The sequence below is a fragment of the Salarias fasciatus genome, chromosome 6 (assembly GCF_902148845.1).
Source record: "Salarias fasciatus chromosome 6, fSalaFa1.1, whole genome shotgun sequence".
NCBI lineage: Eukaryota > Metazoa > Chordata > Actinopteri > Blenniiformes > Blenniidae > Salarias > Salarias fasciatus.
Window position 1 is genome coordinate 19,122,710 of NC_043750.1, and position 121,359 is coordinate 19,244,068.

The following is a 121,359-nucleotide window of genomic DNA, read 5'->3' on the forward strand; positions in this document are numbered from 1 at the left end:
TTATACGAACAGATGCCGTCACTTTTTGAACTAGAAAGTCGGTTTTTAAAGATTAAACTATCTTCTTTCGTTGTACAAGTACGCCCTCTTGTGGCATATTTTGAAAGAGAGACGTCTACACTTGTTTGTTCACCATTGAGATTTGTTCTGAATACCTTTACGCATTTTATTTTTTAATCCCCTACAGTGTTTTCATGACACATACATTTTTGTCATTTGTTACAGTTTAAGTATTGGTGTATTTGTTGTCTTGTCAGCGTGGATGAACCTTTAGATGTACAATCAGTTTTAGTGTATTGGTGTTTGTACAACAATTACTGTAAGTTATTTTAACAAGTGATATCTTTAACCAGCTGCCCCAGAGTTGTTTTACATGAATAAAAATCCATTTCATCATAACTTTGATATGAAAAAAAAAATCTGTGTCAACTCTGATGAAAATGTTGTTTCTACATTTTTTTTTTTTTTTAACAGTTTTTAGCTTTGGTAAATATAGCGTGAAAACAAAGAAGAATTTTGATTTCCAGGACTTCACCTTAATGCACAGACTTTTTCCCCTTCAAGTTATACGTGAACCTGTCCAGGGTGTACCCTGCCTTCACCCTAGCTGGGATTGACTCAGGCACCCCACAACACTGAACATGTTGAGATAGAAACGAATAGAATAGATGGATGGGTGGATGGATGGATGGATGGATGCAGGCAGTTATCTATAAACTCAACAAATCACAGTGCCTCGCTCTGAGGAATGACTTTCTGTTTTGTTGGAGAACTATGATTACATTTTACCATTTTTAAAATGCATCATCTTGATGCATGCCATTTAGTACCTGAACCAGCAATGCAGCATAACAGCACGACAGTGCCTCCAACATGTTTGATAATCTGAATTTTTGTCTTTTTGATGCTATGAGATTTTTCATGAATTGATTTAATCTCATCCCCAGATATGCAAATATATACCTTATTTTGAACTTGTCATCTTTCAGACATTTTAACATCATTTAGATATAAATATACTGCTGTTGCATCAGTAAACTTATCCCATACTGAAGACACCTGATACACACATGTTGATTTGCCAAACTTAATTTTGAGACATGTAGCTTGGTCTTTTAATTCATCTGGTAGCCATACTCATCCATGCTGTAGACTAGGTTAGTGGAGAGAAAGGACGAGATAATAAACACAAGCTATATCTATACACCTGTACAGATGATATATTAGCTGTTGTCTAAAACCCAGTAACATCTCTACCATGCCTGATAGACACAATACAATCATTCTCAAAATTGTACATTATTCTATTTACTATGATTATTCAAAGGAAATGCTCCTCTCCAAAACGCACTTTTCATTCATGACTGAAAAATGTAATGCAGAAGAAATGATCACTCAGTTATGTGACAATGATGCTCCCACTCCATTTCAATATGATGATAGTTAGATTTTCTGTGGTGAGATGACAACAACAACAGAATTAAACTGAGTATGTGGTGCTCTCACAGGGAGAGTGGGCCTCCCAGATTTAAAATTATAATACTTTGCATCTGAAGCAGCTAAAATAGCAAAATATTGAAAAGCCACAGAGGTTCCAGCAGCTTTGATTGAAAATAAATCTGTCTGGTAATTTTATAAAACAATCAAAGACTCACGGAAAAATATTGATCACAAAAAAAAAAAAAAATCAGTTGGTGACTTTTTGAGGATGGTTTGTTCCTTTCATATGATAAACTTCTGGAGTGATTTGACCAAGTTTGTAAAAGTAATTTAGGAAACATTTGCAGATGAGAATCTGCACCTTGTAAAAGCCATAAAATGTTTTTGATCATAATATTACAAATTAACTGAAGCTCCAACCTGAAAAATGTTGAACTTTTAACATGAGTAAAGATTCTGGACACTTCCAAACAATCTGGCCAAAGGACCTGAATGTTCAGATTGAACATGATAAATAAGTAAAAACTGTGGCTGGTTCTAGTAAGAAACATCAGGAATAAAAGCGTAACATATTATCATTACACATCACCTAGATTGTATAGAATTAAGCTGTTGAACACACTACATGTAGAGAGCATGTAGTGAGAAAAATGACTTCCTGCTGGTTCTGGAATCAAGTAGATGATTTATTGTGATCAATACGTTGCTCTTCTATTGATGTTCCTCTTTCCACTGGGTTGCATTACACCAACACTCATTATTCGTTTTTTCTTTCAAATGTTTTTTTTTTTTTTTTTAATTTTACAAAAAGTCCTTCTTTTGTGTGGTACATCATAAACAGGAATTTCAACTCAAGCTATTGAAGACATGATAGACAGCGGTAAAAAAACACTCCTAATACTGAAGAATGCTGAAACCCAAACAGCACAGGCAGAGCTGTGAATGACAATGTTAAAAAAGATCAATAAAGAAAAGAAAAGAATGAGGGTGGAGTAGGGTGGCGTGAGGTATTTAAACTCTCATTAGTCCCAGTAGTTCCAGGAAGACTATTTTAGTAATCAAGAAAGGGTTGCCACACCTTAATGTAGTATTTTGCTTTGCAGCCCTGACTATGATATCTTGGCTCGTCTGGATATGGTGTTACGTCTCTGATCAGCAGCTGAAGTTAAGCTGAGCTGACAGTTTTATTGTCATTATGAAAATATAACAACATTTTGCACACCCCCAGTTTAAAGGCACACTCACACATGTCAATATCAAAAACACTTTAAAAGAATACTTATCAATAAATAATAATGAAACACTTGTGGACCATGGATGAAAGTATCACTGCAGGGGGGTGATGGCTCACACAGCACTGGAAAAAAGCTGTTTCTGAGTCTGTTGGTTCTGGTCTGAATGTTTCCGTACTGTTCTCCTGATGTAAGCAGTGCAAACCGTGTGTTTCCAGGATGTGTGACGTCCCACAATCCCCTGTGCTATATCCTTGTGTTCTTTCTGTCCCACAATGTCATGCTGAGACACGGGTTGCCCTCTCAACGGTCGCTCTGTAAACGTTTGTGAGCAGCTGGGAAGAGAGTCCAGCCTGCTTCAGCTTCCTGAGAAAGAAGAGCCGTTGTTGGGCATTCTTCACCAGGTGTGAAGTGTTCACAGTCCAGGATCCAGGAGAGGTCAGAGGAGATGTGGATGCCTGGGAACTTTATACCATCCACACGCTCCACCTCCTCCCCATGTACACTGAGAGGAGCGTGTTCAGTCTTTGGACCTCCTGTAGTTCACTGTGACCTCCTCTGATTTTCCAGTGTTCAGCGTCAGGTTGTTCCTGGAGCTCCACTGTGTGAGGTGCTGGACTTCTCCTCTGCAGCAGGTCTCATCATTGTTGGAAATGAAACCAACTATGGTGGTGCATGTTGAATAATCTAAACATGGAGGCATACTGAGAAAGATATGACTCCCTACTGGTTCTAGAACCAAGTAGCTAATTCGTTGTGATCAATACACTGTCCTTCTAGTAATGTTCCTCTTTCCACTTGTTTCAATTGTATCACACCAACAATCATTATTATAGCAGACATTACACATCATTATATTTTCATATTTTTACATGTTTACCTTGATTATGTTCCACGTTATTTGCATCCATGTTAAAGTATGTTTTAACTCTATAGTGAAGCTTGTATTGTTAGCACCATGTATACGTGATTAATAATTAGAATAATACATTTTTAATCCACAGAGGCCACATTTGGCCCTTGAGACTGATGATTAAATGAGGTATTCAGTGGTGATATCTGCTTGGCCTTTGCCCGCTGAGCCCTCATCAGTTCAGTGTATACAGAGATACAGAGTGTACGCTCTAGTCTTCAGCAGCTTTCCAGACTGTTGTGTGTCTCAGCAGTTTTATTTCGACCATGCTCATTTTGTTGACATGAGAAATAGACTGGAATTTCCAGATCTCTGGTGAAAACTGAAAGAGTACTTTTCTTTTCTCTACTTTGCATGATTTTTTTTTAATTTATGTTTTCCTAAAGAGACAAAAATAGATGTCTTAATTACAGTAAATGATGCAGTAGATTACTGTAAAACAAATAGATTTTTTTCCATTCTTTTGGCTTGTATTTCTTGTTCCTTGTCACTTTTAACATTTTACAGTTTAGAAAATGTTTCTCTTGGTCTTAGAAATCAGGCATAGAAAAAATGCATTTTCATGGGCCTTTTTTCATGCTATCATTTCACTTGAGAAGACTATGCTTTTTTGCCTTTTCTTATCCTCAGGCAAGTTGGATTTTTTCAACATACCTATGTGATATATTTCAATTGGATTCTCCAGGAAAAGGAGTGAAGAAGAAATAATTGTGAACAAATCTAAAGGCATGTATGGCATATTTCTGTTGCATTAGTGCAACTACAGCAACTGTAACTTTAAATTTACTCTAAGTTCCATCAGGACAAAACCCTCTTGCCACAGGCACAGTTTTATTTCCGTCCTGAACAGACCTCATCAATGAATTCCAATCACACCTCAAAGTTCTACCTCCCTCTCTCCACCCTCAAACCCATCACCACAAGGCTCAGACACACTACATATATCTATATTAAATTATGTAAATATGTAACTTGCAAATATGCAGTTAGTTATGTGTCTGATATTGATATTTCTTTTTAATTTTGACTTATTTGTGTAAATATTATATGTAAGTGTCTTTGTCTTTGTCTTGTCTATTCTTTTGTAATTAATGCTGCCCTCCCCCCCCAAAAAAAAAAAAAAAACATGTTGGTATGCTGAACATACATAGTAATTAAAGTCTAAAATGTAAAGTAAATACAAGCAGTACAAATAGGTAGAACAGTTGCTGTCCGGTTACACCTCTGCACTTCAAGATGAACCTGATTTTGTGCACATAGGAAGTATGTTGTCACGACACGTCGACCAATCACTGAGCACCTCTCAAACTTTGTCTGGAAACAACATGTGAGGCGCGCTCTGATTGGCTGAGCGCCGCGGCAGCTAAATAACATGTAGTCCATCGCCGCCACTGCTGCTCCTCTGTTGCTTCAAGAATCAGGTTAAAGTCTGCTGCTGCAAACAGGTCAGTGGCAACATTTACCGCCCTTAAATTCGCATGTGTGAGCGTAGCTTGGCATAGACAGAGACACGGCGTTATTTTTGCAGAAGTTGAAGCAGGATGTGAGCCACTGAAATGCTGTTTTTATCGTTTCCTTAAATGGAGCAGAACCGAGCCACGTTTTGTTTCTCCTCACCTCAAAACAACTTCATTAATGTTTATGTCGTGATGTTCACAGCAGCATTAGAGACCGTGTGAAATCTGTGTACTACATGAAGGTAGGGTTATCTTTGAATTTTTTTAATGGCTGGTAATGTGACGGAGGAAGTGGTGCATCTGTGGAGCTCTCTCCTTAATAAAAATAGATATGGACACGTAGCTTGATAATGATGAGGTCAAATTTCTTTGTTTCCAAACTTTTTTTCTTTAATCTCTCTCCTTCTCGCTCTCTCCACTTTTCGTCGAGCTGTTTTCCACACAGACGCCTTTGTTAGTTAATGAATTAAAATTGTAAGGAGTGTAAAAGAGGAACAATGTAGCCATTATCTACTAGTGCAAGTCGTGGCATCCCGCCACATCATTTATAAGTGTGTGTATGTGTGCGCGCGCGTGCGTCTGTGTGTGTCTGACCTGGTAACCCCAAATCATAACTCCTCCCTTTTTTTCCATGTCTAAACTCGTTCATCACTACATAGAATGCATTTCTTGTTCCCTTACTCATCCAGTATATCATCACGCGCCGTCTTTCTTATCTTCATGCAGAGTGACGTCACCACGATTCTACCTGACCCTGAACCTTTTTGAGATTCTGATGCTGACGTCACAGAACTTTGAAACTTGTTTTTGTTTATAAAAATGTTTTGATAACATTATCTATATAATTAAAGAAAAAGAAAACAACTGCAACTTGCTGTGTTATGACGTTGTGCTATGTCTTCTCTGTTGCCAAGCAACCAGAAGTGATATTGGGACATTGTCGATCTCAACCAAGAAATTAATCCATCGTGCAGTGTCCTTTGAAAACACAGCGTTTCATACACTGATATAACATAACGTTGAGAAAATGCATTCACAGTGTTCACTCTGATGATTTTCAGATCATAAAATGTTAGGATTTGAAGGTCCAGTTGTTAGGATTTTATATTCCAATCAGTTAATTCATGTTTTCTTCTGATTAAATGGTGATAGCTATACTGGTTGTATACTGGAAGTGCATGTGATTGGGATAAACTTGAGCTGAGATATTGCCATTAAGCTGCAACAGGCAGCCTACATGTTGTACTTAAATAAATAATAGATAGAGGCAAGGTTTCGAAATTGTCAGGAGATTTGTCCACATATGCTATGATTGCAGTGAAACCTTTTTTTTTTTAATGTGTGTAGTCTTGGTAGGGCAATATAAAAAGCTGGTTGTCTGTGTTTGCCCTATGATCGACAATCAGCTTGTCCTGTAGGGCTGCACAATGTACAGCAAATTTACTGTTACTGTGATATCAACATATTTGACCAATCAGATGGAGCCAAAATGCTCACTCACAAAACAGATGTGGATGTTGACCACAAAATGTGCTTCTCTTGAGCTATTTCATGCAGGTGGCAACTGAAGCAGTATTCAGTCAGTCTCAATTTGTCATCTTGTCACTAGAACTCTTACTCATTGTTTCTTTTCTGAATGAACATGAAAGCTGAGTTGACCATGTTTATGTTAAACTGGTAGACAAACTGGTCTGTAAGTCTTCATGCAAATGTCAGAGAGACAGCAGTTACTCACATCCAATGCATCTATTTACTTACTAACAAAACAGACAAGAAAGCAAAGCAAATAGGAAAAGTACTGACAGTGTTTTGGTGGTTGGAACCTGAAAGTAAAAAAACATGTGCTTGAGTGTCATGATTGAACATTTCTGTTGCTCCCACTTAGATTCCCTGACTTTTCCAGTTGACTTGATGTTTTTAGCACTGTAGTTCATGAATGACATTTTGCTGGTCATTGGCATACAGTACAGGAGTTGGTGCAGATCAGCAGTGTACTTGGTGGTACTGAAGGCGTTTTATTGCAAACTTCCTCTCACAGGAATCTGTGGAATGTGACCGGAGACAGCGTCTGTCGTTTTCCTCCTTTTCAGACCACATTTTCAAAACACTAGGTAATACTGTTTTGACCACACACTGCAATCACATGAGCCGTTGCAGTAGGGACATTTAACTTACCATGCTGATAGAATCAAGTGTTTTTGCCCTGGGGAGTATAGGAGCAGCTTTCATTGGGGCAAACAGAGAGAGTTTGTGGATCTGTGATTCTGGAGCAGATCGCTGCCCCTTCATCTCTGTACTCTCGCTTTGAGAAAACCAGCATCAGCTTTTCTGCCTGTTATGGGCGCCTGCAGGCAGGGCGGATTGAGCTAACTTCCGTTGACACAACAGTCAGACGGTATGTATGACATTCTGAAACAGGACTGTCAGCTTGGGGCATGTGATTTTAGATTTCAGAAGAAATTTTCCCGATCAGCTGATGTGAAATGATGGAAGTGTTTTTAAAAGATTGATGTGAGTGCAACCAATTAAGGAAATGTGTTTAACAAGCATGAAATGATTGCACTTCTGTGGGGGTATACAAGAGAGATGAATTATTAAGAATACTGTTAAGGGAAAATATTGGGGAAAAATTTCTCAGTCTTGGAAAAAAAAAAGAGTTTAAAAAGACGCCATCCAAAGCTGCCATCATGACTCAGTCTGTCTCTCATATCACCAAATACACAGGCCTGTACCTTTTCATTTAATATCCTGCCCCACTGGTCTAACACTGAAACTACTCCTCAGACTCATCCTGCTCCTGAAAATCAATGCTGCACTGCCAAATGTGTGACGGGTGCATTCTGGTGGAACTGCAAGGATTACTCTATAAACCAAAGTTGAATCACAGCATTGTGTTTAGCAAGTTTTTTTTTTGACGACAGCCTAATTTAGAAGTAGCGGTCTGATTGAAGCTGTGTTTAGCCAAGAATCTGGCATTTATGTATCACAGTATATTATATTTGATCAGATTTTTGAAAATATATTGTGATAAAGTTATTTTGAACAATATTTATAGTAAATATCAAAATATTTCTCTATATAATCACGTTATGGATTTAGACATTCACTATGCCTATTTCTCTTACATCTATTGACAATGGCAAGCGTTTTTCTTAAATGGGGCCGAGGACAGGGAATATGTGTTCGCTCTGCTGACTGTACCATCATGTTCACATTCAGTGGCTCCTATTCTCTTTGTCACAGACATCACAGTCAGTAGTGGTTTCTCTCTTTATTTTTGTTTAGGAATCCAGGCAGTGCCTTATTTGTCTCAAAGACAAAGCCAAGGAAATCTAAGTGCAGCAGGGAATGGTCTTGTCCATACATTGCTGATCCATTTATTCAGATTGAAATCAATCATGATTTGAAAACACTGGGTCAGTTGGCAAGAGTGGATTGGGTTTTTTTTCAACAGTTTTTTTAATTGAATTTTACAAGAAGTCCATAATTCTGTCATGTGGTACATTAGTATAAAGAAACAGGAATTATATCCCAAGTCATTAAAGAACTGATAGACGGCAACAATCCAAATGCTCATGAACACCCAAACCAAAACAACACCAGCAGAGCCATGAATAACATTAAAAAAGATTAATAAAGAAAAGAAAGAGGGGTGGAGTATTGTCGGGTGGGGTGTTTAAACTCTAATCAGTCACGCTAGTACCAGGAAAGCTATTTAAGTAATCAAAGAAAGTTTGCCACACCTTGTAGTATTTTACTATGGAGCCCTGACTACAATGTCTTAGCTCCTCTAAATGTGATGTTACGTCGCTGATCCCCCGGCCATGTGAAAGGTGGCTTCCTGTCCTTTCGCTTAAAAAGAATAAGTCAGTGGGCAAGGAGAGAAGCAGATACCACCAGGGAGTTAGACTGGTTGCTTGTAAGCGATACCCGAGCTGAAGCTATCACAAGTGTAGCAGCAAACAGGTGCTATCTTTCTGTGACACATCTGTGAAAAAGTTTAAATAATTAATCACTAATTTCCGACAGTATATGTAAACCTAATATAACTCAATGAAATCTTGTAGGTGTTATATTAAACAGTTCCTTGCACTTGATGTAGTAACAGTCCCATTTTCAAATTGCTAATTAGGCTGGATTTTAAAACGTGCTCCTTGAAAGTGTGCCCACTTGGCTGTTAACCAGCTTACCCGCTAAATGCATCTACTTCATGTAGCCTTGATATTGTTTCTTGTGACAAAGTTTTTGGCCTCTTGTGGGTCTGAAAAACTGTCGCCTCCCATCCGTGGTTGTGATATGTAGGACTGCAGGGCACCACAGGCCTCATTTGATTGTTTTCTAGTCCTGAAGGCTGCTCTCCAGTGAACTACAGCTTGAGTGTCATCAGCGAAGATCCAGATCTCGCCCTCTTCTGGTGTCACTCTCTCGTTAACCGCAGCTGCCTTTCGAAAGATCTCGCCCCCCTCTCAAAAACAGTGACACGTCATCACGAAGGCGCGGGGCGGCTGGTCATCCTGGGGCCGTTCACGTAAAGTCTGATGGCATCGGTTGAGTAACGCTTCTTTCTCCAGTCCCAATGTCTTCTGGAGTAGCTCAGCCATAGTGTGTTGGGTTGGCCTCCGACTCGCTCAGCTTTAGCCTTTGGGCCTGGTGCAGTTGCACTCTTTCTTCGCTGGCTGATCGCCACATCTTGAGCAGAGAACAAGCAAAGGATCTGGTTTCGGCAAAATGTGATATAGTGTAGCTCAGAAGGTAGAGGATGTATAAAAATAAACTGTTCTGGGGAGTAGCTCAGAGGCGTGCGTCCACGCATGGCACTACTCAACCCGGAAGCACATCAAGAGTGGATTGTTTTTTAATCGCAAGGTTGCAGGTTTTTATCCCACATCTCCCCTTGTCAGTGTAAAGCTGGGTAAAGGAACTGTCTAATCACTGGAAAAGCACCAAGAGAAATCCCTGTTCCATTTTTAATTAAACTAGCAAACTAACTCTTAAAATACTACATTTCACATGGAAGATGACCTTGTGCAATAACTTCTTGTTCATTGTCTGTTTTTCACTTATTTAATTTCATTCACTCCTCCACTGATATTCATGACCTTGTCATTCAACTTGTTTTATATAATCTGAAGCGTTATTTTTAAGTTGTGTGTTTTTTCTAATAGCTTTATCCTTGAAAAAGTTATGACGTACTTGTATTTTGCTGTCATCTCACACTGAGCACACAGATGTGCATTTTAGCCAAATTGTTAATTTATGACATACCAAAGACACAAGTTTTTCCTGTTACTTGCTTTGTTAAAAAAATCTAATGTGGAAAAAAAATCAGACACTATTCCGTTATACAACACTGAAATACTGACCCTGAGTCTTGTGCGATTCATTCACCGCTGAGGAAGGACACAATCTGCTGTCCACACAGAAGCATTGGAGTGCCCTTTGGCCTGCATTGTTAAGGTTCCATACCCTGATGTGTTATGTTGGTTGTTGGTATAGGAGTGTGCGGCCTTTGTTCCACTTCATAAATTCACCTCCCCCATTTTCGCCCTGCAGAGTGCTCCACTGCATGCCCATGTGACCGGCAGTGTGAGTTTTCAGTTGGTGGGTCAGGACCTGCAGTCTTGAGCGTGCCTGTCTTGTGCAAGGTCAGCTCGTGTGTCCTAAAACCAGGAGCTGAATGTGACTGGAGGAGGATGGACATGAGTCATTCGGGGGGTTGAAACCCACTGAAGCCAAACGGCCTCAGCAATCATCCAGCAGTTGCGTAATGACAAAACAGCCTTCACCTTGTTTCTCGCCGACTTGTTGCTGAGCGTTAGCCTGTCAGACGTCTTCAGCACATATCCTCTGAGCAGGCTCAGCTTTACACAACTTAACATTATAGTGGCCTTTACCGATCCAGTCAAGAAGAACTGGTTAGTCAGTCGCCTCAGCTCTCCTGTTATATGATACATCCCTTTGTTCAAAAGCTTTTATGCACGGATATATTGACGGATCTGCCTGTTGAACTCATTCCCTCGAGACAGTCTTTACTATTTGTGAAGCTTCTGAGTTGGGAGTTTTGGGAGCAGATCCAACAACACGCATCAACAAGTCAATAACACATGATTCTCACATGTCAATATTTTGCTTCTCACAGTTTGTGGTAAACTGCTGTGCAGTGATTCCTATAGCTGACTGTGGGCTAGTTTGAACTAGTTTCTGTCTGTTATGGTATGTCTCAATACGTCAGAGTGACAGAGAAGTCAGACACCAAGCGTGTGAGAGCAGATTTTGTTTCAGGCTGTTAAAGCTTTCATCTTGAGTGAGCTAAAAAGATGGAGGAGAAATGGTAGGTGTAACATCAAGTGTCAAAAAGTTCCTTGTCAAAATGACGTGGTTTTATTTTTATATGGAGTCATCCATTGCAGTGTCGTACGTTTGTTTAAAAGCAAAATGTGCTTCTCTTTTTTAAGTCTTCCACTATTTTTCTTAAGACGCTAACAGAGATACGATGGTTTGCTGATGTAATTATTAAGCCTGCAGCTTTCTTCACAATCGCACTGACCTGATGTAATCGCTCTATTCTGTCTCTTATCTTTTTGTTCTTTGACCAGTTTAGTGATGCTTTCATGAAAATGAAACGGTTGTACAATAATCCACCATTTGTCCTAAAATCTTACAACATTCCAAATTAAGATTAAAATGGTCCATTTCCAGTCACATTTCCTTATTGTCCATTTTATTTACTTCTGAAAACAGCGGAAAAGTTACATTTATGTTAATACATGTACACTATTAACAAATAAATTGTCTCGTGACATAAGTTGATAATCCTGTTTAAAACTTATCTCTTGTCATGACAAATATGTGGTTTACCATAATAAGTTTAGACAAATGTACTTTTACAAGCTTGTGTCCATTAGTGAAACAGTGGCCTATTGATTTTATTCAACGGGAGACAAAAGGACTTTATTTACATTAACGGCCGAAACTGCTGACGAAACACAGTGACACAGTGTTCCTCCTGCTCGGCTCTGTCTGCTCGAAAGTGAGGAAATGTGTGAGATATCTGGGCATCTCATGAATTCATCATGAGACCTGCTCTTTTATGAATGTGAGAAGGAACAATATTTATTTCATCCGATATAAAGTTGCTGATACATCTGAAGTAAAGAGTGTCACGCTGTGAGAGGATGAGTCCCTTCAGAGCGTGAAGCGTCTTTTAATGGTAGCGTTTTATCTATTTGTCTCCAGTGCATTTCAGTAAATTCAGACACACATCTGTATTTTTTATTGAAAGTTTTTTTTTTAACAAGTTGATTCCTCCTCAAAATTAAAAGATAAAAAAGTAAAACTGGGAAAAGCTGTCACCTTCCCTCCCAAAGATTTCCTGAGTCAGTAGTTTCCATGATAACTTTTGGCTGACTCATCACATTTATCAGATGTGTCTTTTTCTTCTTCCCAGAAACATGTTCATCCATAACGCTATACTACCCTGTGTCCTTTTCCTCATTTTCACCAAAATTACTATCCAGAGCTCGGCCCACCGTAAGTGTAATTTATCCAGACTGCAAACTGGAGATGTGCACCCAACAAGTCACCAGCATTTCACTGCATTGACTTCACATATCTGGACATGGCAGTATTTTTTTTCGTTTTTGAGCAAGGAAAACTAGGCAACATGAGAATAACTTAAATCTCACATGGGTTGGATAGGAGCTGGTTTCTGTGTTGGCTGACAGTGCACTCATGATTTCAGTTTTTGTTATAATTGTTACTTTATAATCTTATTTTCTAACCGGATCAACAGTGACCCTAACAAGACAAGGGACATAATTTCAAATTATATTAAGATTTTTATAGTAGCTTCCTGTGTGTAAAAGTAAAATTGAATTAGACTTTGTGTATTTAAATGCATCACATATTAATGCATCATTCATAAGATTGAAATAGTGATCTTAAATAGTCTAGACTTTTGACGGCTGTGCAGACCGGCAGCTTGGTGTCTCTTCACTGTAAATGCACCACTGCACCAGGAGGAACTACAGTGTTTGAGAAGAAACCAAGTGCGTTTTTATTTGTAACTTCCTGAGTGTGTGCTGCGCGACTCTTGTACTGTAACGCTGCATTTGTAGTCTGCTGTGGAGCTGCCACCAGCTGCGAGCTCATCTTCGTGATCTGCTATGTGTCAAACGAACCTGCTGCCCTCTCCACCTCTTTTTCCAGTGTCTTGTGTTTGTGTGTCGGGGTGTGGGGTGACTGGCGAGCTGGCTCTGCCATTGGCTCGTCATCCTCGCAGGCCAAGTATGGAGAGTGGAGGTGGGTGAGGGAGGGGGTAGAGTGGGGTACCTTTTGCCTCAAACAACTCTTAGCCAAGCATGACACCAATGGCATGTGCCTGCTACTGACTGTCTGACAGAAAATTCTTATTCTTACAAATAAGAATTCACGCTATTCAAAAACTCTTTTTGATTTTTTTTTGTCAAAGTTATCCAACAAAATCGAGGTCTGCAGAAATGTTTAATGAACTATTTAGGCAGTTGACAACAAATTTTATATGAAATGTTCATCAGAAATCAATTCAGACAGAATGAGCTGCTGTGTCATGGAACAACTGATTCAAGACCCCTTCATACGTGCGCTGTTTGGTCTGCTTCAAGCACACCAGATTTCACTTTCTTGCATACTTTGTTTCATTTTTTGAAATGACAAGCAAAAATGTGATGCAAAGTTCTCGGTTCTCTCGCAAGTGAACCCTGGTGCAGTTCATTTCCAGAAGGAAATGCTGGGGTAGCAAATACAGGAGGTGGACCAAAGAGAGTGCTCAAGAGCCTGAGGAAGCCGAGGAAATCCCATGGAAAGGAGAGGGAAATGTCTCATGAGCAGATGTGGAGTAATAAAGAGATGATGTGGAGGTGAAGTGTGCCGATCCGAATGGGTTTCCTTTTTTCGGTCCTGGCCAATCACTGAGCCTGACTGTCTTCCACCTTGAGCTTTTTTTTTTTAATTCCTGTTCACTGTTTGTATGGGTGAGTGACCCAAACGAGCAGCTGATCCAAGTACTCTACATGACCTTGTCGTAACTGTTTGGCCCTTTTTCAAAAGTGCAATGAGAAAGTGAACCGAGCCGAAGGTGTGACAGTTTTTGTCTTTCCCAGCTCAATCCAACCAAGTCCAGGAACTATTCTGCTGTGACAACAACCTGTTGAGTGGAAAGGTTGGTTTCTAAATCAGTGTGATATAATAGTGTTTCTGTAGCCTTGAAATGTCATCGTTCTGTACCTGGCTGGACCTGGGCTGCCAGATTCCCTTCGGGGTATGCCAGAGGTCATAGAGGGTGACAGGAGGTTGCCTGCTGAGATTTTGTCAAGTTGAGGGTTGCACATTGGACATTTTGACTCCAGAGGTGGGAACCCGAGGATTGCTTTTATGTTGAAGGCTTGAGAGTTTGTAAATTGAAGTCTGTGACTATTTCCAGCTCTGTTCGGCTTCACTGTAATGTTTTATTAAGTCAAGAAAGAGGGAGGGTCCACTGCCTTGCTTAGAGGCCATTTCCAGGAAAAGAAAGTTGAGAACCAAGAACCAAGACTTAGAAATATGGCCATGTGGCATTAGCTATGAAACCAAAATTAAATATCATCCCATTTCTCCCTCGGCACCAGTGTCCCTGATGATCCACAAAGATCTGTTTGTTGTCAACAGTCACAGCTGATGACACGTTGTTCACTTGAGGAACTGCAAATAATAATTTATTCAGCTTAGATTGGAAGGAATCTGCACACATGCATGACTGTTTGTCAAGTGAGTCCGTGTTTGTGCTCACATATTCTCTTTCATGTTAGTTCAAATAACAAGGTTCTGGTGTAATGTCAATAAAACTGTTACGTAAGAAACAACAGGCTTTGTTGTAATTGTTGGTTGATCCTTTGTTTTGCCCTTCTGTATGCTCGGCAACACAAAAACGACACATCAGGTCCAGATAAGAGCTTGATAAGCATTGATTGTTCCCTCCTGAGTAAACATGACTTGAAATGTTTGAATCACTTCGATCAGTGATCTCTAACCTTGGGCCTGGGACCAGCCGCTGCAGCGTCAGAAATGTCTCCGCTGTGGGACTAACAGAACAATAACTAATCGAATCTGATCTGTGAAACTTTTAAGTTCATTTTGAAAATCTATAGTGTCTGTAAAAACCACCGATTGTTTATGTCGTGAAGGCTCCTTTTTTATGCTGCTATTGGTCAGCGTGATTGTCTACTGTTTGACTTCACTGTGTTAAGGTTATCTAAGGTCTGCTGCCTCTGTTTGTTGTAAACGTGGGGGAAGGGGCCACCGCCACATTTGAAGTACAATGTTTTTCACACTGTAAAACTATTTTGTATTTATTTATTAGGGTTTTTTTTTTTTTTTTTGCGTTTTTGGCTGTTAATCCTACTTACTTCAAGAAGTGACTAATGCATGAACTGGGCACTGAGACAATATGTTGTTGTGCCCCTTGACAGAAAGTTGTGGCATGAACTGATGGAAACTGTCCTGTTAGAGCTCAGAAAGCTCAAACAGGTTGAAACTAGCCTATGATGAGTCTGATAACAGCCGAGCAGAAGAAAATGTGGTGACTCAGAAGGTGGTGGAATTGTTTAAAAGTGGCACAGAGATTGAGGAGATCAATGATGTGGAATGAAGTCGGGCACTTTTGAAACAGGCAGTTTTGCAGAAAAATAAATAAGATCCCCAACTTTTGAAATGTGCTGTGTTATGCAAAGAGTGTAACCTATGCTCTTAGAGTAATGTGTAACAGAAAAGTGTTGAGAATTGTATTTTACAGATCAAAAGGTCTGTCTTGTGAGTTTGACAACCTGTTGCTTGAACTGTGCTCCAGTGAGTGGCCGGTCATGTCTCATGCGTCTGTGTTTCTGTTTGAACGGGGCGTGTTTCTGCTATTCATAGTTGTGAGAACCTCAGAGGTCTATTAGAGGTCAGTGTGAGTCCTTCTAATAGCAACTGCGGCTGCAGCAGGCCTTTCAGATAACCACACTGCTGCAGATCGGACATAGCCTCGACCTTTCTTTGTGAACGCACGCTGTGAGTATTGAGAATGGTTTAGTTCCATTCTGATTGTAGTTGTTGCTGAACTTCCAGAACTGTTTTTTAGCTGCATTTAGGACTGTCATGTAGCCGAGGTTTCGCTGGAGAGATCACTGCTCTGCTCTGCTCTATTTGTGTTTGTAGTGATTCCTAGTAGACTCAGAGGGGCTCTGTGAGATTCGGTGTCAAATTGATGGGTAACGTGCTTGGGGGTTTTTCTCGGGTGCTTTTTTTTTCTTTCTCTCTCTCTGTCTCTTTTTCTTACTGGAGGTTACGCCTAGCTGAATGGCTTTATTGAATTCTGCCTGTGATGAATTGCCTTGATGGTATAGTTTGGCGTGCAACATCCCCGAAGCACAGGTTACTGTCTGTAGGTCGTAAGTCAGTGACATGTAAGTAGCTTGTGTGTCAGATTTTCTTGGGATCTTTGCCCCACTTGGCCTGAGTCCCATTCGTCATGAGCCCCGGGGTAATAATAGAAGTAGGTGAGAAGTCAATTGTTACCCCTGTTTTGCTTCCCACTTGTCCATTTACCTGCAGAGCTGTTACCTTCTAGCTTAGAGGTCAAATGATTTGACCTGAATGTCCAGTCTGATAAGTAACATGAGTCAAATGGATTGAAGCACATTAGATGTTGCAGGACAAACCTATTAATAAAAGTACTCCACTACTGAGATGAAGTCATTAGAAATAATTGCCAGAAGACGACGTTCTTCAGTGAGTTTAAATCAGTCTCTTCTGGCTGCAGGCTCATCTAATTTGCATCTAACATGTAATTAAGAGTCTGTGGCGCTTGCTCTAATTCTGCTGTATTAAAATTTCAGCAGAACAGAGTCACCATATGTTCAGACACTGTGAAAAGTGAGGCTTCAGCCCAGTGAGCTCATTTCTAAAACATCCAGAAGAGAGAGCGGGCGCGCCGTTTTGCACACAAGCGGCTCCCTGTTCAGCGCTCTGCGGCTGCGCTCGTGTCCTCATATCTCCACGGAGGCTCGCCACCAGAAAATGTGTGCGGAGTCATATTTCCTTCCTGAATCGTTGTTTCAGGCGAACAGCTGTTGAATGGGGCCGCACATCTTCCGTTTGTACACAGCACATGGAGTGCAGCGCAGAACAGACATGAAGACAGACAAAGGCATAAATTCTGTCCCAGTGAACTTCTTAGGAAAATGTTTTGGGACTTGTTTGTATGCAACATGAAGATGGTTCATTGAAATCTCTGTAATTTAGGAGTCTGTCAGACTAAATTGTCTTGAAATCAGTGAGGATTTTGTTGAAGAGAGAATACCTGCCTGAGATGCATAATTATTTATATCCTCTAATATGTTTTTAAGCATAAGGTGATCATGATCGGAATGGTTAAGGACAAAGGATAAAGCGGCGCAGGCTGTATGAGCAATATCGAACTAGACTTGAGAAACACAACACAGTGCTGTCAGTGCTTAGGTCCTCAAAGCTTTGTTTCAGTTTCATATTTACTGCATCTGTCTCAGTATAACGTCAGTTTTCCAGAAATCACAGATCAAGATGAACTATCCATCAGGTCTGTAAAATAAACCAAACTATAACATTTAATCAAATGAAAAAGAAAGTAAAATAGATGTTAAATGAGCACATCTCATAGAGCAGAAGGTTTGCTGAAGTAGTAAAGCATGAACACATATTGTTCACATTCATGTTGTTTCAGTGTGTGTCCCTCAAGTTGCAATGCAAGTGTCAGTTTAAAGAGGGAAGCTGAAAACATCAGTTTCACATGACCTAATTATAAATGTGAGCGTTGCTGAACTCAGCTATAGAGGCTGTCTGTTTTTCACAAATAAATCTATAACCTTTCCTGGAACTGAAACTCGCATGCAGAAGTAAAGAAATGAGACCAAAAAAACTGTTTCCTCATCATACGTTTCCGTCGCTGTGTTCTTGACAGGGTGACTGCAGAACAGCCATGCAGGCTCAGGAAGTCCTGAGACAGCTGCGGATGCCCGAGCTGGATGATGTTCGGCAGTACGTGCGAGGCTTCCCCACCAACGCACTCATGGGAATGGGGGCCTTCGCTGCCATCACCACCTACTGGTTTGCCACAAGGCCAAAAGCGCTCAAACCACCCTGTGATCTCACACAGCAGTCAATCGAAATGCCGGTAAGTAAAGTCTCTTTTTCATTTCCAATCAAATTTGATTGGAATGATTTTTTTTTTAGAAGTACAGGAGATTCACTGTTGCCTCCAATTGTATTTGTCTCTAAATAAATGTGTGAATTGCATTTATTTATTTTTTATTTTTTATTTTTTTTTCTTTGCAGGGTGGCGAACGTGCACGAAGGTCGGTACTGAATGACAGCAGCGAACTCATGACGCATTACTACAGCGATGCGCTCACGATGTATGAGGTGTTCCAGCGAGGGCTCAGAGTATCGAGTGAGTTCATGTCTGGTACCAGTCGAAGACAAAGCTCAGTAGCCGTGTCTCAACCCAGACGCTTCCTCTTCTGGGTTGCATTTTGACAAGGATGCCTTCGCTCGCTGCGCAACAGTGCCGTTTCAAATTGACAGCTCTTTCATGTGCAGCCCACAAACCTGTCCTCCGTTTCCAAGACAACGAAGGATTAAACGCGTGCATCTTTTGCGACCATAACATTCACACTGTTGTAAATGTCTGAAGATTTTTCAGGTTTATATCTTAAGCTTCTTAAGCTAAAATGCTCTTGCCTTGGCACCATTTTCATCCCCAAAACTGAGAAGACCAGGTCCTTTGGGTGAAGGAGTCCCACACAGCTGCTGCAGACACTGAAGGTTGCAAAAAAAATGACACTCGTTTCCTTTTGCAGATAATGGACCCTGCCTCGGATCAAGAAAACCCAACCAGCCCTACGAGTGGGAGACGTATGGAGAGGTGATACATGGACTGCAGCCATTAAAATGAATTCACTTAAGCCTGACTTCATTTTACATTCTTTAAAACCGTGTTCTGTGCAGGTGGCGAGCCGAGCGGAGAACATCGGCTCCGCCCTCCTTCACAGAGGTCACTCTCACACAGGAGACAAATACATCGGGATCTTTTCCCAGAACAGACCAGAGGTAAAACAAACATTACACTCCAGCTGTTTTATCAGTAACAGATGTAATTTTTATCAGGTGCCATCACCATCAAATTTATTGCGCTGTGTTGTGACTACACAGTACAAGAGTAGCCTGAGTAATTCTTAATTAATCTGTGGAAAGCAGGAATTAATGTGACTTGTAACTTATCAATCGTTTTGTAGATTTGCAAATTGCAAATTGAAAATCTACTCTTTAAACTAGGATTCTGAACTGAAACAAATTGCATTTCAGTAGATAAGGTCAGTTTATTATGATAGAGGTGTTAAGTGGCACTTTTTAATCAGATTAGTAACAGTTCATGAAAACGTTGCCACTGGCTTCATTCAGACAGCTGGAACATGAGCTTCAAGTCTAAACTCCAAACGGAAAGTAAACATGCAGCTTCCTAAATGTCAGGAAATACCAGCCGACTGTGACTCAGAAAACCAAGTTAGCTATAATACTCTTAATCTGTGCAGACACCACATCTTACAGTCTGATGAAGATGATGCCAGAAGTTGCTACTTTTGCAGATCTTCAGTCTAGTCTCATCCATGATTTCCCGTCTTCTGTGGTTAAAATTAGTAACACTGTCCAGTGAAAAGTAAACATGCAGGTGGAGCTGCGAGTCATTCGCTCTTCATGTCTGTGGCTCTGCGCCGCGTCGTTCCAGTTATTGAAAGAACATTTAGTTAACGTCACCATATGGCAGCTCGGGGCTCGTCCCCGTGGCCGTTATAACCTCTTTGCCGGGTGCATCATGTACACCTGGTGTTTTCAGGTCAACCCAGTCGGATTTTCCAACCTGGTGTTGTGTGGAAGGAGAAGCATGAACACGAAACTAAAATGTGAACAACCTGCTGGGATCAGCCTGAAGACTGAGTGTCAGCGTGATTAGCAGTGAACTAACAGATAAAAAGGCTGCTGTGGGATTACATGTAGCTCCTGAACTAAGAAAAAAATGAAGTGATTCTTGTATGTTTTGATGACGGTTTCAAAGTTGTAACCATATTTTGATGATTATCGTGATAATATCATGAATCACAATTATTTTGGTCAGGATAATAGTGACATAAGGTTTTAATATCGGCCCATGCCAAGGTGTGACAACGGAACAGGAATGTGAAAATCATGATGCTCTGTATTGTCAGACTATAAAAATTGGCGTGTATCTCTGCAGTGGACCATTTCAGAGCTGGCTTGTTATACGTACTCCCTGGTGGCCGTCCCGCTGTACGACACACTCGGCACAGAGGCCATCAACTACATTATCGATAAAGGTAAATAAAGAGGGTGAGGGGTGATGACACTGACCAGACACAGCAAATGCAGATGAAAGATAAAGAATATTGACACTGGCTCTGTTTCTCAGCCTCCATCTCAACGGTGATCTGTGACGTGCCTGAAAAGGTTCGCATGATCCTGGACTGCGTCAGCGGCCAAGGGCGATCTGTGAAGACCATCGTTGTCATGGAGGCAATCGACGACGACCTGGTGACCCGGGGCAAAGAGAGCGGCATCGAAATCCTGAAATTGAAGGAATTTGAGGTGAGAAAAAAAACTTCACAGAAAGATGAGTGATTGACGTTTGGGGACCAGAAAGCCTTTTTATTTTCCTCATGATCCAGTGTCCAAATGATGAAGATAGGAGTTGGCATTTTCGATGGCTTATTGCACTGAATACATATTTCACTCCTCCATATCTGAAGTCTGCGTGAAGAGTTGTGGACATTTTTATTTATTACATCTGTTACAAAACAACAGATAAAACAAGTTTTAAAATTGGTTCTTTTTGAAGTCAAAATATAATTTTAATGAAAGCTTATTAAAAAGTGGGTCTCATATGCTTTATGCTGTGAGTTGTGATTATTCAAACTCATTATGAGGCTTGTTTTTTTTTTTTTTTGTTTTTTCCAGGCATTGGGTAAAGCCAACCTTCACAAACCATTGGTGAGTAGAAGCATCCGACAGGCTGAGACGTGTCAATAAGTTACTAAAATGAGATTTACTATTTTAAAGTGGACATTTCGCTCAATCAATCAGAGGTCCTTTTGTACTTTTTAATATGAAAAGTGAGTTCATGCTCTGCTGCGGTTTGATTACAGCCTCCAAAACCAGAGGACCTCGCAATCATCTGCTTCACCTCTGGGACCACAGGTAACCATAAAACTAGAGAGATCATTTGTTTTTTTTGACTTGATTTATCACACTGACAGCTGTTTTGCTCTTTAGGAAACCCAAAAGGTGCCATGCTTACTCATGGAAATGTGATCTCCAACACTGCAGCATTCATTCGAGTAACACAGGTAAACAAAACAATTAAAAAAGGAATAAAAGCAAAAAACTTATCATTATTAGTCATATTGTTTACAATCTTTCTGATTCAGTGTTTCATATGAATGGAAAAGCTAATAGGCAACCTTATTCAGCTGAAAATGTGTTTATCTTTCATTTCATTTGACTTCATGTAAGCAGTCTTTGACAGCGATTGCAAACACTTAAGGATTGGACAAATACTCCTCCCCTGTGTGCTACTTGTTACAGATGAAAGTCTGAATTGATGATTCAAACATGTTTGGAAAAGAAGAAATTATATATATTTTTAGGTGTCAAAAGTCATTGCATATTGTTAGATTGTGGCAACACATAGCTATCTGTAATGAAACATTAGCACTTGTATCCCTGAGGTTTCAGTTGTGAATGGAAGGTGAGTTCAGCGTTCAGCTCTTTGATGGGACTTGGTCTGAAGTGTGAAATCCCCGTCTCTGACTGTGGTTGACTCTCTCTGATCCTCCCTGTATTCTCCTGCCCTCCTCACTCCTCCTCCTCACTCCTCCTCCTCACTCCTCCTCCTCCTCCTCCTGCCGCCGCCCAGGGCTCACTGAAGCCCTCCACTAAAGATGTGCTCATCTCCTTCCTCCCTTTGGCCCATATGTTTGAGAGGGTGGTGGAGGTACCGTATGCCGTGCTTGACCTGCATACGTGCATGTGTTTTGTTTTGTGTGTCCTCTGCAGGTGCACTGCATGCTGAACCTCCATGACATTCATGTATCCTATCTCCCCTTAGCTCACATGTTTGAGAGGGTTGTTCAGGTATGTTGTGGCCTTGATTACCTTCACATGTATTCATGCAATTGATTAAGCTTGAAAATCAATGTCTGTCATGTGATTTTAGATAATTTCTCAGCCGTCCTATAGCAGATTGTTGATAAATGACAAACCTCCAGATGAGAAATGTGTGTATATTGATGTTAGCAGTGATTTAGAATGTGCTTAAAAAAACAACTTGCATTTGCATGATGGGATGCTCGCGGTATATTTTTGCAGCTTCAGGACCAAGTTTGATTTGAAACTCTCCAGTAAACATGACAGTGTGTAAATATCAACAAAAACTTTTGCATCGTAACAAGTTAATGCATGATTACATTCTTACTCTTGCCTGTATGATTAAAAAAACTTCACTGGCCAGAACATTAGGCACACGGTTGACCTGCTTGTTATTTAGTGGGCAGTGAGACATGAAAACATGGTCAGGATGACCTGCTGCAGGTCCAGCCGAGTACCAGGTGTGCTTAATGTTGTGGCTCCTGATTATAAATATATTTTATTAATTAAAGTGGTAGTTTTGCTGTGATAAATGTCTCTTGTGAATTTTATCTTGGTTTTGTTACACATTTAAACCAACTATTTCTAATTAAAAAATACCCAACGTTTATCTTGCTTGAAGGGCAGTATGAAACAACGCTTGATTGCGTTATCGCCTTGAAAACTGACGATTTATCTGCAGGGCTGGCATCCACTCATGGAGAACCTGAGGAGGGTCACAGTGCTTGTGTACTGCGCTGGTTCGCTTTAGAGCTGGATTTAATGTCACATATTATTACAGGGCTGGCAGGAGTTTATATCTACCATTACTCTGATGTCAGATCATTGTATCGGTCATTCCAGGTCTTAATAGTTCAACTCCACTTCATAGAACTTATAGATAAATGAAAATTTGAAGGTTATTATTAAATGATGAGGCAAAGTTATGAACTGTGGATGCTTTGTGTTTTTAGTGCAACAACAGTGCCTCACACTGGCCAAAATTGCAAAATTTTCTATAAAATTGCTAAAGGTTTTCCTGTATTCATCAAACTTGAATAGTTGACTTTTGTTTTGTTGTCAGTTGAAGTAGTTTAGTTGTATCTGATCTCGACCTCTAAATGAAGGCATCTGACTGGGAGCTTGTTTTTTTTTTTTTTGTATTTTGTTAGAAAGAAATCTAATGTTAATAGATAAGCGCTTCAGTTTGACCACACCCCACTGTGTAGATTATACTGGAATTAGTTCTTTAGATCCATTATGGATGAAACGCCAGTGGTCTGAATCTGTTCACACTGTCACTAGTATGCTGCTGTTCAATTTCACGTAGACTGGTTTGAAATCATTCTATATTTTAATATGGGACTCGTGCTCTGTCACGGTTGAAAATGAACAGATTAGATTCAGATGTAACTGTGAGCTCATTGATATCCTCCTTTTCTGATTGTGCTATATATCACATCTACACGCAGTTCCTGCTGCAGCATTTGCAAGCTTCCAGACCAAAGACAGAAATTCAAATAAATATTGCTTATTAAAAAACAAAACAACAATGTTGGCGCAGTGGGAGAAAAAAAAATCTCACTGAAGGCTGTTTTCAGTTTTCATCAGGTGTTGGAATAAGCAGCCTCTTCTCTCTTCAGGGCGTTATCCTCATCCATGGGGCTCGAATCGGTTATTTCCAAGGGGACATTCGACTCCTGATGGATGATCTGAAAACTCTGCAGCCAACAGTGTTTCCTGTCGTCCCACGCCTGCTCAACCGCATGTTTGATAAGGTCAGAGAGCAGATTTCTATGCCTTCATCATATCACAACCTGGATGAATAGAGGATTCTGCTTCGTTTCAGGTTTCTTGAGTGTCTGACTGACAGCCATGGTTCATGCCTGGTTTTTTTTCCATTCCTCTCCAGGTATTTGGTCAAGCCAACACCCCACTGAAGAGGTGGCTGCTTGATTTTGCTTTCAGGAGGAAAGAGTCGGAGCTGAAAAGTGGAGTGGTCAGAAAGGACAGCATGTGGGACAAACTCATCTTCAAAAAAGTCCAGGTAAACCTGACACTGAGACCACCTGCAAAACACTAGTGGTCTTAATGGAGATCTGCCATGGGGAGGAGCAGTGTGCCATAACAAGGAGCCTGATGAATTTCCTGTTGGTTTTTTGATGCACGAAGAAAACCATTGTTTTTTTGTTTGTTTTCTTTCTGCAGGCGAGTCTGGGAGGCCGCGTGCGTCTCATGATCACAGGAGCAGCTCCAGTGTCTCCAACCATCCTCACGTTCCTACGAGCCGCTCTCGGCTGCCAGGTGAACCATTTCGCGAATCGTTTTGCCTCGACTCTCGCTCGTGAACATCCCTTCTCATATCCATGCTTTGCGCAGTTTTATGAAGGCTACGGTCAGACTGAATGCACAGCTGGTTGCTCCATGTCGATGCCCGGGGATTGGTCTGCAGGTAAATGTTAAACTATCATTCAAAGATTTCTGCCAAAGCGGATGTGTGTGGATGGACCAGACGTTTTTAGTTCACTCACTGCAAACGTTGCGTCCTCAGGTCACGTCGGGCCTCCTCTGCCCTGCAACTATATTAAACTGGTGGATGTAGCAGAAATGAATTACTTGGCAGCCAACGGAGAGGGAGAGGTGAGCAGTCTCTTTCATTACAGCTTAATCAGGAAGAGATCGTTGTGTTTTTATTGTAGTCTGATCAAATATTGTGCAGCAGGTGTCTGAATAATGAAGCTCTTCATGGAGATTAGTATAAACCAAGGTGGTGTATTTGTATTATTTCTTTGTCTGAATCAACACAGCTGCTGCGTGCCACTCAGAACTAAATCGAAATGATAAACTGACTTCACTGACAGTGTTGAAGTCAACATCCAAACACCATTTGGCTACATCTTAATTACAATTGTACATATTGCAAAGCATCATAAAACTGACTAAAATAACACACAGATTTTTTTTTTTTTTTTTACAAATCTGTTTAGACTATATAAAGATCACCAGTATTGAGCACTACAATACAATTTCCATAAAAATAACACTGTGACTGACTAGACTTACTTTGTGCATGTTTGAAAAAGTCACATGTTTCCTATGTAAACTGCTGATGTTCAACCAGATTTTGTCATTTTCTCTTCATGAATTTAAGATAAATGTGTACTCACTGGGAGAAAGTAGCCAAACACGATGATGTTTAACTTACTATAATAAATACAACAACAACAAAAAAACACACTTCCATAGTTAGCACAATTAGTTTTTACATCGTTCTAGCTTTTGATCGGGTTTATTGTTAGCTTCGCATCATTTAAACAGATGCACGTATTGTTCAATATTGCCACTTGGCGATGAAGAGTTAAAAAATTCTGTAATACTATGTTTCCTTAACAGAAAAAAAATATGCAGGTTTAGAACTTGACACTTAATTTTCTTTAAAAAAAATTTTAAAGAGACTGATTTGAGTTCTTCATCATTCCAGCAGAGTAATCAAATGTCTGTATGACACTGTGAATCATGGGAAATTCATCAAAGTGCGAATGAGGACCGATAACTTGTGATGACCCAACGCGTAGCTGGACATTTGCTTCAAAGTTGGAACTACTTTTTCTTGGTGCCTCTGCTGCTGCAGGTGTGCGTCAAAGGACCAAACGTTTTCCTTGGATACCTTGAAGATCCTGAGAAGACGGCCGAGGCGATCGACGCGGACGGCTGGCTGCACACGGGAGACGTTGGCAAATGGCTCCCTGTAAGCGAAGCAGGCCGATTGGCAGCGCCGACCCATGACGGCAACATAACACAACCTCCATTTGTCCTTGGTTGCAGAACGGCTCCCTGAAGATCATTGACAGGAAAAAGCACATTTTCAAGCTGGCGCAGGGAGAGTACATCGCCCCGGAGAAAATAGAAACGGTTTATAACCGCAGCGATCCAGTGGCCCAGATATTTGTCCATGGTGACAGCTTACAGGTCAGTCCTCCTTCAACACGTGTCAAAGCAGCTAAATGAGGTAATTATTGAGAAGTTGTTTTGGTATAAACATTTAAAGATCTAAAACTATCATCTGTACTTTGTTTTGAAGGCCTGCCTCGTGGGCATCGTGGTGCCTGATCCAGACTTTTTGCCTATTTGGGCCAAGAAAAAGGGGCTTGAAGGCTCGTATTCCGAACTGTGTAGTAATCAGGTAGGACTGATCGCCATCGGCAGCGACTCAACTCTTCTCTCCAACCCACTGAACGTCTCTCTGGCTCTATTCTCAGGATGTGAAGAAAGCAATCCTGGAGGACATCCTGAATTTGGGCAAAGAGGCGGGACTCAAGTCTTTTGAGCAGGTGACCACTTTGTCTCTTCACACATTTTTCTCTTCAAGAGCTCAGAAATTGTAAACTTCGGTTGTATAATTTAGATAACAGACGTATAAAACTTCACCAAAAAACACACGAGTAGTCAGTTTGAACTTTGTGTCCTTATTTCTTTGGCCTTTTCCTACGTGACCTTCAACCGTTGCCCACTTGGTTATTCCCCCTGCAGGTGAGGGACATCGCGTTACACCAGGAGATGTTTTCTGTCCAGAACGGTCTGCTGACTCCCACCCTGAAGGCCAAGCGGGCCGAGCTTCAGAGCCGCTTCAGAGACCAGATCAACGCACTTTATGCCAAAATTAAGATCTGAGCCGGGCTCCAGCTGGACTTCGGGAAGGTGACACTCTTCTACAGCCTGCATCCAGAAGCGCGTAGAACTGAAGGGGGTTTGAAGTCACATTTATTTTCATCTGTGTCTATTTTAAATCATTCATTGTTGAATGAATTTCTTGTTGAAGTCCATATTGTCCCCACCTCGGCTGTAGAGCAACACTCCCCCCGTGAACACTGGCCCATTCGAGAGGAGTATGGTGGATCATGTAACTGTGTTGCTGGTTTCATTTTTCCAAGAGATTGTTTAAAGGAATAAAAGTGGGAATGTGACTTTGAAATGCCTTCACTGCCATTAAACCTTGAAACTCCAGCAAACCTTTCAAAGATTTTTTTTTTTTTTTTTTTTTGGGATTCTCAACAGCACCAGATTAAAACCTATTTTACTGCTTTTACTACAGAGAGAAATATTGACTATTTATATACCAGGCTATTTAATGTTTTGGTCATGTATTTAAGTTGATATTTAATGTAATCATGAAACCTGTAAATACTGCTGGAAAACTATATTTGTAATTCCCTGCATTCCCCGATTTAGTGTCACTACGGCATTTCAGGAATGATATTGCCTCATAGATTTTGTTGCTAGTTTTTTTTTTCCTTCTTTTTTTTCTTGGTTTTGTTTTTTTGGCCACTGCATGTAAAATACTGATTGTTTCTGTCCCGTACCTGCAGCGCCTTCAGATGCCATCACTGCACACATGGAGATGTCTCTGTCTTGTGTATTCAGCAAGAACTTGCCAACGCTGATATTGCAATCAATGTGAAGTTAACGGTTTCTAAATCGCTTCTTCATCCTTGTCATAACTTCAGATGAACTTTTCGCTGGACATCATATCACCTTCATTTCGGCTTTTTAATTAAAAAACTGAGTTGAGCAGTTTTTGGCTGGAGAAGTATCGTCACTGCTTATCTAACCGTGTTGAAAACTTCACAAAACAAGGCACATTGGTTTCGTTTGCTGATTTAATCACAGGACAGGATGGAAGTGCATTTTGTGTTGAAGCAATGTTATATTAAAGCATCTGTGTTTTGTCAATTGTAATAAAAAAAAAAAACTTACAAAACAGATGTTCAGTTTTAATTTTTTAGATGTTAAAGTGCATTAATAGACTGTTTTTGCTGAGGCGCAGTCATTTATGATACCAGCATTTAAACATGTTAGAAAAGGGCAAGAACAAGCTGCACAGCAAACTACCAAATCCATCATTTTACATGAGAAATATTGTGCAATATTAGTCTATTATCACTCAATTAACAGTGGTTCAGAAACAATTTACATGTTTTTATCCTGCTTAAAAAGTTATCCATTTTTTGTACAGTAAAGTAACATCAATCTCTTCCTAAGAATCAAAGTCTGCCATGCATGAGAGCAGCAGCTGATCCGAGATCTCCCCGTCGCTCTTCTCAAAGTCATTCAGACTTTCCAGATACTCCTGGTCGTCCGGCTCGTTGCCCCACACGTTGGGAGTTTTCTCTGACTCCGCTGTCCTCTGCTTGGCCTGGTTTGGCGTCTGGCTGGGTTCAATGTTGCCAGCGTCGTCCATTAAATACGCCTGGTCCTCTTCGTCCTGTGTGAAGACGGCAGCGTTTGATCAGAAAACAAGATGCGGCGCTTAAGTTAATTCTGGCCCCGCCCGCCAGGAGGTTTAAATAAAAACCTACCAGTGACAAGATGTAGCTGACGCAGATCTCCTGCGGCAGCGGGTAGCCTGCGATGATGAGGTGCAGATTATAATCTTATGAGACAGTGTGACCGTAGATTGAAGACCATATGGAGGGTTTGTGAGGCTGGAACCTACTGGAGGACCTGAAGTTCCTGCATTCGGGATCGTGACACTTCTGATACCAGACTTCCTCCCTTAAATCCACAACAATCCTGCAAAGGAAGGTGAGAGCAGTTCAAAGAGGAGGCCGACGCCCAGACGCATCCTGCAGAACATTCTGTCTCTCTACATACATGATGTTGTTGCTTTTATGAAATCTGCCCACGTTCTCACACCAGCGGTATTTGGCGATGTCGTAGACCAGAAGCTGTTCTGCAGGAAAGTAATTCCATCGTCTGATGGCTGTTGAAAAGCATTAAACGTCAACTCTGTGACAAGGTTTTTCAATAACAAACGGCAAAATAAGTTTCTCTCTCATGTTTTGCGTATTAAAAGCAAATAGTATTTCACTACTTCAGCAGTTAGTGTGAAGCAGCTTTACACTACTGATTATATTATCTGTTCACTAACACACACCATCCAGAGTGTGTGTGAGTGATACCCCATATTCTGGGCTCTCAAGACTTCATTTATCAGCTTGTGTGAAAACAAAATGAAAGTTTTACTACAGAAACGCGTTCTGCCAACTCTTGTCGTATGCAGATATTCATACTCACTTCCTTGGATGCCGTCCTTTCGGACAACTGTCAGGACAAACTCGTCGAGTTCCTGGTGAGGTGACGACAGCCACCCTGAAAATGTGTCTGCCAAGAACACGTGGAGGGAAAAGTTACATTTAATTAATGCATCCATATCAAAAATGCCTCAAGAAAACTCAGTGATGGTAAATCCGGACTGAGAGTTACTTCTATGTTCGCGCAAGACTCAGGTCTGCGTCACCTGAATGTGAAGCCGATCCTTGCTGGTGATGATTCATTTTGCCTTTGGGCTCATTTTCTTCTGCGACGTCCCAAGTAAGAATTCTCTGACCTGTGAAACTGATTGCACGAAGGGGTAACATTTGATCTGGCAGCATAAAGAAAGAATCAGGTTATGAAATGTTGAAAGGAGCCGACTTTACCTCACATTACACACCAGCGACGCCAGAAACACGCTCTCCTCTGGGGACGTTCCCTTCTCCGCTTTACCAACAAACTGGTTGTCTTCTGCGACGGTGAAAGCGGCAGTCTTCCCAACTTTTGATGACTTGTACAGTCGGAAATTTCTGTTCTTGGTGTAAACACCTGTTGCGACAAAAACAAAAGGTGCAAACAAGGAAAAGAGTTGTGGTAAAAACAGGCTGAATATGGTTCAGCAAGGATACATTTGACTCAGTGGATGCTTGAAAAATATCAATTTATTCAGCCTGTGTAAAGGTTGTGTATGACAAAAGTTGGGAAAAAAAAAGTGAAATAAAATGCAATTCTTCTTACCAAGGTCTACAAATAGACAGTCCCGGCCGTCCTTGTTTTTCACCTGCAGGAAGCTGAGGTCTTCCTGTTTACGCCTCTTCATCTGTGGACTCTCAGTCATCCCACCTGCCTGTGCTGGCTTCCTCTCAGGGACAGCGTGTCTCCTGCCATCAGCACAATAAGACAACATGAAAAGTGATAACAGGAAAATCAAGTGGTTTGTGTATAAAACTAACCCTTCTGCAGTGTTTTCCGCCTCTGAATTCAGCCCATGGTCCAGGTTACTCCCATTTTTATCTTTGTTTAGGACGGGCTTCAGAATAGCATGGATGAACCGTCCTGCCAAAGAGAAAAAGAAAAAACTTTGTGAATTAGGAAACGCGATCTGCTGTGTCCTTGCGAGATGGAACTCACCCACATGTATGTTGTCTTTAAAAGCGGCATTTTGGAGACTAAAAATAAGATGCCGACTGAACTTCTCTTCTGTGCTGGAGTCCAGGTTGAGGACATTTTTCACAGAGCATTCAACGCCATAAACCTCCAGTAACTTATCACAGACATACTGTCAACACACACAACAAAAACATGTGAATGTAGAACATTATCCTCATTTTAAGAGAGTATTTAGGTGAAATATTGGCCTATAAATATTATCCAGTGATATCATTTATGAGCAAAGTTGATAACAGACAGCATGTAATTGGACCAATTGTTAAATTTGCGCAGTGAATTCTTCATATTCAAATAGAATGGCACAAACATGAACTGTACCTGGATGAGCATAGACACCATCGCTCGACCATCACGGTCTTTGTTTGAAGGTTTGTGGAACTCCAAGTCAAAGTAAAGCTTACAGACAGCTCCCTCTGGGATCACCTCATAGCAGTGCATCAAGGACTGAGAGAAAGTCCTTCAAAAAAAACAGAAGAAAAGTCTTACTCATTCAGATCAGCAGCATATATTCTCTCAACGAAGATGTTACTCCTTTAAATAGATAATATTTACCTGTAGTAGTGCCACAGCTCACTGTAACTGGTCACCAGATAGATCCTCTGGCCATGGGATGCATTTTCCTTCTCAAGTGCAAACACATGTACAACCTAGGAAATCCCAACAAGAACTGTTAGTGATTTTGTTTTTTCTTGACTTAATTGTAAAAAGCTGTGTCTTAGTGATAAAACAGTGTCTTGTTTACTTCTTTGCAGCTCTGAGCAAAGCTGATCGCAGTGCTTTGGCGAGGGAAGAGTTTCCAGACAGAGGAAGGCTGGCAGGGCCACAGTCGAGGTTTGTAGCGTGACGTTAGAGGATTTTGATGGAACGACTGAGCAAGCTGCTCCACTTTCTGGAGCCGGTCTCCCCACTTCCTCATCCTCAAGTGTTTACTGACCACCAGTAGTCAACAGTTACTGTATCCACGCAGAGGGGAAGAATCATCAATGGTTATCCTTCTCCACCTGTAAATAAACTGGAAATGTTTGGAAACAATTAAGTTATAGAACATTCTTCATCACCCACAAAAAACTGCAGCCAGAGTGGATAAAAACTCAAAGTGTTTCACAAAAACAACAAAATTCCTCACTAACAGAATAATGATGATCAGTCACAACATATTTATGCTACACTTATATAACAATTAAAAGTATATAACAAATACATTTATATCATTTGTGATGTAATTCCTCCTGGTCATCTTCAAAGATATTTCTTTCACATCATCATATCTCTATTTTTTTAACACGATAATGTACATAATTTGGATTTAAAAAGTGAGACACCCCTCCTGCACTACTTCAGAGAGCCTCAAAGGGGCAGTAGAGCTCCTTCCTCGCCACATCAACACATTTACAACACATTGGAACATTAGAAGCTGTGTTTTGCTTTAAAAATGTGTATTTTCAACACCGAGACCCCGAAACGGCATATTCGTTCATTATTATAAGCGACCAGCTCACTCTGGACTTTATATTCACACGCTGTAACATTTTCCTCACGTGGTGTCGCTAAAATTATGGATAACGACGAAGCTCAGACTCGCTCAGGTTCAACACTAACACAGTTTAAAAGTTTACATTACCGGTTTAATGCAGTAGATTAAAGTCCGCCTTCTGTCTTTTGCCCTCGGTGTACCTAACGAAAAAAAAAACAGCCGGGGTTTGTTTTCTATTTGGCGCCTCCGGAAACGGAACAACGACACTTCCGGTCACGAGCAAAAATAAAACAAAATAAAAATTAGGTTAAACAATTTATGAAAATTGTTATTAAATCCACCAATATCAAAGTTATAAAGACTCGTGATATGTTTGCTTGTTTTAATGTATTTGTGTCATATGATATTCAGAAGTTTTGTCAGCGTGTTTACTGCCCCCTGGCGGTGTTCTTCTACAGCACTGCACTGTATTTCTCAATAAAGATTTGAAATAAAAGAAAAGAACTTTGATTAAACATTAACATTTATTTATTCTTGGAGGAAATAATATCGCCGTATCTCATGTAGAGTGTGCTGGAGTGTTTGAAGCCACTTCATCCCTATGTGTGCTTTTTAAATGCCATAAGAGACTTGAGGTCCACAAACGAATCTGTTTTAGTTCCAACTGCAATACCTGCAGGGAAAATGTGTTTACTGAAGTCTTTTCTTAAAGAAGTTACAACTTAACTTTGTGTTGTTTTATACTGGAATAGATTTGAGGATGATAAGCCATATTAAATAAAAATTGTCTCATTGTTAGGAACTGGGAAACATCTTTTACATTTATCCATAAAATCAATGCTGATAAAACTTATTTAAAAGATAGATTTAACAAAGATTTTGATTTAGAATGCAGTTTTTGTTATGAATATGTTAAATGAACTGTTTGATAACTGTATGTTAATAAACAATTCTATCTACCAATAAATCCTTTATCCCTGATATTGAAACACTCATTCATTGTTGCTAATACAGTATTCAAAAAAAGGCATGAGTTATTGCTTTTCAGAACAAGTTCACACATTATATTTTATCAACCAAACACTGCCGAACTAAAGGTGATTACGAGGAAATCTGCACTTTACTGAATGTATTTATATAAACTTCAAAACATTTTGTTTTGGACTCATGTTATATGCAAATGTCATTCACAAACAAGTAACAAAGTGTTTGTGGCTATTACATTGGGAAATAAAGATAATGACCACAAGTGCCTTTAATGTCTAAACGTAGTTATCAAAACACTTAAAAAACACACTTCATACTTTAAGAAATCTATCGCCTCTCATCATACTTTTTTAAATGATACTTTCAGTTACAATCAACTTGCTAGTATCTGAAAGTACAATGTAAGCTGACTTTTTTTAGTTGATTCACTGTTGCCAACAACTTTCTCTCCAGTTCATTTAATTCAGACAAAAGGTGTTTTCATGATAACCTAGCCATCCACAACCCTGATCCTGTTCGCTTTCCCTCGAGTCAAGGAGGGAAGTGAAACGGAGGTGGGAAATGGAACATACCACTGTAGAAAAGGAAACTGCTCTGCTGTCCAAACTCTGGACAACTCCAAAGAAAACACCTCAGTAGACTCACAATATTTGTCAAGGTTTGTTTGGTGTCTTTTCTAACTTCATGAGTAGTGGACTGTGATATTGAAATCATTTTTAAAGACTGTTCGACTTTCTGTACAGCTTTAAAAACTCCTTCTACTGAATGCATTTGTTGCCTGATTGCTGATGTAAACAACTGATTTTTGATTTGATTTGAAAGCTTTATTTCAAATTTGTAAAAAAATAAGTGCACTATCAGAAAAATAAAGAAAAACAGACATTCAGTTACATAGACAAAAAGAGTCATCACCATATGTGCCCGTGTCTTTCACATTAAGGAGTAGGAAGAAGAAATATTTCTTTAATTCTACTCCTTGACATCAATACTATTATCGTTATGTACAAAACAAAACATTGTCATGCTTGTCATCACTTTTAATTCATTAAAATCCTATAATATACTGTAATGTTTCCATAGTTTTGTGACACACAAAAACTTTTTAGAGTAGTACAAACTGATGAATTTTAAACTCGAACTCTCCTCTCAGACCAGCCATTTTCTCTTTTACAGAACAGCTTTTGAATATTACGAGGTAATAAGTTATTCTTTGCTTTATGAATGATTTGAATAGTTTTAAACTCAACAACATCCAGAAATTTTAAAACTATGACTTTGAGAAACATGGATTTGTATGTTCTCGAAAGCCAGTCTTATGTACAATTCTTATCGCTCGTTTTTTCAGTACAACAATTCTTTTCAGGAAACTAACGTAAGTATCTCTACACAATTCCACACAGTAAGTTGTATCAAGGAGTTGTACAGAATATAGAGAGATTTCTGGGCTTTTGCCAGGACTGAGATGCTTCTGGATATTTTGTTTTGGATTTGATGTATGTGAGGTTTCCAGTGCATTTGTCAAACCTCCTAAAAATCGTTTTGATTTTGCCTTTCAATGACAACACCCTCTATCTGTACATTTATCTGATTATCTAACACTAATAAAGAGTTCAGACAAGAACTTGAGTTTTCATGCGGTTCTACTTAGTTTTCTCAAAATCAAAGCTGAATATGTTCCTCACAGTTGCTGACAATACATTTGGTATAAACTGCTGCAGCCTCATAATGTCCTCAAGCCTTGCATATAACAATGAATCGTGCACACAAAAGAATGTTTCAAGGGAATCTTTTTAATTTTCATGGAATACTATGAAGCTAGAACGGTATTAAGCTTTAAAGAAAGATGATGGCAGGTTAAACAGCTTTTAAAGGTCCCATATTATGCTGAGAATCATCAGAATTAAACTTTAAGCAAAGCATGTAGGTTTTTAAAAACAGGAGCAACAAAATCTGCAGCAACGCGGTGGCTACAGCAGAACAAATAAGTGGACAGTAGGTCCCCCAGTGGCACGTCATTTCCTTCCACAGGAAAGGAAAAAGGGGTTGTTCAGTAAGATAAGTGGCTCCATTTCCCCGGACACTGTTGGGCAGAGAATCATTCCCATTGCAGTTTGATAGACTTGATTTTCTGAGTCTCTCACAAACGCTTATTATCCTCGCTTAAGGTATGTGCCATTTGGTTTTTTCCACGTTTGCTTGCATTTAAGTTTATTTCATGGTGATTTTCATCCTGGGCTGGATGGGTGTGCCCCATCGGAAGGAAAGAGGAAACCTCATCGACAGATTAGGGCTTGCCCGGACCCAGTTCATCCCCTCATGTGTCACACTACGTTTTGTTCAAGTTTAATCCTGCAGAGTTTTTTTACTGTCTGTATGTTCCAGAAGAGTGCAGAAGAGGAAGAAGAGGAGCCTTTAAAATGTGGGACAGGAGTAAAGTGCTTCTTGCTACAATCTGCTTCACAGCTCTCTTCTGTCATGTGAGTATTATTCCTTTCTCTAACAGCCATGTGGCTAATGAATTGTCTTCATTTCACTGTGAATTCCTCTTGAAGGCCGCTGCAGGGAATGGAGAGCTGCTGGGCTGGGCTCCGGGTGTTGTGAATGACCTGTACAGAGGATGCCGTCAGCAGGCCATGGAGAAGTTCGTCCATTCGGGCCTGTTGAAACAGGAGCTGAACAACAGCGTGGGATTCCAGAAAGCGTGGACTTTGAACAGCAAGTGTTCAGCACTGATCCCTGGAGGAATAGACGCCCACACATCTGCTCTCTCCGCTTACATACTCTCAGAGGGAGAAGATTTCATGATGGCTTTTGACAAAGCTGTCCAAACAATGAGCGCAAATGTGAGCACCTATGAGAACGACTTCCACTTCAAGTCTCTTTATTTTCTGCTCATGGATGCGATCACACTGCTGAATCCCAAGACGTGCCAGACTGTGTTTGTTCTCTCGGAGAAAACTCCCACCCCGAAAAAAGGCTCACGAGTGACATTTGGGAGTTTCACTGTTGCTACTTCAAACTTTCAGGCACTAAATAAGCTGGAGGACTTTGACGGGCGAGTCCTTCTAAACATCACTTCTTGCTTCTCTGCCAGCGTGGGGGAGCACATCTGTGACAGCGATAAAGATAAAGTCCTCTTATCTCCAGCTGAAGATTTCATTGTGGAGGAAGTAACTAAAAAAGAAGATGATAACGAAAGTACATACACAGAGATTGTTTTGAAAAACCTAAAAATGAACAGCACACACAACTGTTTCTCTTTTTCAAGGTAAGATTCACCATTTGTTTGTGATGATGAAAGATTTTTCGACTAAAACTCTGAACGAAAGAAGTCAGTGACACTGATATGGTTTTAAGATGTGGATTTATAATTGTTTATTGGATAATTACAAAATCAGTATCATAATAGAGCTATATGCACACATATCTTTTTATGCAAATGCATCATTTTTCAACAGCACCTACACAATGTTACAGGCTCAAAATCTGAAATACTTAATCTCTTAAAAGAATCTGAAAACCTGAGCATTAATCGTCAGCATTCCTTTCTAAACTTAGACAAGATACTTATGAATAAACCAGGAAAAAAAAAACTGTGGATGAAAGCAAAGTTTGTTTTAGTTCATTAAATTCAGTCTGTCTTACAGTTTGTTTTACTGCATAACCTCGAAATTACTTTCGAAATCACCATGCTAATCATTGTGAAATGATTGCAACAGAAATAGAAAAGTATAAAAATATGGAACATATATTTTTTTACAATCTGAAAATCTGCCTAAACTAAATAGCAATGTTCCCTGTGAAATGCTAAAAACTGCTGTAACTATAAGGTGATTGTGAAAAATGAAGATAATACAAGTTTTCTCCCTTCTCTCCTTCGTCTCTGCAGGTCTCCGGCTGCTGTCTCCACTCTGTGGCTTCCGTCTGCGCTTGTGATCCTTTCTTTTCTTTATTCAGCTGCTTAGCGGAAACTGTTTACATTTTAATGTTGTGTGTGAGTTGTGATATTACAGAAAAACTGTGGTGTGTTACAAATAATATTCTACAATCAGCAGCCAGTGTACTCATGTGGCTGTTGGTCCTTCTGCAATGGATTCTGAATTATAGGTCAGATTGTGTGTTTTCTTGAGCAAGAAAAACAAATTATCTTCGCTAACGTTTACAGTTTTTCTTTGAAAGGGTGTGAGGGATGAGGAACAGAAGGCCCCTGGATGAATGTGTTGCAGTTCATGTTGCGTGTTCTTCACGGTAGTCTCCAGTGTGCCGCACTATCAGGTGATAAAATCAGGAAATGAAAAGTACATTATATGAACAAACTATCAGATTTTGTATGAACAACTCACCACTAAATTTTTATCAGAGCTGTATACAAATGGAAACAGCAACGATGAGGACAAATTATCAGCATATTCATGTTATCTACAAATCTATATACTTCTTAATTTTGTATTATTAGCACAACAATGAGAGCATAGCACATTTTCAGACAGCATATTAACTTTTTTAAAGCTGAAGCGGCTCACAGAGATTTCCAGCCTCAATGTCTCCTGGTTTCGTTTGTATTTCTGGCATCATGTGAACTTTTTAAATTTACTTACGTCATCAGATCCAATACGTAACTGTCTCTGAACTCAGATCTTTTTGCTTTATCTTTCTGTGTTTAATCCATGCTTCATGAACAGCCTGATAAAATTGAAAAAAATAAAAAAAGATAATAAGAATTTAAAAAAAATAAATAAACGCAGCTTTGGGATTATTTATGGACTCACTAAAATGAAGCTGATGTAATCTGATCAAGATTCAATTCATTGTTTCTTTCATGGTACATTTGGGAATTCCAAGTCCTGAAAAAAGAAGCAATACTCAGCGTCACAGGTCCACTGTTTAAGGGTAAAAGATTACCTATGAATAAAAGTAAAACATACATGTTTCGTTATATAAGAATTTCCACTCATGAACCCAGTGAAGAATAGTATACTTTATTTGTATTTGCTTTGCTTTGTTGTCAGCACCAAATGATCAAAATGTTACAAAAGACTGTCTTTATATGATGGAAGAAATACAGTAGATGAAGACCCACATCAACAATCTACAAAAAGTACATTTTCAAAAGGAACAAGCTTCCTCCAGCGAACAAAATTCCAACCAGCAAGCACTTGGGAAAATTACATTCTGTCATAAAAATGCAGAAAACACCAAACAAACAGTGAAGTCAGAGTCGCAATGTAATCCTTCGGGGCATTAAAGTCTCTTGAGGAGCATTACTGTTGGAGATGGGCTGAGCCACCGGAGACTGTGATTCATTTAATAGCATGCTAACCGCAGAGTGAACAAGTCTCATCACAAAACTTCAAAAGCAGCTTCAACTATGTTTGGTTTCTGGCACTGATGAAGGATTTTCCTATGAATAAACTATACCAATAAAAAACACATGACAGCTCACGACCTTTGACCTGCAAAATAAATATAATCTAGAAAAATGTGCTATGCGTTTGTTTTATCTAACACAGAAAGCTATGTAAATAAAAACTTGAAAAAACTCCCTTGTGTGGATCAATCTGTTTAAATAGATCAGAAATTCAGAAAATTATTCATCCATGTCTCTATCACTGACTCATTCGAAGTAATTTGATTACAAAAAGAAGCCCATTCAATACACAACAAAAAGTTATGTTGAAAATATATTTAAGCCAATAAACAGCAGTTGCTTGTAAGAAAAGAAGCAACTGCAACTCTGAATTAAATGTGACCAAACTTCCATGAGATAGCTTCAACACACATTCACAATAGCCTACTCTTGCTATATTCTGAACACTACATGAACTAGTGTCCGACAGAAAGTGATACGATCTGTATTTACTTCTACATTTCACCATTAAAGAAACAGCAAAACTACAGAAGTCAGAATATTGTGTATCTTGTGAAATTAAAAGTTGAATTCAAGCCTTTAAAGTTAATCATTTGTGACTGAAAAGGTTGAACTATCACAGGGTTATGACAGAAATTAAGAAAAAAAAAGAGTTATAAATATCCTTCTGCAGTTTTTTTTTTTTACATTAAGACATATCTGAATGATTTCTGCATTAGACATTAAGATGAAACGAGATATCTGAGACAATAATGTCCCCGAAGAGACTTTCTGTGAGGAGGACAAATGACCAGATCTGCAGCCTCATTATGATAAGAACCGTTCACTTGTTTTCCAACCGGAGTAAACACATATTTAATGCTCTTCGTTTCCTCTGCATCTTCTGAGTGTTCTGAGGGAAGGCCCGAAAACACGAAAACACCCCTGTCGCGTGAAGATCACCACTGCAATCTCACATTAATAAACATCCATTTATATTCAAGCCTCTTTGAACATAACAGCTCAAAACAGAGACACACAACACAACTTTCAGATGGAGTCAGTGGAAACTTAGTCAGCCTCTTTATCGCCCTGCTCTGAGTCGAGCTTCGCTCTGTTTCCTCGAATGCTCTTGTCTTTGCTCAGGATGCTGGTGTCCACTCGAGAGAGGGTGCACATGCTGCTCTGGTGACCGGGTCTCAGCCTGGTGTTTTGGAGCTCCAGCTCATCGTAGGAGGACACTCGGACAAACGGACACCAGCGGAAAACCATTTTGAATCCTGCCCGAAACCTGCAGCCCAAATCACCCCTCTGTCAGGTCAGTGCTGGACTGAGGCGGGTTCACGGGGCGGCGGCGGCGGCGTGAAGCAGGCGGCACTCACCTGCTGTTGAGGCAGCAGTAGATGATGGGGTTGTACATGGTGGAGCTCATGGCCAGCCACAGCACCGTCAGGTACACCTGCTGGATGGACTTCCACTTGCTCAGACGCTTGTTCAGACCCGTCACGATGAAGTAGATGTGGTAGGGCAGCCAGCAGAGGGCAAAGGTCACCACCACAATGATCATCATCTTCACCACCTGCAGGAGGAACAGTCGATGAGGCAGCAGGAGAGAATTTCAAGTGAACTTCACATTAAAGGATTAGAAAATGCATTATCAGTGGTCTTTATAGCCTTTCATTTAATGCATTTATACTAGATATAGTTCTCAAATATGTGTTTGATGTAGCAAATATTAGTTTTAAGCTCCACGTATTGATTGTCTTCAGTTTTGATCACAAATCTGTGGAAATAGGGCATGCTGGGACAATAGCCCTTCCTGGCCTTTGGGGTGATTTGCACAAGTTATGAGTACCTCTTATCTCTTCTAAACAGTGTTCAAAGATGAAACGTACTGGACGCCAGAGATGTGCTCTGTGGAGTCATCAGGTATGAAAGTGTAGCAGAGTTTCATATTATCAACAATCAAAGTCAAACAGTCATAAACACCTAACATAAACCTCCCAAAACACTAAACATCTGAAATCTGTTGTTATAAAAAGCAGAAGGCTGCAGGATGTTTAGTGTGGGACAAACGACTTCTGTGTATTTTTGCTCCGCATCTGTCTTTCCGTTTCAGTGGATCTGAGCCAAAACATACAGCACTGTACAAAATTTACACTGAGAAAAAAATTACAGTTTTGTCAAATACAACAACACACTTTGCCTCTTAAGATTTCACAAGTTATGGAGAGTTATGTTCCAGAGAAATATGTTACTGCCCAAACATGTGAGTCACACTGACACACGTGTGAAAGTACGGTCCCGCACGGATCTCCGATATTGTCAGGTTGTTCATTTCGATCATAAACTCCATTGTTTGACCCCAAAACGGTGGTTTTGTAAAGAGAGTGAAAGGTCGGCGATGACGCATGGCGCCCAGCGGGCTGCTGGGGAGAGTGGGCAACTCGTCGATGTGCGGAGCGCAGTACAAAGGCGCAGGGGGTTAAAAGGAGCGGCTGGCAATCAGAGCAGCAGCAGACGCCCAGCCTGGTGATCAGCCTGGAGCTGTGAATCTGGGATGACTTCTTTCCACTAGGTTTGTTCTTGGACTTTTAAAAACTTTTTTCCACCCTTGTTGAGACGACCTGCAGCGGATATCTGACCCTGAAGTCTCTAAAAGACTTCAAAAATAAGCAAAACTGCAAGTTTCTCTTTTTGTTGTCCTGATTACTTCATTTGACTTTTTGGCATCAGAATGTGTTGCTTTGATGTCAAATTATACTTTGTTTAAAAAAAAAAAATCAATCAAATCCACACTTTCAGCCTTTTAATCACAGTCAAACTGCTCAGTAATCATGGTGTTGATCTGCAGTTTAATAAAAATTTAAAACTGCCTTTATGAATGAACATTCCCAGAGCCGGATCTGCTGGTTTGCTTTGAATAATCCGACATGCTGAACTGCTGTATTTGAGATGTTTATCAATGAATTACATTCTCTGGCATTAAGCCCAGCTGTCTTGATAGATGCCTGTCATGACAGCTGTGATGACCTTAATCCCTGTTTAAACCAACCCTGAGAGCAGTGGCTGTAAAGCACACTGTGCAGTCTCACTGATGATGCCAAACTACAGTAAAAGGAGAGCCTCTGGGTTCGTTCTGTCTTCAACAAGCCGTGTTTGCATGTACATGATAAAAATCAGCTGGGCTTTAAAGGATATTTTAGTTCTAGATAGGATTTTGTGTCACAGTATTGGGTTTTCTGATAGAATCTTAAACTGCTGTTAAAGTGGTACATTTATATGTTTTCCTAGACAACAGACCTGGCGGGAGCTTCGCTCTCTCTGTCTAATTCCAAGACCAGCTGAACAACTCTTCTGAAGCACAATCTGTTTTAACTTGGTGATATATTTCACTTCCTTTGTGTGGTTATTTTTGTAAAGAATAAAACAAAAATAGCTGGTCTTTTTTTGGCTTTCTGTGCTTACTAGTTCCTATAAAAGGTTCATAATCTTTTTCATTTAAACAGTCGACTAAATCCGCGATCAGTCTGTGTGTTACGTCACTTTTTTAAAGTCACTGCAGAGCTTCAACAATAAAACAGTCAATAATCATCTGAAAGACCAGGATCTCTCCCTGCTGCCTTGCGTCCTTGGATTACATCCTGCACTGATACTAAAACCTCGTATACGGAGACAGTTTGATGTTCTGCTGTTTGGCGCCAGACAGTCTTTCCTACTTCACTGGATCTCTGACAAACCTAAAGCTCTCATAGTGGTTACTGAATATAATGCAACTTATTCCCCTGGAAGCAACGACCTACTGGATTCAGGATATAAGTTTTTTTTTTATTTTACATATATATATATATATATATATATATATATATATATATATATATATATATATATATATATATATATATATAAACCCTGGAACCGTTTTTGAATTACATCAGCATGGAGAGTGCACAGACTCTCCAGAAGGACTTTTATTGACTTATCTGGTCAGACATTCCTGGAAACAGTCGCACTTGAGTTCAACCTAACACCGTAATCACACCGTGATATCAAGATATTGGCTTATGCATTGCTTCAATTATCAATTAAAGCTCTCAGTGCTGCTATATCTTATTATTATATGTTATATTTATCGCATCCTGATTTAATTTAAACCATTTTCCATGTTTGTTTTGTTCTTTTGCACCGTGTAGGTGTTCGATTCCTCATGTTCTGTGTAAAATAAATAAATAGATAACTGAACACTACTTTTCTGGAAATAATATTCTAATACACCCACCAACGATTGGTCGATTGTGAAATCTCATATCTTTGAATTTATCTGCTTTAAAATTGTTTGATATCGATCATGTTCACATCAACAACGTAAAAAGAGAAAATCAGCGATTACCTTCCTTTTAGCCAGTAGCTGTCCGTGGTAGCTGTCAGATGAGTCTCCGGGGATCTGACCTCCCCACAGCGTCACTCCCACGATGGTGTAGGTGATACCCATGACCACCAGCGGCAACAGATAGACCAACACTGTCACTATGATGTGATACCTGCAGAATTAAGGAAGTCCATCAACAGTATGATCTAAAGAGGCACCAGCAAAGAGATCATGAGGTAATGGCGGAACAATGTATGGATGGAATTGAAAATAACCTCAATAAAAATGCTACATTATGGGAGGGGAAGTTTGGTTGAGCGTGGACTCACATGAAGGGGTCATCAGCCATGCGGGGCCAGGCCACGTAGCAGAGGGTTCTGCGGGGAAGAGTCCGTGTGGTGGAGAAGTAACAGAGAGGGAAGGCCAGAACCACAGCCAGAGTCCAGATGAGGGCGATGACCCCCATGGTGGCTCTTGCAGACAGACGGGGATTCAGAGGATGGATGATGGCCATGTATCTGAATAGGCAGGTAAATATAGGTAAGAACACCAAAACGGCAGTTTCCTAATGGCTGTGTTGTGACGCAATAACATGTGACCTTTTGCAGAACAGGTCAGGATGAGTAACCCTCCATACTGGCGAGATCTGCATCTGTCTCAACTGCTCAATAAAATTTATTTAACAAAAATGTTGAACTTTATTATTACTTTTTTTTTTTAATTACTGTAACCTGCTGCAACAATTAAATGTCACATTTGATCAAATTCGTAGTGAACAGAAAAAAAGACAATATGTGCCATTTATAGGTCCGTGCACAGTAGCTTGAACAACACTGAGCTCCTCAGCACACCCAGCATCTCACTCATATGGTTTACTGCCAGATTCCTGAAAGTTTTCCAAATTTTAAGATATGTGTTAACAACTTTTGAGATTCAAAGGGAGAATGAAAAAGCTTGTTGCTGATAGATGCTTTTCATTTCAAGTCTTGATAGTTAATTGTCCTGACTGTCACGTTACATTTATTTGTTTCCAGTGATGCATATTTTATGTATTTCATGTACATTTACTTCTATTCCACTGCCTATAAATTCAGCACTAAAAACGTGCTTTGATGAAGTAATTTAGCCTCAATTTATTGCTTTTCATCAAAACGGTTTTTTTTAAATGCTGTAGATGGACAGGTTGACTTGTAGACACTGCAATAATAATAATATTAATAATACATTTTTAAGTTAAGTAAGTAAAAAATGATGCAAATCTTTGAACGGGGCTGATGTGAGTGTGACGCCCACCTGTCCAGGGCTATGGCGGTCATTGAGTAGATGCTGGCGAACACAGCAGTGACCGGGAAGAAGTTGTGAAACCTGCAGTACACTTCTCCAAAGTACCACTCTCCGTGCGCCGCGTAGATGAAGTTGATGAGCGTGTTGAAAGCGGCCATGGAAACGTCGGCGAAAGCCAAGTTCAGCAGGAAATAGTTGGTGACGGTCCTCATCCGCTTGTGCGCCAGAATAATCCAGATGACGATCAGGTTGCCGAACACGGCCACCGCCAGCACCGTGCTGTACGCGCCCGACCACAGCGCCACGCGCCACGCCGGCTGCACGAACTGGTTGGTCTGGTTCCCGGTGGAGTTGGATCCGTCCCGTCCAGAGGCCATTCCCTCATCAGGCGTCTCCGTCCGTCGCTGGCAGACAGGCCACGCTCATCGGTCTGTGCGCCTCTGGCGCGCGACATATCAGCGCCAAGTGTCACCATGTGACCGGAGACGCGCGAGAGACGGACTGGTCCTGATGCTGCAGGCAGCTCCTCCCCATCAGGGACACCGACACGGGGCAGGATGGAACACAGGCGCTTCAACAGGATGGACACTTCCCTCTATTGAGTCTGCAGCAGTCCAGTTATCCTCATGGAGCCAAACCCCCAAACCCTGCCTTTACTGAGGGGGTAAAGCTGCTGTTTCCTGTGCTCGAGCCGTCAGAGGCTTTAGATCACTAGAGGGTGATACTGTTAATCCTAATAGCCGCTCCAGCAAAGGCAAAGCTCACAGTTTCAGGATTTCATGCGGGTTTGAATGAATTATGTAAGGATAAGGTCAACGCAAGCACAACAGTGAGCAACTGGGAAGTTTTAAACGTGATCAAGCAAATTTATTTATGGTCCGACTTTCTGTTATTGAGTCTGAAGAAAACAGTTTAATCTCTCCATGAATCAAGGAAGAAGCATGAAAATTAATCAAAATAAATGACATAAATATGATATTGTTTCAAGAATTAAGTCATAGTTTGTCCTGACACAAGATGCATTTTTTAATCCTCCGAGTTGCATGTCATTTTGTTGGAATTTAAAGGTGCATTAAGGAGTTTGCACGTTTTAAGCGAAACAGCGCCCCCTGCAGGCCTTGGGCGTAATGCAGCTTAGTGAAAAACTCGTGCCTGTGGCACGTGTGCACGGAAGAGGGGAACTCCTTCTTCGCTGGTTTAGTAGCGCTCAAGTAAGATTTAAGTTTCTTTTACCTGGTGGAGTCTGTGCTGGAGCTGTGGCAGTGCTAGAAGCCAGTCTTTTCTTACTTTCTGGAAGATCCTGCTCAGTTGTTGCTCACTAAGCATCTGGCAGAGTAATGGCGGACAAAATGAAACCTAACCAGCGGGAGCGTGCATTACGTCATTCCTTTCAAATTCTCCCCAAAAAAATGCTGGTGCCGGACCGGCACTGCAACTTTCAAGTGACAATTTAGCGCTGTTAGAGGAACTTGTAATGAATATGTCAGGGCACATTGTACACATCATTAAAAATGTGTAACATATTTATGGTGGAAAATAAGTATTTTTAAGGTTGTAAAACTCCTTAATGCACCTTTAAAAATGCTTTCCTGCACCTGAGTCCTTGTATATACAGCTCATTTCTAAACACAGAGACACTGTGAGCACTGCAAAAACACCACAAGAAGGTCAAAAAGTATGTTTCCTCTCAGCATGGCCTCATTACCCACAGGTCATCTCTTTTGGGCCACTCCCATCCTCAAATGTCACGGCTCTCACCCCTTCTGAACACACCCTCATCCTAAAAGGTCGCCATGTACTGAGTAATGAGTCCCGTTAGCCTCAACAAAAACTGTGTTGCATTATTCTATATGAATAATTTACCTTCCATTTCATCGCTGCTGGATAACAGCTGAGTGTTTTCTATCTGATGTCGGGTGTGTGTATAATGTTTTGTTTTGTGTACACAAATAAAAGTGTTCAGTAGGGTTAAATCCAGAAAATCCCGTTGACGAAAGTGAACTTGCAATTATGTTTTGACTTTACTGAAATCCTCAGTAAAATATTGTTATAAAAATATGTATATTAGTGTTCTTAAAGATGTTGTTGTACAGTTTCCACTTCTAAGCTTTATCGACACACAAAAACACAAAAAAAAGCATCAGAGTTCAGATCATTCCCATTTTACCAAAACATTTCACCATTTTTCAAAAGGTCTGCAGCTCTTTGGTGCTGTTAAAGTGATTTATCTTACTCTCACTACAACCTTACAGGTATTTCACTCAATAAAACTATTGATTTGTTGCCGTCATGGTGAAATTAGTTCAGTCTGTGAACACAAACAGTATCAGCTGGATTCAACAGAAACAACACCGACTGCAGAACTGAGACAGTTTATCGTCACTTTTTATACGGAAACCCTCATTTCTCAAGTGTAATTGAGAACTGTATGTAGGTACTGTATGTATGTAGAACATATGAAGTATGTGAAATATATTATGCATTTCTACCACTTACAGCTGTTTGTTGCTTTTTTGTTTGTGTTCTGTCAAACAGGCAAAAGTAAATTCTGCAAAACAACAGGAAAATCATTTCAGACATTTATATTTAAACAGTGCCTGCATTGAGGTATTCTGTGGACATAAACATCCAGACTAAATGTTCAAGCCTGATTAAAATAATACAAAAAAGCAAACATTTATTAAACCATATAAACATGAATGTTTTATGCAAATCAAGATATCATATTTATTTAATAATTAATTAGTGTGTATTCACCAATTGCTATTATAGCTGACTGAAGAATGAGCTAATTTTAGTTATTTTGCAATTCAATCAATCAATAAATCAAATTATGGCAATTTATTATGGTTTAAAATTAACATTTGATAAAGTCCAGAGAGCTGAACTTGATGATCATTTTGTAAGAAAAGTTCATTTACTGTCATTTATTGCAGGAGAAAATATTGGTTATGTTTTCTGTGCAATAAATGAAATACAGGAAAGCAGACTGAGAATATAACAGAGACTGAACAAGTCAGCAGAAGCAGCTTATGATCAAGTGACGGGATTACACTTCTAAATAGAGCTCTGGACAGAGAGAGAGAGAGAGAGAGAGAGAGAGAGAGAGAGAGAGAGAGAGAGAGAGAGAGAGAGAGAGAGAGAGAGAGAGAGAGAGAGAGAGAGAGAGAGAGACTGTACCGAGCATGGGGGTCTGAAAGTTTGAGGTATTTTCATACTTATACTCGTATTTTCACTATGCAGCCCAGTGTTGTGGTGTTGTTTGTAATAACGTCTAATGTCATTAGATCTTTGAAGGTGACGAGTAATCTTGCATTATTAAAGAAAAGCCAAATGCAGACAGTAGACGTTTCCTGACATTTCGGAAGTTTCTCCAATCATTAAAGGTGTTTTGGTGACTCTGACTTTGTTTTCCTTATTTGATATTTCTGAATTCTAGTATATTAACATTGTAGTCCGCCTATTACTTCTATTCCGTTCTAAACAATTGATAATTTCTGCCTGAAAATGTTACCAATACCTCTGACAAACTTCTTTAATGCCTAAACTTTGTCATTAGTGTAAATTCAAACACAGCATTTCTTGCTCGTTCAGGTAAATTTAATTGACTTATAACTACAACATTTTGATCACTGTCAGTCAGTGGGATTTAATCATTGGTGGGCTTCTATCATTTATCCAAAATAATATTTCCTTCTCTTTCTGTCCCCTCACCCCAGGCGGATTAGCAGAAAGCCTCCACCTCTGAGTCTGGTTCTGTGAAGGTTTCTTCCTGTTAAAAGGGAGTTTTTCCTTTCCACAGTCGCTTATGCTGGCTCATGTGGATCTGTTGGGTTTTCTATGTAAAAGTGTCAGAAATGACTATGTTGTAATTGGCACTTTATAAATAAAGCTGAATTGAATATTTTTGTCAGGTATTTTTCCAATGCACCCCCCACTGTGCCTGCACAAGTTCTCACTTCGCTGCTTTGCCAGAAGCGAACTTGCCGTTTGCTGTTGTTATGGTGTTTGTTGCAGTCTCCCAGAGCTGCACCGCAGGCCACAGGGCTCTCAGAGTGGCTCCTGCTGGTTTGGCGGAACATAACAGAGAGGGAGTTCCTGTTACATCACAAAATGTGTAACTCCCTGAAATTTGAGCTGAGTAAGAGAAGGAGGAGGGCAGCAAGAAAGAGTAAACAAAAATGAGGAAGAGAGCAGTCAACAGGAGAAAAAAGAAGAAAACTTCTGCATCTGTGTGTGGATTAGTACTGAAGCTTATCTTTAGTCACTCATGCTTGTGTTAGACAGTGATTAATTGCTTTCACTGCTCTCCTTTCAGATTGACAAATGCTGCATTGCTTTTCTGACACCACTTCCCCTTTAAGTTCAAAGGTTGCTGAAGTTCAGTGAATACTAAACGGGGAATTGACTGAAAGGTAAGACATGGCTTGTTTCATTTGTCAAACGCACACATTTTGTTGTCATTTTAACTTTGGTTGAATGCAGAACTGAGCTGTGGTGAAAGTGTTTACCAGTTGGGAAGAAATGCCACTGAAAGAACACTGAGACGCAGAGCGTTTTGGCTTGAAAAGTTAATCACAAACTTCTGTGTGATTGCCTTCTGCTCACTGCTCCAGTTTTGCATGCCTTCTTGTGACTTGCAGCTTCTCTTCTTTCACAGCTGCTGTCCACACTGCTGACACACACATGCTTTTAGTTCCTGGCTCATTCAAGCAGCATTATGTTGGTGTGCACACAGCAGTGAATATGCAAGCATGCAGGGACATGCTAAACATTATGTGAGAACAATGGAGCCGCTCAAGCCCATGTTTTATATCATGACAATAGTTTTATTCATTACTCAGGGAAAGTTTGTACCCTCTCAATCAGTGTGAGGTTAGTGCGTTAATAGCCTGCATTCTGTTGACACTGATACTTTAGATTCAAATGTAGCAGATCATTGTAACTGTGGAGCATGTTGTCACTAAAACAGTAAGATTCTGTAACAAAGCCATGTCCTTCAGCTTAAAAAATGTCTTTGCCAATTAAGAAATACATGTTTTACATAAATAGCTGCAGTAAAGCATGTCCATCATTTGTTTATACATCTATCGTTCACAGCTTTGACCTGTGCAGGAGTCAATCCCAGCTAACTATGGGTGAGAGCAGGATACACCCAGGGGAGATGACCACAGGTCAAACACACATGAGGGGAACGCGTCAACTCCACACAGGAAGGCCCGGTCAGCGTTTGAACCCATGGCCGTCTGGCTGTGAGGCGAGAGCGCTGTCTGTTTTACATTCCTCTGAACGGGATTGTTTTAGGGAAACAGAGGGTTGATTGAGGACAGTGACTGACTTTCCTCTGAGGAGCTCACAGATGTATGATCCCCTGTGGTTTCCAAGGTTTACTGCAGGACGGGAATGTAAATAATCGAAAAGAAAGTTTCACCACTCCAACATAATTCCAATATCGTTTGCCTGCTAATTACAAAAAACACTGTAGTTTCTTTGTCGGACTGTTACTGGAATGGCAGAAGTTACAATAACACAAATGTGTTTTATTACTCACATATTTTCTTTTTCCTCTGTCCAATATTTATTATATAATTATCAACACTTTGCATTGAACTTATCTTGAGAAGGAAAAACAAAGTCGGCGAAAACCATGTCAAAGGTCAAGAGCTGCCAAAACACAGTCCAAAGTGTCCTCATGTGAACTATGAGCAGTATTTAGTTATGTAGCCTTTCTCGGTTATTTGAATATATTCATAAACTTTCACATTTCTTCCTGCTTCTCCAAAACTAACGTAGAATTAAACGCAATCGCAGAATGCATGTACTTGTCTACCTTTATAATGCTTTTAAGACAGACTGTTTAAGTTTCACTGTAGAGTTTGTGGATATGCAAAAAACAGTAACTTGCATGGAAAAATCCCCTCATTTATCAACATAAACACTGACTTGTTTTCAGTCATAAGTCATTAAAGATGAGATTTTTTTCAGTTTAATACTTTTCCCACTGACTTGATTATAAATAAATGGCAGATAATAGTACTGAATCTTTCACTTTTGTGGTTTTAAAAAGATATAAATGAATAAAGACACTTAAAAAACCTTTCTGATAGGTTTGATTTTTTTTCCACAGTGAATTACATTCGGGTATTCTTTAAGGGTTTGATCGCAACTTGTTTGTTCTCCATTTCTGTGGAGCTCATGGCGGTCACACAGTCGGCTCCAGAAATGGTTAACTGAAGAAGTCATAAATGAGGAGCTCCACCAATTTGTTGTCTGTTCTCTGTCCCTTCCTCCCATATTGAAGTGGTTGTGCAGACTCAACTTTTACATTTCTGTGACTGAATAAGAAATAATTATTGACAAGAAAATCAAACAACTATAGTTTGCAGAGTTGCATAGCACGCTTTCTAAACTTTTCAGAATGCTTATTCTTGTGTTAGTTTCTCTGAACTCATCTCGGTGCAGAGACTGTGAGGGATTAACCTCTGACTTCTCACAGCCAATCAACTTGGTCACTTATTAAGTCAAATGACCAACTTGTTGCATTCCGACAACCTTCAAACGCTTTTCACACCAGTTTTTGGCCGGACGCTGGACATTAAGCTCCTTAAAAAACAAGAAAGTCATTTTTTTCTGGCCTTTTCTTTTTTGTCTTGCTACAGATGGAGCACCTCTCTATGCCTCCTCTGTCCAGGGTCGCCATTTGTGGCGGCACGCATGGAAATGAGCTTACGGGGGTGTACATAGTGAAAGAAATGCAGAGACAGAAGCAGGACAAGGTGGGATCTCTTTCTGTGACCCCTGTCCTGTCGAATCCACGAGCCGTAGATGTCTGCAAGAGATACACGGACACTGATCTCAACCGCTGTTTTACAAGCGCTCTGCTGAGGTGAGTTGGTCTGAAATTACATTACATCTCATTCAAAGACGGTGTGTTGACGTGTTGCAGTGAAACATCTTTTCTGTTCTGTTTGGGCTCCAGCTCCCCCATAACAGACTCCACGCCGTATGAGCTGAGGCGAGCTCAGGAGCTGAACGCTCAGATCGGGCCCAAAGGAAGCGAGAGCGCCGTGGATCTGCTGGTAGATCTTCACAACACCACCTCCAACATGGGCCTGACCATCATCATGTACTCAATCAGCGCCTTACCTTCACACATTTTCAAATACATCCAGGTAAGACATGTATTTGAGATTAGAAGATAATGATGCCAAAAAACGAAACTCTAAAGAGAATTGTTGAACTAAACTTCAAAAAGCATGATCCTGGTGTTAGCATGTTGCGTGGTTATGTGTGTACATGTGTAATCTTTATATAAAAAAACCAGAAAAGAGACCCGACATTCAGTCAAGAATGAGTTCATCGTGTGTGTAATTATATTCTCAACTCAATAATTATAACCCAGGACATAGCTGTGCTCTCTGTATAAATCTGTAACAGTAAACCTCTTTGGTTTTCAGACAAAGATGGCTCCAGTGCCTGTGGCAGCAATTCAGCTGGACTTATCACTGTCAGATTGTTACTCCTTAGACTCAGTGGGCAAAAATGGATTCTGTAAGTGTGAGAATTTGTATCCATGATTTCTTAAACTCATGAATTTCTGAAATGGCTTCAAGACTAAGACGACTGGTGACTGTCTCTCTGTGCAGCGATCGAGGTTGGTCCTCAACCCAACGGCGTTCTCCGAGCAGATATCTTCAACATGGTGAAAAAGGCCGTGGATCTCACTCTGGAGTGGATTGAGAAATTTAACTCTGGTAAGAAACAGTCCTGGGAAAGTTAATAATTACTGTCCTTCATGGAAATGTTGACAGATGTTTAACTCTCACTTTTTCAAGTTGTGAGACAAACCATATGGCTCCGGCACTAATTAAATCGTCAGTTGACACGTGAACAATCGATGACCCCACTCACACTTTCTTCAGCGATCCAGCTCCTCTCACACTGTTCCCTGTAAACAGGATGTACATTTGAAGGAGGTGACATTGAAGTGTACAGCTTCGTGAAAAGCATCGACTACCCAAGGGACCCGGTGAGCGGAGAAATGACTGCAGCCATCCACCCCAAACTGCAGGTACCGTATAGGAAACGCCTGGCATCACCTGCAGACAATGCAGCGGAAACATGCCTGTGTTTCGCATCTCATAACAAACACTAAATGCCACATTTGCATTCCTCGCTCCAGGATAATGACTTCAAGCTCCTTCAGCCGGGAGACCCATTATTCCTGTCGTTTTCCGGAGAGACGGTGAAGCACGAGGGAGACGCCCTCTACCCTTTCTTTGTGAATGAATGCGCCTACTATGAGAAGAAGATTGCTTTCCATTTAGCTCGGAAAATTACCAAGACCATCCCAACTCTGAGTGTGAAGAGTAACTGAGCGTCCGGAGGGAACAGGACCAGAGCGTACTGTAAAGCCTTTAAATTATGATCACAGAAGATTAAACTTGAATACAGCACACAAGTTCCAATCACTGCAAATAAGTAAACGCACACGGTGTGTGTGTGTGTGTGTGTGTGTGTGTGTGTGTGTGTGTTCTCGTATTTCTATCCTTGTCGGGGCCAAATGTCCCCACAAGGATAGCAAAACGTGAAACGACGTGCCTTGTGGGGACCTTTTTCCGGTCCTAAGTAGGAGAAACAGTGTTTTCTTGACCATGTTGTTGTTACTGAAAAAAGTAAAAGTGCAAAAACATTTCTTTAGGGTTAGGCTTTGTTGTGGTGTGGGTTAGGGTTAGGGTAAGGGTCAGGGTTAGGGGCTAGACATGAATGGGAGTCAATGGAAGGTCCCCACAAGGATAGAAATACGAGACTGTGCGTGTGTGTGTGTGTGTGTGTGTGTGTGTGTGTGTGTGTGTGTGTGTGTGTGTGTGTGTGTGTGTGTGTGTGAATGATTTACTGAGACAAATGTTTCCTATGATGTAGTACAACAGTTTTAAGGACTAATTTCTACTGGGAGCACTGAAGAGTTTATTTTTTCCTTGACTGAATCACACTGCAGGCCATCTCAGTTACAAAAAAAAAACATATTTTTTGCTATTTTATAGAATTTGTATTCCTGATCACTAATCTTTTGCTCTATTACGTAAGGCAAGTCAAAACAAAACATTGAAGCTTGATTGCAATGTAAAATTGCAAAATAATTAAATGTATAAATACAATCCCGCTGTCAGTTATTTCTTGAAGAGTGTTTTTGATAATATCAGGAAAACTAAAGTGTGCTTATGTTAAAGTAAGTGTACACGTGCAGTATAAACCTCGTGAATCTCTTGGTTAGATTGAACACACACTCCTGTAATCATTAGACACACTACCGACCAGCAGTTTTCTACATCAGTGGTTTCCAACATTGTCTCTGGGACTCCTTCTCAGGGAGCCAGACCTGGAAAACTAAGAACTGCTTTATATATACTTTAAAAAAGAATCTCTTTCTTTAGTTTGGTAATAGTGAGCCTTTATCTGGCTTCAGGGAAAAAGGTTGGTAATCAGTGATCTAGAGATGCTCAGTAAAATTGTCCACATGGAGGGAAGGTCAGTAGCAGTTTCATAGCAAGCTGAAGGAAGAGTGAGAGAAAAGTTGCAACACAGTGGCTCAGAGAGTAAAAGTCCTTCATTCAGATAGAAGTCAGTGAGGCCTTATGTTGGAATCCAAACTGCTTCAATTCCAGAGTGAATTAAACACAAAACATCTTGTTTCTGCCTTCATCGTCAGCAGCGTTAAGAAACATCAGGAGTTTACTGAAATAAAGTTATCAGTTTATACAGTGAATACCAAAATAGACAGTACAGAAACATGATGTAAAATTAGAAAAGATGATTTTCCATCAGGATTTTATTTGAACTAATAATTATTTTTTGGGCTTCAATCAGTTACACTGGTCTCTAAACAGATTCAGCTGCACTAACATAGCAACTAGACTGTTATTCAAGTAAAACCAGTAAAATAAAAACACTCAGTAGCTCACTGGTCAGGTTTGGGGGTGTCTGGTCATTTTCACTTAATTTCTATAAAGTCCAAAGAGATTCCACCAGGATTTTTTTTTTTATAGCACTTAATTCTTCTGATTTCTCAATTCATTGAGAAGTAATTTTCTTAGGACTTTGACTGAGTCAAAATGTCTCATATCTGTTTCTATGTTTTATTGTCATAGCCTATTCAGTTTGTCTGACCTGCAGTTTCAGAGATTCTACAAAATTTGAAAAAACAAAACAGGAAATTCCGTTTGTTCCAGTATCAGGCCACACTTCTGAGGTCAAAACGTGCGGCTTCAGATATGTTTGATGACCTGTGGTTCCTGTTGTTTTCTCCCAGTAACATATTTTAAATGAGTAACTAAAAGCAGTGTGTTGTAATGCTTACAGTGTAACCCTGTGTTATGATAAACCCTGCCTGTGTTTTATTGTTTGAGTTACAATCCTTAGCAAAACTACAATAACAACATTTCCGGCAGATAAAAGTCAGCAAGTGTCAAATTTATTAACACGGAAACAAGCAAATTGTGCTTCAGAACACATAGAAACGGTTACAAAAGGCCAAGTTTCCACGCATCAGAGGAGAGAGGATGCATGTCATTTTACTTTGTGACACTTAAATATCACAGCTTCTATTCTTCTTCAGAATGAGCCACTCTGGACATTTTTCCACACAAACAGGAGCATATTCAGTTCCATTTTCTAGACTAAAATAAAGAGTAAAGACGTCACTTGACAAGAATTTACAGTTGAAGACATTCTTTCAGATTTAGTTTTCATTAAGAAATATCTCCTTGAAACTATTAGATATTACTAACAAACATTTAGAAGGCTTAAACCAACACAGAACACCAAATCAGTCCGTTAAGCAACAACGTTTCAGCTACCTGGAAATATTCAAACTAAGAAATGTGTCTAGTAAAAAGGCAGTAGTACAGTTTTGGGCTGAAGGTCACAAGTTTCCTCGGTTGGCGTAACATTCAACTCAACGGTGTGTCTACGCATGAGATCTATCAACAAAGGGTGAAGATGAAAAATGAGTGGTTACAATTTTAGTGATCGACATTTCATGACATTTAGGCAGCATCTACCGCAGAGTAAAATCAACAATTACCACAGAGGATGGAAATGTCAGCTTTGAGAGGCATGCACAGCGACGGCTTGATATTTAAAGATGATGCAACAAGCGGACAGAACAAAAGACAAAAAAACAACAACAACAACAACAACAAAGGCCTGTTCAGGATTTTTCATGCATTAATAAGAGAAAGCTACTAGGACTTGGATAATTCCAGGTCTTAAATATGTGACAGTGCAAGTTTACAATGTGAAAGTGAGTTAAGGGCAATGTGGTGAGCAGCTCCAGAAGAGGTGGCAACTAAAAACAAGGCCAAAAAAAAAAAGAAAAGTACTGCACAGAAACACACTTGACACCAGAAATTACAAACCATCAATAACTCCTTATCATAAAAACATGCTTTGGGTAAGATAAAAGTCAGAGATGCTGAAAAGCAAAGATGAGATAAAGTATAAAAGCCTCATTCATGAGAGCTTATGCTGATGATGAGTTTATTCCTGCCTTTAAGTGTCTAAGATTTTCATCTAATAGACTGACGCAGAGTAGTGACAAACTACAACTAGTACATCTGATACTACCTACATCCTCCTTAAACCAGAGAACAATTTCTAAAGAGACCCGCTTTTAAATACGACGCCTGAGAGCCACCCCGCTCCTTCAGGCCACCCTGTAGGCCGTCATGCGGGTGTAATTCTTGCGGTGGCTCCTGGCCGCCCACAGGAACAGAGCGGCTGCCATCATCTGCAGAGGGAAGGAGATGAGAGCGAGGTAGAGAGACCAGCCCAGCGAGCCCTCCACGTCCTCCGGCGGGGAAAACTGGTGGAGTAAATCCACTCCGGCCAGAAAGCAGCAGACGGAGCCCAGGGAGCACAGGCCTGGCGAGAGGGAGGCTGGATCAGTTTGTGGAGAGGAGGTGAACTGTGCCAACAGCTCAGAAGCAAGGAGAGGTACGAGCTTCTCTTTAGAGATCAGAAAATATATTCTCAAACTCTCTTTTGAAATTAAAAGGGGAGCCCTTCACTTTTTGGAGTGTGCAAGTACAACGGATAACCCAGACAAAGCCCATAGAAGGGGAGTACATACACACTCCTCACAGAAAGGCCTGGCCCCAGACTCCACCCCGACCACTGACCACGGCTCCACCGTGTGGCTGGAATAAGGAGGTGTAGCAGTCATTTCAACTAAGAATGACTGATTTCCCCCTTTTAAAATCGAAGAACAATGTGGGAAATGGTAATCAAGACATCTGATGGGGCGTTCACAGAATAGGAGCTCATATGGATTTATCATTTTGTCCCACTCTCTATTGTAATTAGAGAGCACAATACTTCCTATCTTCCACTCTACTTTGTCCAAGTCAATGTTAAGGGTGCTATTTGACCTGAAACACATGTTTTTGGACTCAGGGAAGAAAACATAACAAGGAAAAAAAAAACTCCACAACAGCACAGGGAGAACATAAAAACTCCACAGAGCCTGAATCCGAGCTGCAGATCTTCCTGTTGCAAGGATATTAAGAAATACAGCACACTATTGCCACTGTGTACATTTGTGAGATGCCTCAAACAACAAGTTACAAAGACCAACACCTTTAGTTTCGACATCAGAAGGGTGTCAGGGGACTGGGGTAATACACATTTTCTGCTCTGGAAACATTTAAGAGCTTTGTGATCTTAGATCCAAGCAGAGCATCTTCCTCTCTCACAACTCAAAAACTTCCTCCAGGAGAGATACTGTAAGTCTGTTTGATGGACAGTTGATTATAATGTCAATGTTTGCATAAAACTCTACACTCCAATACTATGTTCTGCATCTTATTCATAAATCTGCAGGAAATAGAAATGATTTTTTCCTTCTTTACTACTACAGTCCATGAATCTAAATGAAGACACTTGCACCCATTTTTCTTACCTGCAAGAAGATGAAGCACTCCCACACCTAAAGTGGGGGTGAAGCTGCGACACAGGCAGGCGCAGACCCCAACAAGGCCACTGAGGAAGACCAGCGCCAGCGACACCAAGGGCAGGAGAAACTGGCACCTCCACAGGTCTACACAACAAGCAACGACTGACTGAAAACAGCGACTGGCAGGTATGTACCGCAGAAACAATTCATTTATCAGCTATCTGGAAACAACAGGTAGAATGGAAGCAAACTCACAGGTTCTCAGAAGATCTTCTTCATTATCATGGTTGAACTTTGTGTTGAACTGCTGAGGAAGAGTGAAGCTCACACACTGCGTCTCCATCTTGGGGTCTGCAGGGAATATCAAAGGGATACAGAATGAACTCGAGTGTTTTCGTGTTTGTATTAAAAGCTGTGTGGAAGTGCACAGTAATACCTGGCTCCTTGAACCAGTGCGACTGGCTGGGTCGCACAGGCACCAGGATGCACCTCCACCACAGCCCCAGGGTGCCGTTCAGGCGGAACATGGTGCTGTACACCTTCCTCTCCTCGAACTCTCCGTTGATGAACTCCTCCCTGAGCACCGTCACGTTGTCGCCATTCTGCTTGACCGCGGGGCTGCTGTACTGGTACCAGTGCTGAGTGCCCACCGCCACGGAGAGGTAGACCGTGGCCAGCAGGCTCAGCACCGAGCCGATCACCAGAGCCGTGGCGTACCGATTGTCCACCATGGTCCCGAATGAAAAACAACAACAACAAACAAACAAATAACTGCTGTCTGATATGAAACTTTGGGCGTTCACTCCTTCTGAAGGACGAAGCCTGAGGTTTTATGGTTAAAAACAATCCTGATATTTTGGGATCGGGGCATGTCTAATGATTCCTGTAAGATTACTGGAGGTTCAGTTTAAAGAGTCTCGTGAGCATCGTGTTTCACTCAGTTTAGTCCGAACACAGGCATTCACGATCTGCAGGGAAAAACACAAAGCACACATCTCAGTATTATCCTGTTTCTGTCGTCTAAAAACACAACATAATTTACATATATTATTTGACAGATATTAACTGTAGTGTGGTGTTACTTATAAGTGGTTATTTTAAGAGGTCACATCTGTTTGGAGCAGCTGGCTGCTCGAACAGATGTTGACGGAAGTTAGCGACTCATTAGCCACTTCAGGCTAATTATGGCTCGTAAGAGCAAAGCGACATCGCCATCAAAATGTTTTAAACCTTCAAAATTTCAGCAAAACTTTGATACAACACACACGCTGGACAAAAGTTTCCACAGAATTACCTTAACTTTCCCGATCGGCAAATTCTCTACAGGCCTCCATCATCTTCTTCTACGCTACGGAGATTTTCTTCTTCGTCTCTCATAATTCAGTAGATGACGTGAAAACAGATCGGCACGTTGCTGCTACCATGTGGTGAGACACGTGGATTACAAAGAGAAACCAGTCGATATTTGATCTGCTTCATGCACATAATCAGTCATACTCTTAACTTGCTGAATGCTTTTTAAGATAAGACATGTGAAAAGACTTCACTATCACATGTTTGTACATTTTTACATGTATTATTGATTAAATCAAACAGAATTCTTTGAACGAGTTTCCCATCTCATGTTTCAAAAAGGTATGATCAGTTGCTATCTGTTTCTTTGAATATTTCACATTTGCAAGTCTTCTTTGTCTTGTTCAATCATGTTTATTGTAACAAAATATACACAACATTCAGATTCAGTGTGTATGTAAATCAACTATCAAAATCAGTCAAATCTACAGATCAACAATCCCACAATTGTGTGAACAACTTCAAACGCAAATGGAAATAATCACTTTAATGAAAGAAAAAACAGGCTGAATGTGATGGCAAATAATTGAGGTAGAGAAACCCTCTGTTCAAGTCTTGGTAAAATCCTGCATTTGGTTAAAAAAAAAAACATTCAATCAGTGGTATCCCTCTAAAAACCTCATTCACAACACATACATTTCATAAAAATCAAACAGTCAACAAATTCATGTGAGATTTGGCACTCAGACACTGATAAGTTTAGTGCAAACTTATTTCTTTGGAGAGGAGAGTTCCCTTATTGTCAAAGTAAATCCTCTTTAACATACAGCCTCCTGTGCTCTTTAAAATCAGAGGGAGCTGTTGCGTTCAGGATGGGTGTGGTGGTGAACTCCAGGGTGCACGACTGCTTGGAGCTGCACGGAGCTCCTTCCAGCTCCAGGACGGTCACGTTGTTGGGTGCAGCCGTACTGAGGATGTTGGCAGGCACAAAAAGGGTCACCTGAGGGCCCCGAGCTGGCCAGTAACGTCCTAAATTAAATCCATTGATCCAGATCTGTCCCTGAAAATCACAAAATTCAGAGAAAACAATTACACTGAGAAATAATATATGTTAAAACTTAGTTGATTATTTTATATATATAAAAAAACACTTCAAGAAGATAAAAGACACGGGGGAAAGAGGATGATTTAGTAAAAATAAAACTATATTTAAAACTTCACTGGTTCTGAACCAGATGACACCTGAGCTGGAAGTGCTAATCTGAGTGGTCGTAGCGGCATTGTGTGAATCACATCTATCACATTATCTCATCTTGTCTTATCATTACAGAATCATATCAGGATAGTGCATCAGATAATATTCATTTTTATTAACATTCTCTCTAAAAATAAATGACATTCTCTTTTCTTTCTTGTTTCCTACTAACATCATACAGTAATTATTCTTTTCGCCATTGTCTATGCTGCTGTGACATAATTTTTCGACAAAATTGTGTTTTGAATGTTTTCATGTCCATGGATCAATAAATATGAACTCATAAACACAAAATAAAACTGAACAATTGGTATGAAGTTGTTGTCTCAAGTCATCTAGCTCTGCTTTGATGTGGTTTTCTGGCTCTTCAACATCTTCGGATTGATTGAAAATGTAAAGGAAATCTTCACGGACCTTCTTCCAGCCGGGCAGTTTGACGTAGGAGTCCTGAGGGAGATCGGGGATGCCGTCAGGAATGACAAAGCTTCCCCCGTAGAAGGCTGGAGGGGAGAGTCCAGCGGGCGGAGGGGGATCTCTCAGCGTGGCTTCTTTTTCCCCGAGAAGGCCCTGACTGACAGCGTCATCGATACTGAGACTGTACATGCTCCAGCCGGTGAGCAGGTCCTTTCCCAGAGTCATATTAGACACCAAACCCTGTGAGAAGAAAAAAAAAGCTCAAATCAGCTTATATTTGACATTAATTGAAAAGAACGAAGAGAAAACATTAGATTCTGACTTATAAATGAGGATTTTCTGTCAACTTTAGTTATAAGATGAAGGAAAAAACAACAACCTTGAAGTCGTTGATGTTTTTCCCGTAGTTGATTCGGCCCATATTCTCCACCAGTATGTCCACCTGACTGCCGGCCGTCCCCGTCACATTGATCATGATGGCAGTGTTCCTCTCAAGAATCCCCACAGCAACCTGGAGAGGACATGAACACGGAGCTATATGGTCATCATTTCTCTTCAGTCCAACAGTATCTGACTTTTCTCTTCGTCACAAACGATTTCCAGAAGAAAAAGATAATAATAAGATGATAATAAGGTAGTGCATTTGCATTTAGCAGCTGATGGGAAACGATCAGACTCACCCCACTGACCGACACATACGCCCTGTCATGAACGCCGTTCAGCGGAGAAGCCAGTGGCGTGGGCGAGCTGCAGTTCATCGGCAGAGTGGTTCTGTAGAGAACGTAACCAAATTTCTGGAGCCCAGAGAGACGTCCATCAAGTTACCAAACACATTACTGAAGGGATAAGACGACAGGATAAGACAGACGATAAACAACTTGACGAAATACCTGATCTAAGTCGATGAAAGTCTGAGGATAGATGCTTCTCACAGGCCCTGAATAAGACAGCACCTCCAGGGCGTCGGTCAGCGTCTGGAGCTGCAGGCGGCACGAGTTCACAAGTCAAATGTAGAAAATCTTCAGATTAAAAAAAAGCATTTGAGATCATTCAGAATTTCAAGACATCGTAGAGACACAGAGACGTTTGATCATGTACCTTCTTCATTTTAACTGGTCCGTATGCATATTTTGGGGTTGTCGGTGGTATCGGCCCCTCTGGGATCTCACGGTACTATTTCAGCAAACACACATCAGTTCTTTAAGATGATTAAAAAAAAACAAATAAAAATAAGACTCTGGCTTTATGAGAATAAGCGGTTTATGTGGTGTACACACACAGGGGTCTATACTGTCACTCTCACACTGGACTTGTTTCCGTACCATTTTGATCACTTCACGGATGGCAAAGTATTTCTCGGTGAGGTCTCCCGCCTCTGTGAGCGGGGCGTCGTAGTCGTAGCTGGTGGGCTGAGAGCTGTATTTACCTCCAGCACCTGAAGACACGAGGAGAGAGAGAGAGAGTCAGGTCAGCCGATCAGTCTCTGGAGTGTCAACGCTTCAGACACTGACATTCAACCGCTCACCGTTCCAGTATCCAAAGTTTGTTCCTCCAATGAACATATACCTGCCAGAGGAGGAATCACAGATCGATAGAAATGATGTTTGAACAGCAACAAGACATTAGCTAACCCTAACAGGACTGGGAAAAATGCTGTTGTTACCACCTTTCTGTGTGGAGTTTGCATTTTCTAACCTGCCGTCCGCCCAGCAGTTCAACTCTGTTCATTACGGCGTTAAGCTGAAAGCAGCTCTTCAGCGACAGACATGTCTGCAGACTCACATGTTGACATTGGCCCCCATGGCCAGCATCTTGCTGAGGGACTTGGCCACTACAGCAGACGACACTACAGAGTGACGAGAGCCCCAGTTGTCCAGCCAGCCGGTGTAAAACTCAGAGTTCACCTGTGACAGAAGACGCAACATTATGAAAGTTTATAGATGAAGCCTAAGATTTTTTTTTCTAAAAAGGAGCGAGGGCGATGCTTGCCAGAGGTCCGTGAGGTTCAGCGTATCGCTGTGCGCTGAAGGCTGCGGTCACATTACCACCTGGAAGGACAGAAAGCACAAAGCACACTTTTATTTGTGCAACTTCCTGATCAGCCCTGACTAATATAACGTGACACCAAGTCAGAGCAAACAGACAGTCCAACAGCTGGACCTCACCCATTAATGAATCCCATTTCATGGTACATTTATAACAAAATACAAAGTTATGACAACATATATATGGAAAATTTTTCAAACAATGCAGGAGCAGGAGCTCAGCAAGAATACAATCAAGGACAAATCAAGCAGATTAACAGCACTGCCCTGCCTGGAAAGCTGAAGCGCTTGCTTCCAATTTTGTTGACTGCCCCAACTTATTTTGCCAATTGTAATGTATGAGCTGAGTCTTTCGCAGGCCAAACGGCTTGAAAGACTGGTGAACACTCAGGTGAGGAAGTGGCTTGGGCTGCCAAGGTGCCCGAGTAGTAGCACTGGGCTGTATGGGAGGGGTGCCCTGGCATTGCCCATTTGCATTCTGGTCGAAGAATACAAGAGTGCTAAGACAAGACTGGAGATGACACTCGCAGAATGTCGGGACCCTGTGGTAAGGGCAGTTGCACCGACTCTGGCCACAGGGAGAAAATGGACTCCAACTGCTGCAGTGGCTGATTGGAGTCAAATGTGTTGAGCTTCATTATCAGAGCAACATGTGATGTCCTGCCTACTCCCACTGACTTACATCTCTGGATGGGCCCAGATCCAGCCTGCCCTCTGTGCTCAGTACAAGCTTCACTCAAGCACATCTCGGGGCGGGGGGGCTTTGAATGGAAAAAGCTTTCTTATGCTGATCGAGTGGCTGAAGCTGCAGAAAGAGGTTGGCAGGCTGAGGTGTGGCCAATCGAAGTAGACTGTAGACTGTAGAGGCTTCATAGGCCACTCCATCATAAAACTCCTCAAAGACTTTGGTATTAGTTCGCCGATACAGAGGAAAACCATCAAAGCCCGGGCCAACACAGCAGAAAGAAGCAGTCACTGGCTGTGGATGAAGAGGAAGGGTCCTGTCTGGGCCCCAAGGTGAAAGAGGGAGGAACCAACCTGTCCACACACTGATCAGCCTGTGGTGGGCCTTCCTCAACAGAGAGTGTATTGTGATAAATGGCCAAAACACTCAATGAAGTTGAGGTGCACAACTGAAGATATGTCAAGGGTTGGACTCAGTCTGTTACCACGATCGAAAGCAGTCTCTGGCAAGAAGTGTGCTGAAACTTGAGGATTGTAAGATCAAATCCTTTTCACAAATCTATATGATACATAATAAAATAAACATTTTTGCCCACCTGGCCCAAAGTCCACAGTGGCATAGAGGTCTTGTATTGAGCCACATTTGAGGAAGCTGCGCCCGGCTCCGTCTGTAGTGAACAGCACCACCTCCTCTCCCAGGTGAGACCGGAACAGCCGGGTCAGGTGACGCATGTAGTTGTAGTCACAGGCGAAGTAACTGCCATATTCATTCTCCACCTGCCAAAAACAGGACAATCCAAAGACGTTTTATTTCATTTTTTTTAGGATTTGATACTGTGTTGAAACAGCAGCACAACCAAATCTAAAAAAATGGCTCCATGGCTCCACACTCGCCTGCACAGAGATGATGGGACCTCCGTTCTGATAGAGATAAGGCTTCATCATGGGCAGCAGCTTCCCCATCCACTTATCTACAGCTGCAAGGTAATCTACAAAAAATATATATATATACATATTTCTGTTTATGCACTAGCATGATATGTGCATTATTTCACTCATAACCTTTGTTTTCTATTTGCCACCTGGGTCCGAGGATCTCAGCACAATATCTTTCTTCTGAAGCAGCCACGCAGGCAGACCACCCTGTGGAAGCACAACGACACAAACAATAAGACAACGAATCAAACATGCCAGAGAACAACCCAAGTATAATTCTAATGACAATGTAACTATGAAAAAATGCCAGATGTATTTGATTCATACAGCAGAAAATCTTTAAGCTCCACAACTAATTAAACTCAGAGCTGTCTGTGAAGGAAATGCTTTAGATCAGGGTTCATTTACAGCCGAAACACAGTGACTGAAGAAGGACAAAATAACATGAAAATGTTCACATATAAATAAACATATTTTTACAAAACACAGAGAAGGTAAATTTGTCAAGAAAAATATATGACTTTTGAAAAGACATGATTTTTACACTGCAAAATGCAGGGAAATGTCAAAACATTCTGATCTGATTCTGATACATGCCAATTTCTCTCTATATGTTTGAATTGTACTGCCTCCAAAAATGCAATAAACTACTCACATGCCCTGGTATCTATCGTATTTATTGTTATATGGCATCGATTGGTGTATGGTTTTTATACTGTAAGTGTTCTGCAAAGCTCATTGTTACTGTGGTTTTCATTTTAGCCCCGAGTTCATTTCTTGGTATAGGTGAGTATATTTGGGCCGTGCAAGGGCAGAGATCCTCTCTCACCATGTCCCACTCTGCACAGATGTAGGGTCCGGGCCGAAGGATGACCAGTAATCCCACATCCTGGGCCAGCTGAAGAAAATGCTCCAGATCTCTGTCTCCACTGAAACGGTATTGGCCCGGAAAGTCTTCATGATAGTTCCAGGGAATGTACCTGCAAGGTGGAAGTGAAGTGTCACTATTATCTATTTCTTATCCATAATGCGCTTTCATACATACAAGAGGTTATAGACATTAATATTCAGCTTGTGGATATTTGGTTTTTGCTTTGCATTTGGTGTGGGACACTGTGTGTACGCTGGTTTGTTGTATTACTGTTGTTGAAATGCAATTAAAAAAAGTTAATGAGAAAAAAAAAAGACAGAACTTTACTGGTTATTAAACAAATATCCATTGAAATGGCAAAATCTGTAATGTATGATTAAATTTGTATGAACTTATTTCATGTGTCATTGAAGCTCATGTGGTGTGTGGTGGGACGGTGCCTTAGAGCCCGCTATTGGCCATCCGTCAGATTGTCGGTGTGGATTTAAGGCTCGATCCCCAAGTTGTTTGAATCCAACAGGATGGGGATACAATAAATGGAACGCAGCCGTCGCGTGTTATTGACGATGATAAATTTCTGTTTTTTGGGAAGTAGTGTGCCTGCAGATACGGTGGTCTAAGGGCAACGAACCGCCTCTGAAGACCAAGAGTCTCGTCGCGGAAGCTGGTTCGAGTCCAGCACCCGGCCGACAATACGATGATAAAAATACCTTCATCGTGATAGGCTTGCTACCGAAAATAAGTGTGTGTTCGTCTGTCTTTTTTTTTTTTTTTCAAATCAAAAAAGTTCCTGCTACGCTGCTTTATCAGCGTGAACGCGTCAGCTGCCTGTAGCAAGATGGCCGCCAAGTTCGCCAACACATTGTCACACCTCACCATTTAACAGTGCTAGTCAAGAGTGTGCTTTAGGTTTCAATTATTCACAAGTGTGCACTTTCTCAACTATATCTCTTAAGCTTACAACAAACCAAAACGTTTGAAAAATCCTCCAAAACTGATCAACTTATAGATGTTCAAGTAGATGAACACAGTGTTGTCAATGAGCCAGCTGCCTGTAGCAAGATGGCCGCCAAGTGCAGATGTGTGCGGATGGTTCAACTAGTCTTCTTAAAATTGGTGATCATTTTTACTCCATTAAGGACAAAATCTTGTACATGCCATTTTCTGCATCTACATCATTTCTTGCACACACTCTTGAAGCTTTACAAAAGATAAATGTGGCCACATCCCTGCATCTAAAGTCGACCTGTGTTTACAGTAAATCATCACCATCCTGTTGTCTTTATATTGTTTTATAACATCCTCACTCAGATGAAGCATGTTACTCTGGTTAAATGAAGTCATTCAGTTCCATAATCTCCTTTCCCCCACCAAAATCAGATCTTCAATCTGAACACAAGTCACGTCAGTCACCAGAAAAAAATCTCTCCAGCCCAGAGAAAGAGAGGAAGTGGACCCACGTCTGGATGGCGTTCAGTCCGGCCATGTACATCTTGAGCAGCCGGTCTTTCCAGTAGACTCTGGGGATCCTGCTGTAGTGGATGCTTCCCGATATGTATCGAAACTTCTCCCCATCTTTACGGAAGCAGTCATCCTGGTAGTCCACGCTGAATGACGGTGTTGCCCCAAACTGCAGTTCAACACAGCAGAAATGTTTAAAGTAGTGATCATGTCCTGCCTACACCAGCCGAAACCAGCTGAGTGTCTTTTATAGAGCAGGGCTGACAGCAGCAGGTCATTTCAGCCACTCAGACATGAAAAACTGCTCTGCTGACTGAAGGTTGACAATAAAGTCACAATAAAACATGGCAAATACAACAAAACATGTGTTGGTGAGTTCAGGTCAATATTTTAAAACAGAAACTGGAGAAACGACAGGCATAGATTACCTGATCATCTATTCTACTGTATGAAAGGAAACAGATTAAATTGAGGAAGTTTTTGTGATATTGTGTGATATTGTGTGATAACGTAAGACGACGGACCAAAATCTCTTGTTTAATATTTGGTTTAGAGTTAGTAAAAAGAAAGTCAAAGCCGCATTTATATGTGCATCATGCAGAAGAAGTGGAGCTTGTACTGGAAGAGGATTTACTCACAGATTGTCCAAACAGCATCAGGAGCAGCAGCACGCTGCAGACTCTCAGCTCAGACATGATGAGTCCTCACGGGAGTCCCGCAGCGGCGGATCAACCACAACACCGACAGGGGACTCAGGGATCCAGCATTCAGCCCTGAGGTCTGGGTCCACTTCCCTGAGTGAGCTGGGATGTTTTGAAAAGGGGTGTCATGAGTTGCGGAAGTGAAATCATGTGACTGGCCGACTAGCTGCAATACTCACTTTAGCCAGCAGGGGGCGGGAATGCTCCATTCTTCTTTTTCTTCTTTAATTTATGATAAATTTACATTTCAATTATTTCTTCAAGTATGAAGCTGTATTGATTGTTTCCATGTCCACTGTCATGTTGACTAAATGCAACCTTAGAAATATTTTTTTTTCAGGAAATTGTTATAAAAAGAAAAACCCATCACATCTAAGAATTTGTACAGAGTTTCTCAAAGTGTGGCAGGATTACCCAGTTTAGTCAGAGATCGTTAATGGGTGAAAACTATAAGTCTTGCTTGTTAAAAAGTTGAAATTTCTGGTAAGGGTAGTTATATTGACTACTGCTGCCCATGTATCAAAGGTTGACTTTGAAAACCTAATTGTTGTATTTAAACATTTTAAAGGTCTTGGGCTCATCGCAGATTTACTCGTAGCATATGAAACGTCCAGACCCATGAGGTCCTCGGGAATATGTTTACCAAGTGTTCCCAGAGTCAGAAGCAAACAAGATACGTATGTCACACACCTGTGAAGCAAAATTCCTTATTTCCTGAACTGCTGACACAAATCACTGTTAATTGTTCAAACTTTCATTAAATGATATATTTTACTTATTCTAGTACCCTTATCTAAATAGAACTTTTATACTTTCTTATTTTCACCCCCTTTTCAATCATTTTGTTTTAATGAATTTCATCCTCTTAACTGCCTTGATTTGGATTTAATGTATTTCATTTTTCCCTTGCAAAGCACTGTGAATGGTTTGTATCTGAATAGCACTTTATCAATAAATTTGCCATCTCTTGTCTTTCCATTTTATGAATGTAAATAAACAGTGATTATTGACAGATTTAGTGAATAAAAAAAGGGTTTTAACGAAGAAGAAGAAAAAAGATATGTGCATAGGTTCTCCCTTCAGTTATTTGTCTGTTATGTTGTGTTACTAAGTTTTTTCTGCTGAGGGAACAGGTTGACCTTTCACCCGCGAAGCTATCAGCTGCAGTTCTCCTCCGGGCCTGCGGGGGGCAGTAATGCGATACTCAATGTTTTCACCTCCCCGGAAGTTTCGTGTTAAACACAGCGCCGGGCATGAGCACACGTGGGTCAAGAAGTTTACCTCTGTGATGTGTCGGAGTTGGTTTTCTTAACATGTCTAAAAGAACCAGAGCCGAGACACAGGAGCTCGTGGCTCCCGCTGCGGTACCGGAGGACGAGCTGGACCCTCCAGCGGAGACCAGGCGGACCCGCAGCGGCCGCAGGATCCGGACTCCTGCCGCACTGCTCGGTTCTGAGATCTCCGTGAGGACCCCCAGCAGGAGGACCAGGCGGTCCGTGGTGCAGGAGCAGCCTGAGCCAGAGGAGAAGGAGACCGGGGAGCAGGAGCCCGAGAAGCTGCCCGAAGAGACCCCCGAAGAGACCCCCGCAGAGACCCCCACACAGACCCCCGCAGATCCGGAGCCGAGCGCCGACCCAGAGCTCGCAGCGCAGCCGCAGATCGACGCTGCCCCGGCAGACACGGACGAGACTCCCGTCAGCGGCGGTGGAGACGGTGCTCAGCCCAGACCCGATCCCGATCCCGTAGAAACCGCACCCGCGAGTTCAGAGAGCGTCCCAATGAAGAAGCCCTGCCCGGCTCCGACTGTCAAACAGACCCCGGCCGTTCCCCTGGGAAAGCCCAAGTCCGGGCGCGTGTGGAAGGACCGCAGCAAGCAGAGGTGAGGAGGCTGCAGGGGGCGCACATTAACTGAATAATAATGTGTTAGACTGCGATAGATAGATTGCGACCTTTGCATCATTTGCTTTGGGGAAAATGTGCAGCGTGATCGACGGATCTTCACGCAAGTCATTGATCCATTATATCTACCGGATCCAATCGGTAGATGGTGCAAATCGCCCAAAAGCGTTTTACATATTTGTAAATGTGTCATGCAGAGAGATGATTTACAGATTTTTTCCGTGGACCGAGCCCCTCATAGATAACATGGTCTCAGACATGGACTGTGCAGGCAGTTGCGTCTTTTTGCATTGCATTGCAAGTGTAATATGTGATCTTAAACTTATTGTAAACGGAAATAAATTTAACAAGGAATGAAAACACTGATGTTCAGTATTTTCGGAAGGTCTGACACCATCATCCACCTTTTCATCATCATGACGGATACCTGTGAACAACGACACTGTCCTTCTCCTGCCTGGTTTATCTGATAAGTTTACCGACACTCTCTCGTCCTCCAGGTTCTCTGCCCTGGTGAGAGACAAACCACTGTGCACCTCTTGGGAGAAAAAGATGCAGGCCAAGCGGGAGAAGGACCTGGTGAAACAGTACGCGCTGCAGCTTAAAGAGGAGAAAGCCAAACAGAAAGAGGTCAGAGAACAGCTCCTGTGGTGCAGGCCTGAAGCATTTCCACCTGTTCTCAACGGATGTTTCATCTATTTTCACAGGACAAGAGGAAAAGAAGAGAAGACAACTTGAAACGTCGTGAAGAAAATGAACGCAAGTCGGAGATTGTGCAAGTGGTGCGTTGGAACGTAAAGCCTCGATTGTGGATGATCTGTATGGGATCACAAACTGAAGCCTCTCGGGAACTCAGTCTAACTGTCATGTTGTGTTTCTGTTGCAGATTCGCAACACAGCGAAGATCAAGAGGATGAAGAAGAAACAGCTGAGGAAAATCGAGAAGAGAGACACGCTGGCTCTGCTGCAGAAGTCACAGAACCAGAACGTCAAAACCAAAGCACGAACAAATAACAAGCGAGATTCAACATGAAGACAACCACACACACATTCACGCCACACCTGTGCCTGTTTCTTGGACTGTGGTAGTTAAACAGAGGGACTACCAAAACCCTGCACACGCACACAGAAAAACACGCAAACTCCACAGAGATTCCCAGACTGGATTTTCTCCTTTTGAGACAAGTGAACTAACCGCGCCCCCATGTGTCTCCACTGACCCAATCAATAAAAACAACAATTTGAGGGTCTTTTTGGTCCTTTTTGTCATTTTTTTAATGTGTATTTCTTAATGCTTTAAAATACTAATCAAATGGCACATTTATTTCACTAAAGATGCATTTGCAATAAATTTCCAAAATGCCTGAAGGCTTTAAACCCTAAAAAAAGTATTTCATTTGTTAAAAAGAAATACATAGAGTACATTTTTCAATGACTCAGGCTCTCTGTATATTTCATCATTGTGTGCCCCTTGTCAAATTCTTATTTTGTTGCTCTGGGTTCCTTTGTGACCTCCTGGGTGATTCGTCTCTGCTCTCAGGGTAATTTTGGTCGACTGATCACTCTTGGAAGAAGGTTCCAGGTTTTCTCCCTTTGTGGATGATGGCTCTCACAGATGTTCACTGGAATCCCAAAGCTTTATAAATGGCTTTGTAACCCTTTACAGACTGAATTATTTTTCATCTGTTGTGGAATTTCTATGGATTGCATCGTTTTGTTGTAACAATTTGAGATCTTTTGGCCGACTTCGTTTTGTCAGACCGATTCTATTTAGATGATTTCTTGATTTACAGCTCTGGAGGTAATCAGGCTTGGGCGTGGTCAGTGAAACTGAACTCAGCTTTCCAATATAAAGTGATTAGACTAGCTAATTCAAGATTTAACAAAGGGGAAATTAGTTTTTCACATAGGGCCAGGCAGGTTTGGATCGCTTTTTTCCAATAAACAAATCATTTAAAAACCGCATTTTGTGTTCACTTTGGTTATATCTTTGTCCAACATTTAAACTTGTTGAATCACAGACCTGTGAGCAGGTTTGCATATGAAGGGTGCATTCAGGATCCTTACTGTGTTATATTCAATAAATGGATTTCACTTATATGACATTTTTTCTACACCAATGGAGGCAGCTTCCATTCAAGGTGCTCAGTCTATCTACTGGGAGCAGTTTGGGGTTCAGCGTTTTACTCAAATACACTTCGACATTTGGGCAAGGAATCGAACCTGTAACATTCTGAGTGAGAGATAACCACTGTACCAACCCAGCAAAAAATAACCAGAGAAAAGTATTTAAACTTGAGATCATTTGGTGTGTTACAGCAATGTTTTCCTACCAAACTGATATTTTCTTTCCACAACATGTAATAAAATTTAAAAAAAATCCTTCGTTGTGTTTTATATGTCAAAGAAAAACCCAGTGATACCTGTAATTACATGAAAATGCAATGTTTTCACCGAGGGTGTTGCTGAAATTAAAGTGTTGTTGGGGCAGGAAGGACATCCAGCATCAAAAGGAACCAAGTCGATAGTTCACACTGTGAAATACTCAGACTAATTATTCTAAAAAAATATCACAACTTCAGATCCTATTAAACTGAAAAAAGAGAAAATACAATTCTAAAAATAAATTAGGGAAATGAGAATGTACAACATTCGGCAAGGAAGTGGTTTTGGTCATGACACCCCCGGCAGGCTTTACGTCTGGCAGTGTATGCTCAGGGCAGGGTGGTACCGAGACACCCTGCTTTTCTTTAACTGTGCACTCATTCCAAACATTTCACACGACACATTCATTCTTAAAGTAAATAATTCACTGAACATTTGCACATTGCTGCCTTTGTGTCTCTGTGTCCTGCAGCCCCCACCGTCCATCATCGTCCTGTTTGCTCAGTAATCCTTTCAATTGTGGCAAAAGTGATCTCACAAGCTTAAAAATGGGAGGATTTACAAAGCAGCTTGTTACACTGATGTGACTGAGGCGGAGGGAATGATCGCCATTCAGATGTATAGAAAACTGGTTTTGCTTCACATTAATTCTATTGTTTGACACTGACTGTATAAAAGCAGGGACAGACTCAGGTTTGTGGTGTAGCTTTTCAACTCAGGATAAAGAAGACTTTACAGTGAGCCGCTGTAGTTTCATACTTTGACCCAGCCAAGGAGTCCAAAAACAATCTGTGAGTACAATATTCATAAATATGTAATGTATAGACTAACTTGTATTGTATCATCTGGAATTACAGGTTTTTTTTTATCATTCTCAATAATTTCAAAAAGCTTTAACTTGCTTACTTAGTAGGTGGAAGTACATTCTCTGAATACACTTTTTCACCCTTTTTTCAGATACACCACAGAATGAAAATGTTCTCGCCCATTCTGATACAACTCCTCATCATTGGTGAGTTAAAAGAAAGAAAAAGACCGATTTTCTCAGCAGTCTTGATGTGATCTGTTTGGTAATTCATAATTTAAAGGCCAAAAACCCCAGAGTCAAACTCCAATTCCTGTGAGACAACAGTGCTCGCCACTATACCAGTCTTCATTTATTTAGCACCTCTAAGAAAACCAAATGCACCTCAAAGTGCTTCACAAGTGATTGGCATGAATAATAGTGAAATAAGAGAGTTAAATTTGAGTAAATCTGTAAATGATGAAAATAACTGAAACTTAATTGATTAAAAAAAAGCATGATGACATTTTGCACACTTGAAAATATGTTCATTCTATTTTTTTTTTTTTTTTTTTTTTTTTTTGTCCATAGCATCAATAAATGTCTTAAAAACTACTGGAACAACCACTCCAACTGCTGGAACTGCCACTACAGCAGGTGGAACTGCCACCACAGCATCTGGAACTGCCACCACAGCAGGTGGAACTGCGACTACAGCATCTGGAACTGCCACTACAGCAGCTGGAACTGCCACTACAGCATCTGGAACTGCCACCACAGCATCTGGAACTGCCACTACAGCAGCTGGAACTGCCACCACAGCATCTGGAACTGCCACTACAGCATCTGGAACTGCCACCACAGCATCTGGAACTGCCACTACAGCAGCTGGAACTGCCACCACAGCATCTGGAACTGCCACCACGGCAGCTGGACCTGCTACCACGGCAGCTGGAGCTGCCACTACAGGATCAGGGGCCGCTACCACAGGAGCGGCAGCTGCCACTACAGTAGCAGTGGCCGCCACAACAACAGTAGCAATAACAACAAACTCCACAAACAACTCAACAACCAACAGTGCTGTGAACACACCTGCTGGTATTGTGTCCGTTGTGGTCCTGTACCACTTCAGTGTGCCGCTCTTAAAGGTCTTGTTTACCTTGTAACTTACTGCGCTCCATCGATCCATTTCTACTGAATATTTCATCCACAATCTGCCGAGGGCTCAGTGCAACATTCATGACTATATTCACTATAAAGCATGTTACCATGTGCTCTGTTGTTGATATTTCTTTCAGAATTGTATGATACAAAGAGCTGAAATATGCAAATAAAGGTTTGATGAAACCTCTCGCTCTGTCATTAACTTCAACATCAATTTCTGTATCTTAAGAATCATAAGAACAATTGCATGAAAAATACAAATCAAACTGCTTGCAAAAGTCAACAGTATGAGAATAAAGCACAATCTCCCATTCTGCTCTAAAAACAGAGACCATATGACATGAAGACAGTGTCTCATATTCTCCATGTTCTCAACAAAGGTTCAATAAAAGGTGGCTACTCACTAAAGACTTAAAATTAATTCAGAAATATCTATTAAAAAAAGCGTATTCAAGCAGAAATGCCTCTGTCTTATAAATCTTTACTTTGTTTTCATGTCTGACTGCTGAAGTTTGCTGGAGTCTGACTGTGATAAAGAGTTTTGACTAATGGCCTTTATGTATTTTTAGAGGATCAACATTCATCAAGGTGACATGAGGAGACTGACAGTTTGTCAAAGTGACATAAACAGGCTGCACCTCCATCAAAACACAGATTAGGTCAAACCCACACAGACAACTGTTACTGAAATGTGTTCATTTTCCTGCAGATGCCAGGAGCTTTACAGGAAACCCACTCATCCATCTCTTAGATTCTGCTTTGTGCAACTTAACATTGAGGGCAGGGCAAACAGAGAACAGGCAGCCAGTTCAATTATGTGATTTTGAACCGCTGGACATGCTTAGAGAAGACAGGGGGAAGATGGAAACTCCACACAGAAAGGTTTTATTAGTAATGAACCAAGTTTTATGATTTAGAGGTAATGACTGCAAACAGGAGACTGAAGAAAAAGAATTGGTCAAATAAATGTAATAGCTGTAGTAGTCAGTAGTTAAGGATTAATGGCATCTTTGTAAGAGTGGTGCTGTGTTCACAATGTATCAGAGTACAGACTCTAACCACAGGATGGCGCTGTTCCATTGGATATGCACATTTTCAACATTCATGACAAACCTTATCACTGACTGTTATGTTCAGCCCCAGTCCAGGAGCTGGCAGGACATGAAAGTGACTCCAATCCATTAATAAGAATAATGTGTTCCTAATACAGATATTTCAAATGTGATTCCTTCAGGTAGAAACATGCCTCTTTTTTTTCCTGAAGTAATGCTGAGCTTTGCGAACTACTTTTATACTGCTGTACTTGGGAATTGAAGAAACTGGAGGCATATTGTGTATCGACAGTTTCTGAAGCCTTATCAGGTTAAATCAATTAAATCAAGCGACTTAGAGAATCTTGCTCGGTGCGTCTCACGACCTGAAGTTTGCTGAAGCAGACATTTGCTGCTTTATAGATGTGGAGTTATGATAAAATTCACTGGAGAGAAGTAGAAAAGCTCTCAAGCATTGTGCATTTTTCAATGTTTTGACTCATGATGTGTGCGTCAAACTGAGTATTAAACTTGAAAAAGAAAAAAAATCTCAACTCGAATGACGTTACACATTCTGCACACGGTTGTAAATCCTTTTCTTTATTTTTGTGATACAGTGTAACAACTCTTTTGTGAAGTATGTTATACAATTTCCCCACATTTTCTCATGAGTAAAAGAAAAATACTAATGTCCAATTCAACTGTCCAAAAACTTTGAAATTTTATTTACAGTTCAAGTCAGTTACATGCAACATATTCTCAAAATGAATAGACATGAAATTAGCAAAAACGAAGGGGGGGAAAAAAAAAGAAAAGAAAATGCATATTATTTTCTCCAAAATAGCAATATACAAAAATAGAGCATACAAATACTGTACAGCAATTATCTCCAAAAATATTCTGCTGCAGAATTCTTAGTTTTACAAACAATGTCTGTGAGAATCCACAAACATAATCAGTGTTAAGAAAACGGCTGTGAGGGTCTGGGGTGTGTTCAGGAACGCTGCTTTAGGTGGGAGGGGGAGGCTGTTCGGACTTAAAAGGGGAGGTGGGGCAAGGGGAGAGCTACAGAGGAAGAAATAACACACCCAACAAACAAGAGTTCACTTCGGGGAGGCAGTGATGCTGAATGGAGATTCTAAGAGGCGAGTCGCTAAAACCAACCATGGAAGTACGAAGAAGCCCTCGCAGACGAGGGAGAGCTCTCACATTCTGCCGGGTTACTATCTGAGAAGGTTTCTGCTGTCGTCGTTCAGAGAATTTTCACTCAACGTATTCAGAAATGTCTGAGATGAAAGGCAGATCCTGACTGTCCCACATTGTCTGATTGAGTCTCGTCTATTTATAACGGAGCTGAAGCAGAAGCAACACTGACGTCAGTGGTGGGAAGCTGTTTATTACGGTACTTCATTCAGAACTGGCTGTTTCCATTCTTTCATTTCTCCATAGAGATACGCCCCCTCTTATCTCTTTTCCTGCTAAAAAAAAAAAAAAAAGGGCAGAACCTTCTTCTCTGGTTGGCTTTGATTCATAGACTTCCATTCATCTTGGCACTGTCCCTTCAGTGGGACTGGGGCAGCACGGAGGAAGAAAACGTGAAATTTACAATCGAGACACAAGATTTAAGATGGCCTTAAGATGGCAGGAAGTGTCAGCTGCCATTTAAGTGTATACGAAGAAGCACTTTTCATGTGCACCGTATGTATAAATACATTACTAACAACACTACCGTCTACACACATCGAACAACTGTGGTATTAGTGGCAAATCGACAGCATGCGTTCACATTGCATCTCCTCGCAGTCTTTCCTTTCTCTCGTACGTACATTCAAAGACAAAGCTGTAAGACTGGCGTTACCAGTCGTGGACAGTGGAAGAAGAGCCGGCCGATGCGGAGAGTCATGTGACCGATCGTCCCGATTCTCATTAATATAACATCAGCTGTGAGATATAAGTTGAATTAAACAGTCACGGCCACTTCAAAACCAAAACATGAGGAAGTAAAAAGGTACCGAAAGCTTCACCTCACGCGACGTATTAACACAAGGCCCTGATGCTGTGTATGTTGTTCAAAATGTTCCTCAACAAGGGCAAGTATCGATGGCCTCGTCCTTTTTTTTTTTTTTTTTGTAACTGTGGCAGTTTTGTTGTTCAAACATGTTAAATCCAGGCGAGAGGTTTTCTTTTTGATGGAAGCATTGTGAGGACAAACCAGCCGCTGACACAGAGGCAAACTGCTTTGTGAACTCGTCTGACATTTTCACCTTGCTGCCGCATTAGTGTCTGACCGCAACAACGGTCAGCAGCCTGTGTGTGTGTGTGTGTGCGTGTGTGAGTAACAACGCATATCTGCCACGGAAAGTCTGATGGGAAAATGTGATTGTGTTGTTAAAGGTTCAATCCCAAATTTGTAGATTTGTATTCCAGTGGTTTAGAGTTATTAATGCACATTTAGTTTTGGTAAATTTCTCCAAAAATCTCAGTTGATTACGCAACTTTAAATAGCTTACAAATGAAGAAAACATTTTAAATTTTGTTAACTATAGTTCGCTATCTTCATTCAAATTAAAGTTTTTTTAAAAGGACGTGAAAAAATGGTCTGATTCATCTCAATCTTTTTTTTCAAACGACACTTATGAGCCGCGTGTCGACACACGACCGTTTTGACAGATGCAGGCAGCAGGAAGGCATGTCAACAACTCCACAAAAGCAGGGCTCTGAGTCAACATGTGTGTGGCACAAAACAAAAGCACCCTGTACCGTATGGAGAGAGAGAGAGAGAGAGAGAGAGAGAGAGAGAGAGAGAGAGAGAGAGAGAGAGAGAGAGAGAGAGAGAGAGAGAGAGAGCGACAGAGAGACGAAAGCACCAGAATACTGCAGGCAAAAAGCTCCACTACCCTGTAAGTGTGTGTGTGTGTGTGTGTGTGTGTGTGTGTGTGTGTGTGTGTGTGTGTGTGAATGGAAACGCTGTTTCATTACAACCTGCTGACCGCTGACTGCGTGGCAGCTGGGAGGGGTATTAAGCAGCTAACTGCCCACGTACGTCGGGCCAAAGATATGCTGATGATCTGCCGAGGGCAGTGTGTGTGTGTGTGTGTGACGCATGTGCCAATCCAGACTCCACCGTCGTCACCTGGACCAACAAATTAGAATAAATAAATATAATAAATAAAAAGCCACTGGGGAAAAAAAAAGTGGAGAGGAGAAAAATGAATAGTAACAGTGGACGGAGTAACATTTTAGGAGAGTCTGAGTGCGTTACTAATATGAGCTGTCAGCGGTGTGTGTTGCCTTTAGCAGGTTCAATTAAATTCACATTTGTTACTTTCAGTAAAAGTTTCAGTCTCGACATGATGCAAGCCACTAAAACATTTACGCAACTGTTTCAATGAGATTAAAGGATGCAGCAGCAGCAGCAGCAGCAAAGGGAAAGTGGAACATTAGGATCACGTTGGAGATTTATGGTTAATGCTGCATTATTCCTACAATACCTGTCTAAAGAGTGTATCGCAGGATGAATGCATCAATACTGGTCATGATATTATCACGGAAGCTACTTTGAAATTTAGACGTATGTTGGAAATGTCCTGAAATCACGAGTTACTGTCGGATACATACAGATTTTTCTGTAATTCTAGAATTTGTTCAAGCTGAGATGTTTCCAACTCAAAAGCAGAAGCCCTGAAAGGAGATGGAAAATTATCGAGTGGATGTCGGTCTGTCCGCACTCCTACTTCACATTTCTGATGAAACACACACTGGTGTGTCAAGACCAAGCTGGGGAAACTCCCAAAGCAGCACTGTGATCAAACTGTGACGCCATTTCTTTTCTCCCAGCGCCGGAAGAAAGACGAATTTCTCCGTTCCTGCTGAGTATCTACAGAGATTTTTGTTTTCTGCATCACCGACAGGCAGCAGCTGCACTGAGATTCCTGAAACACCGGTGCCGAGGGAAGGAGATCTGTCACGTATAAAGTGTATTAGTGTTTCTGTGTAAAAAACAATAAATTCTGGGGTTTAACACATTCAAAACCTTTCACATTTAGGCAGACATAAAGTTCAGAAGTTCTTTTGTGTGTGTGTGTGTGCAACATGATCTGATCACTGACCATTTTGCACATTTCTTGACACCTACAGTCATAAATGTTTATTCCCTTTAAATTTTTTCTGTTTTTTGTTGTTGTCGTTGTACAGAAACGAAGGATTACCAGAACTAAATCAGAAAACATATTTAGTTGGAGACAGAAAAAAATAGTCACTGATAAAATATACAACATCACATTGGAACGAAAATCCACAAGCAAAAAGGGTTTGACTTTTCATAAAGTGCTTGTTTAAAAAAAAAAAAAAAAAGTCATCTAGTTTATTGAAGTTCTTGGCTTTTTTTTGTTGTTGTCTTCCTCCTGGTCTTTCGCTGGTGTTCCCAGAAAGGTGCTTTGGTTGTGAAAAAAGTTATCGAACATATGTTGGTCGATAGTGAAACTTCTTCTATGTCAGTTCTTCTTCATTGTCCGTAAAATAAAAGGAGAAGAAAAAAAAATAAAATAAAATAGCGACAACATTTCCAGTCACAGTCGACATCTGGAAATCCTTTCAGAACCAAAAGCAGAGATGAGAGCGGCGATGACGGCTGCACTTTCACTGTGAACATCTGTGCAGTACCTTTCAGTCTCTCCAGTTTGTTCACACACTCAAGGTGTACCTGTACAGGTGAGAGCACGAGCGAGGGGAGGCAAGTGTGTGCATCTGTGTGTGTGTGTGTGTGTGTGTGTGTGTGTGTGTGTTTGTAGTGTACTGTCAGAAAAGGTGGGCGTCTGCTACACCAAGTTCTCGATGCCGGGCAGAGGCTGCTGTATGGGCACGGGGGGCTCCGAGCCGCCGGCCTGCTGGGCCAGCTGCAGGACGGGCATGTTGCACAGCGGACACACCTTCCTCACCTCCAGCCACTTGATGAGGCACCTGGAAGAAAGCGCACGAGAACCATTTCTATACGAGCGTTCCCCAGCGTTCAATTGAAAGGGCTCAATCAGAGAGATTCAATCACGCTGATCGGGCTTCTTAGGGCAGGATCTGAAGCAAGCAGGACAGGAACCCATCAGAACCAGGCTTCATGAAAACTACAGAGAGCCACTGATCAACCAAGAATATACTTAAAAGTGCAACTAATTTTTTCAGAATCGTGACTCAGAGTAAGCCAAATGGCTGGCTCATTCTGCAAAACCTCCACAGCGACACTGGGTTCGATTACTGGAGCTGCTCCGCTGATTCTTCGACATATTTAGGTGTTATGTGGAAAGACATGTTACAATCTATTACTGGATGCTCAGTGGATTGATTGCCTTATGGATTTAATTCAGAATACTATGTTTCCCAAATAGTTTCTGTCTTTGTCTAGAATTGATATAAAAAGCACTGTCATAAAGAAAGTATTTGATTATTTAATAAAAGAGGACATTTTCACTCAAACAGGAGATTCGGAGGCTCCCACCACTCCTGCTGCAGAAGAACTAGGCCAAGGGAGTGTCATGCTGATATAAACAACTCTGTTGGAATGGTAGGGGACTGGGGGAGAGGGGAGGAGGGAGGGAGGGAGGCTGTTTGAGCAATCCATCATGTCCTGTGTATTTCCTAACCTGACGGCACTTGGCTAATGTGCTGAAATGATCCAATATTAAGGCTTTTTCTTAAATGTCTCCTTATCTAAGTTCACTGCATTAAAAGTACAGGTGAAAAACACAATGAAACTCAATTTTCCCAAAGATATCTCTACTTATCTACGTGCTCATGCGTGTGTGTGTGTGTGTGTGTGTGTGTGTGTGTGTGTGTGTGCGTGTGTGTGTCTGTAAAAGTCAACAAAGCCTTGTACTCACTTCCTATGAAAGGCATGTTTGCAGGGACAAATCCCCAGCTCATCTTTCTGTTTGAACTCCTCCAAGCACACTGCACAGATCTGTGAGACAGAGATTTAAAGAGACGTTCATTAAAAAGACATTTCACCTCGTTAACATTTCATTTCACTTTTGTCCCGGTGGACGGCAAACAAGCAACGCGAAGAGCAAAGGTCAGGAACAAACACAAAAACTAACGTCTGCAAATATAAAACCGACGCAGGAAAAAAAAAAAAAAAAAAAAAGCGGAGCTGCAGCTGACCCACTGTCTGCTGGTTATATAACTGTAACCCCCGATGGGGACATGCTAGGTAGTGGCCAGAGGATAATACATTTAGAATTGTTGTTTTCTTAAGAGGGAAACTTTTTTCCCATGGATGTCAAAGCTTTCAGCACTGAACGCATTCAAGGAGTAGAAAAAAGTCACATTTCATCAGAAAATGTGAAAAATAAGACTGTAGTTTATGGCTATTTTAATAATTAGATGATTCCAAGCTACTTTTTGTTTTGCTTTTTTACAGCTTCAGGCTGCAGTGATAAAATAAGCTTCGTGCCATCGCTCGGTTTGACCAAACACTTTTCCTAATGTCGAAACTCATCCCTTCATCTTCATCTCCATCCTCATCTGCAGAGACCAAGATACAGAAAATACAGCGGGCAGCTTGTTCGTCCAATCAAACTCGTTTCTTGCAATCGGGAGATACAGAGGCCTGGCAAAAGTCAACTGGCAAATGAAAACAAAGCAGATACTATTTAAACTCAGCTTTCGCTTCATGTGATACGGAGTGACACACATCCCTGCAAAAATATTATCTTATCGGTGGAAGACTCCGTGTGCTCGGGACAGTCTATGTAAACCTCTGGACCACATGACGTCTGCCACAGGAATACACTGACTGCACATCCTGAGCGCTGGAAGCGGAGCTGTCACCCTCAGATTCTCATCTGAGCCTCACCATTTAGATTCCCCTTCAAATCTTCAGTTTATTCTCGCTGAGTGCCCGTGAAATAAAATACTGTTCTAATAAGTGAGCAAGTCATCCAGAAATCGCTTAATGGTTCATTCTTCATATTGAATTCCCTCCCTGTCTCTTAACGTAGTGAGATGTCGGATATCTGAAGACTCACATTCCACTCCAGTGTCCTCCTGCATTGAAACGTGTTTCTCTTCTACAAACAGCTTGAACAGATGAAGGAATCTTTGGCCACAACCTCAGCTTTCTCTCAGCTTTTTGAAGCATTTTTCTCAGAAATCAGACCTTAGACATGGCTTCCCTTCCCTGAGCATGAGCTAAAAATGATTGATGAGTCAACTTTGAAATATGAGGAAAGTTTTTAGGTAACCTGTCAACGAAAAGAAGAGAGTCTACTATTTCTGCTTTAAGCCTCTTGAAAAATATCCATTACATTTCAGTGACAAACAAGAGAAACTGTGAGAAAATCTGCGAAAATGACTAAAGCGTTCCCATCCCAATCTTCAGCTTCACCCAATCAGAAGGAGCACTTTCATGGTCGACTTTGAATCAAGCACTTTCCCTTTGAGCCGTCTCACCCTGCAACTATTACTCTTTGAGCCACACAACTTCTTTCTTTTTTCCTCCACTCTATTTTAGAGGAGGTGGATGGACAACTGTGAATGAAAAGAACAGTATGGGGGCTCTTAGCCTCCTCGAGGAGTTCTGGACACAAAACAATCCCGTGTTCAAGTGTCTGCTTTGCTCTCTTTATTAATGAATAGATCAATGTTCTTTTTCACCCCGGTGCCTTGTCTGGGGTGTCAGACTCGGAGTTAAGATCTGGCACCCTTTGCCAACTCTCCATAAAACCGTTTTTCTTTTTTGTCACTGGTAACTGAATTAATCCTGTAAGCTTCAGCAAGAACCCATCGAGTACATTTAACGGAAATAACTATAGAATAACTTTTACCAGAAAGAAAAATGTTACAGCGATGTTAACCTGTGTCAATGTCCTTATTGAGATTGATTCTCCAGAGAAAACCGAACAGATTGAGATTATAACAGGAGTCAGTCAAAGCAAGAGAATAATGAAAAGCTGTGAAAATCCCTCAGTAATCCTGAAAAGCAATTTAGTTTCTGAGAGCCTTTTGTCTCTTTTAGAAAGAGTGAATTCAGGCCACTGGGCATCTCCACCATCAACAACTTGTTGCTTTGCACAAATAATAGTATACTTCTATCACCTCTTTATTTACATTAACATTTATCATACAACTTAGTTTCAAAAACAGAATATTTGAAGAGTTCATTCCTCATCATTTTAAAGCAGACAGTTCCCACAGACTTTTACATAAATAGCAATAACACACCGTCTACCAGGAAGTTGTTTAACTTTGACAATTTAAATAGACCATTACACTGAACTTCATCATTTCAGATATGAATTATTTTAGATAAATATATGAAACACACTATTATCGGTTCAACTCTAAACAAAAACAGAAATGTAACCAGCTGCCCAGGTCAACTCATTCACAAAAAGCACAGTGTGTGTAGTGTGTCAGGGTCGTTACTCTGCACTGTCATCATTTTGAGTAAGAGAGTACAGGAGCAAGGCCAGTGCAGGACTGCTCCCTCCCAGATACCACACACACATATTTCTATTTATTGACAGAAAACACTCAGAGTTCTCCACATTCCAATAAGCAAAGTCTCCTATATCTTCAAGGGTCAACGTGTACTAATCGATTCTGCGCATCACTGCAGGTTTCTAATCCACAGTTAGTAACACTGCCTCCTCAAAAACATTCTAATGACCTTATGAATATTCATAGGGAGTTGGAAATTTCCATATCATCCCCACAGGGTGATTTCCATCTGCTGATTTGAGAGTTCAGTATTGTGCATCAGCAACTTTTCCAATGAGCAGCTGCGCTCGAAATATAACAGAAATGCAAAGATAAATGTCACAGCACTCACATACAGAGAGGGCTGCACTGTGGTCGAGGGAATGTCATCAAACGGGAAAGAGCTAAGCTTTACTGAATGTAAAGTCTATACTTTTTAAAAGGGAAAGCATAATGTACAGAATTGTATGCTGGGAGGAGAGGCACAGCTTGGAGGCTTGCCTTTGCTTTCTGACCAGAAGATAAACCATTTTGGCAACTCTGATCAGAAAAATAAATGAAATATCACACAAATATTAAGATTTATAGAATGTTATGATTATCTGTTATTCACTTTTAAGGGTGACAGGCGAATTTCAGCCTTAGTTCCGTTGCCTGGCAAAACTTGACAAAAAATAAACCAACAAGTCTTTTTTGTCTTGGAATAATGAATACACACATTAACTCCAAAGCATTCTATGTTTGTAACTTAAGGATATAAGCATCTCATTGGTCTTAAATTCTTCTGACCCATAACAATAACTGAACCCAAATCAACTAAAAGCAGATGAAATGAACGGAATACGAACAAATCTGGCAAAGCTGTTTGAGTTTCTTTCACACTGAGCTGAAGTACACATGACCTGTAAAGCAGTGTAAAGTACAGTGAAATGTTTAGACAACTTGGGCAATACCCGCATCTCTAGGGCAATCCTCCAGAGAGAGAAACTTTAAAAAAAATGGTCGTCCACTCAGGCCTAGTAGTCCACTCGTGTGCGTATTTTTATTTCCTTTAACAAACTCAGTTCATTCACACGACACCAATTGATGGATTCTCTTAGGCTTGTATTTTTAATCAGGCCGAGACGACACGTGTGATTATGTAATAACGGTCAGGTGGACACTCGAGATTTAATCGCTGCATTTCACATGACCGAGTCAAAACGAGATGTGTTTGAGGAAGATCACTGTCAGACTGGATGAAACAGAACAACTTTCAGAGGCTGATATTCTCTGAACCCACACATTTACATCGCTGCCGTGCATAGATCGCCAGTCGCTTTCACGTGGACGTGGTTCAAGGATACTCCAGAAAACATTACATAAGCTTTCTCCTCTTCAAACCTGAAGACCTTTAAGTTTGTAATGATACACCGAGTACTGCTGCAGCATCATATCGCTCAGGGCTTGACAGGGGCTAGACACTAGGTTTTCAGTTCGGGGGGGGGGGGGCTTAGCACCAAGCAGATACACAGGATGTGAGAAATGCATCAATTAAATAAACTAATTACTCTCAGTTATAACTGACTGGACGTCTGGAGGTTGGTTTCTGGAGAGTCTTCAGCTGGTAGTAAATGAAGCCACCAATTAAAGCAGCTCCTGATTACCAAGAACCAGAGTTCAGAGACTAAACAGAGCTGTAACTTCAGAAACAGATTGAGGGCTTCTGATTTAGTGATAGGGGAGGATCTAAGTCTGTTTGTCATCCATCACTCCAAGAGTAGAGAAACTGTGTCGTGAAAAACAGGTTCACCTTCTCACTATTTTAACCTGTTAGTGATGTGAGAGACTGAGTTGTGAGTGACAAGCCGAGTTATATATATCTACTGGATGACTATAACTGTTGTGATGTAGGTTTGTCAGTTTTCTACCAGTGGTTGAAAGACGTGGAAATAAATATTGAACCACTTCAGGTTTTGAGCTGTTTGTTCAACAAACTGTGTCAGTGTTCACACCGTTTGTAGTAACCTGAAGATGAAGGAAACGCTCTGGTATGAAGCTTCAGAACTCCAGACTTGATTAACAGGCACTGCACAGAAAATCTCACAGCACACACTAACTGGTTAACTCCTTAACTTCCTGCAGACCTGCTGAAACTCCAGGACCCCACTGAATATGTAGGCCTTTTTTTTTGCAAAAAAAAAAGTAATAAAACACCGAATTATTCAGGGGGGCTTCAGTCCCCTAAAATAGGGGTAATGACGCCACTGGTGCTTGACTTTGAATCAAGCAAGTGCTCAATATATTTTGGCTTCCGATACAAAACATGGAGGAAAACAGCATAAAACGAAGAAGATGAGAGCTTACCTCATGCAAGTTTAACTCTTTGACTTTTTCCTTCTGAATGACCTGGAAGGCATAACAAGAGATAAAGAGATCAGCAGCTGACCAGCACTAATGATACAAATCAGCTCATGCAAATGTGGATTACAATAAATCAACCAATCGGAAGGCTAGAAACGTCTCATTTACAGTAAGTGCTTTCACAAAAGCCTGTGTGTTCATACATTTACTCTAAACTGCTGTGTGTGATATAAACACTCGATAGTCTGAAAACGCACAGAGATTTTAGCTGTTAATGCAAGCTGAGTGAGAAATTATAGATAATGAGCATCGTAATATTAAGTGTGTGTGTCTGTGCATGTGCCTGTGTGTGCATTTGTGCATGCGTGTTTCCCTGTGACATGCTTAGGTTTCATTTAATGCTGGCATTACATAACTGAAGGACACGACAGTCCAGCGTCTGCCCTCTAGTTTTTTTTCTAGCTTTGCAGGCGAGCCTCTAAACAGATTCAAAGCTCCAGCTAAGCCATTTATTCCATTTCATTTGGGAGTACAACTTCTATACACGTTTCTTAAATCAACTAAATCCACTGAACACTATATATTTAAAACACAGGAGCTGTTCCACGAGTCAGCAAATCATTACACCGGCCAGCTAAGAAAAAAGTCTGCAAAATCCTCCATGTAAGCTGAACTATTTTAAGCTGACAGATTTTTTTTGGCAGATATCTGGTTATAAATCATTTCTGGTTTTGTGTGTGTGTGTGTGTGTGTGTGTGTGTGTGTGTGTGTGAGATCTTACTTGTTTGTATGCATATAACTCCTTGTGCGCCTGGTGCCGTAACCTGGGAAAACGCAAAGACAAGAACGGCTTCCTGATTAGCCAGAGACCCCATCAACAAACTTTAAAGCAAAGATAAACATCTCAAACATGCTGGAAAAGAAGAGGAGAATAATACTTTTTTTTTGTTTGTTTTTAATTATTATTGCCAAAAACTTGCCTAATGGTAAAAAGCATAAATACCATTGTGGTAATAAGTAAGCGCTTTAACTAAAAGGCAAGTCTTACACCATATTGCTTAAAGTTTAAACTTTCAAAATGTTGCTTCTCATAAAAAGACAGCCAAACAAAGGAGCAACATGTACATTTTTTAAACAAATGTTTAAGAAATCTACAATTTCTTCACTAATAACTGATCAAACATGAAACAGATTATCAAATTACAGAGTCGGAATGAACAATGCATCACTGTGAATGTTTGAGATGTTGTTTCAGCTTAGTAATAACAACACAAGGCTGAGTTACTTATTGACAAATCTCCCCCAAAAGGTCTGAAGGCTTTGATATCTGGTCAAAAAAATATATATCGCGCCTTACAGTAAAATATATACTTACAACTCCCAAAATACATTGAATCACATATCAGAGTATTAGTACAGTTGTTGATGCACTTGAAGGCTTTGTGCGACTCCCGAGTAAGAAGGAGCGCACTGACACACACAACCACGGTATAATTTACAATCCCATTCAGTGAACACAGAGAAAACAGGAAGGGCACTGAATAGGAACATTTTATATACTGAGAGAAAGAAAAAAACAGACATAAAAATAAGTAAGAAACATAGACCAAAGAGAGAGATAGGAGAACTTCATAGGTTTGTAAGATTTACCTCCAATACAAGTAACCTTAACCTCTCGCAGCAGAGTGAGAGGGATCTGTAAAACAAGCAGCACAGTCTAGGAGAAAAACTGACATTTTGAAAGAAGTCAGCAGGTAAAGGTGCAGAGTCTCCCGGGCTTAGAGGACACGGCCACGCATGTATGGATCATGGAGGGGGGGAGTGGATGAAGGTGAAGATTACTTAAGATTAAATATAAAATAACTGTGGGCAGAATCTATCGAGAACTAAGATCCACTCCAGCTCAAATAACCGTGATTAGAAAATCCCTATTTATAAATCCTCAATGCTTTTTATTGACTTTGTGGTTAACGGGCATTTAATGCATAACTACTGGACTGATGAGGGCTAACAGCTACATTTCTTCACCCTTCATGATATGTTCATGAATTTACAATCCAACTTCTCCCTTTTCTTACTGCCAGAAGCGTCAAGCACTCAAGAAACACAGCGTGTCCTTATATAATGCACATTTCCCACCTGTGTGTGTGGACTGGAGACTCACTAACACATGTGGTAGAGTTTGTGCGTGAAAGTCTGCCTCGTGTCGAAAAGGGAATGTCTTTCTCTGTGAGAATTTCACATGCGACCTGTAACTGGTCACCTCACTGATCCCTGCATCCCACTCTCAGTGGGAACAAAAGTCGCAGTGTGTCACTGTACAGAAATACTTCACCAGGGTAAATGAAGTTCTGTCAATAATAAATAATTTGGGTAATATTTAACAAATACCCAACTGTGTTTTGTGAGAATAGCTAAAAAAAAAATAGAGTTGGGAAGTATATTCATCATGGTGCATTTAAGGTAAGAGATTCTGGACCAGTCCTTTGGGAGACTGCATCTTTAGAAGCCTTTTATGGAGCAAAAAGCGCTCTCTGCCTTTTACGACTGAATCAGGCATCGTGATTTCCTGTATTGAATCATGGTACTGCATCAAAGTCATGAGAACTATTTTCGCAGCTAGATGCAGAATTGCATGAACATAGAAGTAGGTAATCTACTTACCGTTTGCCCTGCAGGGTAAGATTTGTCAGGGTGGCGAGAGGAGATTTGGGGGAGAACGGCTGCTTCTTGCTGTCTTTGATAAAAAAAACTCCGGAAATTATTTTTTCGTCAGTTTGCTGCTGCCAGAAGAAAACAACTGGAGCAGCAGCATAAAGAGTGGTGTCAAAATAATGGGCAAACGAAATGCTACTAAGAATTTCCTTTTTTTTTTCTCATTTGGAAAATAATTGCCAAATTAGATTTCTCTCAAATATCAGTTCGAAATGATCTCCAACTCATCCGACAGTCAATTTATTTAGATGGTGTGGGATGAGATAAGGAGGTTAAAAGGTACATACAAAGAATTTATTATTACTACTTTCTTTGACGCCAAGTGCCATGATTTTGATGTTGCAGAAAGGAAATTTTCGATCCTCTTAGAACCTCATATCTGTTCAGCAATGAAGTCGCCAATTGTTGTATCAACGCTAACTTCTCCAAACTGTGCTGTTGAAACACTTTGTACATTTGTAACAGGCTCCCAGCAAAGAAAACACAAAAACACACATTCCTACAAAGAAGAAAAAGAATAGTGTCTGTAACGGGGCATGTTCAAAACAAAGTGTTGGTCATGAATCAAATTATCATTATACGTGCCGTGTAACTGCGCACTCACATAACAAGACCAGGTTGTATACACAGTATGTTCTGTTCTAAACCTCACAGAGGAATTTCTTTTGACTTTTAAAAAATTTCCATTAACATTAGACTGTTACACAGACCAACAGTCATACCTGCTTATTATCGAACTGTTCTAATAATGAATCCATTAGGTCCCATGGCCAATGATTTTTTTTGTTTGTTTAAAAATCTGAGAAATCTCATTCAGTTTAATTTCTTTTTGAAATACAAGTTAATGCATTGTAGGTTGTTTTTTTTTTCCATGTTTCCTGGGAAGAGAAACCCCTGTTAAGTTATTTTGTGTCGGAAGGTCACATTACAAGAATTTCATCTGAGGGTAGTGGAGGCATGACTCTTACCTTATTAAGTAGCAGCAGAAGAGGAGGCTGAGGATGAAGACAAAGATGGCCGTCCCAAACACCACGATGTAGATATTCAGGGGAAGGTTCTGGAACCCTATATTTGGCATTTTGAAACTGTAGTGTGGGAACTCGGAGCTCATGGGTAGTCTGGATGAAGAGAGACAAATAAAATAGAGTAAACATTGATTAAATTTATATCACATAAACATTTTATCTCCTCACAGCCAGCATATCATTGGGAGTATTGGACTTTACCCAAGCTTTCTGGCTTCCTCCATCAGTCCTAAAACAGGTGTTGAAGGTGTGTGTTCTGTGTTTGCCAGGCATGGGTTTTATAGGCTCTATAAGTTCAAGCACCAATGCTCTAAAAAATGGATGGAATAAAATTAATGACTAAAATACCATATCGTCGCCCTCAGGTGAATGCAAGCCCACTGAAGGTTGTGTGCATTTTCTTAGATAACAAATGAAAGGTCAACATGATTGTGCAGAGACACCATTTAGAAATGAGCAAACAATTGTTTCTCAAGAACAGTAATAAGATTGAAGCACAAGCCCAGGATAAGGTCCATGAGTCAAGGTTGCATCAAAGCCTTTATATCCTAAGTTCATTAAACATTAGACAGTACTTATTCATCCATACACTCACAGGACACTAAGAGGTACACATTAACCCAGGGACTAAATGTATTTACACATAATAGAGATGACTTGGTGGTCCAGACCAATAATGAGACTCTGGAAGGAGATTTCAGTGATATGGTTGTTGGTTTCAGACAGGCTGGTGTTTTCTTTTCAGAAACGGCTGAGTTATTCTGATTTTCAGGTACGATATGAAAATGAGGAAATATTCAATGAGCAGCAGTTCTCTGGAACAAAATGCTTTGTTGATGCCACAGGTCAGAGGAGAGTGGCCAGACTGAGTTACTGTAGTCTTTCTGCTATCTCGAACCAAGTGGACATTCGTCACAACCAAGGTATGCAGAAGACATCTCTGACCACAGTACACAAATAAGAAAATGTCTTTTTCTGGACAAAAAGAGGTTGTGCCAAGGGTTGTGAAATACACATAGGTATTGTGGCAAATGTTTAAAATGACAAAATGTTTTTAAATGTTATTTGTCAGTTCATATACTGAGCTGCCAAACTGTTTCCTGGGGATTTAATTTATGTAAGTCAAAGCAAGACAGCACGGATCCATTGGTCAAGTGGTTTCACTCAACTCACCTATGGGACATGACTCAACATGTCTGAGTCCCACCCACAGAAAAAGGGGAGGGGAAGACAGGAATAACTTCTGCTCTTTTTGAAACCCTGTCTTGTGCCTCTTCCTTCCCAAACAACTTCATTCCTCTGTACTCTGATAGTGGAAAGTTGTGTAGGAGCTCTTAGGTCATGAAAGGTATACTGCTCAGGACAACCACGTCTTACCCAACCAAAACCCTGCTCGTGCAAACGCATAAATCTTTGTGACGGAAACATTTGATCAACTTTATTGTGAAAAGTTTCTATATAACATAGCAACAATGCTATATTCCTCATTTCATCTTGTTTATACAAAAAGAGAAAAAGGGGTGGGGTTTGCAAAAAGACTAAGACACCTGGGCCATGATATATAAGAAATAAATTATCTTTATGAAACGGCTAAAGGTTTTGGGTTTTTTAATGGCAAAGTACTAAGGTCCTCGTTTGATCAAATAAACACAAGTTGAAAAGAGATGAGATGGAATTTTGCCAGTTTAACAGGAAAAAACACAAGGAACTCTGGGTATCCTGGAGAAGACAATAGATTAGGATCAGCAAAACTTTTCAAAAATGATCATAGAACAGATATATATGCCATTAAAAGTCAGACCAAAGACCATAAGGAAAAAAGGAGCATGTGCCTAAAAAAAAAAGCATTTTTAAAGGAAAGCATCACCATGTCTTAAAGTCTCAAAGGGAACCATCTGTTGCTGAAGATAAATCTTTTGAAGGGACAAAAAGCTAAGACGGTAAAGAGTGTGTGTTCAGCCTTTGTGGAGTGGCAGATGAGATGTGGCAACCCTATGAGTGAGTCCGCTGCCATGGGAACTTGATCCAGGAGCTCCCACGAGGAAGCAGCGCCTCTTACACAGACCAGCGGAATGAAATTCTTGTCACTCTAGACATTTTTTAATAATACACCCACCATTCGCTTTCAGCAGTGTTAAAGAAGCCTGAAAAAGTATAAAAAGCACTGCAATAAAAGTAATGCACTGTAAAAAAGCTAATAAATGAAAAGACTAGGCCCTGAAGCCAGTGCTTTTTGGATGATGAAGAGTCTTGGCCTGAAAGACTAGGCTCATCTTAAATTTGCATTTATGGAACAATTGTGAACGGAACGAGTTATTTTAGTCACCATTTCAGCGGCTAACTAAATGTTACGCAACTGCTGCGTGTGATTTAATAGCTACAAACGGTGCCAGTCTGAGGACTAGCCCTATGATAGGGCTAGACACATGATGATAGAAATGACCTAGAAACTTAAAATGTAACTATGACTATAAGTATTTAAAATGCCTCAATAAACACACGTAATTGAAATCCACACTGTGTCATTTGATAAGTATGTAATCTAGCACAATGTGTTAGTGCAGATGCTTGAAAATTCAACTTACAATCTGAGTAAAGAGAATAAACAGAATGAACATATTGCAGTTTAAAACATAGTACTTGCTAAGTACATGCTAATACACCACTATTATTTTTATTTTCAATGATCTCAATAAACCTTGAAGGAATGGTGTGTATGTTTTTAATATTGAGTGTTTTAAAGTTAATTCAAATTCAAATGTAGCCTGTTTTCTCATGTATTTGAGCAAAATTTAATGTTTTATTGGTCAGAGGCTTTTAAAATTCTGACATCAACTCAGATGTACTTATATTACACCTACTTTGAATTACGCAACCTCCCGGTAGGGTTCAGAGAAGTCCTGTACTGACAACAGAACTAAATTAACATACTTATCTGGTCACTTTTTCATCTAAAACACAGACAGAAACATAACCATTCACCTACCCTGGTGGGGCCGTCATTTTGATGAATAGAAAAGTCCGTTTAGCGTTGCAACACAGGCCTTTCAACAGGAAAATGACTCGTCCTCAAGAGCCTCAGCAGAGTGTTCGCTCCCAGTGACTGCTTTGGCCCACAGCCCTACTTTGCCCTGTTTATTAGGCCCCATACTAAATTCATGCCCCTCTCCACTCTGGCTCTTTAAGTATGCCACTCGAACAGTGCCACAACAAACCTGCTGTTTCGTTAATCTGACCTCAATCATACCATAATGCCACTTTCCTTGATTTTGACATACAGTTAATTAAATACTTCACCACACAAGACAGTTATTTAATAGACCTTATGTGACTTATGCTGACAAAAATAAATAACTGTCTTTGATGGGACAACTCTTCAGAGCTTTAAAATGAATGGCGGGACAGATACGCTGATCAAACCACTGGCAAAAGGTCACCACACAGGGGTCAGTCACCGTGAGAGCAGATTACACTGAAAAGCAGATTAAAACCATGTTCTGATCTGCACTGTGAAGCTGTGTACCTCACTCTGTGTCCCCGCCTAAGTATCATGATTCGCTGACAAGAAAACTGTGAGTATATCAAGTAATATAGAAATCTAATCCTATTGGAGTAAACAGCCCACATATCTCAAAAATGTATCTGGGTGTCAGATTCAGATCATCCAAACCAGGATTATATTATAGAGTGAACTCACATGAACTGTTTAAGATTACAGGCACACTTGTGCATACAGTACAAATATTGCTATGATAACTTCATGAAAGAGGAGAAAAAAAAATCATTAAAATTGTTTCAACATATTTTTCTCTGCAAAATTGGCTGCGAAATGGTGAAAATGATCATACGGGGTCATAAAAATATATGAGACCAGCACCAAGTTCTACATTCCCTCCTGGTCACTGCTACTAGGTAGCTTCCTCGCGTCTAAAAATATCCTGTTGGCTCTCTCTACTCAGAATAAAAACCAAACCTGCATGCCTCACTGAGAGAAGAACTATGAAAGTGAAACAGTGCTGACAGGGGTGTGTGCACTGTGCTAAAATAACACTCCACAAGTATGCAACACACCTTACATTAAACATGATCATTTGTGTTCCAAATGTGGCCAGATGGCAGCGGAGTCTTCGGTTTGGGAAAGATTTGATTTCTATCGACTCATCCCACCCTTTCTTCCCCGATCTGCTTCTGCCACTCAAGCATTTTCACATCTCCTCACCTTGTTATGTAACCAACAACAGCACGACGCTCAGCACATCGCATTCATGGGAAAAAAGCATAAGTGGCCTAATCTCCTTTCACATGTAGCAAAAGCATTCCTGTGTTATGATGGAGTTGGAAAAAGGTACTCCCCTTCAAAAGAAAGACGAAAATATAACCTTTAAATCCTACTGTTCTGCTTGCAAATCCTGAGGTTCTATTTGCTCTGTGAGATAAGTGATAAGATAAGAACATTCTGTGTCACTTGACTGAATTACTGTACCCAGATGCAAGGTTTGAGTCTAGCTTCATACGCTGGTGCTAAGAATAGAGTCTGTGAGAAATACTTCAAAATATTGTCAGCATGATCACTTGGAATCATGAGTGATTTATACAAAACCAAATAGAATTTTTTTATTCCATCTAGTCCAATAAAGAAGCTATAAAAACAAACTGTTGAGATAAACTTCACAAAATACCCCGAGAGAAACACAATAATAACAATTAAAACAAAATCATCAGTTACATGAAAACAGTGAATGACTGAGTAAAGAACTAGGGGCGTCCTGATCAGACTTTTTTGGCAGTATGATCCTAATACTTCACCAATATCACATTTTAAATGTGCTATTTCTGTTTAAAAAAAAAAAAACAAAACACATTTCTAGCACCATTTCTACTCCTTGAAAAACTTTTCTGACCTTTTATGAACATCAACACCTCTTGAAAGCAGCACTTATAATTTCGTTATTTTTATTTTACTGACTTGATGCAGCATCATTTTTACATTTTAGGTCCAGAAAGGTTTATAATCAGACACCAACGTTGTGAAAATAATAAAAATAGTTTTCATGTGATCCAGATGTTGATGGTAAATCTACATTTTACTGAAGATGTGCTGTTAAATTCAGAAGTGAGCCCAAACGCTCATTGTCACTGTTGTCAATCTTGCTCAGGAAAACTACTGACAGCAACAGCAGTACGCTTGTGCAGTATGGCATAATTCCAGAGAATTTGCAGATTTTCAGTGACTCACAATACCATTGTTGTGAAACAAACAGCCAAAACAACAAAAACTAAGCCATTCACGCCAGAAATCATCGAAATACTCACATTTTAGAAAATATTTTGAATCACATATTCTTAAAAATAACAGAACTATGTCAGCCAGGCAGTAATAATTTATCCAGGAATAAATTAAAATCCGATTCAGAACCATTGTGTGGCTGTTACAGGACGCAGTTTTTTAACTGGAACAAGCTATAGATAAGTTGATGTTCTCAACAGATGACCCTGAATCATTCTTGCTCAGTCATCACACACATCACTAAGATGAAGTGCTGACGAGAACAAGATCAAGAACAAGAGAAAACAGTTTGTAACCCATTATCCTCCGTGGAAGCGGTGGTTGAACCATCTGCACACACATGACTTGGATTAATGATCACCTTTCAAAACCACTGAAAACTACAGCTGCTTAGTTTCAACAAACACCAAAATCGGTTAAGCATTTGGCTCTTGTACTTCCAGTAATGATTTACTGTTTCAGTATTTTAAGGATTGCCAAATTAAACGGAGAGAAATAAACAAATCGCCGGGCTTTGTTCACAGGATTAAGTTGTTTCTGTCCACAACAAGAGATTCACGAGATGCTTGTCCATGTGAGGTGGAAATTTCCACTAGCAGCCCCAGCCCTGAGATTTGCACATCTGAAACTTAATATGGCAAAGGCCAGCAACAAGAAAAAAAAGGGGCCTCAAGAGCAGAGAGACAGACAGGAGGACAGAAAGAGAGAGAGAGAGAGAGAGAGAGAGAGAGAGAGAGAGAGAGAGAGAGAGAGAGAGAGAGAGAGAGAGAGAGAGAGATTCTTCTACATGAGATGGCTTTAGAAGGTTAAATGTCCACAGTTAAATGATATCTAACCCATAAAAACAAACACTGTGGCATGTGGTAAACAACTTTTCGCACAATGTAAACCTAACAGATCATTGTGTTGTATGACGATGAAAAAAATTCAAACCGAATCGTCTCGATGGATCTCTGATGCAGATGTGGGTTGAAGCTCTTGGTGAAAAAATCTTATCTTGGGGAAAAAAAACAAACTTTTTCTTCGACTAAAATGGTAATAAAAGAAAAGACTCACTCCTTAAAAAAAAAAAAAAAAAAAAACGAATATACATTTATATATATATATAATATATGCTCATGTATCGAATTACCAGTATGGAAGAAGTCAACAGTACTCTTACACATGCGTCAAAAAAAGCTTGTTTTTCCCTACTTGGCCAAAGTTCCGCAGAAAGTAGGTCAGTGTAACTGTAACTGCAGTTATGGAGATGGAGGAGGCACGGGACCTGAATGAAGCTGATTGGGTCAAGCTGATGTGGACCGCCGACAAAATACCAACTGCTGTACCTACGTCCAGTGTTGCTTTATTTATAGACACGGTGACAACCATGAATCATACCCTGTTAGGAGTAATGCTCATCATTGTTTCCGAGGCATTTATTTCGAGCCCTTTTTTGTCGTGTAACAACTATTGAGTGAAGTACTCCATTTCTGAATAAGTCACGTCTGAGCTTTATTCATTGGTAAGAATGATGCATGCTCGTATTAACTTTAAAGGATTAACAGAGGCTACAGTTCTACACCAGATGTGAGGAAAAATAATTAAGAAAATGAATCTCCAAATACTGCTAAAAATTTCTTTGAATTTGTCTTCTGTGTTGTTCATAAACTCTCATTAACTGAGGGAAGTAGACTACACCATAGGCGCTGTTCCAGCTTTTCATATTTGCACTGCTTTCAAATCCGAAATGAGCTACAAATTTTCAGGTGAGCACACTCTGTAACATTTTCACTGTCTCAAATAGAAGATAAACAATTGTGAGGACTTTGATGGTGGCTGTTGGTGTGCAGGTCCTCTGTGTCACGGTAAAACGCTGGCACATACTAGGCTTTTTCCTTGGACTTTAATGTTCCGCTCTCCATTAGCCAGTTAATTTTAACCCCATGAAGGCACCAGGACTATTTGGTACATAACATTTTGTTTGCAGCCTCCAGTACATTGTGGCTGTCATCACCCCAGATTCAGTGTAAAGTGACATCTTATAATCAAACTTAATTTTATGAAATCCAGTGTTGTAATACATGGCTAAAATAGCCTGTAGGGGCCTTTATCCACCAATGCTCATTGCATTTTTGAATTAGCTTAGTGTGGTGGATCAACACTGAGAAGCTCTGTGTTCTGAGATTTATAGCGTGCATAAAGCTTTCTTTCTTACATCTCAGGAGCCTCAGCCTATTCGAGGCATTTATAATACCCCTGCATGTATACGTTTGTCTCACTGAGCTTCTCACATGTTTGTGGTGGTTGTTTTTCCTGCACATGGAAGGTATACAACTACTCACAGATAGATTAGAAACAATAAATAAATCAACAACAACCACTAGAAATCCCACATTTAATGGGAAAACAAAACCAGGAACAAGGGCTTGTATGAAAGTGCACTAAAACCACAATGAGCATTTCTGCAAGTAAAATCCTAGTGTTTTCAAAAACATAATTTTGCATAAAAATTAATCCAAAGATTCAATAATACAATTTGCAAATCATTTTTTCCCCCCAATTCCCAAATCGGGAAACATTTTTGATCATCTGTGAATTCACTGTTGCATATTTACTTCAAAGCTTGTGTGTGAAAAAGAGGATGAATGTAACCTTTTAACAATTGCCTGGCTAAGATATGTCATTCACGTCCAAGCAAAAACTGAAAGGTTTTCTCAGCCCATGTCTATATTTACTCTCTCTTTCCCTCCCTCCACTCCAAGTCCATCAATCCTCAGCGCACTGATAGTAACACAAGCTGACACAAACACAAGACAACTGACACACACAGCTGTCTGGAAGCACTCTTGTCTTGTCTACAGTGTCACATTTTCTGAAGGGTAATTTTATCCTTCCAATGCTTCTCATTTGACTGTTAAGGCTTAACTTTTTGGATTCTTTTTATCTCTATGGATGTTTGTTTACTTTGTGGGTATGCACACACAACTTTTAAACCAATAGTGGTGAGAAATACATTTAAAAATAACTGACTTCACCGAGTACTATCACCAAACAAGTATATACATACAAACTGTGGCACTCTGCAGTACTATGCAACGCTGTTTCACATCTACCTACTTTAGAGAAACAGGACCCTCAGTCGGTGAAACGCAGGGTCACAGTCACTATTAATAAAACTTGCAGTCATGTGAGGGTGACTAAGCTAAGCCGAAACATGAAAACAGCCTGAACCTGGTTCAAGTCGTATCACTTATTAGGGTCATGTGCCACTCACCCAGAGGAAATAAACAAACGTGCAAAACCCAGACAAAACAATAAGAGGTCACACATCTGTGACTGAAAAATTGTTTTAAAGCACGTTTTCTGATGGACATGAGCGGCATACCTACACGGTGAATCCATTTTAAGCACCAAAGATGTCACACTCAAATGTCATTTAAGAAATGAGTGCTTAGGTTGGCCAGGTTCCATGTGCTTGAAGCCAAGTGCAACAGCTGTATGAGTAGTGGATGCGTACATTATCCATATCAGCCGCTGATGGCGCTGCAAGATAACAGGAAAAGGGGGCACTCGAAGAGCGACCCTGAATGAGTACAGGCTTTGTACAAGTCTATTTACTTACACTTGACCCAGATCAAACAGTTCCACATGGTAGCAAACAGGACTTTTAACTTTTGACATCGACTTCATTTGGTCATCTAGTGTTGAAATATAGATACAAATTCAAAATGAACACACAATCCACCTTTTTCCTACACTGCTGTCAATTTGGTACATATGAATACACATCTACACCTTTACAATTTATAAATACAAAACATCACTATACAGTTTGGGTGGTTGTTTCTGAAACTGACCGAAATTTCACAGAGTTTTCACGTCAACCTGAACGTTGTATTTGTGGAAATAGCCCTTTGTTTAGCTACTTGTGATCTATAGATGATGCATATTTAGAATATGTTGAAAAAGCTCATCCTGTTCAAGTATCTCACAAGTATTTGTCACATCATTTGATGGTGTAACACTACATGTAGTAATGCTCTCTTTTACTTAAACTAGGCATTCACACAATTTTTAGCCCACTTGCAGAAATTAACAACATTCCCACTGACTAACAGGCTTCGCAATGTGGGTGTTCACAAGCTGAGCACGTCAGCGTCATCTCTGTAAAAGCAATCTCTTCATTCTCAGTTCTATAGAAATAAGTTGCCAAAAATCATACGTAAACTCTACTTTCAGCCAATCTAAAGACCCTCGGCAGATGTCCTTTACATACCAGAGCAACTACTTAATGCGCTTTGTAGAAAAACAGCAAGGCCACAGGAAGACCATTATATTCCTGTTCCATCAGTCTATGACGTTACTGTTACATCAGCCAATTGCGTTACTGTTACACCAGCCCATGGCGTTACCGTTACATCAGACCAATGTTGCAATATATCTGACAGTAAATGAAGAAACATTTCAGTCCACTGCTTCCTGTATGGAAAATATATTTAGCAATATCATGTACTTAGGTCAGCTGGATGTTTTAATATCTTATACCTCTAAAAATAACTACAAGTATAAATACTAGCTTGTCGGATAAATTCCAAGAAATCAGAGCAGATTTTTCTGTCAGCGAAGAAGTTATTAAAGCTAGAGTAATTCAGTCTTCTCTACTGTTCTTCTGACTTGAATTTAATTTTTTTGAAGCCTCTAACATAAAAACAGACTGAAAATGCTTAACAATTGGATTTATTTCTACCTGCTTTGGAATAGTTTAATGATGTTGATCCTCATGCTTCTGCTTGAAGCGTGAGAATCTGAATTTATCAGAATGAGTCGACACAGGTCACGGTTACATGGTGTTTTTAATTTGGAATTAGTTTATTCCAAATTAAGTAATTCCAAATTATATTTACTAGCTTCGTGTTTACATGGGAAAAACTAAGGATTAAATTCGCTTTCATGCTGGGGGTTGTGAAGCATTCTGATTGAACAGAGCGCGGACGCGACATACTTACATATAAAAAAAAAAACAGACCCCGGTGCCGGTGTCTCTTACTTTTTCTTTCTTGATTAACTTTGAGGCTATCTTGGAATATTGCGCCATTACGAGGGTATGAGCCTGCGAGCATGTGCAGAATGACCAGAATAAAGTCATATCCAATTTTCCGTTTATTCCTCTCTTGAATGAGAATAAATAAACATGTTTACATGGTCATTTTTAAGTGGAATTAACTCCTATTTGAGATTAAAGAGGAATTAATGCATCTAAAAAGCAAAGCATCAGTAACACATTTGTGTAGACATTCAAAGAGGTGCTATGTGTAACCACTCCAGATCAAGATAAGGCCAGATCTCTGCAGATGCTATCTACCAATGAGCCTTTGTGATGAGCTCCTACAGCTGATGAATGGCTGTTGCCACAAAGTTTTTATGTTGAATCTCTTTGTTGATTCCCATAGAGCAACTTCTGTTTCAAAGTGATTGATGAATAAAGGTTGTCTAAATACTGCTGGCCTTGTTTGCAGAGGAAAGGATATTCAACAGAGTTTTAAATCACTTTTTTTTTCTTTGTTGTGGTCCAAACACAGTCACATGCACTGTAAGTATTACGCCTAAAAGCTAAACAAAATTTTCACTCCTCCAGCTACATAGACTTATGGTTGTGTTTTTAACCAACCTTTAATTAAATTTGTTCAGTCTATAAAACACACAATCCCTCAACTGTTTGAGCCTTGGAATGACAGAACTGCTAAAACAGTCCTGGCTGTTTATCTATATAATCGCTTCATAATTGCTTTAACAGCTGCTTCCAGTCATAAGTCAGCCCCCACTTGCAAAGTGTGGACGATTATGGTATATCAATCAGGAAAATCACATCAGTTTTCCTGTGAAATCATTGATAGAGCTCTGGTCATGTATTTAAGGATGTAATATGACTGTCAATTCAGTGCACACAAAGTTAAACAGCTAAAATACCATCACATGCAGGTGAGACAGACCCGATCTCCCACTTAATGACAGAGAAACACAAAAGATATTGTTTGGTGCACTTACATACTTTATACAAGGTAGATTGATTTCTCAGAGACACAGTAAATCCTGGAGAGTCCTGATAAGAGCTACCAATCAATGTTTTTCTCATTCCTGGACATGACGAAGAGCTACAGTCACATGTACATTGTTGTGTCTTAAGAGGTCAGTGCACACAAAGTTCAACGATTTTGAACTTCTGGCTACCTTCCAACTCGTGCTTTCATGTTGCACTCCAGCCAGTGGTCAGACCTCATTGCAACACCAACGCCAATCGCAAATGCTACACTTGCCCCGAGGGAAGTACATGAAAGTATTAGATGACAGAAAAGCTCTATGAAGCATGTTGAGCGTGATATATTTGGTCTAGTGTGGCACAGTGTTACAACGGTGAGCCTAACAGGAGGTTCCCGTTAGTAACCTGCTGGGCTGACTGAAGGAGGTCTTTCTGAGAGGAGTGTCAGTGTTCTTTGTGTGCGATCGTTGCGGCTACTCTGACTTTCTCCCACAATATATAGACATAAACGGTTGGTCAGCATTAATTGGCCATTTTAAAACAGCCACAAGCACCTGTGGGTGGTTGTCTGTCTCTCTCAATGAGCCTAGTGATGGACATGTGAGCTTTGCAGTGTGCGTCTCTGGAAAGGCAGGTACAGATATAACTGAACTGATGGTATTTTTGGAAAGACTGAAAATACCCCGACAGAACAAATCTTTTTTCATGCAAAATAGTTCTAATTTCCACAGCGTCATGGTGCAACTCCACATCAGTGATTGCAACATGACTTTCTCAGATTACAGAGGTTGGACCCACCTAAGACTCTTTGTCCAGTCGAGGCCCTGAAAGGCTGCTCTACATGTTATAGGCTTCCTACAGGCTGCACATTTTTAGAAACCTGTCAAACTTGTGCACAGTAAGAAACCACGATGAAATATGTCAATATCTAGGAATAGCATGACTCTATATGTCATCTACCGATGTCCACAGTGCCTTCAGGAGAGAAACTAATGAAACTATATCAGAAATCCAGCTGTTGCTACAGTAGCATTAAAGGACATAAACATGAGGTACAGAAGCAGAGAATCTGGACGTGGTAATGGACAAGCCTTGTATTGAGGTTTAGCTTCAATAGAAGACATCTTTCAGATGCTAATGTAACTAAGTCACCGTGGGTTGTAGGTATAACCATTTTGTGGTATAATAAAGTCTCTCTGCTCCACCCCACCTGAATCTGACTAATGACAATGTAGAAAAACTTCAATAGGTCTATCACGACAACACTGCTCTATTTTGTTAAGTAAATTGTGCAATTTAAATACCAAGATGCTAATCTGGATTATTCACTGACAAGATTTGTTATGCAAAGAGGCAGGGGGGAAACCAGCATGTTTGCATTGTTACAGCAAGTGTGAAAGTGCTTTAAATTAAATTAAAATCTGGTATGAGAAACATTTATTGTCTAGCACAGTGAGCTCATTCTAAGCCGACCCATCTTTCCAACTTCTACACCACTTTCCTCATTGTTGTTTGTGGAGTTCTGGGCTGATCCCAGCTGAAGGCAGGTTACACCCTGGACAGGCCAAACCCACAGAGACAGACACTATCACACAGGAACAATTTGCTAATACAAACTAAAATCAGAGAGAAGAGGCAAACTCCACCGAGAAAGCCTGAGAGACTACTTAGTGTTTGTTTACAAAGCATGGATGTCATTGATTATATGCTGATTAAACCCTAACTTGCTGACATTTGCTCTGGTGTCCCACCCACAGGCAGATCTGTGTGTGTGTGTGTTTTCTCTCTCTCTGCTGTGTGGTTAACAGTGGGCTGAAGATGAACCTGGGTGGATGCTTCTCTCTCTGGATCAGTGACTGCAGGAAGAAAAAAAACAGTGAGGAGGGCATCAGTCAGCCCGCCGGCTCTCTGCTCCACCACAACCGTGGAGTTCAGCGACAGCCAGTTAAAAGTAATCCCCGACATAACGCTACCGACACCAGGGTGTCATCTCCGTGTAGGAGCCCGTTAAAGGAGTCCTTTAAGGAGCTCCTTAAAGAACGGGAGGCAAACGGGGCGTAGGCTGGCTAGCTAGCCGCTGACACGGCTAGCCGCGAATGGCATAGCTTCACTGGATGTGAGCGGTTCACTAGATTTATTTTTATTTAAAGAATTTAAAATGGACTTGAAGCAAATCGGAAATATCCACACGTCACTCTGTAGAAATCCTCACTGAGAGACTAAAGTGTTTGCGGAATGTGTTGTTTGTTGTAACTGGACAGCATCGGCGCAGCTTCCCAACTTTGACGTTAACAGTTAAAAAGCTAGTAGCTAAGGAGAGGGGGGACAGAGAAGGACCACCATCCACTCACCGGCGATCCCCAGCTCTGCGCGGAGAGGCGGGCTGCTCTTATCGCTTCCTTCACACAACTGGATGGCCAGAGGAGTCAACCCGCGGCGAGTCAATACGGAGTGAAAACAAAAGTCTCTCCTGTACGAAGAAAAAAAAAATCGCCCTATCTCAACGGAATCGGATCCCGGTTGGGGGGCGACCTCATCCCACAGCCCCCAGCCTGTGATGGCAACACTCTGGACTGTCTGGATCCGAAAAAGAAGGGGGGCAGAGAGGCAGGAGTGTGAGAAGGAACCGTAACGGGCGAATGTTTGGAGGCTTGTGGCTCCCAGATACTCCTAGTTGGCTATGGTGGTCGCTCTTGGCCGTCTGCACGGTTCGCACGTACACGTTCTGTAGCCCAGCCCACTCCCACTGCGACCAGTGCGGAGATCCCTCCTCCTCCCAGTGGAGTCACAGCGATGCGGGAGAGGCGGCAGGAGCTTTTGAGGACAGCGTGTTCGAGGCGGAGTGATGCTGGACACGGAGGGAGGGATAGAGAGAGAGGAGGAGGAGGAGGAAGGAGGGGGAGGAGGAGGAGGGGGATGATGCACATGTCACGTAGCTGACTGACTGTGAATCGCATGAAGGTTGGAGCTTGAGAGGAAGAACACGTCCACCAAATTCACGGCCAAATTATTAAGAATCCTGGGACACAGATAGTATGAAATGATGCACCTTACAGAGTTTAAGCACATGCCCCAAAGCAGAGGCGGAGCGTGGGTCTCAGTACAGAGGGGGCGGAGCATCCTCGACGGGCCCTTATGATAGTAATTTTATCATTCAAACAATCCCTCATCCTACGTTAAACCACACACTAATGCTCACTTTTATTGAGGCAAGCAAACCTATATGTCTGAGAAAGCAGAATAAAGTCACAAACCAGTTCACAAACTTGTTCTGAAGAACAAATACATTTATGCACGCACACACACACACACACACACACACACACACACACACACAAGTGCAGCCTGACAGCTGTCAATCTCAGCGCGTCCGCTGTCCATGGTGCTGAAAATTCAGATTAAAAACTCACGGGCTAAATCTGTACAATCTTTGATACAGCTTAAATATAAAATGAACACAGCTGGTCTAAAATTACACAATCTATTCAGATAGATATAGTAGACACAGCTATCTATATCTTTTGGAATTCACATATATTAGAAAAAAAATAGACTCCGAGTCTCTTATAGTTGAGAGCAACACAAGGCACATTCAAATAACCACGTGTTTAAGACCACAGCATTCTGATAAAGATAATATTTTTGAGGGCTTCACTGACTCACCAGTGGCTCCGATGTTAGGTTTGGGTAGTACCGCTAGCGGCTAGCATAGTGTTTAGCATACTGTTTAACTTCCCTCCAAAGAGTTCAGATCAAGTGCAAAAGAAAAAACTCGTTCATGCCGCACAGCCAATCAGCGCTGGCTTACAGCTCTGATGCATTCATGGACAGTCGTAATGTAAGAATTGGCAAATTGGAGCCCACAATCATATGCGTATACCTTCTAGCACACACCGCACATTTTATTATAATAATTTATTTTCGAGTAAATGTGAACACATCACATGAAACGGGGCCCTATGACCTTGTGGGCCCTGGGACAACCGCCCCCTTCCCCTTGCCCCCACTCTGGCTCCGCTACAGCCCTAAAGGATTTGACTCAAGAAGTGGTTAATGGCCGTTTTACAGGCCACATGGTGAGGCAGTGGTGTGATCATGAGTGTCTGTTTTTCTCTCTGGACCTGTTTACACCTGGCCCATGCATCATGAGATCGTGAGATTACATGTATCATGCACCACTTGAATTCGGTTTCCGTTACTACCCCTACGTCCATGAACAGGTCAAAGCGCCCTGCCTGCAGTTATTACCCATCTGTCTCCAGATAAAGGCGAGAACGGTATCCTCTACCCAGGCTGCGACACAACGCCGTGTCTCTGAAGACCCTCTGGCACAGACATAAATGTTCTTTTCCATAGTTTTTTTTTTTAGAAAGTTGAAAAGACTGAAACTCAGACTGGTGCAGTGTTTTAAACAAAAATACAGTGCGCACTGATGACATTTATTGCCTATGGCATAGTTTCCTGCTATGCCACTGTTCCAGAGTGCATTCATGATGCATGACTGGTTTACACTACAATGCCGGTGTGGTCAGATGTGTCCCAGACCACCTCTGGAATTGGTTTGAGTGAAAGCCCCTTGATGCCTCTTTACATTTGTCTTTTAGGGCTCGCCACATGTTATCTGATCACCAAGAAACGCATGTTAACGCCAGGTGTGAACAGGCCCTATGTGGTTGTGCTGTGCTGGACTGATGACCTGTCAAAGGTGCATCCTTCCTTCACCTATAGTTAGCGGGGATTGGCTCCAACGCAAGCGATACAAGCGGTATAAAAGATGGACGTTAATGCATCAATGTGGTCACTACTGCTTCTCAAACATGATGGGTCAAGGCATCCAATGACTCTCATATTTTTCCTGCTGCTGATTCTCTCCTTAACCTCTGAGGCACAATCAAACTGAACATTATTACCTTGGGAACAGGCTGAATACATGTGAAATGGACTTCACTTATCTAACACATTTTCACTGTTTCAAGAGCCTCAAGAGGTCTCTGCACTGCTGGTCCCACTGACGCACACTCTCTGAACTCTCAGTTTTCATTGAGTACTTTTATTTTTGGTTCAGTGTCTCGCTCGTCACTTCAACACAGCGATATAAGAGACTGAATCATCAACCATGGAAGACGACTCGCTCTCCCACCCAGTGGATCACATTAAACTGTACAGGTGCTTTTAAAGTTACTCAAGTCTTCTAGGCACTTGTATTGTGATCTACTGTCTTCAAGGTTGTTATTCTTTGTTGTTTTTTTTGTTGTTGTTGTTGTTGTTTTTATCTCAGATCTGGACAATTCCCACAGTGAACATTTTTATTATGATTTTGTTTATTATTTTTCAAATAAAAAATAACTACAGAGAACAGAGACAAAAAAACAAACAAAAAAACAAAACAAAAACCTTCTCAACAATATTATGACAAACATATAATAGTCATGTTAATAAACCATCAAATCAAAAGTCAAAAATACATCTATTAAATATATACCCATAACAAAAAAAAGAAAAGAAAAGAAAAAAAAGCCCAGGGCAATAAATATTAAAACTTAAAGAAGATTGAATTTGAATATATGGATACTGGCAGCACAGTGTGTAAGCAATCTGATACAAAGGGAAAGTCCATTTTTCTAAGTGCAGCAAAAGTTGATTCCACGTTTTGGAAAAGGTATCAAGAGAGTCTCTAACGATGAAGTGAATTTTCTCTAATTTAAGAAAATAGAGAACATCCCGAAGCCAGTGAACATAAGAAGGGGGTGTTAACTAATTGCTTTTTGAAAGAAATTTAATATCATGACATCAATTTTTTCTAAGAACAGGTGATGTCTTTGTAATTATTCACTGAAATTTTACAAGTAATGGGCATAAAGGTTGAATATATGTCTTTGTTCTGCATCTTAGGAAGGACAGATAAAAATCATTATAGTGCAAATGGGTGTTTTTTTAAAACTCCAGCTGAGTTAATTTCAAAATGCTGGACAATATTTGTATTGTCTTTGAGCACATGAGACATGGTCCCTGTGTCAATTGTAAAAATTCAGTGAATGAAAATATTGGGCGGACTGATGCTTACATGTCCAAGTCTGCTGGTGGTCTGATATTCATCAGGTGAAATGTGAAGAAGAAAAGCTCATTTGTCTTGTAAGCATGAAGGGGCTGACACATAAAGCTATTTAAAGTTGTCAATACTCACATCATTCTCCTACCTTTATCTCACTGTTGCAACATTTAATTTCCTATTTGTGACACTTTGAAAAAAATCCAAATTGAGTGCATAAACAATGAGCATTTATAGACCATAGATGAAACTTTTTGCAATTTATGGCTGTCCAAATTACCACTGACAGACATGGAGTTCAGATCTGCTCAATGAGGCCTGACTTAGGCACAAACGTCACCAATAGCTGATTCTCATATATTGCAATATTAGAAATGCCTTAGCACAAATCTTCTGTATCGCAAGCGATTTGATCTCTTCTCTTTAAATATCATATAACATTTGGGCGGTGGGTGGTTTGATCACGTACACACACACACACACACACACACACACACACACACACACACACACAACACACACACACACACACACACACACACACACGCGTGTGTGTGTGTCACCACTTCCTCCCAAGAAATATGAACACCGTATCCAGGAAGCCACACTTTGGCCACCCAGCCCGGCACTTCATTCCCTTTGAAACTAGTGGAAGAGCACCACCATTCCCCAGTGCCCATCACTATGAGCGCATGTCAATGAGGTGCAAATGACAGGGGAGCATTGTGAGATGGTCGCGGAGTGGGAGTGCCATGTGACACTCCTGAATGGACGGCTGGGGGTGGGCCCGGGGGAAAGGATGGCAGTATCCACAAAGGCCCATTGAAGGACTGCAGACTAGGTACAAGACTGGCACTGGTCCTCCTTCCCTTCCATCGGACAGCAGGAGGAGGCTGCTGCTTGGTACTGAGTGAATGGAGGGATTATTTCAGAAGAATTGGAGAGAGGAGGTCTATTATCACCATATTACACTTCCTCCAGTCTGTTGATGGCCATTATGTCCCAATCTCTATATACTACTGTTTCGTGTGATTCCCCACTCTGTCTTGTTCACACAGCTCAGAAAAGACTGTTGTGTATTCTGCGCCACAAATGTTTCCCACACAGAAATACTATAAATGGCACAAAATATGAGTCATGCATATGACATAATTGCGTTCATCTGTCCTCGGCGAAGAATTAAAGAAATACATTTTCTCAAGTAAGTGCCGGGTATGAATGAGGGCAATAATGGTGATGGGAAGTGAAAAAGACATATTATTCATCTTTTTATTACGTGGTCACTGAGTCACTGATTAACCTCGAAATACATGCTTTTGTACTGTGGGAGGAAACCAGTGTACTACAATAAATCCATGAATACTCCTGACAGAAAGGCCCCAGTGGTAATTCCTACTATGAGGCCAGTGAGGACATCACCATGTGACCCCCCCCCCAAACAGGTGCTTTTCTTTTTTTTAATCTGTGACTTTGTAGGTATATCAGTCCCAGAAACAGAGTTGTGAAGGAGTTGCCCAGAAATTTAAGTTTAGTCTCGTGCATAAGGTAATAAATTATTATGTATGTGGATATAAAGTTTATTTTATTTTTAACTGATCCACCGGATCAGATTTAATGACTTCTTAGACACCACATGAGTTATTATACAAACATGCTGTCATGACAGTTCGACTTCAGCATGGAAAACCATTTAGCCCTGCTGGTGCTACTGGTGCTGTGTGTAACTGTTACACTCCATACACAGGCTGTACAGAAGGCAGGTTATCTCCTGTTTCAGAATGGGAAGACTTTATTGGCAATAAGAAAAGAGATACAATTTAAATACTAAACACATATAGCACAATTCAGCATAAACATATAGATATTTATATCTAAACAGAGATTATGACGTTATCTGATGGCATATGACAGAGGATTTGGAAAAAAATTACCATTGCACTTAAAAAAATCAGAATACACTGAAAACCATTTAAAGCATTGCCATGATCATCGTGCAAACTCTTCAAAGATTAAATAAAAATTAAAAAGTGTCTTTAATTTCAAAACCTTCCTTTGAAAAGGTGCCTGCCTCTATTCCTTATTACAAGCTGCTTGAGGCTTTTCAGGTGAGTTAAGCTTCTTTTTTTAAACCATGATGTACTAGTTTGACAAACAGCTGGTCAGTCCACAGATGCCACACTGCCAAATAATCTGCAGCATTCAGCCTTTGGCGGGTTGATCAGACAGACATGAAAACACGACCGAGTATCTGCTGCCCTCTAGTGGCAACTGAAGTGAGACACGTGGGAGAAAAGAGAAAAGAGATTTACACCTGAAGCTTTATTGGCCGAGTTTCAGTGGTCCTCACCGTCCGGCAGCTGCCTGGTGTCTGCCTGTCTAAATTAGAGATAGACAAAAAACATTTGTTCTTTGTGTTTATTTAGAAGACAGATGAAAGTGAGTGTTGTTGGCGTGGAGAGCAGAGGTGATCACATCATATTGATCATGTCAGCGACTCCTCAATATGATGCTCCTATAGCAACAGTGACCACAGCCTCAGTAATCAGCATAAAGAAATATCAGCTTTCTTACTTTCAGCATCATTTTATTATACTATTTACTCAAACCAAGTGTCCAAGGTGGTAACACAATAAAGGGAAATGCTAAATGTCTCATAAAGTTTCCAAATGTCTTGCATATAAAGACAGATTGATAATATCGTTTTTAACTAATGCATATTTTGACCCGCATAACAAAATACCTCAATCTTTTGCTGTTACTTGTTTGTTTGTTTTTTTCTCAAATATGTGTGAATTGTATGTTTTTTGCACTACAGCTTTCCTGTCCGATTGGTAACAATAAAACCTGGTTGGGCAGGTGACAGTCAGTGTCTTAATTCATATGCGTGATTATTCTATTGTCCCACATATTTGTGATTTATGTTGAAATTGTTGCTGCTTGTCCTGCTCAATTTCTGATAATAGAAGTATCTGAAATAGTCAATCTTCTCCCTTCAATTTCTACCTTTTCAACACATATTTGAAACTATATTTGTGCCATTAAAAGCAGGTATTTCATCTTTTTAATTGAAAAATGGAATCAGATGACATTGGTAATCAGATTTTTTGTCCCTCATATTGGAATTTTCATCCTAAAAAATCCATATCAGTCAGGCCCTACTTGATTCATTTGTTGCCATCTTTTGAGGTAGAATCTTGCTTCAAAACCCAACAGCATCTTGGTCGATCTGCACAGAGAAAATACAATAGGTAATTAGTTATTTATTATTTCCCCCATGTGCATATGCACATTCTGAAGTGATTCTTCATTGTTTTTGTTTGATTTTAACAGAAGTTGCAAAAAGTGCTAGTACAATTTAAATGCAGTGCATTACATGCAGTAGATGACATAAATCTAAGAGTTTATAGAAATAGTGGAGGGCATGAAACAGTACAACACAGGTGTTTAAGCAACCTGCTCCTATAAGGTTATGAGGTCTTGTAGCTGCTGGGACATGAATGCAGCTGTGTGAGGGCGGATGCCACGGTGGGTGTGCACCCTTTTTAAAGAACCACTAACCGGTCTGAAGACCCACAAAGAACCACAAACTGGTTTAAAGAGCCACGACCACATGTAGACAGGTGGAACTGAGGCGCTCATCTCTCACTTGGTCGTTGCTGCCGTTAAAGCAGACAACAACAGTCAGAATTCTGGGTTTAAAGTCAGAATTCTGAGATTAAAGTCAGATTTTTTTTTTCCTCCGGTGGCCCTAATCGTTTTCCATACCTGAAGCTTAAATAGTAAATAAAGAAATAAAGATAAGTCAGATAACCCCCCTGCACACAAATTGCACAGTGATCAATCAGTTATAGATTTGAATCCAAGGGCCTTCCTGTTGTGAAGGAATGCATCATAACAGTGGTCATATGGAAAAGACTTTAAGTGGAATCACAATGCCATCATAAGGCAGACACAGGCTGAGAATGTTCAAATTACTTTAAGAGCAGCTCATCCAGGTCTAGGCTGCAGTCACACACCCTTCAGAGGTGCTGGTAGTTATTGCAGTTAGTTTGTAATTGATCATCATTATGGGCCAGAACAAACTTCCAAGAGAGTTCATTCTCCGGCCCACTGGCATCAAAACTAACCTGGAGGGAACGTTTCTGAAAAAATGCAGAAATCACTTGATGTGGCGAGCAACAGGCTTTGAACATCTGAGGAGAATCACTGTAACAGGTTAAGATCAGATCTCACTTTTTCCAGAACATGTCAGGCTGTTCAGCAAAGACTTTGTAAAAAGTGTAGACAAAAACTTAAAAACAAACAAACAAAAAAAAAAGGGTTTGGAGTCATTGATCTTTATAGGGTACTTTGAATGTTCAGAAAAACTTTTGAATTTTTCAGCTGTCAAAATTAAATTACGGTGGTGATTTGTCTGGATTTTAAGGATTGACTGGCCACCAGTGGTGGAGTTTTTGGGACATTACTGAAAAGTGGAGCAATTTTATTTTCTATTAAAAAAATAAAACAACAACTAAACAACAACAAATAAAAAAAAATACTGATCAGGAGGTCAAAGCAATAGAAATATGTCATTCATGCTAAACTAGTTTTTAGTGTTCAAACACTAATAATGGTAAGGTTAAGCAAATTACAGGAGTGACACACATTCCATGAGAGGTCCAGTCCATCCTGTGGGATGTCTGTACAAAGTTTAACAATTTCCAGCAACACATTTTTAATTAGGAGTGACTACTGTTTCCAGTTGGTCCACATTGGAATTCATATTGCTCATGGGTTTTGTAAAAAGGTAAGTCAAACGCAAGTGTTTTAGTAATATACATGCATGTACTTGTACTAAAACAAAGAGAGTATTAAAAAAAAATGCTTTTATTCACAATTCAATTGGTTCAGCCTAATCTGCTGTCATACTGAGCCTCATGTGGCCCTGAAATATAGGGATAGTACAATTAAAAACATTTTACGATAGTTGATTTATTTTTTACACATTGGAATCCACAGAACACACAGGCTCCACAAAGATTACCATTTTAAATCAACTAGAACACCAAACACCAATCAGTGACACTGATTACAGGCACAGAGATACCACACTCTAACATTTAGATCAATGCAATTGACTTCAGCAATACTGAGATAAAAAGTGAGGAGTATGACCTGTAGGGGGCACAGTCGTTTTTTTTTTTTTTCTTCCAAAGCTTGGAGCATTCAACTTGAACCCAAATTACATAAAGGAATGATTCAGACACAAAGCTGTCAAGTCAAAAATCTCGTAAAGAACCCTTGTAAAGTCAGAGCTGTTTGTCCCACCATCATAATGAACGTGACACTCTGACCGCTGGGACACTGTCAAATTTGTGCTGAGGCCCCGGGACTGACTCCTGAGCTGCAATATCGACGGACTATTTTGATTACTTTAGTGTTTATTGAAACATAACTGCTACTCAGTGATTGTGATTAACGTCATGATAATAAAAAACTGACAGTGTTGGTTCTGCTGGACCTGAGTGCCGCCTTCGACACAGTAGACCATCACATTTTAATAAACAGATTGAGGCACCTGGTGGGCCTCTCTGGTACTGTTCTTAACTGGTTTAGTTCTTATCTCACAGATAGATGTTTTTATGTAAGTATGGATACTTGTTCCTCAGGAACCCATGAAATTAGGTGTGGGGTTCCCCAAGGTTCAATTTTAGGTCCCATTCTTTTTAATCTCTACATGCTTCCACTTGGGAACGTCATCAGGAGACACGGCATCAGTTTTCATAGCTACGCTGACGATACTCAGCTGTACATCGCCGTGTCTCCTGATGACTCAGGGCCAATAGAAACCCTTTTCAACTGTATTTCAGACATCAAGTCATGGATGGCAGTGAATTTCCTACAGCTCAACCAGGACAAGACTGAGGTTTTAGTTATCGGTCCCGAAGGTCAGAGAGAGAAAATTTTACCTAAATTACGGGATTTTAAACCAGCACAACCAGTTGAGAACCTGGGCGTGATTTTCGACTCTGAGCTAAATTTTATTCCACACATTAAAAACATAACTAAGACTGGATTTTATCACCTTAAGAACATAGCCAGAGTCCGCCCGTTTCTCTCTCAGGCCAGTACAGAGGTGCTAATGCAGCTTTTATCTCCTGTAGATTAGATTACTGTAATGCCTTGCTCTCTGGTCTTCCCAAAAAGAACATTTTTAACCTACAACTACTACAAAACTCAGCCGCACGCATGCTGACGAGGACCAGGGGGCGGGGCCACATTACACCGGTTTAACAGTCGCTGCATTGGCTCCCTGTCCGCTTCAGGATCAATTTTAAAGTTCTCTTATTAGTTTTTGAATGTCTTAACAGCCTTGCGCCTTCTTATTTAACTGATTTGTTTTTACCCTATCGACCCTCGCGGGCCCTGAGGTCCTCTGGCAGTGCCTTACTGTGTGTTCCTAAAGCTAGAACCAAGACTCATGGCGAGGCGGCTTTTAGCCACTATGGCCCCCGCCTGTGGAACAGCCTGCCAGAGAACCTCAGGACCGCAGAGACCATTGATATTTTTAAAGGGAGGGTGAAAACACACCTTTTTAATCAGGCTTTTACCTGACCTTTTATAGTCCTCTTATTCAATCTTTCTTTATGTAATTTTATTCTATTTTATTACGTTTGTTTTTAATGTTCAGCACTTTGCGTTATTTTATTAATATGAAAAGTGCTATATGAAATAAAATTTGATTTGATTTGATTGATGTGTTTTCAGAAATCAGCAAAGTGGTGGCCATGTTGGAATGGTTATGCATGTGCTTTGCTATCCTGCATCCTTCGGTTCTGTCAGAAAATATTGTCCCCGGGAAACAAGCCTGTTCTTGCGTACCTGCATTTGCATTTTGGTTTTTTGCTGATGTGTTGATGCTTTTGCTGTTGAATTGTAGATTTTACAGTGCGTTGCGACATCTGTGCCATTAGTTGTCTGTCTGGTCTGTCTACAAATGATCAAGCATTGTGTTAATAAGATTAACTAGATGTATGTTTGGGTAGCTGGTTCAAATTCTCAACCATGGGAAACATGTTGTCACTAAAGTGGTTCACTGAAAAGGACATTCCAAACTGCAGAAGTGAAAGTGCTCACAGTACCTGGAAATGATTATATTTTTTATATGAAACAAGGTTTGCTTTTAAACACCTCAATGAACATTCTTATTAAGCACAGATTGAAGAATTTTATCTTGCTACTTGCAGTTTTCTTACTGTAGCATGCAGCACTTAAAATAAAAACATATCTTTTGTTGTAGTGAAATTTATCTGAGTTTAGTTTGAAGCCCTTTGATGCAAACCACTACAAACTCTGTGGTTACAAATTAAGACTTTGTTCTCCTTTCAGAAAACCTTGAAGGGACAAGTTGCTTTCCATCCTGCTCCAAGGGGCAATGTACTGTATCTTAAATAAAACCAACTTGTTGCTTTGAGCTGCAAAGTAATAAAGTACATTTGCTCCTGTTAGAAGAAGTAAGCTGTAAATAAAATACGATATTTTCATGTTTTGATAATCATCAATAAATGCAACAACACTTTAGTGAAATTTATAGCACAAGTACTTGATGGCATTTAGGAAAACTGAACTGAGGGAAATTAACATACCATGTATATTTTAATATTTCTTATTATTTTAATGTTTTTATGAAACTGGTTTTGAGATTGCAGTCTCCTCTGTGTACCAAACATCCAAACACCATCACCAAGCTTCCTCACAATGCTTACAACCAAAGTTTATGAGAGATATTTTAACTCTGTACCTCAACCATCCACCGCTGTCCTTTTTGGTATGAAGACTGGCTGCTATTTGAAAGAGTCAGCATCTCCTGCAGTCAGTGTGACATTTAGTATCAGCAAGGTTGTTCAGCTGCTGTCTATGTTTTGTAACAGGAGAGGTCTTCCATCACATAGCTTTCTCATCTCTCCCACCGCGCTGCACATAGCAGAGTGGCCTGTGACGAGGCAACGTATCCAGTGACAAACACAGGCCAGATGGAAATAATCCGACCTCGCATGGAGCAAAGTTTGATCCAGTGTTTCTCAAAGCAAAGCACAACCATATAACAGTTTGTTACAAATAATTACACATGTACTGTAATTTAAATTAGTCACTACTGTCTTCTTTGTATTTAACTAATTGTCTCAATATGAAATCCCTTATTATGAGCATAACTTTTCAAAAAATTTTGAACACTTCGTATTTCGTGGTAGCAGATCAACCAAGAAGTGTCTTTCACAGAGCGTTATCTATCACCTGTAATTCCGATGTGTCTGGTCAGGGATTTTATTATCAGCTAAGTTCTTTGGTTTCAAGATATGCAGTTTTATTTTGGTTATCTACTAAAAATAGTCTGATAACCCCATGTACACCTAATCTCTTCCAATAATTTTGGCAGGGCTATGAAGGAGTGTCATTTTTCTATAGCTAAAGACCTTGGGGGCTTGGGACAAGCAGTGACTTACACACAGCTGTACAAGGTGTGTGTGTCTCAGTGTGGCTTAAAAAAAAAACCCTCTCATGAACATACTTCTTTCATTTGAAGGAAACACTCAGCGCTCCACCAGCTTTGCCACTGAAAACAATACAAAGCACTTAGTGGCATAGAGCCACCTTGTATTTTTCCAATATGGAAATAAAAACCCACTAAAGTAAGGATTGATATTAGTCTTATTGTGATCAAGAGGCTCTAAAGAGAACTTAAAAATGAATGTTAGTGAAACAACCTGAGAATAGAAAGTGCTTGTTAATAACAGCTTGGATTGAAAAGGTTTGTTCATAATCAAATTCTTCTAGCGTTTTGTCTGGATGAGAGACGTCCGCGATATTGTTGACTGAAAAGCATTCACAGCTGCAGGTCGCTGAGCAGCCTGCTTCAGGGCGTTAGCCACCCGTCCTCTTCCTGGACGTCTAAAATAACCTCCACATGTGCACAGGTCGGGTCAGAGGGTTATCGCTCACCTCCCATTCATGTCCTCACCGTAAGACCTCCGGATGAGACGCGACAAGCGCCTGAACACAGCGTAATCGTCATGTCATTTTTGGTTGGTTTTGTTCTATGAATGATAAAGCAGGAAGCTATATTTATTATCACTCTTCTTGTCTATCTTTGTCTGCTTCCTATCTTCTGATGACTCAACATTAATCTGATGGCTTTTTTTTCCCCCCTCTTTGAACAATGGTTGTCTGGATGCATCATACTGGCCTCGTCCAACTGCAGCCGTCAAACACAGTGGACGAGCATAAAAAGAAGAGTCCCTAAAGAGATTTGTTTGTCAACACTGGTTGATTTCTGGTGACTAGATTATGAAAATAAGTGAATTCTACTATTATGTTTATCTGTTTCTGCAAAGCATTTTAACCTGATATAATTTATTTTAACTTATTGTCTTGTTGGGTTTGCAGTTATGTTTCCTCTATCCAACCAAACACCATCAGCTGAAAAACAAAGCACTGTGCAAGTCTGAAGTCTGTTCTGCTTACTCAGACAGAGAAGTGGAAACAGACCAAGGAATTGAATATGCTGAGTTGAAAAAAAGGACAACAAATCCGACCCTAACGAAGTCAGCAACCCTATCAGGTGGCCGTGTGATATTGATCAAGTGTTTTTATGGGGAGAAATTTGCCAAAATGTTTAAAACACAAAAATGAATCCATTCTCTTGACCAATTTATGTTCAGGAACCAATCTCAGTTAATTGTGGCCAAAGAGAGGAAAGACACTGGAAAAGTCACCAGTTCATCACAGGGCCAGACAACCGCCACACGCACTCCCATTCACAAAGGGCATTTCAGGACCTCCGCTTAACTTCACACACATGTTCTGGGACTGTAGGAAGAAGCCAAAGTACCAGGAAAAAAGTTACATGTAAAAACCAGACTGACGGCCCAGATTGAAACCCACAACCTCTTTGCCATGAGGTGAAAGTGAACAGAAGCACCTTGCTTAGCTTTTCATTAATCTTCTGCATTTTTCACAATGAAGAATGGGACAAGGGGGAGGTAAAATCAATAAAGCCATAAGAGACAGGATAAAATATAAACAATCAAAATGGAAAAATGTATCGAGAAACTATTCTTAAAATGATAAAAAGAGAAAGAACAAGTGGATACTTGCTTAAACAAACAGAGTGCTGTTTTTTTAGCTGCTGCTCACAACTACAAATAGTACTGACAAAGTATTGACAGGTGAAAATAATTCCATATCTTTAGTGCATAACAACAGAAACCTGCTGTTGCAATTTTTAATTGTTTCATTGCAAGAACATTCAACAAGACAATGTTTGACTCTTTTATACTGTTGGTTGGAGCATCTTCAGTCAGTCAGACAAAGATTCTAATCCCTTTGGGTGATTCATAGAAAGTTTGAAGATAAATGTATAAAATCTAAAGATTGATTCTCTCTCTTTCTTGTACATTTTAATATTCTAACAGTTGACCTTTGAACAAGCCGTAATTGATCAGTAGTGCACAGATTAGGTTCTCAAACATGTCATTTTTTTCTTCTGAGAAATATGTTTTTTTGAAATGTCAACATTAAAACTAAATTGAGATTAGAGTCCGTTTTTCCTTTGTTGCTTAGCCAGATTACACAACTGATTGACGACCTCTCACTACCTCCTGTATTTTATCAACCACTATTGGAAATGTGCAAGAGATTGTTTTGTACAAAGTTAAACCGTCCTTAACTTAGTGTACCGGTCATGTTAATATTAAACTTGCTGAAAATTGAATCAATGTTGACATGTTGAGGGACAGACAGTTTTTTTTTTTGTTTTTTTGTTTTTTTTTTTCCTCATTGGTCTGAATTTGATATTTGAAGGACTGGTGAAGGCACAGCATGGCACGCCGCATGCGGTACACCAAATGGCACAGTGTGCACCATGTGGTCAGCCAGATGGTTACAGGGCTGGACGACTTCAACCACTGCTCACACTCAGTCAGAGAATACATTAATACTTGGAGAACACATACAGTACTTGGTCTGTACGCATTCATTTGCAGACTCAGGGGTTCGTTTGCATGTTCTCCATGTAGTTTTTAAAGTTTTACAAATACTTCTTCATGGGTGGGAATCTCTTAGTGGTTGGAAACAGGCCATAAATGTGAATGTATGTGGTTTTAGTCCTGTGATTTACTGGTGTAAGCTGAACAGGTTTATTCAGACTGCCCATAGCCGTGGCTAATATAAAACTCTTTTTCAGGGAAGCTGTTTCATTAAGACAAGCACACACAAGTCTATTTCACTTTACACATGCAGGAGTTTATATGAATCATTCATGAAACTAAACAGGAGTCAAACTGGAAGTGGAATAGGTTGAAGCTCGTAGTCACAATATTGCCTTGAAATGATAAATTCTGTCTTTTCAGCAATTTCACACACAAGCATTACTGTGCTGCTCCTTTGTTTCGCCCACAAACTGCAGCCACAGAGAGATTAATGAGAGCTCAGTCCAGACTCATAATCCCCCAGCTTATACATTCTTTACAAAAGGTACATTTCTTAATATTCCATTCACTCTACAAACAAAGCGAACTATGAGAAATGGAATTCCTGTAAAAATGTGATAATGGGGATTGAAAAAAAAAGGGTTTGCACTTTGCTTTACCGTCCTTCTGTTATCTCTGGAAAGGGGCATAGACCGCCTGTCTGATAATCTTTCATACATTTTCTCAAATGAATAACAGCATATAAAAGATTAATGCCAGAAGTTACATTTTACTATTATTGGTGTGCAGATTCTCACATCCTCCCCAGTGGACCGTTTTATCATATGCTGCTTTTTCCTTTTGGTCGAGTGAAAAAAGGCAGTGTGATAGTTAAAATTTTTGGAGAGGAAGAAGAGGACGAAGAGGACGGAGAAGAGGAGGAGGTGGGGGAGGGAGAGGAGGAGGAGGAGGAGGAGGAGGAGGAGGAGGAGGAGGGGGAGGGCATCAGTTTCAGTCAGAGGGAGGGGGTTCGGGCCAAAACACTTGTGACAAGGCTCCTTGTTACTCTACAACAACAGAAAACTAAGACCTCTGGCCAAGACCTGTTGCGCAACCGGTGGTGTGATAGTTTACACAAAAGAGAGTGAAATAGAGGAAGGGGCAGCACAGGCGATGAGACGCGAAGAGAAAACGCAACATGGACCTGACAGTATATTCTCTGCATCATGATAATATATACTCTCCTTAATGATTAATTTTTTGCATGAAAACATTTTGTCAGCTCAGTCATCACACAGTGGACGCCGCACCAGTGGAACACGAGAAGGATTTTACTTGAATGTAGAGTTTGGTGGCATCTGCATTGTGTGTGTAGAGCAGTCCATTTCTCTCTCTTAAGACAAGATAAATAAAAAAAATTATCCTAAGTATATTAACTGCAGCCTCTAAATAAATGAAACAACTGAATCATAATAAATATGATAAAAGTTCAGAATAAAAAGTAATGGATGGATGGATGTTATATGAGGTGATAGCAGTCACTGACAACACAAAGTACCATTTTTAAAACACTTCTGCCAGTTCTTTCACTGCTGAAAAATAATGATTAAAGATGCAGCATGCTTGAGTTAGCGAGGAAGCAATTTTGCGCACAGTCGAGACACGCAGTCCTCAGACGGAGCTACGCGCTATCTTATTATCTCTAATGGTAATTGAGGGTTACTTATAAAGTCAACTGGCATTAATAAAGAGCAGCATTTGATTGTGTGGTTGCATGTTACAGCACATTCCCTCATGTTACAAAGCAAAAATCTGCATCATTGTTTGGCGAAAAAAGAAGAAAAGAACACCACCTTACAAAAAGATCTATATCTATTTACCAGTCTGAACTATCTGAACTTCATGTCGAAAATTGGGCTCTTCAAATTGCAGTGGAAGTGTGAATGTGATTGTTTGTCCCTCTGAGGTTTCCTGTGATGGACCTGCAACACGTTAAAGTTGTCATGCAAAGTCAGCCGGGACTCTGCAACACTGAACTGAATAATGCAGAATAGAAGCTGAATTAATGCTGCAGATCTTGAGAAATTAATCAACAATTCGTTCCTGTGAGGTCTGTTGCTAACTCTCATGAACTTATCAGAACGGACTGATAGAAGAGTGATTCCATAACAATCAGGGTTAGATTTAGATGGGTTATTTTTCAAAAAGAGAGTGTTGCAGATTGAATGTTTTCGGAGTAAACAGCTGTTTTACCTTTTACTGTTGGAGCATGCTGTTGAACAAGAAGTGAAAGAACAGACATCTAAAAATAGATATACTGATTTATTTGATCAGCAATCAGGAGAAAATGGTAGTTGATCGAGAGATGATCAAAAAGCACATTCCTGCCTGTTGTCTACCCACTGACAAGCATGTTTTTATCCAAAGGGGTTTATTGGCATCCCACATATGCTTGCACCGCACAATAAGCAAGATGTGTATCTGCCCCGGTCAATGTATACACACACTTACATAATTCGAGGCGCTCGCTTTACAAAGTGTTCAGTAACCTGCAGCTGATTCCCCGAATCTTTGTTCTGGATGTTCTTTCAGTCAAACAGAAGACCTTGGAGTCTGACCACAGCAAGTGACACAATACAATAAACCTCCACCAATGGCTGCGCTCTGATTGGTGCTTTGCGTCCTCCTTAGTGCCTTGCGGTGGAGCTGGAGGTAATGAGTCACTCGGCAGCATTCATGCAGGTTGCCTGTTGCTGGGAAATGGCTCAAGACCATGAAAGGCAGTTGTCGCCAGCTGACTGACTCCCCTCTTCTCCGAGTTCCTGTGCATGCTCGAACTGACCCATCGATGAAAAGCCACTTTCTTCCTCTTCTCTGGTGCGTGGCTATGCAGGAGAGCGAAAGGGAGGTGGGAAAACGATGGACAATACAGTAACCCAACGCTGGCCAGACACACAATGTGAGGTCTCTGTGCCCTGGTGGACCAACAAACAGAGAGGCCTTTCTCATGATCCAACTGCTCCACCAATCCCACGCCAGCATTCCTCCGCACTTTAATTACACAGCAAACACATGTATATTCACGTGCTAATCACGTCACCTCAGTAATTAAGACAGCAAAGCAGCATGTGATTCAAACAGATGAGCTAAAGGACATTAATTGTCCTGTGATTACATAATATTGTCAATAAGAGGCTGGGTGGTATTTTTAATCTGTGTTGATGTGTCTTGCAGGGCCCCCACAGGGTCTCCTGCTGCGGCCTTACAATTATGGCTTCAATTTGCACAGCGTGAGTCCATTTCATGTCAAAACAGTAATCCTGAAGATACACGTGTGCCACTAATGCAACTAATGTTTATAAGGAGAAAAAATATGCACATTTGCAAGTATTGCAAGACACTGTAACAGTTTTTCTTTTTTTTATATATATATATATATATCTAAAGGAAATTAGGAAGAAGAAATATGTTAGTGGGGCTGACAGTCAAAATCCCCGCAAGATACAATATGCTCCTCAAATATATAACTTGCTTTGATGTGTTGAGTCGAAGCATCTCAAGCCCATCTGTGTCCCAGTGCCGGGACTCTACTGAAGTGCGGTACTTTGTGTTACAAAGCATGTTACATCTATATGATTACATGGTTATGTAAGCCGCATCATCCCAGCTGGCTAAGCACCTTTGGTTTCAGACCTGAGCACGACCAGCCATAGCTGCTTGCTGGGGAGTTTAATAGCTTATAAAAGTCACCTGCTTATGAATATAGCACATTTCTGACATTTAAAAGCATCTCAGTCTTTAAATTTCTAGCTCGAATCCTCCCATTTCCCACACGCTGTGCATTTCTGTAAATTATGTGAAGGAAAACAGCCCGTTGTCTGCGGCTGTCTATTACACAACCACATGTGTCACCGTTCACATGTTCTCTCAAAACTGAGTGTGATTTCCTGGGTGGGATGTTGGGGCAGAGATCTTTAACTTTTACTCAACTATTTTGAACTCTGTGGAAGATAAAAGTGTATCTTTCCTGATTCTCTATTCTGTGAGTGAAAGCATGTATCTATAGTTAGTAGGACAAAAACTGAGACTTCGATAAAAAGAAATTGAAAATAGATTGTCAAAAATGTTTTATTTACCCAGTGACAATCATGCATCTTCCTTGATGCTGTGACTTTGAGTGACTATAACAACATTAAGGCTTCTTTAAACAAAGATACGCTCAATTAGTGCAAAAATATGTGTGACATAGTGCAAATTGCAAAGCGTCTCACTTTCTCAAGAGCATTTTTCAAACATTGTCAGCTTGTCTTTTGCAGATTGTATCATTTTCTGTCAATTATTCAAATGATCGCAGCACCGACTTCCTTCTTTTAACAAAGCACAGACAAAGGGCTGAACAGGAAGGGAGGAGACCTGCAAGATGAACTTCAGCGATTATTTTGTCTGTATGCAGACAAACGCCGATGACATCCGAGAGGTACACCACGCCACTGAATCATCCACACGGCTTCCTGTTGATTTGCAGGGTTTGGATCTGAGGACAAAGTAGCCGGGGGTGGTCTTGTGGAGAAGTTAAAGGGTCATCCACCAAAACAAACAGCTCCCACTTCCTGCGGGATTTCCTGTCCAGCAACATG

General features: G+C 40.6%; 9 protein-coding genes across 15 annotated transcripts; 4 read left to right on the forward strand and 5 right to left on the reverse strand.

Moving 5' to 3' along the window:
* Window positions 1–4,953: 4,953 nt before the first annotated feature.
* LOC115390020 (long-chain-fatty-acid--CoA ligase 1-like) lies at window positions 4,954–27,336 on the forward strand. Of its 2 annotated transcripts, none has more exons than XM_030093671.1 (21): window positions 4,954–5,030; window positions 18,034–18,246; window positions 18,408–18,522; window positions 18,932–18,996; window positions 19,080–19,181; window positions 20,365–20,464; window positions 20,557–20,732; window positions 21,102–21,134; window positions 21,290–21,341; window positions 21,417–21,490; window positions 22,200–22,277; window positions 23,912–24,046; window positions 24,181–24,315; window positions 24,477–24,572; window positions 24,648–24,720; window positions 24,820–24,908; window positions 25,900–26,016; window positions 26,094–26,237; window positions 26,350–26,451; window positions 26,528–26,599; window positions 26,799–27,336. In XM_030093671.1, the coding sequence occupies exons 2-21, from the start codon at window positions 18,052–18,054 to the stop codon at window positions 26,937–26,939; spliced, it is 2,094 nt and encodes a 697-aa protein (XP_029949531.1). In that variant the 5' UTR covers window positions 4,954–5,030; window positions 18,034–18,051; the 3' UTR covers window positions 26,940–27,336. The 2 variants fall into 2 exon arrangements, with proteins under 2 accessions (XP_029949531.1, XP_029949532.1); XM_030093672.1 differs by lacking the exon at window positions 4,954–5,030 and adding an exon at window positions 15,978–16,106.
* A 604-nt stretch (window positions 27,337–27,940) lies between these two features.
* On the reverse strand, window positions 27,941–32,203 carry LOC115390027 (DNA-directed primase/polymerase protein-like). 2 transcript variants are annotated; one of them, XM_030093680.1, is made up of 14 exons: window positions 32,152–32,203; window positions 31,273–31,542; window positions 31,083–31,177; window positions 30,849–30,987; window positions 30,492–30,639; window positions 30,314–30,416; window positions 30,099–30,241; window positions 29,747–29,909; window positions 29,566–29,663; window positions 29,343–29,429; window positions 28,920–29,028; window positions 28,762–28,838; window positions 28,625–28,671; window positions 27,941–28,530 (listed from the first exon to the last, which is right to left on the reverse strand). In XM_030093680.1, the coding sequence occupies exons 2-14, from the start codon at window positions 31,444–31,446 to the stop codon at window positions 28,303–28,305; spliced, it is 1,611 nt and encodes a 536-aa protein (XP_029949540.1). In that variant the 5' UTR covers window positions 31,447–31,542; window positions 32,152–32,203; the 3' UTR covers window positions 27,941–28,302. The 2 variants fall into 2 exon arrangements, with proteins under 2 accessions (XP_029949540.1, XP_029949539.1); XM_030093679.1 differs by having other exon boundaries at window positions 30,099–30,416.
* A 2,826-nt stretch (window positions 32,204–35,029) lies between these two features.
* On the forward strand, window positions 35,030–38,531 carry LOC115390058 (uncharacterized). Of its 2 annotated transcripts, none has more exons than XM_030093718.1 (4): window positions 35,030–35,156; window positions 35,374–35,468; window positions 35,544–36,259; window positions 36,881–38,531. In XM_030093718.1, the coding sequence occupies exons 2-4, from the start codon at window positions 35,409–35,411 to the stop codon at window positions 36,954–36,956; spliced, it is 852 nt and encodes a 283-aa protein (XP_029949578.1). In that variant the 5' UTR covers window positions 35,030–35,156; window positions 35,374–35,408; the 3' UTR covers window positions 36,957–38,531. The 2 variants fall into 2 exon arrangements, with proteins under 2 accessions (XP_029949578.1, XP_029949579.1); XM_030093719.1 differs by having other exon boundaries at window positions 35,066–35,156; window positions 35,377–35,468.
* Window positions 38,532–39,716: 1,185 nt separating this feature from the next.
* On the reverse strand, window positions 39,717–44,368 carry LOC115390053 (neuromedin-K receptor-like). Its single transcript, XM_030093711.1, has 4 exons — window positions 44,001–44,368; window positions 43,037–43,225; window positions 42,729–42,879; window positions 39,717–39,917 (listed from the first exon to the last, which is right to left on the reverse strand). Exons 1-4 carry the CDS (start codon window positions 44,366–44,368, stop codon window positions 39,717–39,719), a joined length of 909 nt encoding a protein of 302 aa, XP_029949571.1.
* A 3,649-nt stretch (window positions 44,369–48,017) lies between these two features.
* Window positions 48,018–52,558, forward strand: LOC115390049 (N-acyl-aromatic-L-amino acid amidohydrolase (carboxylate-forming) B-like). Its single transcript, XM_030093708.1, has 8 exons — window positions 48,018–48,223; window positions 48,310–48,406; window positions 50,651–50,877; window positions 50,971–51,163; window positions 51,449–51,542; window positions 51,638–51,745; window positions 51,950–52,062; window positions 52,174–52,558. Exons 3-8 carry the CDS (start codon window positions 50,651–50,653, stop codon window positions 52,366–52,368), a joined length of 930 nt encoding a protein of 309 aa, XP_029949568.1. The 5' UTR covers window positions 48,018–48,223; window positions 48,310–48,406; the 3' UTR covers window positions 52,369–52,558.
* Window positions 52,559–54,446: 1,888 nt separating this feature from the next.
* LOC115390065 (claudin domain-containing protein 1-like) lies at window positions 54,447–58,301 on the reverse strand. The gene is made up of 5 exons (XM_030093726.1): window positions 58,238–58,301; window positions 57,380–57,911; window positions 57,199–57,294; window positions 56,950–57,087; window positions 54,447–55,913 (listed from the first exon to the last, which is right to left on the reverse strand). The coding sequence occupies exons 2-5, from the start codon at window positions 57,672–57,674 to the stop codon at window positions 55,696–55,698; spliced, it is 747 nt and encodes a 248-aa protein (XP_029949586.1). The 5' UTR covers window positions 57,675–57,911; window positions 58,238–58,301; the 3' UTR covers window positions 54,447–55,695.
* A 357-nt stretch (window positions 58,302–58,658) lies between these two features.
* Window positions 58,659–66,728, reverse strand: LOC115390023 (beta-galactosidase-like). Its single transcript, XM_030093676.1, has 16 exons — window positions 66,541–66,728; window positions 65,902–66,071; window positions 64,400–64,550; window positions 63,717–63,777; window positions 63,529–63,623; window positions 63,231–63,411; window positions 61,895–61,953; window positions 61,688–61,809; window positions 61,431–61,471; window positions 61,228–61,340; window positions 61,004–61,078; window positions 60,796–60,885; window positions 60,586–60,699; window positions 60,285–60,416; window positions 59,906–60,145; window positions 58,659–59,296 (listed from the first exon to the last, which is right to left on the reverse strand). Exons 1-16 carry the CDS (start codon window positions 66,595–66,597, stop codon window positions 59,039–59,041), a joined length of 1,959 nt encoding a protein of 652 aa, XP_029949536.1. The 5' UTR covers window positions 66,598–66,728; the 3' UTR covers window positions 58,659–59,038.
* A 1,127-nt stretch (window positions 66,729–67,855) lies between these two features.
* Window positions 67,856–70,720, forward strand: LOC115390051 (coiled-coil domain-containing protein 86-like). The gene is made up of 4 exons (XM_030093709.1): window positions 67,856–68,482; window positions 69,003–69,132; window positions 69,210–69,284; window positions 69,389–70,720. Exons 1-4 carry the CDS (start codon window positions 67,917–67,919, stop codon window positions 69,533–69,535), a joined length of 918 nt encoding a protein of 305 aa, XP_029949569.1. The 5' UTR covers window positions 67,856–67,916; the 3' UTR covers window positions 69,536–70,720.
* Window positions 70,721–75,978: 5,258 nt separating this feature from the next.
* LOC115390073 (RING finger protein 24-like) lies at window positions 75,979–102,486 on the reverse strand. 4 transcript variants are annotated; one of them, XM_030093739.1, is made up of 6 exons: window positions 102,072–102,486; window positions 88,362–88,511; window positions 85,460–85,502; window positions 84,682–84,723; window positions 79,737–79,816; window positions 75,979–78,825 (listed from the first exon to the last, which is right to left on the reverse strand). In XM_030093739.1, the coding sequence occupies exons 2-6, from the start codon at window positions 88,502–88,504 to the stop codon at window positions 78,684–78,686; spliced, it is 450 nt and encodes a 149-aa protein (XP_029949599.1). In that variant the 5' UTR covers window positions 88,505–88,511; window positions 102,072–102,486; the 3' UTR covers window positions 75,979–78,683. The 4 variants fall into 4 exon arrangements, with proteins under 4 accessions (XP_029949599.1, XP_029949598.1, XP_029949597.1 ...); XM_030093738.1 differs by having other exon boundaries at window positions 102,076–102,485; XM_030093737.1 differs by lacking the exon at window positions 102,072–102,486 and adding an exon at window positions 91,405–91,643.
* Window positions 102,487–121,359: the final 18,873 nt, after the last annotated feature.

Excerpts from the sequence above, each read along its gene's own strand:
- LOC115390027 (XM_030093679.1), bottom strand. The coding sequence starts at position 31,446 with ATGAGGAAGTGGGGAGACCGGCTCCAGAAAGTGGAGCAGCTTGCTCAG. Across the intron at positions 29,029-29,342 it reads AAAGGACGGCATCCAAGGAA|CCATCAGACGATGGAATTAC; the intron begins GTGAGTATGAAT and ends GCTTTTCAACAG. Across the intron at positions 28,531-28,624 it reads TCAGCTACATCTTGTCACTG|GACGAAGAGGACCAGGCGTA; the intron begins GTAGGTTTTTAT and ends GTCTTCACACAG.
- LOC115390065 (XM_030093726.1), bottom strand. The coding sequence starts at position 57,674 with ATGGTGGACAATCGGTACGCCACGGCTCTGGTGATCGGCTCGGTGCTG. Across the intron at positions 57,295-57,379 it reads GCACTGGTTCAAGGAGCCAG|ACCCCAAGATGGAGACGCAG; the intron begins GTATTACTGTGC and ends TATTCCCTGCAG. Across the intron at positions 57,088-57,198 it reads AGAAGATCTTCTGAGAACCT|ACCTGTGGAGGTGCCAGTTT; the intron begins GTGAGTTTGCTT and ends CTTGTTGTGTAG.
- LOC115390049 (XM_030093708.1), top strand. The coding sequence starts at position 50,651 with ATGGAGCACCTCTCTATGCCTCCTCTGTCCAGGGTCGCCATTTGTGGC. Across the intron at positions 50,878-50,970 it reads TTTACAAGCGCTCTGCTGAG|CTCCCCCATAACAGACTCCA; the intron begins GTGAGTTGGTCT and ends TTTGGGCTCCAG. Across the intron at positions 52,063-52,173 it reads CCATCCACCCCAAACTGCAG|GATAATGACTTCAAGCTCCT; the intron begins GTACCGTATAGG and ends TCCTCGCTCCAG.
- LOC115390051 (XM_030093709.1), top strand. The coding sequence starts at position 67,917 with ATGTCTAAAAGAACCAGAGCCGAGACACAGGAGCTCGTGGCTCCCGCT. Across the intron at positions 69,133-69,209 it reads AGAAAGCCAAACAGAAAGAG|GACAAGAGGAAAAGAAGAGA; the intron begins GTCAGAGAACAG and ends CTATTTTCACAG. Across the intron at positions 69,285-69,388 it reads AGTCGGAGATTGTGCAAGTG|ATTCGCAACACAGCGAAGAT; the intron begins GTGCGTTGGAAC and ends TTTCTGTTGCAG.
- LOC115390023 (XM_030093676.1), bottom strand. The coding sequence starts at position 66,597 with ATGTCTGAGCTGAGAGTCTGCAGCGTGCTGCTGCTCCTGATGCTGTTT. Across the intron at positions 61,810-61,894 it reads CTGAACCTCACGGACCTCTG|GTGAACTCTGAGTTTTACAC; the intron begins GCAAGCATCGCC and ends CTTCTGTCACAG. Across the intron at positions 60,700-60,795 it reads CTTTCATCGACTTAGATCAG|AAATTTGGTTACGTTCTCTA; the intron begins GTATTTCGTCAA and ends TCTGGGCTCCAG.
- LOC115390053 (XM_030093711.1), bottom strand. The coding sequence starts at position 44,368 with ATGGCCTCTGGACGGGACGGATCCAACTCCACCGGGAACCAGACCAAC. Across the intron at positions 43,226-44,000 it reads ACCGCCATAGCCCTGGACAG|ATACATGGCCATCATCCATC; the intron begins GTGGGCGTCACA and ends CTGCCTATTCAG. Across the intron at positions 42,880-43,036 it reads ATGGCTGATGACCCCTTCAT|GTATCACATCATAGTGACAG; the intron begins GTGAGTCCACGC and ends TTAATTCTGCAG.
- LOC115390058 (XM_030093718.1), top strand. The coding sequence starts at position 35,409 with ATGTGGGACAGGAGTAAAGTGCTTCTTGCTACAATCTGCTTCACAGCT. Across the intron at positions 35,469-35,543 it reads TCACAGCTCTCTTCTGTCAT|GCCGCTGCAGGGAATGGAGA; the intron begins GTGAGTATTATT and ends TTCCTCTTGAAG. Across the intron at positions 36,260-36,880 it reads AACTGTTTCTCTTTTTCAAG|GTCTCCGGCTGCTGTCTCCA; the intron begins GTAAGATTCACC and ends TCGTCTCTGCAG.
- LOC115390020 (XM_030093671.1), top strand. The coding sequence starts at position 18,052 with ATGCAGGCTCAGGAAGTCCTGAGACAGCTGCGGATGCCCGAGCTGGAT. Across the intron at positions 20,733-21,101 it reads TGAAATTGAAGGAATTTGAG|GCATTGGGTAAAGCCAACCT; the intron begins GTGAGAAAAAAA and ends TGTTTTTTCCAG. Across the intron at positions 24,909-25,899 it reads CAGCCAACGGAGAGGGAGAG|GTGTGCGTCAAAGGACCAAA; the intron begins GTGAGCAGTCTC and ends CTGCTGCTGCAG.
- LOC115390073 (XM_030093737.1), bottom strand. Across the intron at positions 85,503-88,361 it reads TTCTGCTGCTACTTAATAAG|GTTACGGCACCAGGCGCACA; the intron begins GTAAGAGTCATG and ends GCGTTTTCCCAG. Across the intron at positions 84,724-85,459 it reads AGTTATATGCATACAAACAA|GTCATTCAGAAGGAAAAAGT; the intron begins GTAAGATCTCAC and ends TATGCCTTCCAG.